This window comes from Eumetopias jubatus, unplaced genomic scaffold, assembly GCF_037043125.1.
Source record: "Eumetopias jubatus isolate StellerSeaLion01/CBP00866 unplaced genomic scaffold, mEumJub1_p1.0 scaffold_2, whole genome shotgun sequence".
Classification (NCBI taxonomy): Eukaryota; Metazoa; Chordata; class Mammalia; order Carnivora; family Otariidae; genus Eumetopias; species Eumetopias jubatus.
Window position 1 is genome coordinate 135,479,102 of NW_028274808.1, and position 136,808 is coordinate 135,615,909.

The 136,808-nt window shown below is 39.1% G+C and overlaps 3 protein-coding genes across 9 annotated transcripts; 2 read left to right on the top strand and 1 right to left on the bottom strand.

The window, feature by feature from the left end:
• Nucleotides 1–24,386: 24,386 nt before the first annotated feature.
• Nucleotides 24,387–44,964, top strand: ABRAXAS1 (abraxas 1, BRCA1 A complex subunit). Of its 2 annotated transcripts, XM_028124231.2 has the most exons (9): nucleotides 24,387–24,488; nucleotides 26,746–26,836; nucleotides 30,306–30,342; nucleotides 33,389–33,455; nucleotides 34,974–35,167; nucleotides 35,919–36,038; nucleotides 37,211–37,295; nucleotides 39,533–39,647; nucleotides 40,064–44,964. In XM_028124231.2, exons 1-9 carry the CDS (start codon nucleotides 24,402–24,404, stop codon nucleotides 40,495–40,497), a joined length of 1,230 nt encoding a protein of 409 aa, XP_027980032.1. In that variant the 5' UTR covers nucleotides 24,387–24,401; the 3' UTR covers nucleotides 40,498–44,964. The 2 variants fall into 2 exon arrangements, with proteins under 2 accessions (XP_027980032.1, XP_027980033.1); XM_028124232.2 differs by lacking the exon at nucleotides 26,746–26,836 and having other exon boundaries at nucleotides 24,405–24,488.
• Nucleotides 44,021–48,450, bottom strand: MRPS18C (mitochondrial ribosomal protein S18C). Of its 2 annotated transcripts, XM_028124227.2 has the most exons (6): nucleotides 48,302–48,423; nucleotides 47,230–47,282; nucleotides 45,832–45,915; nucleotides 44,800–44,857; nucleotides 44,227–44,286; nucleotides 44,021–44,143 (listed from the first exon to the last, which is right to left on the bottom strand). In XM_028124227.2, exons 1-6 carry the CDS (start codon nucleotides 48,399–48,401, stop codon nucleotides 44,067–44,069), a joined length of 432 nt encoding a protein of 143 aa, XP_027980028.2. In that variant the 5' UTR covers nucleotides 48,402–48,423; the 3' UTR covers nucleotides 44,021–44,066. The 2 variants fall into 2 exon arrangements, with proteins under 2 accessions (XP_027980028.2, XP_027980030.2); XM_028124229.2 differs by lacking the exon at nucleotides 44,800–44,857 and having other exon boundaries at nucleotides 44,021–44,286; nucleotides 48,302–48,450.
• Nucleotides 48,451–48,635: 185 nt separating this feature from the next.
• Nucleotides 48,636–98,898, top strand: HELQ (helicase, POLQ like). Of its 5 annotated transcripts, none has more exons than XR_003612481.1 (18): nucleotides 48,636–49,000; nucleotides 50,041–50,749; nucleotides 54,653–54,831; nucleotides 55,502–55,702; nucleotides 56,131–56,203; nucleotides 58,426–58,523; nucleotides 60,573–60,671; nucleotides 61,938–62,083; nucleotides 70,333–70,572; nucleotides 73,197–73,338; nucleotides 73,700–73,804; nucleotides 81,890–82,112; nucleotides 83,859–84,016; nucleotides 85,148–85,246; nucleotides 88,889–89,062; nucleotides 91,250–91,363; nucleotides 91,862–91,942; nucleotides 92,266–92,348. XR_003612481.1 is itself a non-coding variant. In XM_028124215.1 (18 exons), the coding sequence occupies exons 1-18, from the start codon at nucleotides 48,818–48,820 to the stop codon at nucleotides 98,815–98,817; spliced, it is 3,186 nt and encodes a 1,061-aa protein (XP_027980016.1). In that variant the 5' UTR covers nucleotides 48,636–48,817; the 3' UTR covers nucleotides 98,818–98,898. The 5 variants fall into 5 exon arrangements, 4 of the variants coding, with proteins under 4 accessions (XP_027980016.1, XP_027980018.1, XP_027980017.1 ...); XM_028124215.1 differs by lacking the exon at nucleotides 91,862–91,942 and adding an exon at nucleotides 98,710–98,898 and having other exon boundaries at nucleotides 92,266–92,400; XM_028124217.1 differs by lacking the exons at nucleotides 88,889–89,062; nucleotides 91,862–91,942 and adding an exon at nucleotides 98,710–98,898 and having other exon boundaries at nucleotides 92,266–92,400.
• The last annotated feature ends 37,910 nt before the right edge of the window (nucleotides 98,899–136,808 follow it).

The window sequence follows — 136,808 nt, forward strand, 5'->3', positions numbered from 1 at the left end:
TAGATTCTTTGACAAAAATCAGTGTCAAGTCAAGGTGTGACCCCTTGTCAACACCTGAGGCCAAATGAAGATGTATTAGGGAATGAAGGAAAGGGAATAGCATCTAATTCACATCTTCTCAAGCTTCGATGTGGGTGAAACCCCTGGGGCTCTTGTTAAAATGCAGGTTCTTAGCAGGGTTGGGATGGGGCCTGAGATTCTGCATTTCAGCGAGATCCCAGGTGATGCTAATGTTGTTGGTCTAGGACACACTTGAGTAGCAAGCCCTTAGAGTATGGACAAACAGAGGAGTTTCACATTTAACTGATAACAAAAGAATGCGATGGTCCAGCTAAGTCTCTGGGAGCCAACACAAAAAGAAGTGATTCCCAAGAGCTGGCAGCCCTTATCTGAGGACTCATTTTGCAATTTTGCATCCTCTTCGTACCCTTGCTTTGACAGCAGTCATGGGTAATGTGAACAGAGGGGTTTAGTTTAACAAACTTTGAGCAAATGTCAATACTCTCATGAATAGATGCCTATGGCAAATAAGATGCCATAGTTGAAGCCAAATGATGAATATTGATTTAACATAAGAAGTAGGGTAGAACTGAGAAATCTGGGGTGAAGCAGATTGCTGAAGCATCTGACTAAACAGACAAGTTTTGCAATTCTTGTCTCTAGTTTTGGTATGAGACCTCCCTTTTCTCTGATTTCGCACCTTTCTTGGGTCTTCATCATCTCCTGCCTTGATTCCTGTGTTTGCTTTACCATTCCACTGTAAACTGCTTACTATCAGGAATCTTTTCATTCATCTGTAACTCCCTGCCCATTATCCACTCCTCCACCAGCACAGAATTTTACTTCCTGCCACCCTGTTTTTCAAAGCCGGCAGTGTGACCCTAATGGTCACTAAATGAAGTCCAAATGTCTTGGGCTAGTTCTTGAAGCACTCCAATTTTAACTCCCATCACCTTCCAGCAAAACCTTTCTCACCTCCTTCTGGTTTCTGTAGGGTTTCTTTTTCTCTGGGTCTTTGATCACATCACAGTTCCCCCTCCCCATGCCCCCCAACATCCCCTCCAACACCCACACCATGGACCTGCGCTAAAACTCCATCATTCACCTGACCTCCATAAGCTTCTATTTTCACTGATAAACCAGAGTGACATTTTGGGTCTCTAGGAGTTAGTGTCAGTTCAGAAACAGCCACCAGTATTCCCGGAAAGTCTGATTATTTCCCTTTCTTCAATGCACAGTCACCCTGATAAATGGCCTTAGGTCTTTTGGTGGAAGACCAGGAGATAGATTAACAGTATAACACTTTGGGCAGTTTTCAAGGGGACCCAGCCTCCCCTTCTTTCAAATGGCTCTGGGTCTGTAAACCGGCTCAAGTTTGGGAATCAATTGAGGAACCAAGACTATCTGTTTTGTGATTCAAAGTAAACTTCTGTTGACTAAACCTAGAAGTCTTCCACTTATACAAAATACAAGTGAGAATTTAATACACAGCCTATTTCTTTTGATCAACTGGTCAACACCAGAGGTTTCTTGGAGTCAACCTATTCTGGTTACTACTCTGATTCTGCTGTGCATTAGTCATCATACTCACCTTGTCTGTGGCAGTTAATTGCAGCCACTTGGCCCCTGTCTTCCTAGAGTCCCATTATCCCCATTACATTTAAGGGCCCCATTTCGATGGCAGTAGTTCCCACCATAAACTCTGACCTCCAGAAAAAAGCAACCAAAGAGCTCTTCAAGGATGCTGGGCTCCCTTTCACAAATTTATTTCTCACCATTGAAGGAAGAGATATGTCTTTGGATCTTCCTAAGATGAGTGGACAGGGGGCGCCTGGGTGACTCAGTCATTAAGCGTCTGCCTTCGGCTCAGGTCATGATCCCAGGGTTCTGGGATCGAGCCCCGCATCGGGATCCCTGCTCAGCGGGAAGCCTGCTTCTCCCTCTCCCACTCCCCCTGCTTGTGTTCCTTTTCTCACTGTCTCTCGGTCAAAAAAAAAAAAAAATTTTTTTTAAAAAGATGAGTGGTCAGGCCTTACATGAAAAATCCACTCTAACATTCCAATCTCCCTAAGCCTTTGGATACTTTCCTCTACAGTATTACCAAGGTAGTTCTGCCTTTTCAATTTCTTTCATGTACACCACCTTTGGATACATGTTTCAGACCACAAATCATACCATTTGAGTCCTTTTTGACTCCTGGAGCTGAAATACCAAATCTGGAATTTCTTCTTTAGTGGGCCCATCTCAATAGATTTCACCTGATTCAACTTTATATTCCTTCCACCATGTTCTCACACCCTTAATATCCATTTCCACATGTATCCTGCAGATTTGTGCCTGTACAAATTTTTAAAATCATGCTGTTCTTCTGGAGCATCGCAAACCTCCCCATGGGTTATACTTTGTATTTCACCTTTCAGGGCTTGCTAGGACTTGAGTTTAGTTACAGGTCTAGAAGCCAAGAGTGGTAGAGGAAGTCCTGAAGAGAGTCATCTTTGTCTTTCAAGGCAAGTGCCTCAGGGGAGGCCATTACAGGTTCTTCAGGCAAAGGAGGGCTAAGTTCTTCAGGCAGAGGTAGGAAGAGGCTTCCACAGGCAAAGATGACTCAGCAGAATGTAAGGGTTCTATGTCCCCTAGCTCTGTCAAGATTTGCCCTGATATCCTCTTGTCAGTTTCTTCCCAATCTATGCCATCATTTTGTGTTATAATTCAGTCACTCACAGGATGAGACTCTAGGCATGCTTTTCAGAAATATTGGCCCATGGCTATAGAAGATTAGGGTTTCTTTCAGGGCACATACAGAAGATTTCAGGTCATTTATTTGGAGTGTGACCCAAGAATTTGAAATCCTGAGCTTATCCTTTTCCTCCCCTACTATTAGAGTGCAGTTAGGAACAAAGAGTCAATCTCATTATATTCCTTAGTTTAACTATAATGATCTAAAATAACAAATATATGGTTACCCAGAATCTTGCCTTCTGTTAATATTGATTAGGAATATCCAAATGGCCATATTTTACATGTCCCTTACTGTATCATGCTGTGGACTATCAGTGCTCTCCTTATATCACTGAAAATAGAACCATTGGTGCATTTAAATCTAATCAGATTAAAAAGACAACTCCAGAAAACTCATCCTTTAGATTCTGAATGAGTATGTATGAGAATAAAAGGCACAGTGTAGGAATATATTCAGATATTGCAATAGCCTTGTATGGTGACAGATGATAGTTATACTTGTGGTGAATATTGCATAATGTATAAACTTGTCAAATCACTATGGAACTGAAATCACATCTGAAACTAATATAACATTGTGTGTCAACTCTACTCAAATTTAAAAAATTTAAATACCATCAATCACACATGTGTGAGAATGAGGGGGAAAAAGGAAAAATAACATCTAACTATAAAAATAGTAAAAATAAAGTATTACTGTAAGAATAGTTGTGACTTCATGCACCCCTGAGAGGGTCTCAGGGACCTCCAGGAGTCCCTGGCTATATTTTGAATACCACTGACCTAAATAAAAGTATTTCTCCAACAAAAAAATAATAGTGCATGGAGACACATTATTTATGATGAAGTTGTCTAATACCTCATGCATCATATCTCATTTTAACTTATAGGAATTAAATTATATGACTAAAAAATGAAAAGAGCAAAAATGAAATAGTGGCCATTCCACTCAGGTAGCATTTTGAGATGGGGAACATAAATCTTCTTTTCCTTCTCATGGTGTCAGTTCCTGGGGGGAGGGGGAGTCTCTCAAAGTGTGAACATTTCCCTTGCCAAGTATGATTCTAGTATTAAAAACTAGAGTGCATATTTTTAAACGGCTTAGCCCTAAAAGCCAAGCATTTGCTTCATCTGTGCTCAGTCCAAAAACGAATCTATTCCAATATTGGAAGGAAAAATGACATGGTAAGAGGTAGTCTATCGGTTTCCATGATGGAGCATTCCTAGGGAACTCTTCAAGGATGATTTTGACCACTCAACTACTTATTTATGGATAGACTAAGAAACTAATTCTTGGATCTAGAATGTGACCCCACAGGGGTGCCTGCGTGGTACAGTTGGTTGAGAGTCAGACTCTTGGTTTCTGTTCAGGTCATTATCTTGGGGGTCATGAGATTGAGGGAGGCTCCACACTCAGCCTGGAGTCTGCTTGGGCTTCTCTCCCCCTCTTCCCTCCTGCTTGTATGCTCTCTCTCTCTCTCAAAATAAATAAATAAATCTTTAAAAATAATAATAATGATGTGACCCCACAGATTCTAATCTACAGTCTGATTGGGAACCACTATCATAGGACCTAATAGCTGAACCTACTCTATCTAGTCTTCAAACGTAGGAATGAGAACTAGTAGTTAAAATTTTTCATACTGTATGATATAGCGATATACTCAACGCACATTTGCTGAATTGAACAGAATGTCCCAAAAGAGCAAGAATGCAGCTTCAAGGAGTATATACACAGGGAGAAGGGAAGCCTCTGACCAGAAAGTCCAAGCTCCCCTTTCCCCAGTCCATTTATTCACTGATTTTATGTAAATAAATCATAGGGCCCATCCAGTGTTTTTTAAGAAATTGGAATTGATTGCCCACATATTAAAATCTTCACACTAAAATTAGAATTTCCAGACTCTCTTATAATCAGGCAACACTGAGCTTGCTTCCTATAGGACAGAACCTCTCCATCTTCATCCCTCTCATGGTCTTTTGTCATCATTACAACACTGATGTATTTCTTATAGTAGAATAGAAATAAGAGGAAAATGACTTGTACTTTGTACCTGGGTACTTATCAACGTTTTTCTTAACCCCAGCTGACTTCTTCATTTCATTACTTGCCCAGCCTCTTCCAGTAGGTATTTGAATTTCAATGTAGATAGATCTCAGCTAACCCAGTTAGCCAGAATTTCTTCCATAGAGAATTTTATTATCCATTACTACCAAAGCTTTAGAGTTTCAGTATTCCCAAGAGCTGGATATTATGAAGAAATGAGTTTCTTTTTTTCTTTCTTCCTCTCCTCCTTCTTTTTATTTATTTTTTATCTTTTTATTTTTAAATACTTTATGTATTTATTTGAGAGAGAGAGAGTGAGAGAGAGAGCCCAAGAGGGGGTAGGGTCAGAGGGAGAAGCAGACTCCTTGCTGAACAGGAAGCCCAATGCAGGCTCAATCCCAGGACGAGGGAGTTGCTTAACCAATTGAGCCACCCAGGTGCCCTCCTCCTTCTTTTTAATTTTTTTTGTTCGAAGACTAGAGATCTCCGTTCAAGATTAGAGAAGGAGTTTGATGGCCAAGTGCCCTGTGTCCCTAGGACAATACTAAAACAGAAGACCCCACTATAGAGTTTGGTATCTCTGGGGAAGGGGAGGGAGATGATGACAAAGGAGAATAAAATTGGGGAAACAATAAAAATGTTGACAAAAGTTTCCATTAAGAAACTGCTCACTTAGGGAAGGTCGTCTTCCTCAGGCAGCTGTAATCACTTTATCCCCAGTAATATCCACTTTTATATAATTTACCAATATTCCCAAAATCTTTCTCCAATTTTGGAAGAATCATTACATTATTATAATAACTAGTAAAACCTTTAACAGATTTTAAAAGTTGACTTCATATTCAAAATTTCTGGATAATAGCAACATTTTGCTCAGACGCTAATATTCTATCTAGCCTTCTGAACTTACCCGAGAGTGGATAAAATCCTCGTCCCTCTGATGCAAGTGTTGTACCATATCTGCACACACACATGCACACACATAGTTGCTTGTATATAGGTCTTGGTGGTTTGATGATTCCAGGCATGATTTCATGATTTATCATTCTCTGATGATATAATCAATCATGAACTAAAATTCATTCATGATTGGAAAACTTGTCATAGAGATTGATTTTCTGTCTTTTGTCCTTAAAATAATCACATTTCAGGGAAAATAAAAAACTTTTAAAGATAAAAATTTTAAAAGACCAAATGCAACTCTGCATTATATATTTGGACAACTGGTAATAAATGGAAACTGGTATTTTAAATGTTTAGATGCATACCTTCCTTTTACTCAGTCAGAATAAAAATAAGTAGATTAATAGTTAAGGAGAACAGTCAAATTTATCCCAGGATTAGTCTTGGAGCCTTTCATTCTGCAAGTTCATGAGTTAAAAACGTTTTCAAATCATGAGAGTTGCCTTTAATTAATGGATTGCTGTCACCACCCTATAATACATAGTGCTAAAGTTCACTTCTGCATTTTGAGCAGAGAGCAACTGGCTGACAACAACAATTAAGAAAAAACTTGCTGACTAATTAGTAGCTTCAATGTACTCTGGCCTCTGTTAAAAATAAAATCTCTTCAACTATCACGATGACAGTTATAATGCACCACTGTTATTTATAATGCTTCACCCATTACTCTTTATTTGTCTCCCCGCTGAAGTTGGAGGAAAAACACTCCCCTCATCAAGCCAGAGTTTAAAATAGGTAGTGATACCAAGCACACTGCAGCGTGACTTCTATGCTTCAGTTGTTTCCACCATTCTTCTTGTTATTCTAACAAACGAAAACTTTATTATTTTACTTACTTTAAATCCATAAGGTATTATTTTCACTAGAAAATGACTAACAATGTTTTGGGCGGAACCTCAACATAAATGCAAGGAAAACTGGTTAACCCAACCTTGTCCATGAGTAAACAGGTGAAGGCAATTACCTCCTCAATGCTTCTCAAGATGGAGTTCCTGAAACCACAAGAAACACAGACATAATCGTGGGAGGTCCATAAGTCTTCTGTGAGTAAGTAGTGGCCATCTACTCTTTTTTTTAACTCAGTATTCCTTAAATTAGAGCGTACAAACATCTTAGAGATGTGAGAATTCTCTGGTTTGAGCCTCCCAGGAAGATGGTGATATGGTTCTGAATCTGGTGAACTTAAATCTGAAGGAAATGTTCTTTGGAACCAGGAAAATCCCAGCCTGTGAGTCTGTCATTAAAGACCTTAAAAATTAGATGGTTCAGGGCACCTTGGGGGCTCAGTAGGTTAAGCGTCTGCCTTCGGCTCAGGTCATGATCCAAGGGTCCTGGGATTGAGTCCCACATTGGGCTCCTTGCTCAGCGGGGACCCTGCTTCTCCCTCTCCCTCTCTTGCTCTCTCTTTGTCTCTCATGAATAAATAAATAAAATCTTAAAAAAAAAAAAAGATGGTTCACTACACTGTATGTGTTAAATGAATTAAGGAAACATCACCTTGCTCACTGTTGACTAAAGTCTCAGCCTCAAACTTTCCTATTGACCTGCCCTTACAAAAAATTATATCAGGGGCATATTCTTTGCAACTCCTGTCTGGAAAATACCATGACCCAGTCTCCCTAGCACTCCTAAAGCCAAATGCAAATGACTCCATAGCAGAGATTCTGCAAGATTGCCTGGAATGAGCTACCCTGATGAGGCAAGTTCTTATAAAATTCCTATTTTATAGGAATTTTAATAGGTAAATAGGGTTAGAGAGAGTGAGAGAGAACATCAAAAATGCAGACCCACCACTACCTCAGTGTGATCATCTCCATTTGAGATAGCTAAAATGGCCCTTGGTTTTAAAATCCAAAACTTGGTTGAGTCAAGCTTTTGTGGCCAGTTCATAACATCAAATTCACAAGAGACTGAGCTATGAATTAGAAAGTCTAGTGCGTATATATAGTGCTCTGTATATGTTTCTGGTGGCCAGAACATCTTCAAAATATAGTACCTCTTCCTTCACTGTATCAAAGGGTTGAAAGGCCAAATTTACAATCAAAAGAAATGAGAGTTACACCAAAACAAATTATGTAATATATGGTGACTAACATAACAATAAAAAATTTAAAAAAAAAAAAAGAAATGAGAGCAAGACAGCTATATAGTGTTAAGAGTTCTTTCATCCATGGCCAAGAGAAACCTGGAGCAGGATTGCTGCTGGGTGGCTAAAAGAGGAGTTGCCCCCTTCCAGTGCCTCTCCTGGCCATGTTATGTGATAATCACTCAAATCAGCCTCTCTGGTTGCTCTCCTTTTCCTGATTCTACTTGGACTCTCATCTTCCTTCCTTAAATAGGTTTCTCGATAGTTGGTGAAGTCATGGTTCCTTTCGTGTTCGTCATATTCTGGTCACTGTTCTGGGAAATTCACTCTGGTCACCTTCATGGATGTTCCTCACATCTCTTCTGCTACACATTTACCAGGTTTTCCTGATTTTTTTTTTTTTTTGCCACAAATAACTCATTATGCATAGTTTCATTCATCCTCTTAAATCATTTTTTGAAAAAAGTGAGAAGAGGGGCATCTGGATGGCTCAGCCGGTTAAGCATCCAACTCTTGAATTCGGCTCAGGTCATTATCTCAGGGTTGTGAGATCAAACCCCGTGTTGGGCTCTGTTTTGGGCTCTGCACTGAGTGTGAAGCCAGATTAAGATTCTCTCTCTCCCTCGCCCTCTGCCCCTTCTTTCTCTCTCTCCATCTCTCTCTATCTCCCTCCCTCTCAAGAAAAGAGAGAGAGAAAATTTAGAATAAGTAATTACTTCAGAAATAAAAAGTGATGAGCAATAAATGTATGTTATGTACATTTATATAAATGTATACATTATTTTCATTCTCAAAGGATGTTCTTATTTCCAAATTCTGGTGATCCAGGGATATCTTGTTCCATTCTCTCTATATTGACTTTTTTAGTAACTCCTAATGAAAAAGTCCATTCATTCAATAAGCAAATATGGAGGTCATACTATTTATAAGCCAGATATTATGATAAATCTTGGAGGTTTAAAGAAGAATAAAATGGTCAAGTGCATGTGAAGAAATTGACTAAGAAGGTCCATAAATACAGTATAACCTAGAATGGATCCACTTTTGCCCCTTCTAATCCATTTTTCACTATGCTATTGGAGCAGTCATTTTGAAAGAAAACATCAGCATATTTTAGCTTATTTGGTCTTATAGCCATGTGTAAGATATCAGCAATCCAGCATAGACAGGGTTGCACCAAACCCAGTCCTATATACCTCATTATTGTCTCTTCTAGTAGAAGATTAAGACTCAGGGTCCTTGGCACTGATGCCAAAGCTCTAGATCTCCTGCAAGCAATTCTTGAATAAACTCACATCTGCCTCCGCAAGGGTAAGACTCCTTTGCTGTACCATGAGCTGTAAGTATAAATAAAGTCAAGAAACATTTCCTACCACAGAAGCAACTGAGTCCCAGTGTAGTAAATCAAGGGAAAATTAATAAAGGAAACCTCACTAAAATGGAGTCAGGAGGCCAGAAGGGGGAGCTCTCACCCTGTGACACTCAACATCGATTACAGCAAGAATTGTCAATTAATTATAGACCCCGACAGAAGAACGGTCAACAGGAAAAAAATCAATAGTCATAGGTCCCAACAGGAAAAGATGTACACTGCATCGCCTACATAAGAAATTAACTACCACAGCCACTCAGCCAGATGAGAAACCATCATCCTGAACTCTTGCTTTTCTCCAATGGACTTTCATTCAAAACAACTCCTCCCAACATCCTCCTTCTCCATGAAATAACATTCCTCTCATTTGTTTGCTGGATTTGCCTATGGTTTTTGCTGTAGCTTGTTTGTCCCAAATTGCAATCCTCTACTATTCTCAAATAAACCCACTTTTTGCTGGTAAAATAACTGTTTTATTTTTAAGTCAACAAGCTACATATGACTATTTATAGTCCAAACATTTTAAGACTCATGTCTAAAACAGCTACATTCCTGTTTTTCTTTCAGGTTTCACTAGAAACAAAGAGTTAAGTCTTTCCTTTACATTTGTGTAATTAGAGTCTGTTTACAGTTGACTCAAAATGAGATTCCAAAATATATTTTAGTTCTCTCTCTCTCAGCTCAGGTAACCCTCCCCCAAGTTTTAGTCAGAACTTCTACACCTGATGTTCCTTTTGGCTTGGCACTGGCTCTCTCGCCACCTCTTTTCCTCCCTATTTAGGTCCTTAAGAAGACGTTCCCTGACCTAATGCTGGGTGGGTGAGTGGGTGGGTGTGTTGGGGGGGTCGGTACCTTAATCATTCTTGCTTCTAGCTTTCTATCTCTTTCCTACAAAGTGTTTATCAGAATTGTGTAATTATATTATCATATAAGCGATTATGTCTTTAATGGTTTTGTCTCAAATTAGATTATAAATTCCATTAGGGCAGACACTAACCTGACTTAAAATAATATTCAATAGTTGTGAATTCATGAATATGAGGAGAATATAAAGCAGGATTCGTACTCTCCAAGAATTTAGAATCTTATTAAGGAAAGAAAAAAATCCAAGAAATATTTACTATGCCCGGCCATCAAAAATTAAGAATCAGGGGTGCCTGGGTGGCTCAGTCAGTTAAGCATCCGCCTTCGGCGCAGGTCATGATCTCAGGGTCCTGGGATCAAGTCCTGCATCAGGGTCCCTGCTCAACGGGGAGTCTGCTTCTCCCTCTCCCTCTGCTTTGTCCTCCCTGCTCAAGTTCTGTCTGTCTTTCTCAAATAAATAAAATCTTTTTTAAAAAATTAAGAACCAAAATTTATTCATTCCACAAATATTTATTGAGTGCCAACTTTGATTTCGACACTATTCTAGGGATTAAAAATAAAGTAGGGGTGGGAACAGATAAATAATCTCTACTTGTATGAAGCTCACATTCTAGCAAAATAATTGATTTTGATTAGGAAAATTCTATGGGAATAAAAATACCTTTCTACAATGGAGAAGGATTGAAAAAGAAACTGGAACTCAAACAGGTGGGATGAGGATTTGTACAGAAGAGAGAAAGGGATTGTTATGGTCTCAATGTTTGTGTCTCCCCACTCACCCCCCAGAATTCATATTTTTAAACCCTAACCCCCAGGTAATGGTTTAAAGAGGTGAGGCCTTTGGACACTGATTAAGTCATGAGAGCAAAGCTCTCGAGATTGGACTTTGCATCCTTACAAAAAAGACCCCAGAAAGCCAACTGTCGTACGGTTACCATGAGAAGAAGCCTTCATCAAACACTCAATCTGCCAGCACCAAGGTCTTGGACTTCCTAGCCTCCAGAACTGGGAGAAATAAATGTTTATTGTGAATAAGCCATCTAGTTTATGGCATTTTTGTTAGAACAACCCAAAGAGACTAAGACAGGAATATAAGAATGTAAAGTTCGGGGGAGATGAACCATGAGAGCCTATGGACTCTGAGAAACAAACTGAGGGTTCTAGAGGGGAGGGGGGTGGGGGGATGGGTTAGCCTGGTGATGGGTATTAAGGAGGGCACATACTGCGTGGAGCACTGGGTGTTATACACAAACAATGAATCGTGGAACACTACATCAAAAACTAACGATGTAATGTATGGTGACTAACATAATAAAATAAAATTTTTAAAAAAAAGAATGCAAAGTTCGGTAGAGAAAGCATGATCTTGGTGGGGAGTGGAGAAAAGACAGTGGAAGATCAGGTGGATTAGACGGAGATTTAGCAGCAAAGCAATCAGCTATTTTAGGAAATACGTTCATTTGCTCGGGCTGCCTTAACAGAGTACCCCAAACTGGGGGGGTTAAACAACAGAAATTCATTGTCTCACAGTTCTGGAGGCTAAAGTCCAAACTCAGCAGAGTAGGAAGACTTCCTTCTGAGAGCTGGGAGGGAGAATCTGTTCCTCTCCTCTCTCCTAGCTTCTGGTGGTTTTCCTGCAATCTGGCATTCCTTGGCTTGTAGACACATCACAACATCTCTGCCTTCATGTTCACGTGGCACTGTCCCTGTGTGCATATCTGCATATCTGTCTCTTTACATGGCATTCTTCTTACAAGAACACCAGTCATACTGGAATAGGGGCCCACCCTATGAGGTAAGCTGGATAATAAAAGGTGGATAATAAAAGTACTTGTAATCTCCTGTAAAGCAGTGGTTTACAACTCTAATGGCTATCAGAACTACATTTTTTAGAAATGACAATACCTGGGCCCTTCCTAGCATTTCAGAGGATTTCCCAAAGCCTAAGGGCCTTATGTATGAGGCTACTTCTCTTTCAATCACCTCTTTATTCCTTTTAGTCTAGTAAACACTGGGAGACAGGACCGCAGAGTTCTGGTTCTGACTTTGCTTCAAATTAGTATTTACAGTTTATCACAGCATGATTCACGATAGTCAAGTTATGGAAATAATCGAACTGTCCATCAAAGGGTGGCTGCATAAAGAAAATGTGAAATGTATAAGAATATTATTCACCTTTTTAGAAAGGAGGAAATCCTGTCATTTCTGACAACATGGATGAAACTGGTGGACATGATGGCAAGTGAAATAAACTAGGCATAGAAAGACAAATACTGGATTATCTAAATACTTGTAATCATAGAAGCACAGAGTAGAATGGTGATTGACAGGGCCTGGGGAGTGGAGAAAATGGGGAGATGTTGGTCAAAGCTTATAGTTATGCAAGGTAAGTACCACAGATCTAATATATAGCATGGTGACTATAGTTAACAATACCGTATTGTATACTTCAAAATTGGCCAAGAAGGTAAATCTTAAGTATTCTCACCACACACACAGAAGGTAACTATGTAAGGTGATAGACATGTTAACCAGCTTGATTGTGGTGATCATTTCACAATGCACACGTGTATCAAAACCTCAAGTTTTACTTCAATAAATACATTTATTTGTCAATTGCCCTGGTAAAGCTAAAGAAGAAGAAAAAAAAAAGGATGAAGCTAAATAAATATTAACTGTATTAAATACTTTGTAGAAAATAACTATTTATAAATTTGGATGGCTTAATTGCTCTGAGCTTTTAGTTTTTGCATCAGTAAGATGAGAAGGGCCTAAATAATCTCTAAAGTTCCCTTCAATTCTTGTATTATTTGATGCCTGCAACCAAGGAGAATGTTTAGTAAATCTGCTCTTGGCATAAAAAAATTAAGGTGAACTGCTTTAGAACATGCCACCCGAAAATATACTGCTTTGGCATATTGATTACGTTGAGCTGAAGACATTTGAAAAACAACAAAGGCAGAAAAGAGCACTCCGGCCTACTCTTTCTTTCTTTCTTTTTTTTTTTTTTAAAGATTTTATTTATTTATTTGTCAGAGAGAGAGAGAGAGAGCGCACGCGCAAGCAGGCAAAGGGAGAAGCAGGATCCCTGCTGAGCAAGGAGCCCCATGCAGAACTTGATCCGAGGACCCTGATATCATGACCTGAGCCGAAGGCAGACGCTTAACCAACTGAGCCACCCAGGCGCCCCTGACCTACTCTTTCTACCAAAAAGCAGGTCATAAAATTTCTCATGAGAAAGATGGCCTGCCTGACCAGGAAGAGAACCAAGTTTTAGTTTCACTGATTTTTCTCCATTGTTTTTCTATTTTCTATTTCATTTGTCTCTCCTTTAGTCTTTATTATTTCATTCTTTCTACTAGTTTTGGGTTTGGTGTGTTCTTCTTTCTCTAGTTCCTTAAGTTGTAAGTTAGGTTGTTGATTTCAGATCTTTCTCATTTTTTAATGTAAGTATTTATAGCTATGAATTTCCCCCTTAGCACTATTTTATAGTTATGTTATCATTTTCATTCCTCTCTAAGTATTTTCTAATTTCTCTTGTGATTTCTTCTTTGACTCACTGATTGTTTAAAAGTGTGTAGTTTAATTTCCACAATGTTGTGAATTTTCTAGTTTTCCTTCTGTTATTGATTTCCCTAACTGCATCCCATTGTGGTAGGAGAAGATACTGTATATGATAAAGTACCTCTTTTTAAATCTGCTGAGACTTCAGTGTGGCCTAACACATGGTCTTTCCTGGAAAATGTCCCGTGTGCACTTGAGAAGAATGTGCACACTATTATTGCTGGGCGAAGTATTCTGTACCTGTCTGTTAGAACTACTTGGTTTATTGTGTTAAGTCCTCTCTTCCCTCAGTTATCTTTTGTCCGGTTGTTTCATCCATAATTGTGAGAGGGGTATTGAAGTCTCCAACTCTCATTGTAGAGCTGTCTATTTCTCCCTTCAACTCTTGCCAGTTTTTGCTTCATGTGTTTTGCTGGTCTGTCATTAGGTATGTAAATGTTTCTAATTGTTATATCTTCTTGCTGTGGTGAATTTCGATTAATATACAGGATCCTTCCTTGACTCTTGGAAACTTTTTTGATTTAAAGTCTATTTTGTCTGGACATGGGTTGGAAAATGGCGTCTCCCACAGACGGGACAGATCTGGAAGCATCTTTGCTAAGTTTTGAGAAACTTGACTGTGCCTCACCAGACCTTTGGCCAGAACAATTACCAGGTGTCGCTGAATTTGCAGCCTATTACTAGTTCTCCACCCAAATGTATGGCTGAAATAGAACATGATGACATTGACATGTTGAAAGAACTGGGGAGCCTCCACAGCTAATTTGATGGAGAAGGTATAAGGCCTACAGAACTTAGCCTATCAGCTGGGACTGGATGAGTATTATTCATCTACTCTAGGGGTTGACATTTACTTGACACCCTAATCTGGTTTCGATGTCTCAATCCTCTTTCCTGCATCAATTGAGAGATGACATGGATGAAAAATAAGCAATAGGAACCGATGAATCCCCAAGGACCAGTGATCCTGTTTTCATGCAAATATCTGCACTGATAAAGATGATGGAAAGAAAAGAAATGCCAAAAATATTTGTCCTCAAAACTTGATTGTCTGTCACTTCCCTAGAGCATTGTTCTATGTTAGTACAGAAATAATCCTTCTAGAGCTGATAGTAACTAGACTGTGTCTTTTGGAAGATGAACCATGCCCTTTGATTTGGTACGTGATTATGTCTCAGATAACCCTTTTGGGTTTTTGGAGTGCAGTAATTTTTTGTATAGGCGTTTAAAGCTTGTCATGATTGGGGACCCTTGGTTTGATTTAAGCAGTTAATCAATATGAAATTCTCATGAAATACATGGAAATATGAAAAATTGTAAACTGCCTTACCATATAAAGAATTTCATTTTTATAACTTCAATAAATAAATAAATAAGTCTATTTTGTCTGATATTTGTATAGCCATCCTGTCTCTTTTGGTAACCATTTGCATGGGTATCTTTTTCCAACCTAGCTCCTGCAAGCTGTGTGCAAGCTGCTCTAGAACATGTGTATCTGGCTGCTACGGGGCTGGAAACGGGGCCGGGAGCGGGGCCGGGAGCGGGGCCGGGAGCGGGGCCGGGAGCGGGGCCGGGAGCGGGCCGGGAGCGGGGCCGGGTAGCTGCTACTGTGCTAGGAGCTGAAATTGACCAATTACTCCAGGTAGATGGTATCCGAACTGAATTGAATTGTAGGAAACCGACTGGTATCAGAGAATTGACTGATGTACGGAAAAACCCACACATCTGGTGACAATTGTGTAGCAAAAAAAAAAAACAAACAAAAAACAAAACACAGAGAGGATGAGTGTGTTTTGTCCATACATGTGAGTGTTATGGATTGAATGATGTCCCCCAAATTCATCTGTTGAAGTCCTAACCTCCAGCACCTCAGAATGTGACTATTTTGAAGTAAGGAATTTAAAGAGGTAATTAAGGTTAAATGGGGTCATTAGGATAGACCCCAATCCAATATGATAAGGAAATTTGAATGTAGACACAGAGGAAGGACCATGTGAAGACACAGGGAGGAAATGGCCATCTACAAGCCAAGGAGAGAGGCCTCAGATGAAACCATCTTACTAACACCTCACTCTTAGACTTCTAGCCTCCAGAATTGTGAGGAAATATATTTCTGTTGTTTAAGCCACCCAGTCTGTAGTATTTTGTTCTGCCAGCCCTAACAAACTAGTACTGTAAGCACAAACCATTTTGAAAATTTGGGAAATAGTCATAGAGAAATAGCATAAATTATGGCAGAATTCTTTGAGTCTATCAATAAAACCCAACAATGTTTTGTAAGCTAATAACATTCTACACTTATAGATGAAATAAAAACGTTTTCTGATTTTATCTTTTAGAATCTTTATAACTATTTCCATATTGTACTATATTTTATGTAGTGACCTTCAGACTGACTTTGTTTAAAGAAAATGTAGTGTATATACACAATGGAATATTATTCAGCCATAAAAACGAAAGAAACTGCCATTTGCAACAATATGGATTAACCTTGAGGGCATTATGCTAGGTGAAATAAGTCAGACAGAAAAAGACAAATACCATATGATCTCACTTATATGTAAGATCTAGAAAAGTTGAACTCATAGAAACAGAGAGTAGAAAGGTGGTTGCTGGGGCTGGATAGTGGGGGAAATGGGGAGAGGTTGGTCAAATGGTACAAACCTTCACAATTATAAGATGAGTAAGTTCTGGGAATCTGATGTACAACATGGTGACTATAGTAAACAATACTGTATTGTGTACCTGAAATTTGTGAAGAGAGACCTTAAATGTCCTCAACTCGCACGCGCGCGCGCGCACACACACACACACACACACACACAGAGTCAAATATATGAGGTTATGGATGTGTTAACTTGATTGTAGTAATCATTTTACAATATACATGTACATGAAATTACCACATTATATGCCTTAAATTGTACAATTTTCTTTTCTTTTTTTAAAAAGATTCTATTCATTTGAGAGAGAGACAGAGAGGATGAACGGGGTGGGGGGACAGAGGGAGAGGGAGAAGCAGACTCCCTGCTGAGCAGGGAGCCCAACTAGGGGCTCAATCCCAGGACCCTAAGATCATGACCTGAGTTGAAGTCAGACACTTAACTGACTGAGCCACCCAGGCGCTGCCACAATTTTATTTTCAACTATACTTCAATAAAGCTGGGGGAAAAAAGAATGACTTTGTTTTGACCTGCATGATGGTCAACATGAATATTTATGTTGGATCACTGATTGGAGATTTAAAATAAAAAACATCGGTACAAATTTGAAAATGGAATCTTTGTGGCTCAGAGAGAATTTCATGGGTGATATGAAAAAGCAAGCAGTCTGTCCATTTGGATCCTGAGAAGCAGACACAAAGACAGGATCAGATGTGAGAGAGCCATATTGGGGGAAATACTTATGAAAGATAAGGGGGATACAGGTGAGTGAGCAGGGAGAGGCTTCACAGTGTCATGCATGTATGACACCCGGGAAAGGAGTGAGGGAAGGAAGGAGGGTTGTGGAGGAGGAGTCTCAGATGCAGAGCAAGCTAAGAAAATCTCTGCCAGGCTGATGGGGAGTCCTTGAGCCAAAGTCCCCTGCTAAAAGAATCTGGTTTCTTATAAGGATGGGCCTTCATTAATTTGTCCATCATGCACACCGGTTGGCTGGGAGCTGTCGGGATAGGGGAATGTGGCAACAGCATTCACAGGAGCTGTAGGTGGAGGTTTTCAGTCAACTCTGTCCCCTCATAGGTTCCCTTGAAGACCTGAGTGGAGCACATCCGTGGCCACATACACTGAATTCCCTTTGAAGAAACTGTATAATTAATGATAGGCTGTTAAGACAACTTATAGCTTCCTTTGTGATACTCATTTATTTTTATGCCTATTTGTCCATGTCATAAGTGCAATCATTGCTTTCTATATTCCTATAATGATCCTTATTATGGGGAAAAAAGTTATCTAAAAATGCAAACTGAAAGGTAAAAAAAAAACATGTTTTTTCCTTGAAATGATTTGATTTTGTGTTAACCCACCCATTTAAAATGCCACAACTACTTATAATAGAGATGGATATTACTGGGTCTCAATTTTTTTAAAAAGATGTATTTATTTATTTGAGAGGGAGAGACAGATTGGGGTTGAGGGGCTGAGGGTGAGGGAATCCCAAGCAGACTCCATATGGAGCACGGAACCCGACGCCAGGCTCAACCTCACAACCCTGAGATCATAACCTGAGCCGAAACTAAGGGTCAGAGGCTTAACCCAGGTGCCCCTATCGGATCCCAATTTAAGTGAGCAAGCATATCCCTCTGAAGCATCGAATCTCTAGCATGATTCTAATAGAGCAGATAAGTGCTTTCCTTATTTTGATTGCTATCTTCTTTATTCTGATATTTAACTATTAGGTCAATATGCAATATTATTCACAAAATTGTTATAATGCAGGGAGCATAAATCCTTTTCTCTTATTCAGGTAAGAGACCTACTGGTTTTCACAGGAATTCCGAACATAGAATGAAACTAGACCTCATTACTTGTTCATTTCCCTGAAGAAAAACTATAATGTTACTGTTGATTACTATGTAGACCAAGGTGTAGATATGAGTTTTCCCCATTTCAAAAACATACATCAATATTATTAATGTATTATATTAATCCATTACTTTTGTCCTTTTCTGTACTCTAATATTTATTTATTTGTTTACTCATTTTTCCTGACATCATTATACAAAGTCTACAATAAAAGAAAAGTTTCAGTGTTTGCATTGCTTTTCTGGCCTTTATTTTATTATTCATTTTATTTCATGATCATCACTGAAAATAACTGTATTGTGTGGAGGAAAAAATGTCCAAAAAACAACATGCTTGTTCCAGGCGTCAAATATGCTAGACTCCCCACTGGAAGGCTGCATGCTGGTCCAGGTTATGTCCTCAGTCTGGCAATCCCAGCCTCAAATATTAGCTCTCCCAGGCTCAAGATAGTAATTTCAGAAAAATTAATTTAGAAACTGGCTTTGCTTGGGTCATGTCACAGAACAATTCAGAGACCTTTTATGTGAGTAGCATGTTCAGAACAATTCAGAGAACTTTTATGTGAGTAGCATGTTAGGAGTTTACTTTTGTTTACAATCAAAGGTAAAAATAAAATATTAAGGGAGGTGACAAGGCGGGAAGAAAAAAGTCTAGGAATAGTGGGCACTGTTTTCTTTCACTTGAGTCATTTGATTGCCTGGAAGTTACCCCCTAGCGCCCATCCCAGAGTTTGCCCTGGAGCATGCTACTGGGTCCTGAGAGAAAACAATTTCAGTTACTTGCATATGCTCTTTAGCAGTGATTCTCCAGTGTTAGCAGGCACTAGAAGAGGGTGTTAAAACACTGAGTGCTGTGCTGAATTGTTCATTCCGTAGGTTTAGGGCGAGGCTAGAGAATTTGCATATCTAACAGCTTCTCAGATGCTCTTCCTCCAGGAACCACACTTTGAGACCATTGCTCTGGAAAGCCATGAGAATCTTAGTGATAGTGTGTCACGTCTGCCTTTGTTTTTCTGTTGACACCTCTATCTTAGTTAAACCAGGATAGCATCATTTTCCTTAGAAACCCTCGGTTTCCCCCTTTTGGTTAATGTCAGCTCCCAAAGGAGCTGAGTTGTCCATTAAGGCTGTTTTTGACACAGCATTTTTAGTTGGACTTAGCCTTGAGTGAATGGCTGCAGAGCAGCATTTAAACACCTGTATATCAGACAATGGGGAAAGACAAAAAGGTCGATGATGATCACAAATACCGTAAGAAATATTTTGAACCGATTTTTATATTCAATTATTTAGTCAGCCTAGGACTATCCAATTTGGGTCAGAGTCAGGGTTCAATTTCATATCACAGGTTTTTGTTCAAGAGCTTGCTGTCAGGTCAAACAAAAAGCCTTGTATAAACCAGTGACATGCAGGGTCTCAGACTGATCCTGGTAATTTATCTTCCTAATAAAATACAAGCACCTGGTGGGCTTGTTTTGAATATTTGGAAAGTCCAACTGACCACTGGTGCACGTTGGGTTCTCTGAAAGTCAATACTGGGATGGAATTTTGCCTCTAGGGCATTTATTAGGGACGAACCCTTGGGAGGTGGGCGGGAGGAGGATTCGGCAGAAGGTGAAAACAAACTGTCATACAGACCTGGCAAAGCCTCAGCCAAACCCACAGGGAGCTCTGGGGCATGCAGGACCCCTCAGTCTTGTCCCTCTTTGGGCCAAAATGGCCAGGGCTTTATACCCCTGCATGATCAGTTAGATGTTGGACACTAGGTGGCTTTCTGGGGCTAAGGCAAACCTTGACAGATGAGACAGGAAATCCTGTTCACCAGAATCATGTCCAAATTACACGCAGCACTTTGATGAGGTAAGCACGGGAAGAAATGTCCCAGCAATTCTCATTGAGGAGACATAAATGTGCAGTTTAAGGTAACTTGAAGATATCAGTTGCTGTCTTCATTTAGTTGGTTTGATTGTGGAGGACATATGCCCTGAATGGAGTTAAACAAATCAGGTAATGGTTTCTATATGACTTTCTGAGAAAATAATTAGATAACAGCTTCCATTATTGGTCTGTCTCTTTTCTTTTTTCTTTTCTTTCTTTCTTTTTTTTTTTTTTTTTGTTAGTTGGCTCCACACCCAACCACAGAGCCCAATGCAGGGCTTGAACTCACAACCCTGAGATCAAGACCTGAGCTGAGATCAAGATTCAGGTGCTTAACCAACTGAGCTACCCAGGCATCCCACTGCCATGTCTCTTTTCTATTCTTGCTGTCTCTTGGGTTTCTTTAAGGCTCTGAAAAATAACAGTAATAGCAAGTAATTTTTAGAGGCCTAGGGTCTAATTAAATCATGTAGATGTTCAGGCGCTGATAATATTCTAGAGTGTTCCAGGGTCAATTAATCCAATAGTTGGAAAGTCAAATGGTTGGAAAGTCCAGTGCTTGGAAAGAATTGCAGTCACTTTAATTGTTTCAGAATGATATTAAGGGATTTTAAAGTTCATTGTCAGATCATGGATCTTGATCCAAAGATCATGAGAGAAAGATGTTGATACCAAGAACCATAAAAACTCTTGGCATTGGAGCTCCCGGGTAGCTCTGTCGGTTGGGTGGCCAATTCTTGGTTTCATCTCAGGTCATGAACTCAGGGTTGTGAAATTGAGCCCCATGTCAGCTCCACTCAGTGCAGAGTCCGCTTGTCCCTCTCCCTCCACTCTGCCCCTCCTCCCCTCTCCCGCTCACACGCACGTGCCCTCTCTCTCTCAAATAAATAAATAAAATCTTAAAATAAACAAACAATAAACTCTTGGTACAAATGGCTCCAATCCAAACCCATGCACTAAGAGGCTTGACCAAACTCTAGCATGGTTCCTAGCAGACTAAGGCCATGTCCCTGGGATGACTACTGCTCCCCCCTCACCACACCCCCTGGAAAAGCTCAAGACTGCCAAAAGAACTTGCTGTTTGTTTCAGCCAATACCTAATAATAGGCCCTTGGTCTTCCTTTCTTAGAACATTTACTAAAAAGGACTTACAATTATAAATCCTTCCTCTATCCCTTTGAGATGTATTTGTATTTCCTATAACCAGGAGTGTCTTTCTCAAGGACCCAAAAACCATACCTTTGAAATGTAATCATCAGGAAGGATAGGGTATTTGCCTCCCAGTCTTTTGGGGGAGGGAGGGAGCCTAATTTTGATAAATGGTACTTAGCAGAAACAGATGGTCTAATCACATTTAGGTTGACCAACACTTTTACATTTTTTAATGTAATTTTTCACTTCCCTAACTCTGCTCAAGCCTGTACTTGCTCCCCCTCCCTATTCCCTCATTCTCCCTTAAAAAAAAAAAAAAGATTTATTTATTTATTTGAGAGAGTGAGAGAGAGAGAGAGAGAAACTGAGGAGCAGAGGAGAGCAGAGGGAGAGCAACTCCAAGCAGAATCCCTGCTGAGTGCGGAGTCCAGTGCAGGGCTCAATCTCATGACCCATGCAACCATGACCAGAGCTGAAACCAAGAGTCAGATGCCCAACCAACTGAGCCACCCAGGTGCCCCCCCCATTCTCCCTTTAAAATGCCCTATCACCTCTGCACAAATTAGAATGGAGCTCACTTCTTTCCCCTATGGCACTAGCTCCTTTTACCACTTTAACCAACGTCCAGCTTTGTTTATCTTCGGCAATACCCAATGGTATCTTATTGATATATAAATTGTTTGGAGATAGATTTCTACTTTTGGAAGTCTTCTGCTTATGGAAACCACTTAATGAATCTCAGGATTAGATCTCCAGTGGAGCTAGATATCTGGGATCCCAAACACATCAGGCTGATGGCATGGACTGAATTTCATCCACCCAAAATGCTTTTGTTGAAGTCCTAACCAACAGTGCCTTAGACTGTGACTATATTTGCAGGTAGGGTCTTTAAAGAGGTAATTAAGTTAAAATGAGGTCATTAGGGTAGGCCCTAATCTAAGTGACTGATGTCCTCATAAGAAGAGGACATTTGGATATACAAGAAGATACCAAGGATGCTTGTGGACAGAGGAAAGACCATGTGATGACACAGTGAGAAGGAAGCCATCTGCAAGTTCAAGGAGAAAGGCCTCGGAAAAAACAATCCTGCCAGCACCTTGATCTTGGACTTCTAGCCTCCAGAACTGTGAGAAATAAATTTCTATTATTTAAGCCACCAGGTCTGTGGTATTTTGATACGGTAGCCCTAGAAAACTGGTACAGCTGGGAATCACATTCCCACAAGAGTATGCATTGGAGCTTAGGAAACCTATATAAGGTCCAAAATGTTCCTCTGTAGTATGTTCTAAGGCTGACTTCTACTGGTGTCTCTTCTTATATCTTATGGTAGTACATGAAGAAGGAGTATGCCTAGTAATGCTCATTTTGGAAATGTGTCTCATACATGTTGGACATATACTATGAAAATGGTATTTTGAAAATACTTGACAATATTAGAAATGTACCGGGGCAGAATCTGTCATAGTAGGAGTCAAGCCAATCTTCATGAGAACGTCTATAAAAATTTCATGTGGTGAAAGTTTATGGGGATTTTGAGGTAGAAATTGTATTATTATTATTACTATGGAGTACAACTTTAAATAAAGGAAGATGATTGGCCCCCTGTGTATCTTATTCAGAGAAATGTCCATTCAAGTTCTTTGCTCCTTTTTTAATTGTGTTGTTTTGCTGTCATTGAGTTGTAGGTCTTTATATATATTCAGGAAATTAATTTCTTATCAGATACATGGTTTACAAATATTTCTCCCATTCTGTAGGTTGCCTTTTCACTCTCTTGATAATGTCCTTTGACAGACAAAGGTTTTAATCTGATGAAGTACAATTTGCATATTTTTTCCTTTGGTGTCATCCAAGACATCATTGCTAAATCCAATGTCATGAAGCTTTCCCCCTGTGTTTTCTTCTAAGAATTTCATAGTTTCAGGTCTAATGTTGACATCTTTGATCCATTTTGAGCTAATTGTTGTCTGTGGTATAGGGTAAGAGTCTAACTTTATTCTTTTGCATTTGTTGAAAAGACTGTCCTTTCCCTAATGAATGGTCTTGGCAAACATGTTGAAAATTATTTGACTTTATATTGAGGGTTTAATTCTGGTCTCTTGGAATAGTGTTACATTTTATTTTTTTAATCCTTCAGACCATTACTATTATTAAACAGAAATTATGTGAAAACTCTTTTCATATCAATAGTGATTTTGCTCAAATGAAGGCAAGAAACTTAATCTTAGGTAATAAACACATAATTCTACACATCTGTCTTCAAGGTGTTACTCAGCCAAACATGGCTACCATACAACAAAACCCAGAAATGTGCAATACTAACTCAGTTCAGGAGTCTGATATTTTGCTGACTTTTAATCATTTAAGAAACATAGCTTTATCACAGACCTGTACCCCTGAAACAAATAATACATTATATGTGAATTAAAAAATTAATAAAAAAAGAAAGATAGCTTTCCATATTTGTGTGTGGAATATTGTCAAGCCCTGGTCTTCGCACTCCCCTTACTATTTATATCAAATGACCCAACACAGCATTGCTTACAGATCATTAAATTGTCAGAACAATGTTCACAATCAGTGTGTCCATTAAATTACCCTGAGTCCTTAATTTTCCTAAAAGTTAGCAAACCTTCAAAGAAACCCAAGCCATCCCACCCCCACGGGACGGACCATCACTGGAATGTTCTAGAAAAGAGTCTCTGAAAGGGGTACTAGTACTCTAGAAGTTTCAATGAGTTAAAGGCTTTGAAACCATAAACACGGCATTTCCATTGTGCTATTACAATGACATAAGCAGTGCTTCTATTCTGTCAGCACTGTTCATTTTTTATAGTTTGCATATATGCCACGGATCGCTCAGCAGCAGCTGGCCACCCAAACACGCTTTATGGTGCTCTGCAACGGTGTCCCAACACCCACCAGCCTTGAGCGTGAAGTCTGAAGCCGAGGTCACGGTGCGACCCCGACGGCACCGCCAGGGAAGAACCCAAGGGCCCTGGCCCCGCCCGCCACAGCCACACTGCCGCACCCTCCCAGCCGGAAGACGCCCGCGCCTCCCGGGGCCCCCTCCCTCCGGGAGCGCGCGGCGTTTGGTGCGCCGGCGCAGGCCCCGCCTACTCGCTCGGCCCCGCCTTGCCGCCGTGACGCATAAGGACCCGGGCCCGGGGCGCCCCGCCTCCGCACCCTGTCGCGGCGCTTCGCTTACGGAAGCATGGAGGGCGAGAGCACGTCCGCGGTGCTCTCTGGCTTTGTGCTCGGCGCACTCGCTTTCCAGCACCTCAACACGGACTCGGACACGGTGAGCCGAGGGGCGAGGAGGGGGCTCCGCCGTCGCCTCGGAAGAGGCCCCGCGCGCCGGCGCCCCCCGCTGCCGTTTCCCCGGTCCCTGCCCACGAGCTCCCCGACGGCGCCCCACCGGCTCTCTGCCCTGGCGCTTTGCCTTCTCCCGCTCCTGGGCCGTCCTAGGTGTACCTACCGCCCGCCAAGTCTTTTCCAAGACTAGCCTTCCCTCTTCTAACCAGTATTTATTTCTTCGCCCGGACCGGAGTGTCCCATACGCCCCCGTTTCTCTTTTCCAGCAGTCTCCCTTTTTTTGTGGGTAAACTTGGTTAGGAAAGGATGGAAAGTTCACATAGCGTTCTCCCACTACGCTGGGAAGGTGGCGGGTTAACTTTCCGCTTCTCCTCACTACCGCCGGTAGTTTTCAAAGACAGCAGAATTTTTTCGTGCACAGCACCCACCGCGCGTGTTTGTTGAAATGGTAGGCTAGTGAGGGAATTGTAGAGGATGCATCCAGTGGCTGTTTTCGGGGAAGGCTTAGTGGATGATAAAGGCTAATTTGGTATATCAGGTATCTGACTTTTGTTTGCCTTGGTATTAAGTTTATGAAATTGTTTGGCCTCAGTTCCTTTTCTGATGCAGTCAATTATAATGGAAACATTTGTTTATCCTCAAATATTAATTATTATTTTATACTTCTGCCAGGTTCAAAATCTCTGGATGAAGTTTTTTAAATACGGTACACGTTTTAAAAAACTTCTATGAAATCAGAAAACTTTGAGCCTGATAAGCAGTGTCTTAGATTTAAGTGCTTAGTATGCTAGTACAGTTTAGAGAATACCATACTGAACAAAATCTACTAATTTCTGCTAAATATTGTGCCCTTCATTTTATAATGTCTGTTGTCTCTAAAATTGTTTTTTGGCACAATCCTAATAAGGTTGGAATTGATATCTTTCATGTATCCAATTTTAAATAACCTTGTGGATTAACACCCAGCTAAGAGCAAATATATGGCGATTTAAAATGTGTGCGATGGTGGAAATCATTTTGGAATGCCTTAGTGTGAATATAAACAGAATGGGTCCTTACTGTGTAGCTTAAAATATTAGCCCTTGGGAAGTACCATAGTTGTTAGGCCCTTATTTCTTACATCTTTTTCCTAACATCTTTAAAAGGTGGCTTTCTGGATAGCTGTACTTGCATTGACCCTGCTTCCTTTCCCAGTGTTTGTGTAGAACACTGGACTATAGAGTTCTGGATTGTTACCCCTGACACTCCAGTAAAGACATCCAGTTATTGAAACATTCTATTTGTGGTCTTTTTTTTTAATGAGGTGGGGAGGCATTCTTAACTAATTATGAAGAAGATAAAATCTTTATTGTCTATTAAGCATATTGGGTCTTTAAATGTGCCATGTGAAATAATTGAAAAATCCGAAATTCAAAGACATTATTACCGTTGTGGCAAATGCTTGCATTTTATTTTATTTCATTTTTTTAAAAGATTTTATTTATTTATTTGAGAGAGAATGGAGAGAGAGCACATGAGAGGGGGGAGGGTCAGAGGGAGAAGCAGACTCCCTGCCGAGCAGGGAGCCCGATGTGGGACTCGATCCCGGGACTCCAGGATCATGACCTGAGCCGAAGGCAGTCGCCTAACCAACTGAGCCACCCAGGCGCTCAAATGCTTGCATTTTAAAAACAAACAGGGCTCGTAGCTCCCCTTTTAGAAATCAGACCGAATTCCCAGATCTTTAATATTTTGTACAATTTTTAATCTAAAAACACTGATCATTGTGTCATTTCATAGCTCAGAAGCATCCACTGGCTTCCAGAAGCACAAAAAAAAGTGCCATTAATCCAGAGTCCTTGACTAATTATTTGGGATGTTCCATTATTGGCGCTATTCCTATCTATGATTTCATTACTCAGAAATGGGAGCCTTCTCTGTTCCAAGGCAAACTGCTCTGCTCCTCCTCCTTCAAACATTGTGTGCTCATTTCTGGCTTTAAGCCTTTTATGTTCCAGGTGTGGTAAAATCACAGTGGTATTTACAATCTCTTCTACGCATTTTATTATTTTATTTACAGTCGCTCTTCTCTTCATGTTTCCCAACTACACTGGAAGTGCACCTGGTCTTTCTTTTGGGTACCTGGGGCTGTAGCACACACTCTGTATACATTGTGAAACACTTAGGAAATACTGGTTAGTTAAATGACTGAGTAGTTAATTCAGTCACGGTATTCCATATACTGCTTATTTTTATCCTTATAGGAAGGTTTTCTTCTTGGGGAAGTGAAAGGTGAAGCCAAGAATAGTATTACTGATTCCCAAATGGATGATGTTGAAGTTATTTATACAATTGGTGAGTCACTTATTTCTGTGTCTCTTATATTTGGTGCTTTATGCTTAACCGACTGAGCCACCCAGGCGCCCCTATTTGGTGGTTTATGCTGAACAGGATCAGCATAAATTAGTTTTTAAATTGTTTTAAGAAACAGATAAAACATTTTAAAGCCGATTTTATTGCATTCATTTCTCAATTAAAATTATGGCCATGGCCTGCTAAAGCAAGATAGAGTGTGGGACATAGAACGCAGATAAGACTACTGTGGGGAAAAGGGTGGAATAGCGCCTGCTTATGTTTAAGTGGCACAGAGATGGCCCAGCAAAAGGAGAAGGAACCAGCAAGTGAAGGCCAAAAAAAGATAAAACAGTTCGGACAAAAACATGAAATGCTGCAGAAAAGTTGGAAGAGGAGAACTGAAAACACTGATTCGGTCACTGAAAACCGTAAGTAACGTGTGGAGTATAAGGCCAGCCTGCAGAGAGGTTGAGGAGTGGGTGGTGAAGCACCTGCAGGAGATGGCAGCTGTTCTTTCAGGAAGAAGGGAAAAGGGAGCTTTAAAATATATAGGGGGTTTTCTAATTACCTAATACATGATTTTTTCTAAGCATATTTTGAAAAACAAAATTGGTGGTGTGCTGTATAAAAAATGTGGCATGATGACATCAGATTGTGTCATGACCACTTGCCCGTATTAAACAAGCCTCTAAGTATCACTGTTTTAACTGCATTGTATTCTCTGTGTGATTTCAGCAGTCTTTTAAGTTTTTCATTTTCATAAATTATACCACAGTAAACATCCTTACACATTTTTCTACATTTATTATGCATAGATTTCTGGGGGTGGTGTTATGGTGTCAGAGGGTTTGAGCATTTTTAAGATTCTTGATCTGTATTAGCAAATTGCTTTGCAGAAAGATTGTACTGGTTTATAGTCCTGTGTGTCACTTTTCGTTTGCCACTTTAAAAGGTTAAAAGTGGAAGTATATGTGTAAATTTACATCTGTATATAAATGTAGTATATATGTGTAGAGTAAATATATAAAGTCAATTCAGTCTCATTAGAGTCTCTTCTGTGGCAACCCCTGTTTTATGAGTATTTTTTTTACTCATTAACAATACACACAATATAAATGTGTATATATTTTTATTTACACAAATGGGATTATACTATATGTAGATAAATATTTCCAAGATAATTATCTCCACTGATACTGTTCTATTAGTGCAGCATAGTATCAATGTGTATAGTTTGCCCTTCTTTCTAATGGATCTGTTATTGCTGTATCTGTATACTACAAATGAACGACTTCCTTTTTTTTTTGTTAATACAAAACAGTATAATGATAAACACTTTATAGTGCATATATCTCTGTGCCTTGAGTCTATTGGAAAGTCAAATTCCTTGTAGATCATTGCCTTTGGAAAAGTCATGCTATTTTAAGACTCCTCCACAATATGTAAAAGTGCCTGGGTCCCCATACTGTTGCCACTACTAGGTATTATCCAATTTTTTAATCTTTGCCAATTTGATAAATGAAAATAATTTTAATTTGTATTTCTTAATTACAAATGAAGTTGTTTATTTCTTTGGGGGCAGCTTTTTTTTTTTGAAAAGGACAGGCCTGTTGCATGCTTCGACTATATTTCTGCTGAACTATTTTGCTTTTTCTTACTGATTTGTCATACCATGTTACAATTTAAGGTAACTGGTCTTTTGTCCTGTGTTACACATGTTTATACAGTCTGTAATTTTACTTTGTTAATGATGTTTTTTTCTGCTCAAACACAAGCTTTATTTTTTTTTAAGATTTATTTATTTGAGGGGGGAGGGGCAGAGGGAGAGAAAATCTTAAGCAGACTCCATGCTGACACTCAGCATGGAACCCACCCAGGGCTTAAATTTCAGGACCCTGAGATCATGACCTGAGCCAAAACCAAGACTCAGATGCTTACCAACCGAGCCATCCAGGCACCCCCAGATACAAGCTTTTAAAAGCAAACCCTTGGGGGCATTTTCCCCCCTAATTGTAATTGGCATGCTGCTCAAAGTAATCAAACATATTTTAAGGACTTCAATTAAGCAATCATTTGTTGAGCAACTCCATTGTGCTGGGAACAATGCTAAGCATCAGGGTATTAGGCAAATGCTGTAGGATTCCACTTAAGTATTTGCTCAGATTATTTTAAAATGTTGGATCACTAGATGACTAACAAGTAAAATCCAGAATCACCAAATTACTACACTGCTTTGGTTAATGAGATTTTCATCATACACAGGCAAAGCTGCAGGCAAAGGGAGAGGGAGAAGCAGGCTTCCCGCTGAGCAGAGCCCGATGTGGGGCTCGATCCCAGGACCCTGGGATCACGACCTGAGCTGAAGGCAGACGCTTAACGACTGAGCCACCCAGGCGCCCCTCAGCAGCAGTTTGATAATGGGTTTCCTCATCTAGCCGAAGAGTCACAAATTCTCTGTAATCAAACTGATGTCTTTGATTTAAGTGACTAAAAAAATTTCTAGTAATCTGGGTAGGATCTGCGCAAAGAAGAGACACACAAATAGGACAAGTCACAGGACTATCTGAAATAGATGATTGCTGTTACAGTGATCCAGTAAATGCTGTCTGGTAAAATTTGATTTTTGACACAGGGGACACTTAAAAGTGGGAAGCCCAGAAGAACTTGTTCTCTCTTTGTTGTTCTTAAAATAATCTCTGCACCCAATGTGGGGCTCAGATTCACAACCTTGAGGTCAAGAGTCGCATGCTCTGCCTACTGAGCCAGCCAGGCACCCCAGAACTTGTATTCTCTGGACAAGTTTCTGTGTTAACAGGTGTGGATGTTTCACTCCTGCTGTTCCTTCAATAACTTTGAAAGATCTGAAAATTTGGAATGATAGAGGGAACACCATATTCATCTTGATGTTTCTTACAAGATTTATAATGGTGTCTTATGCAATAGAATTTCATCTCTTTCGCACAGAATTTAGATGTATTTTTGTTGACAAGAATAAAAGTCACTTCCTAAAAGACACTGGGTTTTTTTTTTCCTTAGTCTGTAGTTAACATTGAAAAATCCTTTATGAAGCAACTACTTGGAATAACAAAAGATAATCCATTTAGCAGCTGTTGTTGTCAACTGGGTAAAATTAGAGCATAACCTTTTTAGAACTCAATGAAAATATAGCAACTTTAAATTTATCTCTTGTGTTGCCATTCATTATTAAATCTGTTTAGAGGGAATGTAGTGTTCTAGTTAAGACTGAGGCACTGGGTTTGAATTTTGGCCCCACCATTCTCTCTGTTACCTCACCTTTAAATGGAAGGAATGATAAAACATCTGTGTCATAGGTTTGTTGTGAGAATTAAATGAGACAATGTTAAAGTACTTCTTTGCTCAATATATGCTATTTATGCTATGAAGTCCTCAATATATGCTATTCAAATGATAATTAATGTAATCATAGCAAAAAATTCCTTTTTTCCAGACATCCAGAAATATATTCCATGCTATCAGCTTTTCAGGTAAGTAGTAAGAGCAAGTAAGTGATCCATTATGAAAATTACTCTCTGCAAATGAAGTAATTTTTTAAAACAAAACATCTATCAGTTTATACATGGTGGTACTGATGAAAATGAAAAGACTTCTGAAAAAATACCTGAAAATTCACTTGTTCATTTCAACCCTAATAGTTCTTTCTCTGTATTTATATGCTTGCTTTAGCTGGTCTCCACTGACTCTCCCAGGTACCACTTTACCTAGAGGATTGCTTTTCTCACACTCAGAGTCACCTCATTGCATATTATAAGCTCAGTGACACGTTCTCATACATCAACAGCAGCCCTTTTTTCTACTCTTTTATTCAGCTTATTTCATCATTTGTTTTCTCACTTACTACATATTTAATGTAATCTTTTGTCTGTTAACTGGTTAGGTTCTTTATCCAGCCTGCTTCCTATTGCCTTCCTATGGTGAAAATTTGTGTTATTAGTCCTACAGATAGTAATAGTACTGCAGCCCTAATAGGCTACGATATTTTTAAAAAACTTTTCATTGAGGTATATAATATATATAAAAAAGTACACACATAAATTAATTTTCATAAACACCTGTAACCACAATATGGTGTAGTTTTAACTTTATGATTTATATAAACTGTACTTGAAAAATCAGCATTACTATCTTAGGTCTACTGTATGTACACTAAGGTTGTGTAAGAATCGCAGTGGAGCAAACAGTAAAGGTGAAAAAGATCTGTGGTTGGGGATGACAGAAATCAAGGCTTCGTGTGGTCTTAAACTGCTGTACCAAAAAGAGAGAGATCTTGAACAGTGTTTTACATACAATGGACATACAAAAATACTTGTGGAATGAGGGATTCATGGTGGAGAGTCTTAAAAAGTACTTCCTTAAGGGACTCTGGACCAGTAAAAGATTAGGAAGGAAGAGTGAAAAGAAAAAGTGATTCAAAATCTACTGGCAACTGTCTTAAATAATTATACCAACTTAATAGTCTTAGAATGGAGGAAGCCCATCTGATCCAATGATGATCAGCCTTTTAGCCTCAGCCTTTTAGCTTTACAAGATAAAGGGGAGGGAAGCATAAGGAGAACCACCTGAAAAGGCTGTCATTCAGTAAAGTTTTCTACACACTTCATTTTCCCTTAGTAAAACAATAGGCCTAAAAAGTTCATGTTATAACCAATGCTGCAGAACTGGTTAATGGTAGGGCACAAACTAGAAGAATGAGGATTTCGTCAGTTCTAATCCAACAGCGTACCATGGTGTATCTTCCTTGTTTTAAATAATACAGGTAAACATGTTAAAGCCTTTTGGTACCATATTTCTTGGAGTCCCAGTTGGATAAGCTTTAATGCTCAGTTTTACGTGCTAATACAGAGGGTGCCAAAGTATGGCCCATTTTTATAGGGCCATCTGTGAATAGGTTAATATATTTTTTAAGGGTTGTTAAAAAAAAAAAAAAAGGGAAGCCTGGGTGGCTCAGATGGTTAAGCATCTGCCTTTGGCTCGGGTCATGATCCCAACATCCTGGGATCGAGCCCTGCATCAGGCTCCCTGCTCAGTAGGGAGCCTGCTTCTCCCTCTGCCTCCCTTTCCCCCTGCTTGTGCTCTCTCACTCTCTGTCAAATAAATAAATGAAATCTTTAAATAAATAAATAAAAAATTAAAAAACAAAACAACAGAGGAACATGCAGCAGAGACTGTCCAGCAAAGCCTAAAATACTCTCTGGCCCTTTACAGAAAAGTTTGCCAACCCTTTTCTAATAACATTGTTTCTCAAAGTTTTCCATTGAATAACACCAAAATCACTTACCAAGAATCTGGAGGAAACATCTGGAAAACAATCCACTGAAGCCTAAAACTCACTTAAAAAATTACGGAGTTTAACATGAATTCTGCACAATATCTTTCTATATAAAAATGGCCCCACTTCCCAGAACTTCACATAAAATCAGTGTTTGCTCGGAGTGTACACTGTTATCCTGTTGTTTCTTATATACCCAGTGTATTGCCTGATGCCCCAGTTTGAGAAGTGGGAAGTGGACCATGCTAGAGAAATACAGGAATAAACTCTTGTATTTAGAGTATTCATGTTAGAATAATAAACAGGTAAAGTGTAGGGATCTGTTTGATCATTTGAAACCCCCTTTTGATAAGTGGAACACTCCATTTTGTCTATTTTCCCATTAAAATTTTTTGATGGAAAATTTTTCATGTAAGTTTGTAAGTTAAAAAAAAATTGCTTATTAGGATATATTTTTTTCAGTTTGACATAACTAAATTTTTTCAGTACAGAATAGAACTACCAGTAAAAGCCTATTACAGTGAGTATTATTTATAAAGGATTTTGCGTAACAGGTATTTCACTATCACAGGAAAGAATATTGTTGATCTCAGTGAATGTTAAAAGGAGGAAAATATCTGCAATCCCTGTTATTGAAGAAGGAAGAAAGCTGGAAGTAAACACTTTAGAATCTTTTAGAATTATCTTTCAATTCTCCCTACATCTTTGACATTCCAACAGAACAAAGACCACTAAACTAAACTAACATCTAAACCCCTTGTTCCCCCACAAAAAAAAAAAAAAAACCCAAAACCAACCAGCTCCTAAAGTGCTTCTCAACTTGATAGAAGTATATAGCTTTTGGAATTAGCAATGAATAAACTGTCTTTTTGTGTTGTGTTTCATTAGTCATACATTCTTTTGTATGTATCAGTATTTTTAAAAATGTTTTAATAAGTGAATTGTGAACTGGCTATGTAGACTTTAAAACTTCTTATATTTAATGGATAGTTTGTTTTGTTTTAGGCTTAAAAAAATGTGATGCCCAAACTTATTTCTTGAAATTTCTCCACTCCTCCTTTCTCGTTGCTTATGGGCCTCATATTTCAACCACTTTAAGTCTGTTAATTTGAGAAATTTCTCTGTCATTATTTTTAGAATTTCATCTGACCAGCAAGTGGGTATATGGATTTTGGTTGATTAAAAGTACTAGTAAAATCCTATTTTTAGCCTATTTGTAATGCCTTTAATTTTGGCTTTTACAGCTTTTATAATTCTTCTGGTGAACTAAATGAGCAAGCACTGAAGAAAATATTATCAAGTGTCAAAAAGGTATTCCCTGACTTGCCTTTTGTTTTTTGTTTGTGTGGTATTACATGTATTATTTTCAGCTCTGAAAAAAATGTGTAATACTTTAACAGAACTTTCAAGCAGCACTTATTTGTCTTCATAATATCCTATAAGCAGGTGAGGAAAGGCTTGTTCTTTCTGGAAATTCAAAGTTTTGCTCTGAGAACAAAACTAGTTATTAAAAGTATTAATCTTGGTCTCATCCTCAAATATTTTAATTAGCATTGATCTCTTCCTCTTCTACATTCCTACCATACCCCTTTCCAGTGCCATTTATTCTAGGACCTAATTCATTACTGTTCTTTTACATAGCTGCAGTTACTAGCACTTCGCTATATAGAACCTCATTGGAACCCTCCACACATCGTGGTGTTTAGTTAAGACTTGTTGAGTGATCAAAATAGGGTTTTCTTCCCCAAATACAAAATGGGGCGGGGGTGGATACTTTCTTCTTAAAACATTTTGATCTTTGAGTTGAGAATAAAAGTAGATTCAGTAAAAGGAGTTTCTTTTAAAAACCATCCTTTGATGAAAATGCTTTGGGCTTCCCCCCCAATTATATTTGGATATTTAAAATGTACCTGTAAAAACGTATTAGTTTTAAAGAGAAGAGAACTCATTTTAATTTCTTCTAGTGCAGATATAATACTTAGTTGCTAAAGTTGTCACACAGAGATCTCTAAGCAAAGTGGTTGTTTTTCTCTTATAATTATTAAGTTCTGTGTGCATGAGATCTATTTTTCCAGTTTAAAAAAATTTAGTAATAACTAACAAATTTGTTCAGCAGATGTTACAGTTTATAAAACCATTTCATATGATCTTACTCAATTTTGAAACCCAACTCTATGGGGTAGGCGATATCATTCCCATATAAATTTCAGTTAAAAGTTGTTGGGTTCAGTTTACTTATTTAGCAAACCAAGTACCCAAACAGAAGTTAACTTGTTTTCCTTGACATTTTCTTCATTTAAATTTTGACTAAAGACTAAGAATCTAAAATAGCAAAAACCATAAAAAAACTAGAGGAAGTTAGGAATTTTTTTCTCTATATTGACTAAAATAGTAGCCATAACTGGATGGAAAGTAATTTGACTGTAAGTCAGTTTGCATACTTTAAAAGTAAAGTGTAGGGGCACCTGGCTGGCTCAGTGGGTTGGGTGAGCCTTTGGCTGGGGTCATGATCCTAGGGTCCTGGGATTGAGCTCCACCCCATCGGGCTCCCTGATTGGTGGGGAGTCTGCCTCTCCCTCTGCCCCTCCCTCCCCCAGCTCGTGCTTGCTCGCTTTCTCGCTCTCTCTCAAATAAAATCTTTAAAAAAATAAATAGAAAAAAAGTAAAGTGTATACTTAAGTTTGTGCTTTGTTTATAAATTTAAGAAAGCCATTTTTAAGGCTGTCAACTTTATTGCTTAATTATAATAGTAAGACACATAGTAATTCTAACGATTAAGGTATATACCTGATTTTTTTTTTTTTTTTTTTTTTTTGTATTTTCTCTCAGGCTGTGGTTGGTTGGTACAAATTCCGACGTCATTCAGACCAGATCATGACATTTAGAGAGAGACTGCTTCACAAAAACTTACAAAATCATCTTTCAAGCCGGGAACTTGTTTTTCTACTGTTAACACCAAGTATAATAACAGAAAGCTGCTCTACTCATCGGCTGGAGCATGCCTTATATAAACCTCAGAAGGGGTAAATGTTGGCCAGTCACTGGCAATTTAAGTTAATAGAAAAATATACCCAATGTTTTCATTGTACTTTTTGCCTCTTACCAAATATTTTCAAATATTGTTGCATTAGATTGTCACAGTAACACTCTGAAGTTGGTCTACCATGTTTCTTTATAGATGGGAAAATGAAGGTTAGATAAGGAAATTAGAAGCCTAGTATGGAACGATGACGAGTGTTTTTGACACCAAGGATTGTTATTATTTACCATAAGGTGGAAAACTGGTTGCTAAAGGACATAATATGGAACTAAGCCTCAGTACTTGAGCAGCTTTTCTCTAACCTCTGCAAGGAAGAAAGGTCATTCTTGATGGCCCACCAAAATGAGTTAACGCCCCCCCAAGTTATAGAACATTCTCATGGAATATGAGGATTAAGTAAAAGAGTACCAACTAAGACTAATTTTATCATTCATGGAAGATGGCTAAAATCTCAACAATACTGCCTATTTTTACATGTTAAGATAGCTATTAAAGTATTATTTTCACACAACTATCTTACACTGTGCACATTTAACCACTTAAAAGCCATTTGCCTCAAGTCAGTAAATTCTGTCTCAGGTAAGTAGTATGGAATGGTTTTTTTGTTTGTTTGTTTTTTAATCTTGTAGGGGAAAGGTACTCTGTACATAAAATATATAAGTATATATAGGTATATAATAGGTGGATGCTAATATTTCACTTTAAGTTTATACTTTAAAATTTCATTTCTTCAGACTTTTTCACAGGATACCATTAGTGGTGGCCAATCTGGGCATGTCCGAACAACTGGGTTATAAAACCATGTCAGGTTCCTGTGAGTCCACTGGTTTTAGCCGAGCAGTAAAAACACACAGGTGAGATTCTTCAACTGCTTTCCACTGAACTTACTCCTATTCATTTTTTAAAATTAATTTTTTATTACATAGAATAAAAATGAAAGGAAACTAATGACCACCTTACTCAAGTAAAACAGACTTTTTAGTTTCTCCATATTTCCTTCTAGCACTTGTTCATTTATAACATACAAAAAAGGGGGGGTATTTTATATTCTGTATGTGTCCTCATATGTATTCTAAGAATAAGTAGCTAGTCTCAAAATAATTTTCTAAGGCAGCAATTTAGATTATAAAGGCATGAGGGCGCCTGGGTGGCTCAGTTGTTAAGCCTCTGCCTTCGGCTCAGGTCATGATCCCAGGGTCCTGGGATCGAGCTCCACATTGGGCTCCCTGCTCCACGGGAAGCCTGCTTCTCCCACTCCCCCAATTGTGTTCCCTCTCTCACTGTGTTTCTGTCTGTCAAATAAATGAATAAAATCTTAAAAAAAATAGATTATAAAGGCATGAAATTAGACTGGATATTAAGTAATGACAAAAATAGGAGGCTTTAGCCAAGACTCACTCATCCTGTAGGGTGCTGAGCTGTAACTTTTTTGTGTTCATTAAGGGAATAGTTAATGTCAGAAATAACACTGGTACTATAGAGTGCTTACTCGAGTGGAAACTGAGAATAAGGGACTAGATTTTTATTTATTTTTGTGTCCCCACAAGCGTTAACCATTTTATAGAAACTGAATACCATATTTCACTGATTCTGAGACACAGTTTTACATCTCAAATTGGGGTATTTTACAAACTATGCCTTAGCCTTTTTTTTTTCCTTTTTGGTATGTAAAATAATGTTGCCTCTTTCAGTGATGACTTAAAGTCAATAAAATATTTTTAAAATTGACTGGTCCCCATTGCCAAGAAAGAAACCTTTTTCTCCCCCTCTCTCCTTCAGTCTTTATTTTTACTTAACCTCTTTTGAGTCCTGGCAATAGTCCTTAAGAGGCTTCAAAGTCTGCTAATGTGAAGATATATAAACTAAGTTTTCTGATTGGTTTTGCTGTGAAACAGGTTGAGAAAATATGGTCCCTACAAAACCAGTAAAAAGAATCTTCTGTTGTTCCTCAACTATAAATAAGTATTTCATTATAGCATTAAAATGACTTCTATACATTTGCCTGACAAAATGGTAATTTTTCCAGCTCTGAATTTTTTACAGAAGATGGATCTTTAAAGGAGGTACATAAAATAAATGAAATGTATGCTTCTTTACAAGAGGAATTAAAGGTAAGTTAACATATCAAACACTTAAAAGGAGTTCATATCAAATTGATAACTGAAATCTTTTAGGGATAACTTGACATTTGATTAGGTTTATATTTTTGTAGTAGTTTAGGTTCGGTAAGACCTCAATCTCAGTGGCCTACAAAAGCAAAAGTTCAGTTTCATTCACATTATATCTTGGCTGCAGCTCTGCTCTTGTTCTAAGTGCCATCTTCATTCTAGGACCCAGACTGAAGGAGTAGCCCTTATGTGGGACATGCTCTTCTCATGACAAGGGAAAAGAGCAAGAAAGCTGGTAGACATTCACAACAGCTCTTAAAATCTTCTCAGAGCCGGCATGTCACTTCCACTCACATTTCATTGGTAGATTATATGTCCCTATTTCATGGCGGTAGACAGGGATATATAATCCTTTTACAGGATAAAAAGGGAAGCAGTATTTGAGAACAGAATAATCTACCACGGTACTGAATTCGGTCTCATTGAATCAGTTGAGTAGTAGACGTCAAGATGGGAGGGACTAGCCATGTAAGAGATTGATTAGGCCTGAGAAGGATAAAAGAGGGGAGGAGCAAGAGCGGGCAGAGAGACTTGTAATGCTGAGTCTGACACCTGAGAAAGGGGACAGGAGGGACGACAGCTGGGTAGAGACAACTTTAGACTGTAGGGCCGGAGTGGTTTCAGCCAGGCTGATGGGAGTCTCAGCGCAAGTTTTCCTACTGGAATGGATCTGTACTAATACCTCACTGTGCTCAGTCAGTTAAGAGCAGCCTCTGGCTTCAGTAGACCCAAAAGGATGGTAGCTGGGGCTGTTAGTCAACTATGCTTCCTCCAAATGGAGATCTGGGTAGTATATTCCATGGCCACCATTCTCATCAACATGGCAAATTAAGAGAAGTAGGGTTAATACATTTTACACTACTAATATTGCTATATTTTAATGTGAATGATAATACGGGAATTTTAGAAACTAGAGAAACGTCCAGAATCCCATCATTGTAACATAACCATTTACACTTTGCCATATTTTATAATTTTTTGTATATATGTATAAAGTATATACATACTTTTACATAGTTGACAGTGATGGGGACTTATAAATTTGTGTCATTTTTATTTGCTGTCATAATCATTTTTCATTTCAAAAGCATTAAGCATTTTTGCTACATATTCTTTAGTTCTTTTTAATGGCAGTGTATTTCATATAGCAATGTCAGAGTACTAACTCAGGCTAAAATAGGGGATGTAGAGGTATATTACAGGAACTGTAGGCAGAAAGCTGAACTCCAGGAAGGAATTAGAACCAGGAGCCAGAATGTCATCAAACTTACTTTTTCCCTTTGTGTCTGCACACTGCCTTCCTTCATAGTACCTACAGATCTGTTTGTTCATTCACTGGCTAACCAGAGAACAGCATTTAGATCTGTTCAGAAGACTGGGATTTGCCATCTGGCTATGTGGTATCTCTGCTTGGGTCAGTTAGGATGGAAGTTGGTAAAGGGGTTACTGGTGAACTTTTATGGCACGTTGGACAAGATCATGAGAAACAGGCTGGGCAAATATCCTAAAATGTATCCATTTTAAAACTAAGCATGAAGAAGTAAAAAACTAACATTCTAAAACAAGATGTAACATCTGTTACCCTATAATTGGAAATAAGTTACTTTTGATTTGATACTATACTAAGAAACATCATCTTATACAAATTTTTATTATTTACTTAAAATATATTCCCAAAATGAAATCACGGAGTCAAAGGGTATTTTAACTAGTACTTAAAACTGATGACAAGTAAGGCCAGCCTGCTTTTCAAAAGTTGTTTCTTTTACACTAATTAAAAATCTGTAATAGTTTTTTCATAACAATAGAAGTTACTTTTCCTTATTGTCAGTTTCTTAATGTTAAATGTTTGCAGTAAGTAAGCATTTCTCAAAATACTACAGTATTTTTTGTTCCAAAGTGACTGAAATACCTTTTTTATTTCTGTGTATTATCAAGCAGGTATCACTGGTGTGATAAAGCTGTGTATAAATGGAAAGTTAATACATCTGGAAAGCATTTTATAACCTATAAAGCACCATATAAGTGCTTGTTGAGTTCCTTCAGAAAATAGCAAAATAAAGTATTTATAAAGGCTAATAATACTTGATACTGTGTACCACAAAGGACTGTCTATCATTTGTGAACCTAGCTGTAGTATACAACTTGGATTTTGTCTGTGCCCTTATTTTATTTTGCAGAGTATATGCAAGAAAGTAGAACACAGTGAGCGAGCGGTAGAGAAACTACTAAAGGACGTAACCAGATTGAAATGGGAAATTAAAAAAAGAAAACAGGCACAAATTCAAGCAGCACGTAAGTAAAAAGTTCACACATCACTACCTTCTGTGCTTTTAAAAAAAAAACTATGTGAATTCTGCTTTAAAAAAAATTCTCACTGATGTGAATTATGGATGAGCTGGCTCTACTAACTGATCATCTGCCTTAGGGTTAAAAATAATTGTTTTATTAATACTCTTAAATCCTACTATGTAAAGAACTTGGTATTACTGTAGCTATACTATATTGTTGATATTAAAAAATACAACTTAAACTTTTAGAATACAGTGGCATACAAATTAGTATTTGGGATTATGCACACCATTTTTCTCAATTTAGAGGATCTGATAGAACTGTTCAGTTAAAAGTCTTTTTGACTTTACTAACAAATAGATTACAAAAGCTTTGTAGGACAAATATGGTATGTTGAACTATTGTTTTATTTTGTTTAGGAGAGAACATCGAAAAAGACCCTCAGGAGAACATTTTTCTTTGTCAAGCTTTACGGACCTTTTTTCCAGATCATGAATTTCTTCATTCATGTGTTATCTCCTTGAAAAATAGGCATATTTCTAAAAGTAGCTGTACTGCCAACCACCAGCTCAATGTGATAGACAACCTGACCTTAATGGTAGAATACACTGACATTCCTGAAGCTAGTCCAGCTAGTGGTGCGCCTCAAATGATTAAACGTAAAGCTTTAGATACCGATGATGGATGGCAATTCAAGAAGTCACGGCCGTTAGAGATACAAAACAAACCATCTAAAACAGATACTGATAGTAGTAATCAAGAAAAAGCATCCACAATGAGCAGCCCTGAAACAGATGAAGACATTGAAAAAATGAAGGGTTGTGGTGAATATCCACAGTCTCCTACATTTTGATCATTTTAGGCCAAAAGGACATTTTTAATTGGCTGAAGGGTAAAGCCATTTGTATTGTTTTTACTATGTTCAGGTATTTTGCAGTAATACATAAGTTCTAGTGCATTTATTTTTTAAAGCACTTTATTTTAAAACCATACTTTTGTCCCCCTCCTTTGTTAAAGATTTTAAGTAATTCCTATACCCAACATGGAGCCTGAACCCACAACCGCAAGATCAAGAGTCGTATGTTCCACCAACTGAACTAGCCAGGCACCCCCCCTTTTTTTGTTGAGGGAAAAGCTTAAATGATACTCTTTTAAACTTCTGTAGCATTCTTTAGAATTGGAAAAGAAAGACTAACCTTATTTTCACAATAGAAAAAAAAGATGTCTAAAGTTAATAGGAAATGTATTTCGTTTTTATCTAAGGCACAGTAATTCCTGCTCCTTAAGTTACAATAAATGGCTAGGGTTGCCAGATAAAATCCTGGACAACATGCAGTATTAGACATTGAAAACTTATTGTTTAAATGAATAATTTGAATTGGAGTTCAAATTTAATCACATGTCCTGTATTTCTATTTGCTAAATCTGGCAGTTCTAATTATGGCAAAACTATAATGTGGCACAAATATCTCTCCCTAGTCTAGAGTCTTCTACACAGAATTGAGTGAATCCAGAATTTGAGAACAGAACAAGCCTGATAATGCAGCGTGTCTGAGATCAGCAGCTGGTCAAGTAGCTGAAAAGGCCAATTAAAGTGGGACTCAAAAATGGTACATATGTGTATAGGTATACGTATGTCTATCACCGAGATTTCATTTTAACATAAAGCAGAATTGTACATTCATTTGTCAACCTTCTGTTGTAGGATTAGGAACTTAGATTCTGAGTATGCTGGTGTTCCAGTATTAATCACATCCATTATTTAACCTTTACAATTCCCAGTTTTAGTTTCTTTAAAGTGAAGAATTTAAAGAAACTTGAAAAGCAACCTGAGTACAGAATGCTTTTTTTTTTCCATTTCACAGCACCCTCCTACTTCCAACCTTCTTCAGCTGTCCTAACCACACCTAACTTGACAACTATTTTCTTAAAGCTATTTTTTTATCTTTCAAAAGCATTTACTTCATTTTCATTGCAACAATAACTTTAATGCTCATACTTCATCAATACAAAGACAAAACTAACACAGGTCTGGGAACAAAATAACTGCCTCTTGGCAATGCAAAACTCAGCAGGTTTGAAGAGTATGGGCTTCAGTATGATTTTGAGGATGTAAAGCTCCATTTTAATCCAGTGAATTGGTTAAGTGGAAGTTGGCTAAGAGAGCTTTCACTGTGTTTTCTGTATTTGTCTTTTCCATAATTTTGAGAATTTTCCACAAAGCCTATACATCATATGAAGCCTTCGTGTTTTACTCCCTGGATGAAATGCTGAACACACACTTTGACCATTGCTTTTCCATTTGCTACTTCCTAAGTGACAGAACAAATTCATAGCTACTATCAAAACTATCTTTTATCTATTTTAACATGCATTAGTTACCATGGGGTGCTAATGAAGCCCGTATAACAGCAGGGATGTTTTGTACAAATAATGAGTTTCTGTTGGGATCGTTTAACTGGTTACCTAAGAAGCACTGCTGTGTAACACCACCAGGCAGAGGGAGGGGTAATAGGTTGGCAGTCTGAAGCCTAACTTAAAAATAACCACAAACGGGCGCCTGGGTGGCTCAGTCAGTTAAGTGTCTGCCTTTGGCCCAGATCATGATCCCAGGGTCCTGGGATGAAGCCCTGTGTCCGGCTCCGTGCTCTGCAGGGAGTCTGCTTCTCCCGCCCTCCACCCCTACCCCGCGCCACCTTGTGCTCTCTCGCATGCTCTCCCTCAAATAAAATCTTAAAATAACCACAAACATCACTAAAGCATATAGAACATCACATAGAACATAGATAAGGACTAAATGCAACCAACAAATGAACTGCTGGAGGAGGTTATTGAGAACACAAGACTGCTGGTTGACCTGCCAGCTGGACTGAAACAAAGGTTCCTGACCTACTTCCATCCTTGGAGTGTACATTTTGCCTAACTTCCCACAGTGGGAGCTGTTCCAAAGACATAGCCTTGAGAAAGTAAGGTGTTGACACCATATGGATTGTATGTGTGACTGAACCCAGTTAAGGCCTCAGTAAAAACTTTTAAGACTAGCAGGCAGGTGCAGAGATGTACTTGCCTTGTGGCCACCCAAGACAAACTTCCTAAGTAAGTTCCCTTATTACTAAGCCTGCCACCTACAAATAGGGAGTTGCCTGCCTCTTCAGTCTCTCCCTGCCCTCCACGTACCAGTTTATGAACCAACAGATAAAACATGCTAGACAAGGAACTGCAGAAGCAATAAGTAACCAACATACACGAATGTCTTCTGAAGACAATAGCTTAAGATTTTCCAAAGACTGCTTACAAGAAACAGGCTTTCATCCAAAATTAAATTTGCTAAAACACTATAGAGAGGTAATATATTTCACTTATACTTGTGCACAATGATCCATCTTCTTTGAAGAAAGAAACGCTAAATTTTCCATCAGAGAAGCTTGCTGAGGTCTGTACTGGCTTAACTTCCATAAATAAGTTTGATGGCCCAAGTTTCAGGGTATTAAGTAAAGGAAAAGGGTCCTCATAGATCATTTTTCCCCAATTATTCTCATCTTTTGGCAATTAGTTTGTATCACTGGAGTAAGATAGTTCTAGACCATTTGCCTATGGATCATTTTAAAATATGCTACCAGTTTTAAGATAGACTAGCCCAGGAGTAAATCTGAGGTCCTACAACTGCACCACTATCCATCCCCATGTAACATCTCTACAAAGGGAAGACCCACTGTCCTAGCCAGGCATGCTTCTATTTACTAGTTAGAAAATCTGAGCAATTTTAAATCCACACCCTGCCACATGGAATTTGTACATAATACAAGCATTCCACCTTCATGCACCCATATCCCTAAAATCCCATTTACAAGACAGAATCTGGGCCTAAAGTAAAATTCCAATAGAAATCATCCTTTCCATATTTTTTTTTAAAGATTTTATTTATTTGACACAGAGATCACAAGCGGGGAGTGGGGGGTCTGGGTTACAGAGGGAGAGGGAAAAGCAGGCTCCTGGACAAGCAGGGAGCCTGATGTGGGGCTCCATCCCAGGGCCCTGGGATCATGACCTGAGCCGAAGGCAGATGCTTAACTGACTAAGCCACCCAGGCGCCCCCATTCTTTCTATATTTTAAATCCCCATGAGTTTTATGAGCTAACTGGGGACCATCCTACAGTACCAGTTTTTTAAAATTTGTATGTATATAAAATAACAAGTATTAACATTTTAAATAACTCATGTTCTTTAAAAGTGAAGAGGAAGCTTTACTCACTTTTTCCTTGTAAGATTTCAATTATTAAGAATTTAAAAAACTTTAGTTTGAAAAGATTTAGCCGGTTTTCTACCCAAAGTTATTAAATCTTGTAATTTGAGTCAGTATTAGAGTCATACAACCATTTATTGTAAAATATGTTTATTTATGGATGTTAAGACTCCTATGATTTATTCCCGATACTTGATGTTACAAACTTTAGGGTCTTTGAGATATGCAGGATCCTTGTATGTAACTGGCATAAACCCTGTAAAAGACAATGAAATTGCTTCACAAAAGATAATGAGCAAACTTTTGACTGGCCCAATTCAGTTTTTCAGGTGCTCTTACCCATTATTTGCGCTCTCTTAATTGCTTTTGTGATTTCTTTCTGTTTCTTCCCACAAAGACCTATAAAAAAATGCTTTCATATTCATAAAAAATGTCAACACTCAAAATGCATAGCAACTATCTTAAGGAAAGGTTGGAAAACCTATAAATAGCCAGGCAGTAAATATCTTAGGCTTTGCGGGCCATACAGTCACTGCTGTAGCTCACAAAGCAGCCACAGGCATTATGTAAATAAGCTACTTAAAAAACAGGTGGCAGATCTAACTTGGTCTATAGGCAATAGGCCCCGGTTTAAATAAGTAGTCTAGGAACGATTACAGTATACTCTAAAACATTAACACAATTTTCTAAAGCCCTAATTTTTTACAGATTGTCTGCCTACAGTTAACTCTGAGCATAAGAAGACATGTAAAATAATAATCCTTTTGGGCTACAAAGACACTTTCTCAAAAGTACCTCTAGTATCTGGTCTACTAGCGATTTACAGCACAACTTGAAAATTTGACATTTCTCTTAAATAACAAATAGATTTGTATAATTTTTTATAAGTTGCGATAATAGAAAACAAAATACCTGTTATGTGCCTTCCATAAATGCATCCAGTAAATGGAGAAATAAACTGGGACAAAAGCTGTTTTGAGTTATATTTGGAGAAGAAAAAAAATTTGTATCAATACATTTGTTCAACCTTGATTATGTAAATTTAAAAAATTATATATCACTGTCCAGTTATGTAAAGGTTTATAAATAAATTTCAAACTTCATAAAATATAAATACTGAACTATGCTCATTCTATTAATAGGTCATTCTGTTAAGTGAAAAAAGTGATTACTAAGTTAACATCTCTTATCCAGTATATTGAAACAGATTAATGTACACATTTTTTTCAGTGCTAAAGCTGTTTTCTTGAACTTTTCCACAGATGCTTCCTAAAATGCTTGTAATAAGGCACTAAGCATTTCATCTGTCACGATAGGCTATCACACTGTATCAGACTACAGTGTGGTCTTCCAAGAGGTACAGGTCCATCAGGCCACTTGCCATAATTTACATTCTATTAAATTCTTTAGTACTTTTCAGGTACCAGGCATTGTTCCTGGCACTACACATAATCCTTCTAAGATGCATCTTTAAACTTCTTGGTTTTCACCTAAGGCAGCTACTATCACTTTTTGCTGCTGTCAATATCCTTCACTACAGCACCATTCTCTCCCCCAGATTTTCCACTTTTAATCTGCTGAGCCCTACAACAGATAAAATTACATTTAAAGCAGAGATATCGGTAGTGTTATTAGTACAGAGACCAAATTCACCAGAGGCGATTTTTCCAAACTATTCAACTCTACCAACTAAGAATCACTGCATAGTGAGCTACTGGTGACCTCCAGGGCAGACAAGAAAACACAGACCTGAAATAATAGCAGATGAGGGAGAGCTAAAGGGCTCTCATTAGAATAAAGCAGAGATGACTTATACATAGAAAACCAGATTTGAAATTACGAAGTCCCTAAAAGAGGTGCCTCTACACAAAGCCTGTTAGCTATGACTAACAAAGGAGCAAATCCTAAAATCAAATATCACAGTGAAGTAAAACTGTATCTCACCTGTACATTCTTATAATCCACACGTTTTCCACACAAGATACATTTTTTAAGAGGCTCCTTATAAGGATTTTCCATTGGAACGGGCTAAAATAAAAAAAGATGAAACAGTTTGATGTGTTAAATTAAAAAAAATTAAATCTTAAGGTTACCACATTTAAATCTATCTAAAGGATTAGTTGTGCCTTTCTTACTATGAAAAAGAAAAAATACAACAGCTTGGCTTATAAAGAAAAATCAGTGATTCTGAAAAGGAGTCACCATTTTAAAGATTTCAGTGTGTTCATACATATTTTGTACAAATACTCTGGTTTGGCTAAGGAGGAATTAAATCATGGAGAAGGATTCTGGGATAAAATACAATCCTTGGAGAAAACAAAGGTCTATGGGAGGATAACTTTTATGGTCCCAGATTGCTTTATACATTTATGTCAGCCTTTTTGTTTTCTCTGTCTTCATTACTGCCTCTAATGCTTCTGCCACATGCCTCCCTTCTATTATCAGTATACTCACGTCTCCAATCAAGAGAGTCTTAATCTAGAAATGGCTTTGAAGTCCATAATGCACTGTAGTTGTATGCAAAATTTCAAATGAAAGAGACTGTGAGCTTTTTTCTGAGAGCCCGTATTTCATTAGAGCCTCAGGGGAATTTTATGACCTAGAAAAGAGCTCTAGTAATTTCCTTTACTCCCTTGAACTATGGTGTGCATTAGATGACAAGAAGGATGCTCAAGGGACTAGAAGACTTCTGTGTTTTCCAACTCCTCAAACTTTAATCCAATTTACATGCAGTTCACTTATAATGACTATGTTCCTTCTTTACACTGCGCTAAGTGCTTTGTATGGTTTGATTAGTGTCAAATCATCTTTGCAGGTAGCAAGAAAACTTACACTGGCTAAGCCCAATGCTAGTACTTGAAACCCATAAAAATACACCTACAGGCTAAAACAAACTATTTAATGTCCTGCTTATAGCAGGACTTCAATTTTGATCCTTCATTTACTAAAACACCCACTCCCCACCCCCAGTAATGAATAGGACAAAGAATTGAATCTGAAATGGGGAAGAGAACCAAGGTACAGGTAGACTTTGTAATCCCTCTGTTGGATATTCTGTAATTACTGCACCCACCAAAACTATCTTTTTTAGTTTCCAAAGCACATATCCTTAAATTTAAGATCTAAGAAGAAAAGTACAGTGTTACGCGAGCGATGCTTCTTGTTAGGACTCTAGGAATTCTCTTACTTCAAAGCTCACTTAAGTGACAATTCACCAATGAATTATAATTTTCAAACTCAAACTGATTATTATCTTATTCGTTCTGTCGTATTCAAATAGCTAAAATATAATAATTTGGTCATATTTGCAAATGCCTTAAAAAGAAGAAAAAAAAGTCTTACCAGGTCCTCATTGCCGGCTACATGCTTATATTGTGAACAACTCCTCCACAGCACTGCAATTAAATAAACAGCTACAAACCAATTCTTTTTGTCAGCTCAGCAACTAAAGATTTCTGTTTTTATGGAAGCAAGATGAATCAAGGGATAGAACATAAAGGTTTTTATATTCACATACAACGACTGGATAAAAACCTTTAAATGTGAGGCAGAGTAAGATTTAAGACGAATGTGCTTTCCAAGGCTTTGGGGAAAGGACATGTATTTCTCCACCCCTTACAAACCTCTCACCTGCTGTCTTCATGAAATTTATTTTCCCCTCACTCCTTGGTTAGAGACAGATTTTAAGGCAAACACTTAAGGGGAAAGCAATAGAAAGGCACTGTTATACCAAAGGGAAAATGTAAAAGACCCCCTAACGAGTAGTTATGGACAGAGAAGATAAAATGCAGAAATGATAGACTCGAGAGCCCATGTCACAATTTTGCCCTGATCTGGGACCTTAGACAACTCCTGTAATGTACTACCGGGTGACTCTGGAAATGTCCCTTCCTTACCAACTCTACCTGGAGTTCTCAGGCAAGTTAAGTCCCTGCCTCTTTTTGAGAATCACGCGATCACTCTCTCTGTGTGTTTAAAAGGAAAATAAAAAGTGTACTACATGACATTCACGCCCCCTTCTCCTTAATTCCGCCCCCCCCCCCCGGCTTTAAAATACTAGTCATGAGGGCGCCTGGGTGGCTCAGTCGGTTAATCGTCTGCTTTCGACTCAGTTCATGATCTCAGGGTCCTGGGATCGAGCTCCGCATCGGGCTCCCTGCTCAGTGGGGAGTCTGCTTCTCCCTCTCCCTCTGCCCCCCCCCCAGCTCGTACTCTATCGCAAATAAATAAATAAAATCTTTTAAAAAATGAAATACTAGTCATTGGTCATTACAGATTCCCATCTCTCTTGGAGAAGCTCTTAATCGCCTAAAAACCGGCGTCGTTGAGCTAATAATGACAACTCCACCAATCTAGTTAGCGCTACGGCAATGGCTGCAATGCCACAAAAGAGTATAGGATATGGAAATTGTACCCGCGTGAGTCCCAGGATCTGTGAGGCAGAGAGCAGCCTTTACGAAATGCGTTAACTTTTTCCTCCCTAGAACACCACAAACAGCAACCAAAGCCGCCATGGATCCTCGCTCCTCCTCTTCCTTTCCTCTTTCCAAATCGTCCTGACAAGTCCCCGCCGATGCTCTTCCCCTGTTGGCCCGAGTACTCGGTTCAAAGGTTCCGCGGGCTAACAAGAGAAGAGCCGGTAAGGTTTTCAACGCGCCTGCGCAGCTTCTTTGCGTTCTAACCCTCACAGTCGCAAGCCGGGGACACCTATGATTGGACAAGGAAAAGGCGGGTCCCTACGCTTCTGCCTCCGCTTCCGGTCTGAGAGCCCGGGGGCAATTGATTTGTGGTCTTATCCTAAGGTGGATGGAGAAGCGAGCGCAGTCTCCCCCAGTTGCTACCCGCGCCCTGCCCTCCTCTCCCTCCTCCACAGGGGTTTGGCGGCTCGGTCACACGGGACGAAGTTCGGGCAGGGTCCTCGGCCCCTGCCATGGATGAAGGTGTTTCCCGCATCCGCCGGCGGGTGTCTGTCCGCAAAAGGGACCGTCCTAGCCTAGGGAGCGGTTTTGCCGCCCCCACCGCGGCCGAGCTCAAGCCGGGCGATGAGGAGGGGGAAGAGGAGATGGTGGCTGGAAGCCGGCGGAGGAAAACCGTGGAGGTGCAACCGGTCGAGGTATCAAATTCCGAGTTCCTTGTCTCATTGCCCACTTTGGGGGAGATGATACAAACCCAGGTCTCCTACCGCGCATGCCCACTGAAAGAACACAAAGACCAGCTCTAGAAGCCAGGGAACTAGACGCTCCAAAATTTTGGTTGTTCCCTTCCTACATGCAAACAGTGGACCAATTGTCTACTAGCCTTCATTTGCTTATCTCCACTTTGTTATCGCTGTTAATTCTCACTTGTGAGGTATTGCTTTGCTATCCTCATTTTTATATAGATCTCAAAGATAGACCGCCGAGACATAGAAGTCGTACATGCAGCAAATAAGAGGCATGATTGCCACGCAAATCTAGATTTCCAAGTTACTGCTGCTCCTGCGGTACTAATAAAACCTATCATTTATCGCACACCCATTATGTGCTGGGTACTTTGTTAAGCTATTTACATTATCTAGATTTGACAACAGAAATCAGGCCCTGAGAGGTCAAGAAACTGCACTTCTGACTCCAAATCCTGTTTTCTTAATCACTTCACTATATTGCTACCTCTAAATTTACATCTCTTCTGTTGAGTAGACCATCCCAAGTCAGTGTGCAGACCCTACCTTCCAATTCCTAATTCCTAAGAACAGAATCTCTTTAAGAGTGTCCAGTTGTACAAGCATGGTTTTGTTACAAGCCAGTTTCTGTAGATTGGAGTCTGAGAGGGGGAATGGTGCTGCAGTTATCCGAAACTTCTAGTGAGATGACATTCCAGTAGATGTCTATTGGTCTTGCTACCTTTTTAAGGATTTAAAAGCTTAAGAATTAGGATCCCAGTATCACCATACCCTAGGAGTACAGCTTGTGAAAATTACTTAAACACTCTGGCTTTCCTTTTCTTCATCTGTAAAATGGAGATGATAATATCCATTTCATAGGGTGATTTACATTTAAGTCTGTGATCCATGTAATTATATACCTGGTATATATTTAGAGGTAGCAATATAGCAGAAACTTTTGTTCTTAGTGAAGCTAGAATTGACCATAAAGCTTTTCGTTTTCTTTCCAGAATGACAGTGAAGAGGACATGTTTGGTGACTATGACAGCTTTGCTGAAAATTCTTTTTTAGCTCAAGTTGATGACCTGGAACAACAATATATGCAAGTTCCTGAACATAGGAAACATGCCTCAGACCTTAGCACTGAAGATCTTTGTTCAGAAAGCATCAAACACAACAAACTCAGCATTACTACTGTAGGCAACTTTACTGAATTAAAAACAGATGAGCACATAAAGAACCAGAGTAGGCATGAAAATGTCTCCATTGAACCTGATATTTTGTATGATGTACCTTCTTCACAGGTTTTATACTTTGAAAATTTGCAGAACTCTTCAGATGATTTGGGCAATCAGTCTACTAAAGAGAGGGATTGGAACGCATCCTCTCACAAGACTGTGAATGAGGAATTACCCCAGAATAGAATAGAACAACACCAGCAAATTGATGATTCCTCTTCCAAAGTCAGAACTAGTTCAGAGGAAAATAGGAGAAAAAGTCTTAAAGAACATCTAAAAAGTGCCATGACTGGAAATGCCAAGGCCCAAACACCGATATTTTCTAGAACTAAACAGCTCAAAGAGACTCTCCTATCTGAAGAAATTAATGTTGCTAAGAAAACAATTGAGTCATCATCGGACGACCTTGGTCCTTTTTATTCATTACCCAGCAAAGTGAGAGACCTTTATGTTCAGTTCAAGGGAATTGAAAAATTATATGGTAAATGCTTTTTGCTGAAATGAAAAAAATTTACCATTATTATCATATTACTAGTGCAAGTCAATAGAAAGCAGATGCTTCTGTGGTCCTGTATCTCATCTTAAGACAAATAAAAATATCAGCCCTCCCCACCTTCCATCCCTAACCTGCTGCTACTGAACCTCTTTCCTTCCCTTCATGGTCACGCTTGTCAAATCTATTATCCTTCCTGTCTCCCTTTCCTCACCTCAAGTAATTCCCAGCCCACTCTGGGTTCTATGCTCTCATGTAAGGTCTAATGACGAGGGTGTCTAAATCCAATGATACTTTTAGTTCTCACTTGCCTGACTTCTCAGTAGCTTACATGACACAATTGACCAGACCCTTGAAACACTCACTTCTTGACTACTTGACATTCCACGCTGGTTTTTTCATGACTGTCTAGCTGCTTCTCAGTTTTACTAGCTGGTGTGTTTTTGGCTGGCTCTGTCTTCTGTACAAAAACTTGAAGTTCCTTTGACTATTCATGGCCTGAGTGAAAGTGTCAATATTCGTAACACCATTGATTAAGACTAAACATCTTTAGGGGCGCCTGGGTGGCTCAGTCGTTAAGTGTCTGCCTTCGGCTCAGGTCATGATCTCAGGGTCCTGAGATCGAGCCCTGCATCGGGCTCTCTGCTCAGCAGAGAGCCTGCTTCTCCCTCTCCCACTCCCCCTGCCTGTGTTCCCTCTCGCTGTGTCTCTCTCTGTCAAATAAATAAAATCTTAAAAAAAAAAAAGACCAAACATCTTTAAAGATAGCTGAAGTTAAGAGTTAAGCGCAAAGAGATAGTATTAATAACAATATATATTGTAATGTTTTTCAAAAATCCTGGGTCCTTGCCTATATTTCAGATATGTGTCATTTTAGACAAAGAAGGGACAGTTGCTGGCATCCTGAAAGATGAGCCTATCAACCAGTCACTTCATAAGTATTTCTGAGACTCCTATGTTAGTGCCGTATGAACCATGTGAAACCATGGTTCTCATCTCAGGGAGAAGACACTCAGGTGAAGAAGTAGAACTACGGGAAACAAAGTAACGTAAGACTACAAGAGTCTAATAAATTTTAAATTGTGAGGTTTGCAGTTAAAGAGCTAAAGGTGTGTATTGCCCTTGAAGTTGGTGTTAACTTTCTTCCCTCTGCTTTTCTCCTAGTACCTTGTTCTTTATTTAATCTGCATCTCCTGCCAGACAGTACCTTGAGGACAGGGCTCTATCTAACTCATCTTTTTCTGATGTAACTAGCACTGTGCCTAGTACATTCTGGTAGGTTCTCAGTTGCTGGGGGTTATCGGCCTAGTTAGGAATTCCGGCCCTGTCACTGAAACACAAGTTTTGCACTCTGAGCCTTAGTTCCTGATCTCTTAAAAAGGAATACTAATAACAATAATGGTTGTTTTGTAAGTTATGTTCTGCGCCAAGGACATGCCAAGTTAGACTGTGGTAATGACTGTCCATAACTATATTAGTAGCTTCTAAGTAAGAACGTCAGTAAATAACAGGTTTTTAAATCTCTTTTTACTTATAGATCTGGCTTGATAACATGACCAATTTAAATCATAAATGTGTATGCCACTTTTCATTGCACTAAAGGAGTGGTTCTCAAAGTGTAGTTCCTGGACCCCAAAGTCAGCATCACCTGGAAACTTGTTGAAATAGGCATTCTCAGGCTCCACTCTAGGCCTACTGAATCCACCTCTGAGGTTGTGACCTGGCAATTGGTTTTAACAAGCCCTCCGGGGGATTCTGATGTGCCAAAAGTCTGAGAACCACTGAGCTGGAGAACCTCAACCTTATACTGTTATTTTTGCCTTTTTATTGTATAATTGCTTGCTTGATGTGTTTTATATAAATGGTTAGAACCAAGTTAATTTCATCTTTTTTTAATGTGTGAAAATAAGTGATATTACTAAATATTTGCTATTTCGGTCATTTTATACTTTAAAAATTTGAGTCGGATAAAATGCAGAAATGGTCAAGTTATATTTTCATACAAACATCTGCAGCTTCATACATAATGGGTGATACCAGTCTGAAATATTTTTAATATGTATTAAATATTAAGCTTACATATTTAAGTGTTTTTGAAATATTTTTAAAGTTGAAAAAAGTCATTTGCAAATATTTGGGAATCACCAAAATACAAGAAATTAAAGTCCCTTGGCTGTCATTCAGACGTAATTATTTTTAATACCTTTGTTACATATTCTCTTAGTCATTTTTTAATTTAATTTTTTTGGAAAACATAATACATTCAAGTCGAACTTTTATATATTTTCTAATATGTACATAATTGGGTTTATGCAATCCAATACACATTCATGATCTTTTACTTAACTGTATATTGAGCATATATAAATCAATCTACCACCTGTTTTCAAGCTGCAAAGAATGGTATCATATAATTGTACAATAATTCATTCAACTTTTACCCCTTGATGGCTCTTTGTTATATATAAACACTGCTATGATGAACATCTTGCACATAATCTTTATATGTCCTTTTATTTCTATAGGTGTAGAGACCTAGAAGTAATACTGCTAGATGAAAGACAGTGTGCAGTTTTGTTTTCAATACTGTTAGTTTGCTTTCCAAAAGGATTATAGTATTTTATGCTCTCATCAACCACCACAAGAATATCTGTTTGTCCCCAGTCAAGTCAGCTCTGGATTTTCCATGTGTGAGGCTTTTTTTTTTTTGGTAGTAGTAGTTACTTGTATTTTATTTGTGTATTTATTTTGTCAACCCATTAAGTAACAGTTGAGCATCTTTTCATGTATTTCTCCCTGCTGTGAAATGTCTTATCAAATCTTTTGCCTGTTTTTCTAGTGATAAAATACTAGTGCACGTTTTGAAGACTTTTGATGATCCACATTGTCAGATTAGCCTACAGAGTAGTTACACTAATTTTCACACTATGTTTTGGATCTGATGTGATCCTTTTCATGAATTCCACCTTTCTAAATTGTGGAACTTCTAGATGTGCCAGTTAATGATCTTAGTCTTTTATATTTTAAAGACTTTATTTTTGAGGTGCCTGGGTAGCTCAGGTGGTTCAGCGTCTGCCTTGGGCTCAGGTAATGATCTCAGGGTCCTGGGATCAAGCCCCACATTGGGCTTCCCACTCAGCAGGGAGTCTGCTTCTCCCTGCCCCTCACCCCTGGTTGTGCTCTCTCTCTCTCTCTCTCTCTCTCTCAAATAAATAAATAAAATCTTTTTTAAAAAATTAAGATTTTATTTTTAAGTCATCTCTACACCCAACGTGTAGAGATCTTACAACGCTGAGATCAATAGTCACATGCTCTATCGACTGAGCCAGCCAGGCACCCTAATCCTAGCCTTTTGTGGTTTAAATATTCTTACAGTTCAAAATGGTATTCAGACCAGAGTTCAGCTCCCCATGAGAGCCTGTTGAATAGTCTTCCTTAGTGTGTATAAAACCTCATAGATTTTTTTTTTCCCCTCCCATTTCTGTCTAGGATGTTGCTTGTGTGGATGAGGAAGGGAAGCTTACGCAATCTCCTTGCAGAACAAAAGGAAAAGCTAAGAATTCACACAGATCCTTGTACTGTGCTTTACTTCCTCTGATGTCTCAGATAATGTCCCAGGCACTGTTGGAATCTTAGACCTAAGTGTGCAGCTAGCAAATAGGTGGCCCAGTTGCCCACTCTGCTGCCCAGGCCTGAAGAATTAAGACTCTCATTGGCTGTGTCCACTGTGCCTAGGGGATGTTTGACACTTAACACTGATGTATAATTACACTTGTCCATGTATGAGAAGATGGATATACAGAGTGGGATTTGATTTTTCCTTCTTAGGAAACTTTCTTGAGACTGAATTGCAGAAGGGGAAAAATAATGCGTTTTTTTTTAATTCCGCAGAATGGCAACATACTTGCTTAACGTTGAATTCTGTGCAAGAAAGAAAAAACTTAATATATTCCTTGCCAACAAGTGGTGGAAAAACCCTCGTGGCTGAGATTTTAATGCTGCAAGAACTGCTTTGCCGGCGAAGAGATGTTCTAATGATCCTACCATATGTGGCAATTGTCCAAGAAAAGGTGTGATTCTTTTTTTAACAAACAGTATTTGCTAACATTTTCACATTAAAATATAAAAACTAGCATAAATATAACAACTTTTCATTGAGAAGAGGTAGAGAATATTTTTAGGATGTGCAAAAACAAGTGTAGGACCTACCAAAAATCTCTTCTAATACTAATTACCTGTTGCAACAAGAATTTTATTTTTTTTTCTAAACTGGTGGATTAAATTCCATTTTAATATTGATATTTAATATGTTGATATTCAGCCTGCCTTTTCAAGCAGAAAGTAACCAATTATTTTATCAAAGTAAATGAATTATTCTGGGTTGTTTTTGTTTTTGTTTTGCACCAGAGGAGACAGTTGAAATTTATTTCCACATCAATTATGTAGTTTAAAAGTTACATTCATTTGCAAAGAGCCGCACACAATAATTATGACATTTCTTAGATATATATCTTACCTTATTTCCACATCGATTATGTAGTTTACAAGATACATCCATTTTGCAAAGAGCCACACATTAATTATGACATTTCTTAGATATATATGTCTTATCTGTGACCTTGTTCTCATTCATTGGTATTATATACTACTTTAGATTTTTTAAAAATTAACATGAACACTTGGTAATTGAGTTCTTATTTATCTGATTTTTTTGTTTGTTTATTTTAACTAATATTCTAGATTTCAGGTTTGTCAAGTTTTGGTATAGAGCTGGGTTTCTTTGTTGAAGAATATGCTGGAAGCAAAGGAAAATTTCCTCCAATTAAAAGAAGGGAAAAAAAATCTCTGTATATTGCCACTATTGAAAAAGGACACAGTCTGGTGAACTCCTTGATTGAAACTGGAAGGATTGGCAGTCTGGGTCTGGTTGTTGTAGATGAGGTTGGTAACTACTTTTATAAGTTATCAACATTTTTATTATACTAACATTATTATGTGTATCTGTTTAGTACCTCTATGAAAATAAGTATTTTATTTTAATATATAGGGAATACAGATGAATACATTTCATACTTGGTAATCTTAAATTCAATTTTGTGTCAAATGTTTTTTGAAGAGTGAATATATGTGTGTATATATTCAATTTTATAATGGTATTTGTGAATTCTAGATATGTCAGGATGTTGCCCCAATCCTCATTAACCAAAATACCAGTGGTATAATGCATATGAACTCTAGTTGCTATATCCAGAACGCTTAAGAGTTATAAAGCAAAGATTACTTCATTTCATATAAATACATGCATGTTCTATATAGGCATTATATGCAAATTTACTTTTCTCCCTCCCTTCTTTTTTTAAATCTCAAAGTTGCACATGATTGGTGAAGGGAGCCGTGGGGCTATACTGGAAATGACCCTAGCAAAAATCCTCTACACTAGCAGTAAGTACTTTTTCAAATGTGGTCACTAACTGATTTATCCTCAGGAGGCCTATGAAAGACTTAATTCTCTCACTAGCTAGACTCTGCAGCCTCGAGCAGGATACTTAAGCTTCCTGCCTTGGTTTTTTATTTCCAAAGTAAACATAAATTTTGGTTGGAAAAATGGTTACGTGAGCAGAGTTGTGAATATGAAGGAAATTAACATTTGGACATCCCATATTATTATCCTCCACTTACTAGCTGTGAGTGCATAGGCATGTGACTCAACCTCTCTATTTCTTCAACTGTAAAATGGGGATAATAATGGTACCACCCTGAGGGGAATGCTTGGGAGGATTATATGAGTTAATGTAAAGCAGTCAGCAGTTGCCCAGCAAGTAACACTCAGTAAGCCTTTGTTGCTGCTGCCACCATCAATATCATCCTCATCATACCAGTAAAGCAGTAAATGTAAGTAGTCACCTTAAGGAGCTATTTGCAACATCAGATAGTCTTTCAGCATATGTGAAATATTTGTTCTAAATGTCTTCTTTCCTATTTATAGATACACTATTGCAATACTTATTAAGTTATATATTGCAGGGCGCCTGGGTGGCTCAGTTGGTTAAGCGACTGCCTTCGGCTCAGGTCATGATCCTGGAGTCCCGGGATCGAGTCCCACATTGGGCTCCCTCCTCAGCGGGGAGTCTGCTTCTCCCACTGACCCTCTTCCCTCTCGTGCTCTCTATCTCTCATTCTGTCTCTCTCTCAAATAAATAAATAAAATCTTTAAAAAAATTATATATTGCAATAGCTTATATATGGAAAATTATTATAAAGGTCAAATATTAAGAATTATTTTTAAAATTTTGATAGCAATGGTATTAGGCAGATTGTAGCACTTTATAATCATACATTTAAAAAGGTCTTGAGTACCTACTTTGTGCCAGGCACTATTTTAAGTGCTAAGGATATAGCAGTGAATAACACACAAAAAAATAACTGCCTTCATCAAACCTGTATTTTAGTGAAAGTGAGTAGACATAAGCAGATAAACAAGAAAACATACAGTGTGTCAGATGGTGACAAATTCAGTGGAAAAATATAAAGCAGAGGAAAAGAGAATCGTCACCTACTTGTCAAATCCAGTGCACGCTGACTGTCCTTGTCTTATTTTTCTTCAGCATTTGGTTGTTTATCATTTTTTTTCCCTTTGAGTGCTAAAACACTCTCTCGGCTTCCATACTGTCTCTCTGTGGGGGATCGTGTGTTACCACTGAGAGATAGCACAGCGTAATGGTTGAGGGCAAACTCTGGAGCTTGATTAAAATCCTGACTCACTTTTAACTACATATGTGACCTTGAGCAAATTATATTAACTGCACCTCTGTTTCCTCATGCATCAAAAATAGATGATAGTGAAATGGGCAAAATTGGTGAGGGGGATTAAGAGGTACAAACTTAGAGTTATAAAATAAATAAGTCACAAGGCTGAAAAGTACAGCATAGGGAATATAGTCAATAACATTGTAATAATGTATGATGACAGATGGTAGCTATACTTACTGTGGTGAATAGTGTATAACGTATAGAATTGTCAAATCACTGTGTTACACACTGAAACTAATATAACACTTCATGTCAGCCCTCCTTCAATAATAAAACATTTTTTAAAAAATGGATGATAGTAATAGATCCTGCCTGACTGAACTGCTTTCCTGTGGAAGGCAGCTATTTCATACTGCCTAGGAAGACATCAGCTTCATGAGTTTCACTCCACCTTTGTTTAAAAAGAAAAAAAAGTTGACAGCCTGATAGCAAGATCCCATAAAGGGCTTTATTTGGCAAGAGTTCAGGGCCTATTCAGCCCTGCATCCTACACCATACATCTGCCTATAGGCATACCTGTGGGATGTCATAACTCTTCGTAACAGTGGTCCAGAGAGTCAGCAACAAGCGTATTTATACTCATTATTGTTGCTTAGAAGTCTTGATTAAGACTTTTTGCCCAGTGAGAAATTCTGTAAAATTCCAAATAGTAACTTTCAGGACACCTGAAAATTTTCAGTCTTTGATTCGCAGAATAATACTCTACTACTATCTTTGTATTTTTCTTACCTCCTCTCCACTCTCTCCTTTCCCAGATCACTCAGGAAGAATCCAGAACACAAAAAGGTTGCTAAATTACTATTATGTTACACTAAATAACATATTTTCCTCAATCCTTTGGATTTGTTTTTTAGAAACAACTCAAATTATTGGCATGAGTGCAACACTGAACAATGTTGAAGACCTACAAGAGTTCCTTCAAGCAGAATATTACACCAGTCAATTTAGACCAGTATGTACCTAAGGTTTACACTGTATGGATTTATATCTATCATCTTACTTAGAAAGAAAAGTAGCAAACATACTGTTCTAAAAAAGTCTATAGAGTAGTGAAGGGGCATAATTCCCCTGACCATGGCTATATGCTAATACGAGTTTGTGTATAGAGAATATAAACTTTGGGGTTAGGGATCTTGGCTTGGGTCACGACTGTATCTGTAGTACCTGGAACAGTGCTTGGCCCATGGGCCTTCAATGAATATTTATTGAATGAAATTTTCCAGACTCATTCTATTTTTCCACTTCTTATTCTGTAAGATAATTTTTTTTTTTACTTGGTCAAAATTTAGTCATATTTTGCGTTATTAGCACATAAAAACATTTATCTTTTTTTTTCTTTAAGAAGCTTTTATTGGCACAGCCCAGGAAAAGGTATGGTAGCCATTTCTGAGCAAAAACCTGTATCCCAGCAAGGTCCTCAGTGTTAGGTTTAACACCGCACTGAACCAGAAAGTTTAAGTTTCTGAAACTTAAGTTCCAGACTCCTCAGGTCACTAAGAGGTTAAGAGGTTCCCCCACCAAAAAAAATTTTAAGTAAACTCTATGCCCAAACTGGGGCTCAAACTCATGACCCTGAGATCAAGAGTCACATGCTCTACCAACTGAGCCAGCCAGGCGCCCCAAGAGACTCCAAAACTTATAGGTCAAGCACTGCTGCTTCTGTTAAGATCAGAAAGGCAAGAGACAGTCTTGAATATGCATCCTCGTAATGGGATGACTAAAAGGGCTGGAAACAGTATTAAGTTTTTTCAGATTGACTCCAGGTCACTCCCCATTACAAGGACGATATTTTCAGCAGTCACACTGAAGTCCCTCTCCATTCTGTATTTGGCTAAGCAAAACATTTATCTTGAAAGTTAAAAGGTTTTCAAATATTTATGCTTTGGTAGTTATAGTGCTTTTTTAATAAGTTAAGACTTTACGTGGATTTAAATTTAAACTCCCTAATAATGGTATTCCATTATTAAAGACTTAAAGTAAATAAAGATAATTCATATTTATTTGAAAGTAGCTTATAATGAACATATACTCTGTCTGCAGTACTAGTACGCATGGTCAGTGTCCAAATAGCTTTTCAGAAAATAATTATTGAGAACCACCAAATTTTAATTTGAAATTTGATGTTTTTACATTTTCACCAAAGAGAATTTTCGAGAGATACTTGCTGACTTTAATAGTCGAATTAGACACTATTCTTTTAAAAATGCAATGAACTGGGTGGCTCAGATGGTTGAGCGACTGCCTTTGGCTCAGGTCATGATCCTGGAGTCCCGGGATCCAGGCCCGCATCGGGCTCCCTGCTCAGCGGGGAGTCTGCTTCTCCCTCTGACCCTCCCCCCTCTCATGCTCTCTCTCTCTCATTCTCTCTCTCTCAAATAAATAAATAAAATCTTAAAAAAAAATAAAAAATAAAAAAATAAAAATGCAATGAACTCTATTTATAAACATTTTTTTGTCAGGCACCTGGGTGATTCAGTTGAGCATCTGCCTTTAGCTCCGCCACTTTGGGCTCCCTGCTCAGTGGGGAGTCTGCTTCTCCCTCTCCAGCTCTGCCCCTGCCCCCCTGCTCATGCACTCTCTTTATCTCAAATGATAAAATCTTAAAAAAAAATTTTTTGTCTATAAATACTTAAATTAAAAATAATGTGGTATTTATAATTAAAAATGACAAAATTTTAGATCTTGAGGAATAACAGAAATAAGACAGAATGTGAACATTGACTTATACTTCTTGTGACAAATACAGAAGTGTCTGGTTTCCTTTTAGATAGTGGCTGTTCAAAAGTATTTCTTCAAGGATATTAATCTCTACTTTGAAAGGGAAAAAGAGACTTAAAGAAATGGTAAAGAAAAAACTTTTACATTGAAGCATGTTTTATATACCTTAGAAAAACTACAGTTTTTGTATAGCTGTCTGTTTTTACACCATTTTACAAAATTTAAAACTTTGGAAAGAGGAATTTGTATATGGTATTAATTGCTAATGTCTTTCTAATTCAAGGTTGAATTAAAAGAATATTTGAAAATAAACAATGCAATATATGAGGTTGACTGCAAAGCTGAGAACGGCATAACTTTTTCACGTCTCCTTAATTGTCAGGTAACATTGATAACCCTTGAGTATGAAGTTCCCAGACTTGGTGCCCTGGGGCACCACAAAAGATTCACAGGGTACCATGGGATAGTTTAGATAATTTAAGAGAAACAGCTAGTGCTTGACATCTGTTGCATACCATACAAACTACTGGTTCAATGTAGTTTCCAGTTTGGACATCAGATCACACTGTATTCCTTTCTATGACATCGTATCTTAGTGAAGTTTTTGTTTGTTTTTTGCAGTTGCTGTAAACAAATACCATGTGAAAATCAATGTGGGATGGAAAAAAAAGAGTAGCCATGTCCAATTTGATTCTAAGATTTGAGACTATTGCAGTGCCCAGTTGTGCGCACATCCTGTTAGTGGGCTGTTATGTTTAAGAATGAGATAGTATTTTCTTCATTCAACTGATGTGTATTATTTATTCAGATGGCTACTAAATTGTGAGGAAAAACATTTAAGTTGTCTGTACGTAAATACCTGATACACAAAGCTGTTAGGTATTTCTTTTGGCCCTGGAGCTCCATGAACCAAGAAAATGTGCAGACCTCTCCCTTAAAAGTTTTTTCATTCAGCAGTAAGCACAAAACAAGAAGAAACTTTTGTGGGCTATGTAGTTCGGATACTGGGTATGAAGATGTTAATGTCTGCTGTGTTAATGTCTATAGCTTATATAAAGGATATTAAAAGGGGGAGAAAGGGATTTTACAATATTTTTAGAATTCCATAAAGGTGTATTACTCTAAATCTGTATCTTAGTTTTCAGTAAAGTTGAAGGAAGGGAGATTTTTAAATAATTTTATATTTTTTTTATGTTCGGTTCCTTGTGTCTGCTTGATGAATACATTTTTTATTTCTGAAAATTTATCCTGTAGTATGATTGAATCTGTTTTTGAAAACTATTAGTAATAGTAAAAGTATATCTAGTTTATGTAGTCCTTTATTATTAGGACCAATCTGTGTTTGTCTCTGTGGACTTCTTTGCTTTGCTCTGGTAGAGATGCACATGCAGTGGGGTTATTAATAACATTTACTGTTTTCACTTCTTTAATTTAAAACCAAATATACCTAACAAAACCCTTATAACCTAAAAGTGGGACTAAACATTTTGATGTTTCATCTGGGTTTCATCTTTTCTTTTAAATGATCAGATTTATTAAATGAGAAGTTCAGAATTATGGATGGTTTACTTAACCTTTCAAAGCACTGTGGTAAAATGACAGGTTTTCATGTTTACTAACTACCTTGTTCCTACATCTTGTTGTACAGTATTCTGATACTCTGAAAAAGATGGATCCTGATCACTTGGTGGCATTGGTGACAGAAGTTATTCCCAATTATTCCTGCTTAGTTTTTTGTCCCACTAAGAAGAACTGTGAAAACGTAGCAGAAATGATATGCAAATTTTTAAGCAAGTATGTTAATCTTTAAAAAATATTCTGTTTTATTTTATCATGGTTTACATGCTGTGTATTCTGTTTATTTAACAAGCTCTTATTATTTCTTGTAGAACATTATATTAAGTTGCTATACTAGATTATAAGGGCCCTAACCTTGAAGAAGGTTTAACTGTGAAATTCATATATGTGAAATAGCCAAAGAAAAATTCTAAGACTACATGTAAGTAACAGAATGCTGACTAATATAATGGCTTAGATCAATGATTCTCAACCTTGACTGCAAATCCTCTCAAGGCCTTTTAAAAAATCCCAGTGCCCAGGTTACATTGCAGACAAATCAGAATCTCTGGGGGTGGACCCAGGCATCGTTATTTTGTAGAACTTTCCAGGCAGGTTCAACATGCAGCCGAGGTCAGCCACTGGCTAGGAGTCAGAGGACCAGTCACTAATCACTGTGGATATGAATCATATCTTTATTTTTTGTTTAAGATTTTATTTATTTGAGAGGGACAGAGGCAGAGAGAGAGAGAGAGAGAGAGAGAGAGCGCACTCGAGCGGGGGTGGGGGGCCAAAGGAGAAGGAAAAGCAGACTCCCTACTGAGCAGGGAGTCTGACTCAGGACTCGATCCCAGTACCTTGAGGCCATGATCTGAGGCAGACACTTAACCGACTGAGCCACCCAGGTGCCACATGAATCATATTTTTAGTTTAACCTTCTCTTTAATTAAATACTGTTGCCTTTGTTTTCTTAATAAACTTCACACTTAAGTTGTGTGGACATTTGAGTTAAATTTCTTAACTAATTAAGAAATTTATGAGTTTGTAATTTAATAGTATTTTAATATTGGCTCTGTTATACTCATAGAGATAAGTATAAAGTGATCTTGAATATGAACAGTTCAGTTTTTTTCTGTACCTTTGTCCTGTATGTAGTTTTATCGGATTTTTCAGACTTCTTTTTGGCTCCTTAACCAGTGCTGTATCACCATAAACCATTATTACCCTGGATTCTAATCTAGTCAGCTCCCACCTCCCCTTCCAATCCTAGTGTCATGGATTGGTTTAATAGAATTAAATTTATTGACCAGCACAAAGATCTAGATGTTTAGGATAGAGTCAAGGAGTTTTCCATTTCGGTAACTAATAGTCTGCCTTTACACTGATGATGTTGATTATAAAAATCCAAGGAAATTAAATTATCACTGAGGTAGTCTCAGTAAATCATTTGTTTTCATAGAATAATTTAAGGGAATTTTAGCACTGGCTAAGTAATGTGGAAATTTAGGAACTAACATTTGACTGGAAGACATGCAATTTATTAGTTATACCCTTGACTTATTTTGCTTGTTGATGATAATAGTTTATTTGGATCATAAATGTTGATGTTTAACATTGAGGCACTTAAAAATTTGGTTTCCAGAACTCTTAGTTAATGAATTGTAATGGATATTTACTCTTTTTTTTTAAGATTTATTTATTTATCAGAGAGTGCCCCCAAGCGGGGGGAGGGGCAGAGGCAAAGAATCTCAAGTCAACACCCCACTGACTGCAGAGCCCTACACAGGGCTCAGTCTCATGACCCTGAGATCATGACCTGAGCCTAAGTCAGGAGTCAGATGCACAACAGACTGAGCCACCCAGGCACCCCAATACTTGATACTTTCTCAAAGAAATAGGACTTAACACTTTCTGAAGGAAAATTTCCTCTAAAATATACTTTGCATATTACTTGCTGCTTTCATAAGCTGAATATTTCAAGTATAGTTTAGCATCCTTTTTTTGCACCTATTGATTAAGAAATGGTGAACATTCTCCAGAATAGATCACATCCTAGGTCACAAATCAGGTCTCAACTGGTACCAAAAGGTTGGGATCATTCCCTGCATATTTTCAGACCACAAGGCTTTGAAACTAGAACAATCACAAGAGGAAAGTCAGAAAGAACTCAAATACATGGAGGCTAAAGAGCATCCTACTAAAGAATGAATGGGTCAACCAGGAAATCAAAGAAGAATTAAAAGAATTCATGGAAACCAATGAAAATGAAAGCACAACTGTTCAAAATCTTTGAGATGCAGTAAAGGCGGTCCTAAGAGGAAAGTATATAGCAATACAAGCCTTTCTCAAGAAACAAGCAATACAAGCCTTTCTCAAGGTCTCAAATACACAACCTAACCCTACACCTAAAGGAGCTGGAGAAAGAACAGCAAATAAAGCCTAAACCCAGCAGGAGAAGAGAAATAATAAAGATCAGAGCAGAAATCAATGAAATAGAAACCAAAAGAACAGTAGAACAGATCAACGAAATTAGGAGCTGATTCTTTGAAAGAATTAATAAGATTGATAAACCCCTGGCCAGACTTATAAAAAGAAAAGAGAAGCGACCCAAATAAATAAAATCATGAATGAAAGAGGAGAGATCACAGTCAACACCAAAGAAATACAAACAATTATAAGAACATATTATGAGCAACTATATGCCAGCAAATTAGGTAATCTGGAAGAAATGGGTGCATACCTAGAGATGTATCAACTACCAAAACTGAACCAGGAAGAAATAGAAAACCTGAACAGACCCATAACCACTAAGGAAATTGAAGCAGTCATCAAAAAACTCCCAACAAACAATAGCCCAGGGCCAGATGGCTTCCCAGGGGAATTCTACCAAATTTAAAGAAGAATTAATACCTATTCTTCTGAAACTGTTCCAAAAAATAGAAATGGAAGGAAAACTTCCAAACTCGTTTTATGAGGCCACCATTGCCTTGATCCCCAAACCAGACAAAGACCCCATCAAAAAGGAGAATTACCAATATCCTTGATGAACATGGATGCAAAAATTCTCACCAAAATACTAGCCAATAGGATCCAACAGTATATTAAAAGGATTATTCACCACAACCAAGTGGGATTTATCCCTGGGCTGCAAGGTTGGTTCAAAATCGGCAAATCAATCAATGTGATACAATACATTAACAAAAGAACAAGAACCATATGATCCTCTCAATAGATGCAGAAAAAGTATTTGACAAAGTACAGCATCCTTTCTTGATTAAAACTCTTCAGAGTGTAGGGATAGAGGGTACATACCTCAATATCATAAAAGCCATCTCTGAAAAACCCACAGTGAATATCATTCTCAATCGAGAAATACTGAGAGCTTTCCCCCTAAGGTCAGGAACACGGCAGGGATGTCCACTATCACCACTGCTATTCAACACAGTAGTAGAAGTCCTAGCCACAGCAATCAGACAACAAAAAGAAATAAAAGGCATCCGAATCAGCAAAGAAGAAGTCAAACTCTCACTCTTTGCAGGTGATATACTTTATGTGGAAAACCCAGAAGACTCCCAAAAGAAAACCCAAAACTGCTAGAACTCATACAGAAATTCAGTGAAGTGGCAGGATATAAAATCAATGCACAGAAATCAGTGGCATTCCTATACACCAACAACAAGACAGAAGAAAGAGAAATAAGGAGTCGATCCCATTTACAATTGCACCCAAAACCATAAGATACCTAGGAATAAATCTAACCAAAGAGGCAAAGAATCTGTACTCAGAAAACTATGAAATACTCATGAAAGAAATTGAGGAAGACACAAAGAAATGGGAAAACATTCCATGCTCATGGATTGGAAGAACAAATATTGTGAAGATGTCAATGCTACCCAGAGCAATCTACACATTTAATGCAATCCCTATCAAAATACCATCAACTCTTTTCAAAGAAATGGAACAAATAATCCTAAAATTTGTATGGAACCAGAAAAGACCCCGAATAGCCAGAGGAATGTTGAAAAAGAAAAGCAAAGCTGATGGCATCACAATTCCAGACTTCCAGCTCTATTACAGAGCTGTAATCATCAAGACAGTATGGTACTGGCACAAAAACAGACACATAGATTAATGGAACAGAATAGAGAGCCCAGAAATGGACCCTCAACTCCATGGTCAACTAATCTTTGACGAAGCAGGAAAGAATGTCCAATGGAAAAAAGACAGTCTCTTCAACAAATGGTGTTGGGAAAATTGGACAGCCGCATGCAGAAGAATGAAACTGGACCATTTCCTTACACCACACACAAAAATAGACTCAAAATGGTTGAAAGACCTAAATGAGACAGGAGTCCATCAAAATCCTAGAGGAGAACACAGGCAGCAACCTCTTCGACCTCAGCTGCAGCAACTTCTTCTTGGAAACATCACCAAAAGCAAGGGAAGCAAGGGCAAAAATGAACTGTTGGGACTTAATCAAGTTATGCTTTTGGACAGCAAAGGAAACAGTCAACAAAACCAAAAGACAACCGAGAGAATGGGAGAAAATATTTGCAAATGACATATCAGATAAAGGGCTAGTATCCAAAATCTATAAAGAACTTACCAAACTCAACACCCAGAGAACAAATAATCCAATCAAGAAATGGGCAGAAGACATGAACAGACATTTTTCCAAAGAAGACATCCAAATGGCCAACAGACACATGAAAAAGTGCTCAGCATCACTTGGCATCAGAGAAATCCAAATCAAAACCTCAATGAGATACCACCTCAGACCAGTCAGAATGGTTAAAATTAAGTCAGGAAACGACAGATGTTGACGAGAATGCGGAGAAAGGGGAACCCTCCTACACTGTTGGTGGGAATGCAAGCTGGTGCAACCACTCTGGAAAACAGTATGGAGGTTCCTTAAAAAGTTGAAAATGGAGCTACCTTACGGCCCAGCAATTGCACTACTGGGTATTTACCCCAAAAATACAAATGTAGTGATCCGAAGGGGTATGTGCACCCCGATGTTTATAGCAGCAATGTCCACAATAGCCAAACTTTGGACAGAGCCAAGATGTCCATCAACAGATGAATGGATAAAGAAGCTGTGGTATATATACACAATGGAATAATATGCAGCCATCAAAAACATGAAATCTTGCCATTTGCAATGACATGGATTGAACTAGAGGGTATTATGCTAAGCAAAATAAGTCAATCAGAGAAAGACATGTATCATATGATCTCTCTGGTATGAGGAATTCTTAATCTCAGGAAACAAACTGAGGGTTGCTTGAGTGGTGGTGGGTGGGAGGGATAGGGTGGCTGGATGATAGACACTGGGGAGGGTATGTGCCATGGTGAGCACTGTGAATTAATTGTGTAAGACTGTTGAATCACAGATCTGTACCTCTGAAACAAATAATACATTATATGTTAAAAAAAGAAGAAGAAGATAGTAGGAAGAGAAAAATGAAGGGGAGGAAATCGGAGGGGGAGACGAACCATGAGAGACTATGGACTCTGAGAAACAAACTGAGGATTCTAGAGGGGAGGGGGGGTGAGGGGATGGGTTAGCCTTATGATGGGTATTAAAGAGGACACGTATTGAATGGAGCACTGGGTGTTATACCCAAAACAATGAATCATGGAACACTACATCAAAAACTAATGATGTAGGGGCGCCTGGGTGGCTCAGTCGTTAAGTGTCTGCCTTCAGCTCAGGTCATGGTCCCAGGGTCCTGGGATCGAGCCCCACATCGGGCTCCCTGCTCAATGGGAAGCCTGCTTCTCCTTCTCCCACTCCCCCTGCTTATGTTCCCTCTCTTGCTGTGTCTCTCTCTGTCAAATAAATAAATAAAATCTTTAAAAAAAAAAAAGCTAATGATGTAATGTGTGGTGATTAACATAATAAAATAAAATTTAAAAAAATGGTGAATCATGTTTTATGCATACTATTTGATAATATTCTATAATTAAATGTAGCTGAAGTCAGATCTAGAGCTAAATGGCTTCTGATCCAAGCAATATCTTTAAAACATGATTTCTTGAGAGTCCTGGGATATCCACTGTATCACTATTATTTGCCTCCTTATCATAAATGTCATGGGAAGCTGGTGCAGTAAAACCACCTTGGCAGTAGAATACATCTCTATGTCTATTCAAGTGCAAAGACTGAAACAGGTTTTTCCCAAGTGATTGTTTCAATCTCAAGGAAAGTTATCTTTTTAAAAAGCTGTCACTACCTTTGACTTCTAAGTCAAGAACGACTTTTTAAACACCATTTGCCAACAACTGCCTAAGCTCTAGTCATATCACTTTCCCTGACAGTCTCCCCAAAAATGATACCACAGTGCTTTCTTTTTTTAAAAAAAAAAATTTATTTATTTATTTATTTGAGAGAGAGAGAATGAGAGAGAGAGAGCACATGAGAGGGGGGAGGGTCAGAGGGAGAAGCAGACTCCCTGCCGAGCAGGGAGACTGATGTGGGACTCGATCCAGGGACTCCAGGATCATGACCTGAGCCAAAGGCAGTCGCTTAACCAACTGAGCCACCCAGGCGCCCGATACCACAGTGCTTTCTTGGTCTAGAATTCAGGCTGGGATCCAACTTACTTCTCCATCCTTCTTTCTTTTTTTTTTTTTTTTTTTTAAGTCTTGGTAGTTTTATTTATTTATTTTTAAAGATTCTATTTATTTATTCATGAGAGACAGAGAGAGAGAGAGAGGCAGAGGGAGAAGCAGGCTCCCAAGGAACAGGGAGCCCGATGCGGGACTCGATCCCAGAACCCTGGGATCATGACCTGAGCCGAAGGCAGACGCTTAACCATCTGAGCCACCCAGGCGCCCTCCATCCTTATTTATTCTTCATTCACCTTGCAGCTCATCCAAACTACTTCTCTTTGTTTATGCTTTGAATTTCTCATTTCCGTGCCTTTGATCATGCTTCACCCTCTGCCTGGAAAGAGCTCTTCCCTGCCCCCATTGTCACTTCTCTGACACTCGTTCTTCAAGAGCCAACTCAGATCTCAGTTTCTGCCATGAAACCCTTCCCCGTGTAACCATGTCTTACCCGGTGGTCAGTTATAAGTAGTGTCTCCTTTCTCTAAAATTATATGGTGATTATCCATATTTTCAAATGACATAGGATGTTATTTCTTTCTTTTTTTTTTTTTTAAAGATTTTTATTTATTTGAGAGCGAGAGAATGAGAGAGAGCACATGAGAGGGGGGAGGGTCAGAGGGAGAAGCAGACTCCCTGCCGAGCAGGGAGCCTGATGTGGGACTCGATCCAGGGACTCCAGGATCATGACCTGAGCCGAAGGCAGTCGCCTAACCAACTGAGCCACCCAGGCGCCCAGGATGTTATTTCTTGAGAAGAGTTCATCCTGGACACCACTTTCATGGCCCCACACGCTGACTGGAAAGTGATAACAGAGTCTGCTGCTCCTTCCTCAGCTGTCATTTCTAATTTTTGTGCCCATGACTCCTGACCACTCTTCCTTGTTCTTCTTTTATCTCCTTGCACCGTTTCCAGCTTTTTATTTTTATTTTTATTTTTATTTATTTATTTGACAGAGACACAGTGAGAGAGGGAACACAAGCAGGGGGAGTGGGAGAGGGAGAAGCAGGCTTCCTGCTGAGCAGGGAGCCTGACGCTGGGCTCGATCCCAGGACCCTGGGACCATGACCTGAGCCGAAGTAAGATGCCCAATGACTGAGCCACCCAGGCGCCCCTGTTTCCAGCTTCTTATGCAGTTACTGGCCTTCTACCGTAAACATCAGAGTAATAGAGCCAGAACTCTTCTTTCCATGAAACTCACTGAAACAACACAGGCTGTGGCTATGACATGTACATCGTAGACTATATTTCTTTGCTACTGGTATTCAGAAGTCAGTTATTAGTTGCACTTAGTCTTTCAGTCCTTTCTCTCTTTTCTAAAAGGAATTTAAAATAATAGGTACTTTTAAATGCAGAGACATTGCGGGATATCACTGAAGCTTCTAAAATGCTAGTGTTTGGATAGTGTTTCATAAGTACAGATGATTTGATAAGTATATTTCCATCTTCAGAAGAAAATTTATGACTTAAAATTTTTTTAAAAATCATCAATAAAAATGTATGTTTTAATGAAAAAAATAATTGTAACATCTACAGCAGGTGTCTAAACCTAGCATCCATGGATTCACAGGCAGTATAGGAATGTACTTCAGGAAGTACATGAACTTATAAGCAAAGTGTTATGTTTATGTTATTTTTTTTTTCTCAGCTTTAATCAGATTTCGCAGGGCTCTGTGATCCACAAAAAGGTTGAGAGAGTGCCTAATAGTTAGTGAAATCAGAATCAAAATTCTAAGAACATTTTATATGCTTATTCATGAAAGTGATATATTTTTTAATAAAGAATGTTTACATGCATCTACCAAAATTAAAACAGTAGGCACTTTGTCACTGTAAGGTCGAAGGTTCATATTTCTAACAGATCTTTTTCCTAGGGAATATCTGAAACAGAGGGAGAAAGAAAAACATGAAGTGATTAAGAACTTGAAGAATATCAGCAGTGGCAACTTGTGTCCTGTTTTAAAGCGCACCATCCCTTTTGGTGTTGCTTATCACCATAGTGGTTTAACGAGTGATGAAAGGAAGCTCTTGGAGGAAGCCTATTCCACAGGGGTTCTGTGCCTTTTTACCTGCACATCCACCCTAGCAGCAGGTGTTAATCTACCAGCTCGAAGGTAAGACAGAAGTAGCTTTTGGCCAGGCTCAAAACTTTTTAATTTTTAGCTTGCCAGGAGTTTTATTGTTTTATTCTTTCTCAGTAGTGGATGAGAATTTATCAGATGTTTTTTCATCGTTTGCTGAATTGATTGGTTTGTTTCCTTCATTCTATTTATTTATTTTTTTAAGATTTATTTATTTATTTGATAGTGAGGGGGAGAGCAGAGGGAGAGGGAGGGCGAGTCTCAAGCATACTCCTCACACAACACTGAGCTCAATGCGGGACTCCGTCTCATGACCCTGAGATCACGACCTGAGCCAAAACCAAGAGTCGGCTGCCTAACCAGCTGTGCCACCCAGGTGTCCCTCATTTGTTTCCTTTAATATTTTAATGAAAAATAACGTTAGGGTGCCTGGGTGGCTCAGTCGTTAAGCGTCTGCCTTGGGTTCAGTTCATGATCTCAGGGTCCTGGGATCAAGGCCCGCATCAGGCTCCCTGCTCAGCGGGAAGCCTGCTTCTCTCCCTCTCCCACTCCCCCTTCTGTTCCCTCTCTCGCTGTCTCTCTTTCTGTCAAATAAATAAATAAAATCTTAAAAAAGAAAAGAAAAGAAAAGAAAAACAACTTGAGTAGATTTCCTGGTATTAAAATTCTTTCTTTGGTACTATTTCTCTCTCTGGTTTTGATGTTAGGGTTTATTTTTCTAGTTGTAAACAGTTGGCAAGCTTTCTACCAATTTTTATGATCTGAAAGAGTTTATTTAACATAGGTATTTCCTTGAAAACTTGGAGAACTCATCCATAAAGACTTCTGAGTCTAGTATCTTTTTTCAGAGTAGATCTTTATTTTTTCAGTTATTACCAAAGCTATGGACCTATATAATTTATATCTGCTCTTTATAATTTTTATTTAAAAATTTGACTTTAAAATTTATGACTTTTTTTTTAAATATATGGGTGATTTTTAAAAAGCGTCCTCCACATTAAAAAACATATGTATTTTCTGTTGGGTATGTATTTTTCTACATCTCCATGAGATCACAGTTAATCGTGTTATCGGCTCCCTTGATTTTCTTAATTGTGATTCTTCGATTTGTCAATTTCAGAGAGTTGTGTTAGTCTCCCACTGTTATTATGAATTGTCTTTCTCCTTTTGCATTTCTAGAAGTTCTTGCTTTGTATTTCAAAACTCTTTAGGTATACAAAGGTTCATTTCAAATATCTTACTACTGAATCATACCTTTTATCAGTATAATAGGTCCTTGTTTTTCTCACTGAGTGATTTCACTTTGAACACTAGGATTACATTTTCTTTGCCAAGTGTACCTTTTTCCATTCTTTTATTTTCAACCTCTGTCATGGATTAAATTTTCCATTTTTCAGACAAAGTTATGTATCATATTTCCCTTATCCCAGTTGTTACTCTTAATTGTAACAGTTATAATCAAACATGCTTTTCTGCCATTTTAGAATTAATCAATGACTGTTTCCCCTCATGAACATATCAAGAGTCTTAGCACTTGTGTATTCTCCTATACTGCCTCATGTATGTTGCAGCTACCTACAATTTTAATGCCAAATTTTTAATTTTCTTTCATCTTATATTCCATAATTATTTAAACCTTCCTGTAAATTATACTTGTTTTCTTTGTTTACCACTGCCTCTTGTATCCCACGTCTTCCTTCTATGATTTACTTTTTTATTTTGCTACTCTTGAGTAATTATTTTTATTTTTTTTTAAGATTTTATTTATTTGTTTGATAGAGTGAGCATGAACGAGGGCAGGGGCAGAGGGAGAGGAACAAGCAGACTCCGCACTGAGTGCAGAGCCCAACGCGGGGCTCAATCCCAGGACCCTGAGATCATGACCTGAACCAAAGTCAGACACTTAACTGATTGAGCCACCCAGGTGCCCCCCAATTAGAATTTTTGAAAGTTCTTACTGTTCCCTGTTTCTGTCAGACATTTATTCTGTATAGTCTTGCTTTTCTTTTATGCCCTTAGTTTTCTTCAAGTGTAATTTTGGCTGTCTATTGAGGTAAAGAGTAGGTTGATTGGCAGATAAATGACATAGGTTTCCTCTCACTTTTGAACAGGAAAGCTGGCTACAGCTTTCTATCTACATGAGCAGGATTGAAATTACCATAATTTGAAATTACCAAAAACAGTTGAAACCTGCAATGTTATATAGTTGACAGTAATATAAATTAATAAATAAATATGCATATGTTGGCGATGCGTGGTCAGATTTTTCATTTATGGGGTGTAGAATCAGTCTTGGATACTGTTGCTCTAGTAACAATCAAGCTCTGTAGGTAGGCCAACACGTTCAAAGCATGGTCCTGGTAATTACTAGTTTTGTGTGTTGAGGTGAGCCACTTAGTTTATGCTTCAGTTAGCCCTTTTGTAAAAAATAGGTAAAATAATAAAGAACATTATCACCAAGAATTTTGTAAGAATTACTGATAATGTAAGCAAAGAATCTAGGACATCACCGGTTCTTATTAAATAGCAGTTACTTATTATTTTGAGTTAACATGTCATTAAATTTAGTATCACATATATAATGGAATTAAGAATTTAAAAAATAGATATTATTATAGATGTAGTATTACTTTTAATTAATATTATCAATTCCATAGAGTTATTTTAAGAGCTCCCTATGTTGCTAAGGAATTTTTAAAGAGGAATCAGTATAAACAGATGATTGGCAGAGCTGGCCGTGCTGGAATAGATTCTGTTGGGGAGAGTATCCTTATACTGCAAGAAAAAGACAAGCAACAGGTAATCATCTGGTTGTTGGTTTGTTGTTTTATCTTTTTTTGGTCTTTCGTTTAGCCCTTTTATGATATCATCTTTTAAAAATTAATTGTTAATATTTCTTTCAATAATGTTTTTTTCTCCTCTACGATTAGGAATTAGAAAGGATAGTTTGAATATTTCTGTAGTTCAGACAAGCAATGAAAAGTATTTTCCTTATTTATCTTTCTTCCATTTTCATGAGAACACCTGCTAAATTCTTATTTGTCTTTATGTCCTTAACACCCCCTGCTTCCACAAGGTCTATACAGAATGTAAACTTTTATATGGAACACTTAATTTTTTTATAACAACACAAAACATAATATTGCTTTAACTTTTGTAGGTATTGGAGTTAATAAGCAGACCACTGGAAAATTGTTATAGCCATCTTGTTCAAGAATTCACCAAGGGAATCCAAACTTTGTTTCTCTCTTTGATTGGTTTGAAGGTATTTTTCATTATTTTTAAGTCTTGTTACCATTACCTGAGATAATAGAGATTTAAAAGTTATGAGAACTGTAAGTATAAAAAAAATGCTAACTTCTAATCTAATGTGGAAAAGAATAATCTGACACGATAAATCTGAATATAGATTTCTATGTCCATTTTAATGCTTTGAGTTGTATGAAGTATGAAAAATCAACAAATCATAACTGGGCATTATTACAAGTGAGAGACTTTTTGGATACTCTGGAGGATATAAGAAGCTATAAGGGCATAGGTCCTGATGTGGGATAATCCATCTTCTCTGCCCTTGTTAAGAATAAGGTTCACCTGTAGTACTGTGATCATTCTAGGATATTATAAACATTTGTGAGATCAGTATAGCCTTTATCAGGCAGAAAATTAAAAAAGAAAAAAGCACAGCAGGAAAACACTCTTTTTCTTAGAAATTAGCTCTTTCTTTTAGGATTACTCTTGAGTTAAACTTCTTTTTATGGTTATTCTTTTTTTTTTTAAGATTTATTTATTTTAAAGAGAGAGGGAGAGTGCAAGCTGGGGGAGGGGCAGAGGGAGAGAGACTCTCAAGCAGACTCCCCACTGAGCCCAGAGCCCAAGGTAGGGCTCGGCTCAGGGCTTGGCTCGGGGCTCGATCCCATGACCTTGAGATCATGATCTGAGCTAAAATCAAGAGTCAGACAATTACCAACTGAGCCACCCAGGCACCTCTATGGTTATTCTTAAGTAAATTTTAATTTTGTGTCCAAGGTCACTAGGCCATAATGTGGCAAAGCCAGGGTTTGAATTTGTTGTTCCACTACAAAACCAGTGCTCTTAACCTATCATGCACTACCTTCATTAACCCAACCAGTTTACGTGAAAATACAAAAGGTAATTAATAAATAAAAAATACCATAAAATAAGTTGTAGATAAGCAGAGGGAAAGAATAAGTCATTTCAGGTACTTAACATAGAATTAATGATGAGAAAGCTGAAGAAAGTCAACAGACTAGATTCTATAGCTCTAGAGGAGGGCTGCAGATCATGAAGATTTGAAAGTTGGGTGGGAAAAGTTAGGCCAGACTGTGTGCTGTAAATTGGGGGAAATGGGAGAGCATGCCTAAGTAGTAGACTACAGAGTTGCGACACTGTCACTTATCAGTGGAGAATTAGTGACGTGTGGTGGTTGAGAGTAAAGGCTCTGATATCACGCATACCTATTGTCAGTCCTAACTCTGTCTCTTAACACTCTGCATAAGTTATTAGCTCTCTTAAATCTCACTCAGTTGCCTTATCTGTAAAATGGAGATAATAGTAAGCAGAAGTATTGCAAGACTTTTTAGAAGCAATTGTAGTAATCCATGTATAATGTAATAAAGACCTGCAATAGGAGGGTTGCCAAGGAATTAGTAAAGGAGGGAGAGCTCATGAAGATCATCGAGTCCTCTATTACATTTATATATTAGATAAGGTAACAGACTCAGAGAATTGGTGAGTAGTCTAAGATCATTCAGTGAGTTATGGTTTAGATGGGACTATAATTTAGGTTCCTGCCTTGCTGGCCCATACTCTTTCCAGTGTACCATTGTATGTGTGGACTATTCCTCAACTGCACATGAAATATTTCACCAACATAGACCATAGACAACATAGACCATATTCTGAGACCATAGACAAGTCTCAATACATTTAAAAGGATTGAACTCAAATATGGTATGGTGTCTAATGGAAACGATTACAGTATACCAGCAGTAATAGAAGGATATCAGGGAATTACCCAAATATTTGGAAATTAAATAGCATACTTTGACCAAAGGACAAAGTAGAAATCACAAGGGATATTAGAAATATTTTGAATGGAATGAAAATGAAAACAGAGATATCAGAATTACTGGCATGAAGCCAAAGAAGTGCTTAAAAGGACATTTATAGCTTTAAATACTTATTAGAATACAAGAAAGATCCAGATCCACTAGTTTAACTTTTACTTTAGGAACCAGGATGAGGGGTACTCAAAGTAGAAAGAAGGAAATAATACAAATAAAAACAGAAATGTAAAAAACATAGACGAGAAAAATATAATGAAACTGCAAGCTAGTTCTTTGAAAAGATCAGTAAGATTATTGACTGATTTGATCAGAGGGAAAAGAGAAAATACATCAATTACCATACCCTCAGGAATGAAAGGAGGGTCATCACTAAAGATCCTAGAGATATTAAAGGGATAGTAAGGAATAATCCTTGAAAAACTGTATCCTTGAATGCTGAAAAATTCAACTCTTAGATGAAATGGGGAAAATTCTTGAAAGACATAATTTCCAAAATTGACTGAAGAAGAAGTAGAAAGTCTAGTCCTAGATCTATTAAAGAAATTGAATTTATGGGGCACCTGGGTGGCTCAGTCGGTTGAGCGTCTGCCTTTGGCTCGGGTCATGATCCCAGGGTCCTGGGATGGAGCTGCATTGGGCTCTCTGCTCAGTGCTCTCTTTCTCTCTCTCAAATAAATAACTAAATAAATCTTTTAAAAAAAGAAAGAAAGAAGAGGAAGGAAGGAAGGAAGGAAGGAAGGAAGGAAGGAAGGAAGGAAGGAAGGAAAGAAAGAAAAGAAAGAAAGAAAGAAAGAAAGAAAGAAAGAAAGAAAGAAAGAAAGGAAGGAAAGAAAGAGAAAGAGAGAGAGAAAGAAAGAAAGAAAGAAAGAAAGAAAGAAAGAAAGAAAGAAAGAAAAGAAAGAAAGAAGAAAGAAAGAAAGAAAGAAAGAAAAAGAAAGAAAGAAAGAGAAAAGAAAGAAAGAAAGAAAGAAAGAAAGAAGGAAGGAAGGAAGGAAGGAAGGAAGGAAGGAAGGAAGGAAGGAAGGAAGGAAGGAAGGAAGGAAGGAAGGAAGGAAGGAAGGAAGGAAGGAAGGAAGGAAGGAAGGAAGGAAGGAAGGAAGGAAGGAAGGAAGGAAGGAAGGAAGGAAGGAAGGAAGGAAGGAAGGAAGGAAGGAAGGAAGGAAGGAAGGAAGGAAGGAAGGAAGGAAGGAAGGAAGGAAGGAAGGAAGGAAGGAAGAAATTGAATTTATAACTTAAAACTTCCCACAAAGAAAACTCCAGGCCCACTGACTTCACTGGTGAACTCTGTCAAACATTTAAGGAAGAAATAATACCAATCATACACATATTCTTCCAGAAAGTAGAGGAAGAGGGAATACTGCTCATCTCATGAGACCAGCATTATTCTGATACCAAAATCAGACAAAGGTATTACAAGAAGAGAAAACTACAGGCCAGTATCTGTGGTAAAAATAGATATAAAAGTCCTTATCAAAGTATTAGTCAACATAATCAGAGTTTATGCCAGTAATGCAAAGTTAATTTAACATTCAAAATTCAGTGTTACTATTTATTTGACAGAATTCAACAGCCATTCATGATAAAAACTCAGCAAACTAGGAGTAGAAGAGAATGTCTTCAACCTGATAAAGGGTGTTTATTTAAAAAAAAAAAACACACTACAGGTAGCATCACACTTAATGGTGAAAGACTACATGTTTTTCCATCTAAGATCAGGAAAAGAAAGGAGGTCTGCTCTCACCCTACTTTTCAGCATATATCGGAAATCATAGCCAGTACAAGACAGGAAGAAAAATGAGGGCATATAGATTAGAAAGGAAGAAGTAAACCATCTTATTTGCTATTAGGTTCAAGAAAAATCCAAAGGAATGTAGAAAAAAACTAGAGTGTAATCATCAATGTCATAGGATACAGGGTCAATGTACAAAACTCAGTTGTATCTGTATACTCATTACAAATAATATACTGACTACAAATAGGTGGAAAAACAACTCTGCAATAGCATCAAAAAATATGCAATACTTAGGGATAAATTTAACTAATATGTGTCAGATCTATACACTGAAAACTGTAAAACTGTTGAGAAAAATTAAAGGAGACCTAAATAGATGGAGAGAGGTACCATGTTCAAGAATTAGAACACTCAGTTTTGGCCAGATGTTACTTACCAAATTGGTCTATGAATTTAATGCAATCTCAGTCAAAAACTCAACAGACTTGTTTGTGGAAATTGAAGGCTGATAGAATTTATTTGGAAATGCAAAGGAGTAGAATAGCCAAAATTAATTTTGTGAAAATATAACAAAGAGTGTTCATCCTACTTCAAGACTTACTGTAAAGCTTCAGTAATCAAGACAGTGTAGGGATATTGGCTCAAGGATCATATAGACCAATAGATCAGTAAGTCCAGAATTAGGCCCACACATATATGATCAATTAAAAAAATAATAATCTCTACACTCAACATGGGGCTCGAACTCAGGACCCCGAAATCATGCTCCACCAACTGAGCCAGCCAGGTATCCCTGTATATGATCAATTTTTAACAGAAGGTGTCAAGATATTTAAATGGACAAAAGATAGTTTTTTTCAATAAATGGTGCTGGAACAACTAGAGAGCTATATAGAACAACAACAAAAAATTAACCTGTGCTCTTACCTCACTCGATTTTGTCCAAAATAATTAATTCAAAATGGACCATAGACCTAAACCTAAAAGCTAAAATATAACTTCTAGAAGAACATATGGGGAAAATTTTTTGTTACCTTGGATAAGATTTCTTATGTGGCAAACAAAAAACATAAACCATGAAGAGAAAAATCAATCATAATTTTAAAAATTATCTTCAAAAGACACTGCTAAAAAAGTGAGAAGGCATGAAGGAAATATTCCTAATACATATATCTGACAAATATGTAGATGAGTTAGGACTCAACAAAAGGTAATGGAATTGGGAGGGAGTTGGGACTTCATTTAAGACGGGAGCACTCAGGTAACAGGGAGACTGGGAGAACTGACTTGGCCACAGGGGTGTGGTTTTATGGGCCTCGCAGTGCAAGATCTACGGAGCACAACAGTTGTGTTTAGATTCTGTTTTAACCGTTGAAGTACAGCAACAAGAAGTCCAGGCAGCAGCTGGTGCAGGAGATTAGCAGGTAGGCAGCTGTTGTTCCAAGCTGCCCATAGGAGGCAGAACTCAGGAAACTGGACCCAGCCATGAGAAGGCCAGGCCATCAGGGTTCCTCTCTCACCTTGGGGTAGGGGCTTACAACGGGGCTCTAGCTGTGGAAGAAGGCTGGAACTCTAGACACAGTGGAGAGCAGGAAGACCTTTAGAGTTGGAATTGAAGCAGCAGTCAAGTCCTCTGGACAGGAACAAGCAGGTGGAAGAGAGGGGAGAAGCAAGAAGGGCAGAGTCTGTGACTTGGGCAGTGAGGTCCGGGGCAGGAGGATAGAGATGAGCACCCCTGGAGAGACTAAGTCCCTGCTTTGGTGGAAGAGAAGGAAACTCCAGGAATTAATGAGAGGACATAGCAGTGCTTGGGCCATAAGATTCAGGGAGCCTCCAGTTATCATGTATTTATCACAACCATATTTCCGACACCCTGTTAGACACTTTATGTGTTTTATCTCTGATCCTTGCATACCTTCGAATTAAGGAATGTAACTCCCCTTTTACAGAAAAAGAATCTGAGGCAAAGAGAGGCAGGTGTTCTGTAGGCTGCTTGCAATCTTATCCCCATACCTGCACACTGGGGTCCATGCTCCTGCATTCTCCTGTCCGGGTCAGTGTGATTGTCCCCTAACTGGTCTGATGCCTTGCAGCCAATCTGCTGTGCCTTCCCACATCCCCTCCAAATACTTGTTCACACAGATTGATCTTGTCAAAATGTAAACTCAGAATGTGCTACCTGCTTAAAATTTGTCAGTGGTGTTTCCCATTGCTTTTAGGATTTAGGAAGCCCAAATTCCTTGTCATGGTCTATCATGGTAGATTTGGCCTCTGCCTGTCTCCATCCTCCTCTCTCACCAGCCTCCTTGCACTCTGCACTCCAGGAGAGCCGAGAGCCTTCTCGGTTCTCAAATATGTGATGCTCCCTCCCATCCCAGTGCTCACTAAGCCTGGGACTCACCCATCTTCCCCACCCCATCTCTCTACTCACCCTCACCCACTCGACCTTGAGGCTTCACTTAAACATCGTTCCTCAGGGAAGCCTCCCTTTGCCTCTGAGTCAAGTCAGTTTATTGTATGCTTTATAGAACCACATTGCTTTAGTAGAACCTATCAGTTTGTAATTATATTCTGGTTAGTGCAGTGATTCCCCACAGGAATGTAAGCCCTGTGCAAGCAAAGTCCACATTTATTTTTATTTGTCCCTGAATCCCAGTGCCTAACACAATGCCTGGCATGTGGTTGGTGCTCTGTAAATACTTGAATGAACGAATGAATTGATTTTGGAGTCGGGCATGGGTGAACCTGCAGGTTGGGGCAACTGGGGAGAATCCAGCTTTGAGAAGTTGTGGAGGCCAGAGGCAGAGCCCGGACCAGTGGGTCTAAATCACTATGTCTTTAAGTTTTTCACAGAGGGATAGAAAGATAACATGATGGTAGCTAGAAGGATCAAGTAAAGGATTTTTTTTTATAACTCCAATGTTAACTGTAATCAACCAAGTAGAAAACAATACAGCAACTAAGTTCATTGATAATCTACAAACTGAGTATCAGTCTTGAATATCTTAAAACTACAATTTTGGCCTAACTGAGTATTACATTAAGAATGAGTTTTGGGGCCTCTGGGTGCCTCCGTCAGTTAAGCATCCAACTCTGGATCTCGGCTCAGGTCATGATCTCAGTCGTGAGATCAAGCCCAGCATTGGACTCCACACTGAGTGTGGAGCCTGCTTAAGAATCTCTCCCTCTCCCTCTGCTCCACCCCCCACTCTTGTGCGCTCTCTCAAAAATAATAATAATAAATAAATAAATATTAGAACATTTCCAAAAAAGTGAGTTTTATTAAAAGGAGGAATAACAATAGGAAATGTCTATGCCTCATTATATTTTTTTGTTAACCCTTATATCGGTTTAGTATCAAATAACCACTTAAGTTTTCCAGTTGAAAATATCAGAGGGGCGCCTGGGTGGCTCAGTCGTTAAGCGTCTGCGTTCGGCTCAGCTCATGATCCCAGGGTCCTGGGATCAAGCCCCGCATTGGGCTCCCTGCTCGGCAAGAAGCCTGCTTCTCCCTCTCCCACTCCTCCTGCTTGTGTTCCCTCTCTCTCTCTGTGTCTCTCTCTGTCAAATAAATAAATAAAATCTTTTTAAAAAAAAGAAAAGAAAATATCAGAATTGTAAGAGAGAGAAATATGCTTATTGATTGACTATATTTTAGTATAACATGCTGATTTCATTGAAATTGACTAATACAAATTTAATTCTAATTTAGCATCAACTCTACATCTGAACACCAAATGGAGGGTTAAGTATTACTTATGATTGCCATTATAGGTTTTTTTTTTAAGATTTTATTTATTTGACAGAGAGATAGTGAGAGCAGGGGGAGTGGGAGAGGGAGAAGCAGGCTTCCCGCTGAGCAGGGAGCCCCACAGGGGGGCTCAATGCCCAGGCTCGAATCCAGGACCCTGGGATCATGACCTGAGCCGGATCTTTAACAACTGAACCACCCAGGTGCCCCGCCATGATAGGTTTTAAATAGTGACTAAGAGGGGGGAGAGAGAAGGCAGCAAAAGAACAGGAATGAGAGAGACAAAAAGAGAAGAAGACTGCTATTTATTTTTAGGTGATATGCGGGAAATATTGCCTGATCCTATTTCAGTGGAGACTTTTAGTTGTGTTTTGCGTGTGTGTGTGTTTTATTACCATTTTTATTGCTAAGGAATGCTTTCACAGGTGGATGGAAAGGGGTGGAGGGAGGATTTCTGAAGGAGGCTGAGTGGGAATTATTGATAATTGGAGAGTAAACAGAGAGCACAGCTTTGGAGATACTGTGAAAATTATTCAAAAATCTGAGGAGTTTTTGAGTGAAAAATATGTAGATGTTTTCATAAAAAGTATGAATATGATAATTTCTTTAAATGGTTTCTTGTTAATTTTTAAATGTCCCTATAAAATTATCTTTATATATATGAGTTTGTCAATTTTATACTAATTTATTTCAATAGCTTTGAGGTATAGAGATAAACGTGCATTCAAAATGATGCCTTAATTAAGGAAAATGCTCCAATGATGTCCTGAATTGTTTCAGATTGCAACAAATCTTGATGACATATATCACTTTATGTGTGGTACATTTTTTGGTGTTCAGCAAAAGATTTTGCTGAAAGAAAAAAGTCTGTGGGAAATAACTGTGGAATCACTTAGATACCTGACAGAAAAAGGACTTCTACAAAAAGACGCTATTAATAAGTCTGAAGAAGAGATCCAGTATAGTTTTCATATTACAAAACTGGGACGAGCTTCTTTTAAGGGTAAGAGTTTACCTAAGTTACTGAGGAAATGTGCTGGGAAAAAAATGGAAATTAAATCATTCTCTTTCTTTAAACTGGAACTGTAGTTTCATATTAATAACATTAATCTTAAAAGCTATTAGACTACTTTAGCTTTTAAAAGTTGAAAAATGGGGATGCCTGGCTGGCTCAGGCAATAGAGCATGAGACTCTTCATCTTGGGGTCATGGGTTCAAGTCCCATTTTGCGTGTAGAGTCTACTTGAAAAAAAATTCTTTTTTAGTAAATAAAAAGTTGAAAAAATGTTGGGTTTTTGGTTTGGTTTTTTGTTTTTGTTTTTTTAGAGAGGGAGAGGGAGGGGCAGAAAGAGAGGGAATCTTAAGCAGGCTCTACCCCCACCATAAGTCCAACTCGTGGCTTGATCTCACAACCCTGAGATCATGACCTGAGCTGAAATCAAGAGCTGAACACTTAACCAACCGAGCCAGCCAGGCACCCTGAAAAATATTTTGAATTACAAGTAATTTAGGATATTGCAGAAGTATTTGGGAAAAAAGATGGTCATCCCGCTTCACACACCCCTCCCCTAGCAATCATACAAATCTTAATATCCTACCAAGAATAACAATTTGGTGTATGTGTTTTCAAACATTTTATGTACATTTCATTTCAATGCATAATACATACTTGTATACAAGTTTAAGATTTTTTAAGCTTTTGTTTTTAAATAAACAATCATTTGTATTGTTCCAGAACTTGCTTTGTTTGCTTAATATCTTAAAAATTGTTCCATGACAGTGAAGTTTTTTCTTAATGGCTAATCATAATTTACTTAATGAAAAATAATACATGTGTGTTGTTTAAAAAACAAAAACCTTAGATCTCAGAATGACGTAAAGGAAAATCCCATTCTCCTGTCCCATTTCCACTCTCCCAGGGCAACCACTGTTAACAATTTGATGTGTATCCTTCCATATATATTATTATGTATTTAGATAAATATGTATATGTATATTATATATGTATATGTGTATATGCATATTTGTATGTATGTGTATAGGTTTATACACATACATTCATACACATTTATATATGTTATTTTATAGTTTATTTTTTAAGATGAAATCACAGTTGTAAGTATTTTTTGGCAGCTTGCTTTTCTCACTTAAAATATTAGGAGCATCTTAACTTGTCAGTCCCTTTAATTCTACCTCATTTTTCTTTTACTACTATAATCACCCATAGTCTGGATACTGTAATTTAATTAACCATTCCCCTATTGATGGACATTTGCACCGTTTTTTTTTTAATTTTTCTCAATTATAAACAAAGCTTGTGTTTTGTTTGTGTTGTTTCCACACAAATAAACATGTGTGGAAATGTTTCTCTTAGATTTCCAAAAACAGAGTATTTGGGTCAGAAGGTGCATACTTATTAAATGTTGATGTATACCATCAAAATGACCTCCAAAATAGTTGTGCTAAAATACATAAGAAGAGATTTTGGTGGGAGCATGGGTGAAATAGGTAAAGGGGATTAAGAGTACACTCATCATAATGAACACTCAGTAATGTATAGAATCATTGAATCACTCTATTGTACACCTGAAACTAATATAACAATGTATGTTAACTATAATGGAGTTAAAAAAAATTTAAGAGATTTTGAAGACTTTTTGCTATGTTTAGGTATAAACAAGACCTTTTTAAGATACCTTTTTCCCCCTTTGGTAATTATGAAAGATGAAATATTTGATCTTTCTTTTAGGAACTATAGATTTGGCTTATTGTGACATTCTCTACAGAGACTTGAAGAAAGGTCTCGAAGGACTTGTGCTCGAAAGCCTTCTTCACCTAATTTACCTAACAACTCCCTATGATATGGCTTCTCAGTGTGTCCCTGACTGGATGATATACTTCAGGCAGGTGAGAATATAAGGTTCTTCAATATAGGCTATTTTATTTATTAATGATGATGTAATTTTTGTCAAATGATTATTCACTTTTTTTCTCTACTAAAATATATTTGAAATTGGGCCTTTCATGTTTCGGTTTTTAAAATAGTTATATGGCAATGGCATTTTCAGTTTGTTTAACTTAAATATTACCTTCCTATTAAATATAAACATGTTCATTATCAAAAAAATAAAGAAAGGTGCAGAAAAGAAAAGAGGATCATCCCTGGTCCCATTCGCCAAAGATAGTTACTGTTACAGTTTGGTGACCACTCCATTTTGTGTTGCCTAGAATGTGAAGAAAACCATGGAAGCTAGTTTTTTTTTTTGAGATTTTTAATTACATGAAAGCTCTATCAGAGCCAAGCATGATGACTAAACCCAGTGATGTTAATACCTGAGAAGGAATGTCAGTTTTATCACCAACAGGAAGGTGCAGCTGGTCCTACTTGTTACAAAACCAGGTGGTAGAGTATAGTCTATTATGATTTTACTATGAGCAGGGCAGATACATGAACACATGTTAGGCAGAAGCAGTATGCAGCTCTTAATTGCAGGAAATTAACTTTCTTTTTAATGTCATATTTTAAAATTGTAACTTAAGTTTTTAAGTGGTACTGTATAATGCAGCTACTGTCAAAAGCTTTCCTTCTTCTTCCTACCCACCAGACGTATCAATATTAAACATGACCACAAAGTCCATGGAAACCATAGTCCATAGTCACAGTGCTTGTGACCATGCCTTTAAGTATTCTACTAAAATATGTTATATTTTAATAATACATTTTTAAGCCATGAAAATGTGATATCACAGGAAATACTGGATTTGGTTCAAATGGCAAATTTTTAAAAGTTACAATTTGAGGGGCACCTGGATGGCTCAGTCAGTTAAGCGTCCTACTCTTGATTTCAGCTTAGGTCATGATCTCAGGGTCGTGAGATTGAGCCCTGTGTTGGGCTCCACACTCAGCAGGGAGTCTACTTGAGATTTTCTCTCCCTCTCCCTCTGCTCCCCCACAAACTCACTCTCTCTCAAATAAATAATTATTTTTTTAAAAATTACAATTTGATTTTTCTCCATGTTTACTCTTTTTAAATGTAGTTTAGCCAGCTCAGTCCAGCAGAACAAAACGTAGCTGCTCTTCTTGGAGTCTCTGAAAACTTTATTGGGAAGAAAGCATCAGGTCAAGCTATAAAAAAGGTACCATAGTCTTTTTCTCTTCCTAAATAAATTGATTTAGCAAAATTCATGCTGTAGTATCATCTCTTTTGTTGATTTGATCTTTTTGTTTCATATTTTTTCTTTAAGTTAATATAATTCCCATTTTACCATATAAAACATGTGAGGACCAGAAATTTGGGCTTTTTTTTTAAAACAGTATTTTTGGATGGTGTGATGGCCTTTTTTTGTCTGTGTACTTTTGCATTTCTGAAACACTCTGTCATGCACATATAAGCTTCTTATCATAGGAGAAGGTAAGCCTTATTAATCAATTTTTCTTAGGCTACTTATGGCTTACATTATAAAAATTGTAAAATTTTGGATGCCTGGATGGCTCAGATGGTTAAGCGTCTGCCTTCAGCTCAGGTCATGATCCCAGGGTCCTGGGATCGAGTCCTGCATCAGGCTCCCTACTCCTTGGGAGCCTGCTTCTCCCTCTGCCTCTCTCTCTCTCTCTCTGTCTCTCATGAATAAATAAATAAAATCTTTAAAAATAAATAAATAAAATAAAATAAAAATTGTAAAATTTTATAAAATGTTTTTATGATAGTATATAATCCTGAAATAAGTTTAGTTCAAGGGAGAAAAATGTATTTTCTAGAACCTTTTTTTTTGAAGATTTTTATTTATTTATTTGACAGAGAAAGAATGAGAGACAGAGAGCATGAGAGGTAGGAGGGTCAGAGAGAGAAGCAGACTCCCTGTTGAGCAGGGAACCCGATGCGGGACTCGATCCTGGGACTCCAGGATCATGACCTGAGCCGAAGGCAGTCGCTTAACCAACTGAGCCACTCAGGCGCCTGAGAACTTTTTTTTTTTTTTTAAGTAATCTCTACACCTCATGTGGGGCTCGAACTCATGACCCCAAGGTCAAGAGTCACATGCTCCTCTGACTGAGCCAGCCAGGTGTGCCACCCCCCACACCTAGAAACTTTTTATTAGGCATTCTACTTGGTGTTAGAGATTCTAAGATAGGGTGGGTTTGAGGTTTTCATTGCTGTTTGGTGTTCTTAAAGAACCCCCAGTCTAGTTAGGACTTGAACTACATAAAACTGTAGAAGGTTGAGGTTGATAAATTAATACTCTTTTGTGTAATATTCTTATATATGGTGTTTTGAAGTTTAGTCAACAAATATGAAGCAAGTGTCTAATACACTAACTTTAAGAGGAATGGAAATAGGGGAGCCTGAGTGGCTCAGTTGGTTAAGTGCCTGCCTTCGGCTCAGGTCATGATCCCCGGGTCCTGAGACTGAGCTCCATGTCAGCGGGGAGCCTGCTTCTCCCTCACCTTCTGCCCCCCCCCACTTGTGCTCTCTCTCTCTCTCAAATAAATAAATAAAACCTTTAAGAAAAAGAAAAATGGAAATAATTTTTGGCAAATTTGCCTTCAAATTCCTTAAGTTAATATTTTCTACCTTATAATACACTTTTTTTCATTTTTCATTTTGTTGGTAATCCAATCTTTACTGAAACCTAATTGTCTTACTTGCCATTTCCCCAATATCTTTAAATTTACATAAATATTACTAATTTCATTTTTGAAAAGTGAAAGATGGTGTTTACTCACATTTGAATTGAATGATGCCCTGTCCCATGTACTGCTATATCATAAAATTATAAATGTCTATTTAGTAGTGCAGTGTTCATGTTATCACAATATTTTGATTGGGTCTTTTACCTCAGAAATGCCTATGTTGTTTAGACATTCAAAATGTTAAATAAAAATATTTCTTAAAACAAACCTTTTATATACAACTTTAAAATAGAAAATAAAAACAAGGGTGTCTGGGTGGCTCAGATGGTTAAGCATCTGCCTTTGGCTCAGGTCATGATCTCAGGGTCCTGGGATCGAGTCCCGTATCGGGCTCCTTGCTTAGCAGGGAGCCTGCTTCTCCCTCTGCCTGCCACTCCCCCTGCTTGTACTCTCTCTCTCTGGCAAATAAATAAATAAATAAAATCTTGAAAAAAAGAAAAAAAACAAAATCATCTTAATTTGGAACTCATTACCAAATAATAAAACATTTACAAAATCTTTTTAGAATAATGCATCTTTTTAAACTTGAATTAGAATTTATTTTTGTTAATGAAATATAGTCAATAAATGTTCAGTTGATTTAGAGAACATGATATTTACTTAAAATCAAATTTATTTCTCTACATTGAAAAAGACACTCCCATTTTTCTTTAAATATTTCTTATAAAAGATCTTGAAATTGGCATAAAGCATCTTATCCTGCCATGTAATATAATTATATCATTTTTCATGGCTTAGAAAATACATTCTAAGCAAAATCTACATTGACTCAAATTATAGTTAATAATGAAGGTGCACTAAAATTGGGAAATTAAAAAGCAATCTCTCCCTACTGGCAATTCAACTATCATGATTTTTCAGCTTAATGCTTTTTAAAAGTATCAACATGTAGAATCCATAATTCATACAGTCTTCGATATGCCACTGTAAGTTCTCATCCCATTCTTTTACTGTCATAGGGGATATAATTTTATATTTTATACCCCCTTTTTCTCCTTCCAGTTCATCTTTTCTTTCCTCTGATTTTAAGCATGAGTTACTCAGTTTCTAAGTTAGCTTGATATTGGCTATGAAATACTTTACACAAGAACTGATCACTAGATACCGCAGGCAAAAACAGGTACACAGAAATTGTCAACTACAGGTAGCATTTTTCTCTTCCAGTGTTTTAACTTTGGAAACATTAATTATTTATCATGACCATGTAGAAATCATAGAATCTAATATTTACTCTTAGTTTACAATATGGACAAGCTTATTAACATACCTATCTACATAAATGCATTTGTCTAATTACATTCACAAATAAATCCAATCTATAAATACCACAGTAAATGTAGTCTTCCCAACTCCTTCCCTTCCTATATTCTTTTCCTAGGGCGACCACAACAAATTAGCTCACAAACTGAGTGTCTTAAAACAACAAAAATTTATTCTCTTGCAGTTCAGGAGGCCAAAAGTCTGAAATCAAGATGGCTCCTTCTGGAGGCTCTGAAGAAGAAAACATCTTGCCTCTCTCTTAGCTTTTGGTGCTTGCTGGCAGTCTTTGGTGTTCCTTGGCTTATAAATGCATCCCTACAGTGTCTCCATTGGACATTGCCATCTCCACATTGCTTCTTATGTGTGTCACTCTGTGTCCTCTCCTCTTACAAAGACACCAGTCACTGAATAAAGAGGCCTAAAGGGTCTACTCTACACGCAAGATGATTTCATCTCAAGATCTTTAACTAATTACATCTGCAAAGATCCTATTTCCAAATAATGTCACATTCACAGGTACCACCGGTTAGGAGTGAAACATCTTTTTCTGGAGGCAGACATGATTCAACCCACTACAGCTTCCCCTGTAGAAGGAAGTTTAAATTGGAAATAATTTGGCATATTTTCTTTTTTTTTATACTTGGAAAAATGATAATCTGAATTAATCTAAAGTACATACGGTAGAACTTAGTTTTATTTCTGTGGAATCATTCTATTCTTGCTTTCCTATAGTATAACTTCATTCATATTACCTTTTGTCCAATTTCAATATAATGTACATTTTTAGCAGGTCCAGTACATAAATTCATTTGCTTGTGTCTTTCTAGAAGGTGGACAAGGACATTGTCAACAGACTATACCTGTCTTTTGTTCTTTATACCCTGCTCAAAGAGACCAACATTTGGAGTGTGTCTGAAAAATTTAATATGCCTCGAGGCTATATACAAAGCCTTCTCACTGGAGCTGCCTCATTCTCCTCTTGTGTGCTACATTTCTGTGAGGTAATTCCATTAACTACACATGCCTTGTGCATCTTTTTGTTTTAACTGCTACTAAACTTGTAAACCAGTTAGTCATTATTTCCTCATTGTTGACTTGTTCTATTAATGCAAAGCACTCAAACCTTATTTAAAATATATTTGTTTTTATCTGCTTATAAAAGTCCTATGTACTAACTTATGGTAAAGATACAAAAATGACAGACTCACCTAAAATATATAGCAAGGAGGTAGAAAGCACCTACTTATCCCTACTCTTAGAACCACCATTAATAGTTACAAGTATTTGGAATCGACTCTTAAAACAACAATTCTCCATCGATGTAGATTGTGTGAGAGTATCTTTCTCATGGTGATAACCATAGAAAGTGTTTGATTAGTGCATCACCAATACCCAGCAGCTACCTTGTCACTCACTACTTGGGACCATGCTCTCATGATCACCACAGTGTTTTGCCATTTTTGAATCCAGTGTCTGGCAACTGCTTTAGGTTTCTATGTCAGATGTTTAGCTTATAAAATAACTCAAGAAGAAAACTTAATTTTGGCCATATGCATTTGGAATGGATTTGTGTAAGACTTTACTAATGTCTTTACTAAAAGAAGCTTTCAGAGTTTCCTTAAATAACATAATAAAGCTTACCAGACTTTTCTACTCAGACAGTTTTGGGGATGAATTTATAATATAAGCCTTTTTTGGCTGCATTTAAACTTCTTCTAATTGAGTAGTGGAATAATCCTTTCCATATTTGTTTCTATACTCAATTTTTTAAAAAACGTTTTTCTCGCATGAATTGTTTTTAAATTTGAATCTTCATTCTCCCTATCTTAAATTTCCATATTCTATATATGTATATGGCACTTAATTCTATCATATGTACTAATGAGTAAATAATCCAAAATACTTGACTTTGGGTTGAATGATAATTATTTTAGCAAATTCATATTTCTTCATATCTCCTACTTATGCTAAGTTTTAAATATTAGCTTACATTCCCTAATCATGTGCTGCTAGCTAAGCAGAAGACAAAATTTATAGGTAATAAGAAGCTAGCCTTTAAAATGTATTTTCTTAAGTTTTCTGTGTTTGTTTTTCTTCATATTTAAAGATACTTCCCCTAAAATTCTATCCCTTTGTTTTACTTAGGACTATAAGGATTTCAGCCTTTTAGACTTGTTCAAGTAAAAGAAACTATATTGAATTTGAAAAACAACTATAATTTGATGGTTGTTCCTAGAAACAAGCTACCTGACAACTTGTGCTCTCATGAGTGTATTTTCAGTATTTTAAAGTGTTTTTTTCTTCTTAAAAAGCTACATAAGTCATATGAAATAGTACATCGTGTTAGCTAAGATGGCTTTAACTACAAGTAATAGAAAAACCCCACAGAAGTTTAAACAATAAGGAACAAAGATGATCATGTGGAACAGGAAAGCTAGAGCTAAGGCTGTTCAGGGTTGATGGATTCATCGTTCTGGTCAAGGTTTTCTTCCCTTTACTCTTTACTCTTTTCTTCTCTTTACTCTTCATCTTTAGTGCATTGGCTGCTTTCCTAGTGGTTACAAAATAGCTGGCTAACGCTCTTCCATATATCACGTATGCTCACAGTGACACCCAAAGGTTAGAAAGCGACTTAAAAAAAAAAAAAAAGACTACTACAGAAAATTTCAAACATAAAATAAGACAAAATAATATAATAAATGCCCATTTACGCACCCACCTTTAACAGTTATTGACCCATGGCTTCCAAAATTGTTATTGTCTTAAATATTGCTTCTAATATTTTTGTTGTTTTAAATATTGCATTTTGTATTGGAATCCTTCCACATGTAATATTTTGTCTTCAGGATAAATTCCCAGAGGTGGGAACTGTTTTCAATTATTTGGGAAAGAAAAACTATGCATTCACTTGCTGGTGTTTTGATAAAAAAAATGAATAGAACTCTTCTCACTGGCTTATTTTTCAATTTTCAGTCTTCTTCCTCATCCCAAAACCAGTTTGTCAAATTCCTCAGTCTCTGCCCTTGTTTCCTTGTAATAATTTTGTGTGGAATTATTGTTCATCTCTGGCTTAACCAAGTTTCAGAACTTACATCGGGGAACACCCTCTCTGAGCCCCCTACCAAGCCAACCAAACTTTGAAATAACTTACCAGATTTAACTTCTGTACATTTCTTTGTGTTCTGCAGGAACTTGAGGAGTTTTGGGTTTATAGAGCCCTTTTGGGAGAACTCACCAAGAAGTTGACTTACTGTGTAAAGGCAGAGCTAATTCCTCTCATGGAAGTGACTGGAGTTTTAGAGGTTAGTAGCTTCCCAGTTTCCCAACTGAGGTGATTTCAACTAACAGAAAAATCAGGTTTTACTATTTTCTGATGTCTTATCACAAGGTCAGTAACAACAGCCTTATTCCTCATTGGTCATGAGACAGTGTTTTTTTGTTGTTGTTTTCCTCTTTAAATAAATTGTTATCATGGCCTCCCAGAAGTCCCCTCTAAATCTGGATAAGTCTTGATGAAAAAAAAAATCACGCTTGTGAAAAAACATAACAGTAGGGATAAAAGTGAGACTCCCCAAGTATATGTGTTCTACCATTCATCCTTAGCGTCTCTTCCTTCCTCCACTCCAATGAAGAATTACCTTCTGAAAGGTTAAACTCAGTGGTTGTTTCAGGAAGTGGTGATTTGGGGGCAACAAGGCTTATTTCCACTTCCTAAGAGAGTGAGAAGAAAGTATCCTCACCTGGTTTCTCAGCTTTCTTTTTTTAGCCAACTGTTGATTTCAGCTTTTTCTGTTATTCAGTCCCTCAATCAGAAGCATTCTTCTGCCTGAGAACACACACACACCCCAGCAGTTCCCTGAGTAGATGGTGAAAACATTAAGGTAATTGGACTGGAACATCTTGATTGGGCATCTAAAATAATACCCGTCACCTGAGTGCCTTAATGGATTTCTCACTCCTGATTGCAACACACATCGGTTAACTTGAGCTGCACAGAAAGCCGTCTTGCAGTCAGATTGGAACCACCCAAATTCGTCTTTTAAAATTTCTCAGGATTCGGATGTGTTATCTCTTCGTGTTTATTATTACCTTAGTCTGTTTCTGTCTCTTGCAAGTGAAAGTTTTCCCTTTAGTGAGACACTTGATTAATTATTTTTTCCTAATCCCAAATTCTGACCCTGCTGATTTGTGTACTACCTTTCAGGGTCGAGCAAAACAGTTATATAACGCAGGCTACAAAAGTCTGATGCACTTAGCTAATGCAAATCCTGAAGTGTTAGTAAGGACCCTTGATCATTTATCCAGACGCCAGGCCAAGCAAATTGTTTCATCAGCAAAGGTAAGCCAACAAACCATTTTTTACCCTTCATGATATTTTGTAGTGTTGTCTCCTTATACTTTGGACATAAAAGCAAAAACATCTAACTATAGACACAAAAGTGTATACTCACAATGCGTGGATAAAATAGGGCATCTGTTACAGTACAAGGCTGGCTAGAAAGAGAAAAGCACCTCCTAAAAATTAGGCCGTCTTAAGAGTCCCCTGAAGTGCAGGGAACTCTGGAACTCAAGGAATCCCGCCTCCTCACGGTCTTCACAGAGGGCCTTTCCTCAGCACCCCCGACCTCTGGGCTGCCCACCTTTGTGTGCCTTCACTCACGTGGAGCTCACAGCCTCGAACATTAGGTAGTTCAAGTTTTGGACACCCTCAGTGTTCCAAAAAGCACCCCAGTAAACTGTTGCCTTCTTACAGCGTCCACCGTTAGATTGTAAGTACTACCGTCTAGAGCTAGCCTGTTTTCCTTGTTCCTATGGTAGTTTTTCACATACTTGGAAACGGCTCGCTGTGTCTCCGAGCGCTTCTCTTTTCTGTTTCTTTGACCCGTAGTAAATAATCTCGTTTTAGGCGATTCACTGTCCTAGTTGCCCTTTTCTAGATGTGGGCCCATTTGTCTTCTTGACCCATGCCCGTCATTATTGGATTGTCTTCCTTTTGGGGTATATCTGTCAGGTTCTAACTCTTAGGAACAGAAAGCACACAACAATGTGAAGAGGAAAGTTTAATATAAAGAATTAGTAACTAGGAACAAAGGTTATTAGTCGGCTTCTAAGGGGTAAACAGAACTTCAGCAACCGCAGGAAGGAATAATGCGAAGAGCGTCCGCCCTCCCCCCACACCACCCCCTGTGGGTGGGCTTCGTACTTCACCCGAGAGCGGGCGGCTGTGGCTCAACAGACAGCGGATAAGTTCCTTGTGTCGCAGCCGAGGCTTGAAGCAGGAAGCTGCCCACCAGGATGCTGACAGAACTTCCAGGAAGCTCCCTGGAGTGTGCTATGGAACTTGCTTGGAAGCCACTAGCTTGAGCACCCATGGAACTTGCTGGAAAGCTGTCTGCAGGGATGTTGTTGAAACTCACTGTAATGCGGGCCACCGCATCAGCATACCAGACTAGCGCTGCAGGAGCCCTAAGAAAAAGACACACCAAAACCGGGAGAAGCCCCTTCTCCTGCGGTGCCTCCAGGGCCCTCTACTGACCAAGCTGGGTATTGTACCCGCGGGCGAAGGAGAAGTGTTTCCAGGATCCAGCTCTGGTATCTGTCTCCAGCAGGACGACGAGGGATGGATGGATTTGGAGCTGAGAAACAATAAAATTAATAACTAGTTCTCTCTTTGTTTGAATAACTAGCACTCTTGCACAAAATATTCCGTGTTCAGCTTGCCTTAGTCATGGAATCAGCCGTTTTTCCAAAGAGCCCTAATTCTTTCTGGTGAGGAAACCCAAGTTTGAGGGGTTAAGTATGCTCACAACGAGAGAGATATCATTGTTTCTAGGTTCTCTAAGCAGAGAGAGCCTGTATAAGCCTGTATATTTTTCTGTACTTACATATAAATTATTAAAGGCCATGAACTCATACTGATAACTCCAATTCTAATTTTTCCAGGTACATACTGCTGCATAACAAAGTTTTACATCAAAATTTAGTGGTTTAAAACAGCTCTTTTATTTTGCTTATGTTTTGGTGGATTAGGAATTCTGGAAAGGTTTAGCTGTGTGATTCTTACTTGGAGTCTCATGCAATTACAGTCAGATTTTGACTGGGGCTATAGTCATCTCAAGGCTTGACTGAATTGGATATCCAAGATGGTTCACTCACATGAAAATTGGCTGCTACTTAGGGCTTTCAACTAGAGCAACTACATATGGCCTTTCCATGGGGCTTGGGTTTCTTATGGCATGGCAGCTCAGTTTCAAGAGGAAATGTCCAGCGAGTGGACATTTTGAGAGATCGAGGCAGAAAAGGCAGGAAATATTCTGAACTAACCTCAGAAGTTAAGTAGTGTCACTAGAAGGCCATTAAGATCAGCCCAGATCTAAAGGAAGAGGAATTAGACCCCACCTCTACATGAGGGGAGTGCCAAATAATTTGCAGTCATCTGTAATGTCTGCCCTCTGGTCACAGATTATTTACATTCCTCCCACATGCAAAATTACTCATCTCTAAAAGATTTATCCCTTTATGGCTTCACACTCAGGCTCAAGGTCCAGTATTTCTTCTAAGTCAAGCCTAGGTGCAGGTGATGCTCCTTGAGTACAATTTCACAGATATATTCCTCTCACTCTGAAGATCTGTGAACTAAAGAGATACAGATAACAATGGTGAACAGAGACAGGATAACCACAGTAAACTCCCATTCAAGAAGAGGGAATATGTGTGGTACACAGAAGCAATTCTGATATCCAGCCAGGCATATGTGGCCAGTTCCTTGATTAGGACTTAATTCTCCCTGGGAATGATTCTTCCTGGCTTTGAATTCCCTCATCTGAATCCTTCTTTCTTTCCCATAAGTAATGGCCCTTGTTTGCAGCTGGGTAGCTTTCTCAGTCTTTTCCCTGTCCAGAGAAGTTCAAGCATTCAAAGGTTCTTTTTATTTTGTATCATCTCTGTCCCCTTTTATTCAATCTGGTATAATTTCTTTTAAAATATTATGTGTTTCTTATTTATCTATAGCTTAGGTTTCTTTCTTTCTTTTTTTTTTTTAAGTAAGCTCTGTGCTCAGTGTATGGCTCGAACTCATGACCCCAAGATCAAGAGTTGCAGGCCCTACCAGCTGAGCCAGCCAGCCAGCCATCCCTAGCTTGGGTTTCTTTTTTTTTTTTTTTTTTTTTTTTAAATTTTATTTATTTATTTGAGAGAGAGAGAGAATGAGAGATAGAGAGCACGAGAAGGAAGAGGGTCAGAGGGAGAAGCAGACTCCCTGCTGAGCAGGGAGCCCGATGCGGGACTCGATCCCGGGACTCCGGGATCATGACCTGAGCCGAAGGCAGTCGCTTAACCAACTGAGCCACCCAGGCGCCCCCTATCTTGGGTTTCTTACAGCATGGTGCTGGGATATGCAAGGGAGCATTCAAGAGATCTTGGAATGGTCTCATTCCAAGAAACCAACGCAGAAACTGTAGTTTCTTTTGACAGACCCCTGAAAATCAGGCACTATCATTTCCACTACATTCTGTTAGTTACAAGTGAATCACAGTTTCAAGAGAAGACTTAGATCCCATCCATCAATGTAAACATCAAAGAATTTTCAGTCACCTTTAATGCACACTGATCCCACACTATAGGGCTCACTGTAGTCTTTACCTCTTCTCATATTTTTAAGTCCTTTCTCCAATAGTGAGAAACCCAGCTCATGTCTTCATCAACATAGTCATCTATTTTGCTCAATCCTAGAATGCACTGAAAATAATTTCTGAATTGTTAAAGCATACTATTGCAAAAAAAAACTAAGGAGTTCAGTATTATTTACAGCTCTTTTTGTCTTTAGTCTGAGAATATATAATTGAAATAATGTGTTCAAATGTTACTTTTCTAAAAAATCTGCTTCACTGTGGTTATGTAATTCATTTGAAGAGCAGTTAGAGTCTGTTTGTGTTCCATTTTAGTTCCCCCCATCCTTATGAATTTTTTTTTTAGTATGTAAAACATGAACATATTTTCTTTATTTTAAATTGAAATAGTTTACTAGGATATCTTTATTTTCTTTTATTTCTGGAAGTTTCCTTGGATTATAGTTTTATTTTTTTTAATTTGTGTATTTGAGAGAGAGAGAAAGCACACACATATGCACATGTGAGTTGGGAGATGCAGAGGGAGAGAATCTCAAGCAGACTCCCCACTGAGCATGGAACCCAACCCCAGGCTCGATCCCATGACCCATGAGATCACGATCTGAGCTGAAGCCAAGAGTCAGATGCTCAACTGACCAAGCCACCCAGGCACCCTAGATTGTAGGTTTACATATTCAATATGATCCGCTGTTTGATTTTTTTTTCTTTCTTAGCAACTCAATTATATGTATGTTGAATCTTCTTTGCCCATCTTCCATTTCAATCTCTCTGGCCCTTTTTACTTCTCTCTTTTTTATTTATTTATTTATTTATTTATTTATTTATTTATTTATTTGAGAGCGTACAGGTAGGGGGGCAGAGGGAGAGGGAGCGAAACTCTAAGCAGACTCTGCACTCAGCGCAGAGCCCAATGCAGGGCTTGATCTCGGGTTCCTGAGATCACAACCTGAGCCAGATGCTTAACCAACTCTGCCATCCAGCCGCCCTTTTACTTCTTTATTTATTTCATTTTCTTTATCTTGTTTTCTTGCCCCACCCCTGTTCCTGCTCCCATTACCCTAATTAAGTTTTATTGTAATCTATTCTTCTTTGATCACTTTGTTGGTTTTTATTTCTAATATGATTTTGCCTGTTTCTTCTAATTCTTGCCTGAGCTTACTCAACTTTTATTTCATTTCTTCCTGTTCTGGGTCCATTTCTGTTCTTAGTTTGGGACTTATTGAGGATGTGTTTTTCCCCCATATCTCCAGATGTTTATTTGAGAATATTTAATTCGGTTTGGAATGTTGCGTCACAATTTTTCTGCTTCATAGTTTGCTTTCAGAAGAATAAATTTTTATGAGCTGGAGAGCTTTGATTCTCATTTTCTGTTTCCTTTTATACAGTAATGTAGTATAATAAGAACTGCTTATGCCCCTGCATTTCTCAGACAGAGATGGCCATCTGGAGTGGCTGATGAGAATTCTAGTTCAAGAGTCTCTCTTACGTCAGTGTAGCAAAGGATAGTTTGGGGTGGGAGAGGAGTGCAAAGAAAAGTGTGTTCTTTGATTTTTTTTTAATTTCCTTTTGTCCTAAAGGATCTGAAATTTTACCCTTTTATTTCTTTTTCCACTCCCTGCTCAGCCTGAGGGGCTCCTCTCCCTTTTTACTTGTCTTCTCCCCCAGAGGCATTACCTTTCCAAGACTGCCTTCTAGAGTTTCATGCACTTTAAATCCCTTCTTATAGACAGTGCTTCCATCTACCAAGAGTCTTTTCTCAGTATTTTTATACTTGGGGTAGCCTTTCTCTCTCTGGAGGTGATTGTATTTAATCTAAGACCTGTTTCCCTCTTCTCTTCCCATGTATTTTTTTCTCAATCTCACATTGATCTCTGCAACCCCTTGGAGTGGGAGCTTGAGAAATGGTTCTGCTGGAAATTGGCAGGTATTTGTACTATGATATGAAGGTGATGGTGTTCTCTGTATTCTAGTAATGCTGGCCCCGTAGGTTTTGTGCAGTGTACTTGCTGTTCTCATTGATCTGTATAGTTTTTGGAGGATGCATTGGGAGATTAGTTTTACTTGGTCACCATTACCTCAGCTACTGGAAAGCTTGCCTCATTGCATTTTAATCTCTTCTATTTATAATGCTATGTAATGCTATGTTTTATGTCAAATGGATAGAGTGAGTTTTTCACTTTCATTTTGTATCCTATGATTTTTTTTCTCTATGTGATTTTGCTGAACTTTTTGTTATAAAACTTATGTAACAGAAGTAATGTACCATACTGCACCCCAATATACACAACACCCATTTGCAGCAAACACCAAAACTGTGCTTCTGGTTTTTTGTTTTTTGATTTTAAAGTTTATTTTTTTAGTGATCCCTACACCCACTGTGGAGATTGAACTCACAACGCTGAGCCCAAGAGACTCTACCAGTTCAGCCAGCCAGGCACCCCTATTTCCAGTTTTTACAAGCAAGAGGGAAAATCATTACTCGGCAAATATTCCTTGGCATCTACTATGAGCCATATTCAGAAATACTTTCTTGACTCATTATGTTTCTTTGGAAATTAGCCATGTTAATTTTAGGAGCTTGAATAAAACTTTTCTTTGAAACACTGATAGGTTTTTAAAAGATAGCATACTAAACTTTGAGGAATAATAAAAAGCGCATATAAAGGATAACATTTTCAAGAGCTAATTAAATTTTTGCAAAATTGCCTTAAATTTTATAGATCAAAAGTTAATTTTTAAGTGGCTGAGTCTTCAATAAAACACATCTTTGAGAGTGATAAAGCTCCTTTATTTTTGGGATTCCAAATGCAGTGATCAGCTAAAATGGCTTTAGCTAAATGCTGCAGTTTCATTGACTATAATCACTTGTACTTAAGTGGCTATTTTTCAGTCTCATTATTAGTTTTAATGCTTACATCGCTGGTGTGTAAGGGTTCAAGGATCTAGTAGGCGGTGGTAAAAATGGTAGCAGTTCCTGGCAATGCATATTTTGGCCTCATGTCTTAATGTCTTTATTGTAGATGCTGTTGCATGAAAAAGCAGAGGCTTTACAAGAGGAAGTGGAAGAGTTGCTGAGGTTGCCTCCTGATTTCCCCAGTATTGAGGTCTCTGCCACTGAAAAGGCATGAAGCTGTCTGACAAGCATTTTCAAACAGGAATGATTTATTGCACCTATTTTTCAATTAAATATTCCCTATAATTTATAAATAAAAAAATACATTTTAATTATACATGAAGAACTGTGGATGATGTCTTAAATATACCTCTCACCCTTCCCACTAATAACCCATCGTCTTCAGTACTTGCACATTATTTCTCTGCTCAAAAATCTAGTGTCCACCACAAAATGTGATCCAACTCCCTCAACATATCTCCAGCCTACCTTTGCAGCCAGACCTTTTATTATTCTCTTATACATTTTTTTCATCAAACTAGACTATTTGAAATCCCAGAATTTTCCCTGGGATTTCCAAACCCTTCATTTCCTAATTGTTTTATGCTATCCCCAGTGCAGGAAAAATTATCTTTAAAATGTACTATATGGGTGCACTCGGGTGGCCTAGTTGCTTGATCGTCCAACTCTTGATTTTGGCTCAGGTCATAATCTTAGGGTCGTGAGATCAAGCCCTGCGTCGGGCTCCATGTTCAGCATAGAGTCGGCTTGAGATAATCTCTCTCCTCTCTCCCTCTGTCCTTTTCCCCACTCACTCATGCATGCACACACACACACACACTCTCTCTCTCTCTCTCTCTCTCTCTCTCTCTCAAGTAAATAAATAAAAAATCTTTTTAAAAAATGTACTATATGCTTCAAATTCTCAAATACTGTCTCCCCTATGACATTGTCCACGTACATCCTCATCCCCACCCCACACATGGGTTCTTCCCCTCCTGTAACTATTCGGAGCCCTTTTCATTATGCCCATGTCTTTTCTCATACCGGTAATTTGAAATCTCCTGGAGGGCCGAGACCTTTTTTATCATCTTCGTATGCCACATGGCCCTTAGCCCAGTCCATCACACAAAGTAGGGACCTGTGCAAAGAATGAATATGACCCAAATTAACAATTCAAAGATTCTCTTTAAACACAACTTAAATATTGCCTCTCCCCCATCCTTTTTAGATTTATAGCTCAAATATACACGGCTAGTTATCCATAGGTAAAAAGGTAATAACTAGCAATGTTTTTGAATGCTGGACTGACTGAAAGTTTTACTCACCTGTCTGAGATATCCACTGGAAACATTGCAAAAAGATCCACAGTCTAAGTTCTTCGTGCCTTAACATTTTAGACTACACTATTATAACTGTCATTTACCTGGTAATTTCTATGTGCCAAGTACTGTTGTAAGTCTTTCATGTGACTAATTTAATCCTTACGACAACACTGTAGGGCCCATACTATTATTATTTCCATTTTACAGATGAGTAAACTGAGACACAGAGAAATTAAAATAACTTTCCTGAAGTCATGTACAAGTTAGTTGCAGAGCAGGAATTCAGACCCAGGCTCTCCCATCTAAAGTGTGTGCACTTAACATTCATACAGTATTGTCTTAGTAGAATCCGCCCATTTTTTCCCCCTCCTAAGTGTCCCTTTCCCCTGGCCTTGATCTTATCCCTAGCATCACATCTCATTCATTGACACTCTGCCCTTCATGTGAGCCAAAGTATGGCATCCAATGTCTTAGTAAAACCTTGGGTTTCACTGCACGTATTGCACTTGTTGCAGCTAAAAAGGTTGTGAAAGAGCAGCTGTCTAGCCAGCTGGCCGCTCCGGCCCAGCCACTGAGGTGTGCTCACAGTGGTTCATAGTCCAGCCTTTGTGTTTTTTTAAATCTAGAAACCCCAGTTTCATTAGTCTGTCCAAGCAAGCAAGCCTGAAGGTAAGCCCTGATTCTTGCTAACTAATTTGTAAGAAACTGAGTAGTAACCTCAATTTAATTTATTCTTATTTATTTTTAATTGAAGTATAGTTGACCAATTTAAGATTAGAGATGGCAAGATTGGAGAGGGGGCTACCTTTACAGAAACCAAAATAGCTATATCAGCAGTCCAGGACAATTTCCCCCTGCCCTCAATCAAGGTTTCTCTAGGTCAATTCAACTAAAAGGCAATATGAAGTGTAATGATGGGGGGTTAGCCCTAAAAGATTTGAAAATATAAAGAAATGGAAACACTCCAGCTCTAGAGAAGAAGGGAAAAGTAGATCAGTGGGGACCGGGTGAAAATAAAAATAGACTCAAATACATTTAAGAATTTAATATATAAGAAACGTTTTTCCAGTTCAGGTGACAGAAATCCCTCTATATCTAGTTTACACAAAAAGGAGTATTTAGTGACTGCATTCTCAAGCCACAACGGGGATAGAACTGGCCTGAGGACGACCAGAACCAGAGACTCAGTACCACGGGGACTTGCCACCTCTTCTTCTTCAGGTGACTCTCGACTTCCTTATAGCTTCAAGATCCAAGCAAAAAGAGCTCTCTGCTGCCAACTCCGGGTGGAAAAGTCCCTGGGAGGGATTCTAATTGGTCCTTTGCCCACCCCTGTGGCCAGGGTGTAGTGTTTTGGTTTTGTTTCCATTTTCTCAGAAGTCTCAGGGAGAAGGGATGGGAGGCAGAGAAATCAAGAGCTAGTATAGGCTACCCTCAGGTCCCAGTGGGTAAGAGCAGTAACTTGGTGAATCGAACTGGAACAAATGGCCACCTTATGATTGATTTAGAAAAACAGTAAGCTGAATTTCTACCCATGTCCTTAAACTAGATTAAATTTTAAGTAAATGAAAAGATTTGAATGTGGAGTCTTTGATGGTGTCATCTGACTAGGCTGAAGGTGCAAGACTGTACCTGCAGGGCCTTTACATCAGGCTGGAAAATGTTAAAATTTCAGCAATTCCAATGTGTTGTCCAGTTTTCCTTTTAATTTTTATGTTTTGGGGTCGGCGGCCAGGGGAAGCTATGAACCAGCTCAACCATTTCTAGGATGCTTAACTTCCCCAAGGTCTTTCGAATGTCCTTTTGATGTGTGCTGTCAGCTTCAACCATCACCACCACCAAAAAAAAAGACTTTTCTATTAGGTAGGTCAAAGTTTTGGTCAAGTTTAAATCTTTTCAAACCCAGCTGCCCTCTCAACAAATATCTAAACTGATATTTTTTTCAGGAAGGACTAATACAAGGCTCTCTTTGGCTTTATGCTTCCATGTGTAAGAACCTTCCCACAAAAGAATCGCTGAAGCTTTTGAACTACATCCCGTTATGACAAAGGAAACACCAAGAATATGTAAGCATTGTTATACTTGGTTTTCTTTGACAATTTCCAGTCATTTATAATTACGTTGATAAATGTATATTTTCTTTTGTAACTCTTAATGGAAATAAGGATGACAAGAACCTATCATTTATTGAGGGTTTTGTCACGTGCTGGCACTACTAAACATTGTCCATGTGTTATCTAGATAATTCCTTTCCACCATCTGAGGTATACGTTATTTTTTACTCTAAATGTTACAAACAAAGAAATTGTGGCTTGCCCTGGATCACCCCATTAAGTAACAGAGCTTCACACCTGGATCATGCTGATAATTCTTTTTTTTATTATTGTTGTTGTGTTTATTTACATTATGAGCTACCCTACAAGTGTTTGGGAAGAAGTTGATCAAGATTGCACACTGAGCATGTAATATATTTATATGCCTAAAATCCTGTCAAATGATAAAAAATAAAAATTTGATGTGATAAATTAGACACTTCATTTCCTTCATTTTGCATTTTAAAAATAGTCTTTTGAGTAAATCATTACTCAAGTGATATGTGGCCATGTGGAGTACTTGAAGATGTGGTCATTGTCTTTCAGGAGAATGAAAGTATGTAATGTGTAAAAACTTTGCTATGTAGAATTATAATTGTCACTCTAGAAGGAATGAGTGGCTTTGCTGTAGCTGAACCAAGCATGTTAGATGAGATACATGCACAAAGACTGCAGGAGAAGCTTCTAAGGGCCACACTAAAACAAATGAAATTGTCAGCCCAAGTTAGTACACTGGTATATCTGGTGTTTAAAATTTGGTACATTCCACCTTCAAGTGTATGCTTTGTTTCTTCTGAGTATTTTTTTCTAAGTTTTTTTTAAGGATTTTATTGATTTGAGAGAGAGAGAGTGTGCACCAGGAGGAGGGAGGGGCAGAGGGAGAGGGAGAAGCAGGGAGCCCCGGTGGGGCTCGATCCCAGGACCCTGGGATCATGACCTGAGTGGAAGGCAGATGCTTAACCAACTAAGCCACCCAGGCACCCCGTTTCTCCTGAGTATTTTAAATAATTAACCTGTTTTTGTTGTTTTAAGAATTTTGACTCGGGGTGCCTGGGGGGCTCAGTCGGTTAAGCGGCTGCCTTCGGCTCAGGTCATGATCCCAGGGTCCTGGGATCCAGCCCCGCATCGGGCTCCCTGCTCGGCGGGAAGTCTGCTTCTCCCTCTTCCTCTGCCTCTCCCCCTGCTTGTGAACTCTTTCTCTCTTTCTCTGTCAAATAAATAAATAAAATCTTTAAAAAAAAAAAAGAATTTTGACTCAAATACTGTATGTTTTCACATACATGTGGAATCTAAATAAGCCAAACTCATAGAAACAGAGTAGATTGGTGTTTTGCCAGAGGCTGGAATGGGAGAATAGGGGGGGTGGGGAGATTTTGGTCAAAGGGCACAAACTTCCAGTTATAAGACTAATAAGTTCTGGGGATCTGTGTACAGTACGGTGCCTATAGTTAACAGTATGGTATTATATACTCGAAAGTTGATAACAGAGTGCATCTTAAATGCTGTCACTACACACAAAAATAATTATGTGAGAGGTTGGAGATACTAACTTTATTGTGGTAATCATTTTGCAATATATATATATATATATATAATTTCAAGTCTTCAGGTTGTACACCTTACATTTACATATGTTATATATCAATAATACCTCATTACAGCTGGGAAAAAATTTTTAAGTCAAATGTGTATGATATTTTGTATGGTGGACAGAATTAACACCCCACTACCCTACCCCAAAGATCCCTACCTCCTAATCTTTGGAAAGTATAAATATGTCATGCTACATGGCAAGGGGGAATTAGCATTGTAGATGGAGTCAAGGTTGCCAGTCAGCCGACCTGGGGAAGGAGAGATTATCCTGAATTATCTAGGTGGCTCCATTGTAATCACAAAGGTCCATATAAAGGAAAGAGGGAGTCAGGAGAATCAGAGTCAGTTAGACGATATGATGTAAGAGACTCAACCAGCCATTGCTGGCTTTGAGGGTGGAAGGGGGCCTCAAGCCAAGGAATGCAGGCAGCCTCTGGAAGCTGGAAAAAGCAAAGGAACAGATTTTTCTCCTACAGCCTCAGGAAAGAACTCAGCTCTGCTGACACCTGTTTGCCTACTGAGACCCTCTTGAGACTTCTGACCTTCAGAACTGTAAAATAATAGAATTGTGTTGTTTTAAGCCTGTGGTTTGTTGGTGATTTGTTCAGCAATAGGAAACTGATAAATCTGAAAATAGCATGGAACACAATTGGAAAACCGCCATCCTAGAGGACTCCTTGTGGATCACAGCATATGAACACTCTAAGTTAAATGTGTTATGCCCGTTGAAAGGATGATTTTATATTCCTGAAAACTGTAGAAATTAACTGCGACAAATGCCTACCATTTCTTTAAAGATTTATTTATTTATTTGAGAGAGAGAGAGTGGTGGGGAGGGCCAGAGGGAGAGGGAGAGAGATTCCCAAGCAAACTCCATGCTGAGGGCAGACTGTGGCAAGGGGCTCTATCCCACAACCACGAGACCATGACCAGAACTGAAACCAAGAGTTGGATGCTCAACCAACTAAACCACCCATGCGCCCTGCCTACCATTTTTATTAATTGCACTTTTCTCCAGTGAAAAGATTTTTTTTTTTACTTATTCTGTTAACAACAGCTTAAGTAAAATGTAAAAGTCCTACCCCTGGTTGTTTAAAAATAAAACAACAAAAACCATACAATTACCATGGACACTGGAAGCTTCAATCCCTCACTCTGAGGAGTTTTACAAGCCATCTAGTCTATGAAATTTCCCCATACCTTTTTTTTTCCTCTCTTAAATGAGCATAAAGTGTGTTATAATAATAAAGATATCTGTGTAAAACTATGAAAATGTGGGCCAACAGCAAGGGAAGTATAAAGAACTCGTTGTTATAATGCTGTACACTAAACGATTTGTTCCTTGTGGTAAAATATAATATTGTCTGATCACACACAAAATTGGAGGAAATCCACAGGCAGTAGCCTGACTCCTCACTCTGTATAAAGTGCAGTAACACCACTTGGATTCTGAATAAATTTGTAAGCCCTCTGAGCATTAGGATAACAGCCTATTGCCCATCCTAGAAATGATGAAGGAATTCAACATCATTTTGTTGAAATTTGCCAAAGCTGTTTGAAAGCTCCATGAAAATATCTAAATGCATTTTACTGAAGGTTTTGGATATACTTAGCCTGATGCTTGATACTGATGGAAAACAAGAGGTGGGATATTTGGTTCTTGTTTCCTGCATGGTTACATGAACGATGAGCCACTGATGTAACAGATGAAAGAGGGTATGAAAGACCAGTGCTCATAGACACTACAGGGAGAGAAGTGGGAGGTGGAGTTTTTGAGAAAGACCTGGTGGAAGAGGTCAGCCGTGAACTAAATGCTAACAGGGCAGGGTAACTGGGAATGTCTGAGGTAGAAAGGGAGGAGGACATCTGGGGGAGGGCAGACATGAAGGTAGTCTTCTAGCTAAGGTAAACAAATTGAAGGCTATACCCCACACCATCTGGATATTTGAGCTCTTAAAACAGTAATGAGAAGCCAAAACAATAAAAACAAACAAACAAACAAAGCTGCAGCAAATGGTTAGTACTCTCTACTTTCTAATCTGGTGTCCCTCGTGATTTCATAAATTCCTTCTGGGGGTGGGTCTGTTCCCAGGAGAGAGACCAAGAGTAAACCTACCATATTTTCCCTCTCTAGGGAAATATCATGGTGGAAAGACCACCTACATCTGTATAAACAGACATCACCACACATTTTCTTATCTCCTATTTGTTCTCCTAAAAACCATTTGTCTTTCTTAGAGAAACCTATTTGTTCTTCCAGTAGAAGCCTTTTCTCCAGCCTCTCTTTCCCTTACTAACTTAGGCATATAAACTCCCAAATTCTAACCTTCCCTTTGAGTTACTCATCACAGCATTCTGGTGTGTGAACTGATGGAACACACAAATTAACTCTGCCTTTTCTCTGGTTAATCTGCCTTTTGTCCGTTAAATTCTCAGGCCCCCAGTTATTAAACCTGAGAAGGTAGAGGAAAAGTTTTTCTTCTCCAGTTTCTCCCAAGAGAGGCACTGGTAGGAGATTGGGCAGCATCTCTTGCCACGGCTTCCCTGAGGTTCCAGCTTCTGTGAGGCAGCCCCTCTTTGGTCTCAGCTCCTCTGGGACCTTCCAGTGTGGGTTGTTCAGTCAGAGAGCAAGAACTTCTATCCCGTTCATGGTCCTTCTAGCCAAACTAAGAATCAAATTGACATGAAACAGATTAACAGGAGAAAAATCAAATTTAATAGCGTATTTCTGGAGAATCCACATAGGCATGGAAATTCCAAAGACAGTCAGGCAACAGGAAGTATATATGTCATTCTGAACTAAGCAGAAGGGGGTAGGAGTCTGGGTCTTCAAAGGGAAGGAATGCAATCTTCAGGAAGAATGAAAAAAAGTCAATGTTTGGTAAACAATTGTTTGCTGGGCCACTCAGAAACAACCGGACCTAGGACTTCCATCAAACAGGCCTTGCTAGGTTCCTCCCTGTCTACTATGTGTAGTTCAGAGTATATGTAGTTGTCTATGGGAATAGCTCTCTACCTGGACCAGGGCCTCTATCTAAATTCTCTTTAGGCAGTTGTGGGGGGAGGTAAAGAGCTTTTCTTGAATCAGCTGGGTCTTGATTGCTTTTAACTAAAAATAATCTTTATGCTAAAGTGGCCCACCTTGGGGTGGCCTGCCCTAAGCCCCTACAGTTCCCACGGGTGCTGGTAGCTCTGGCTCTTGGCCTCCTGATACCACCTTCTCCCTCATAGCAGCTTTCTGCTCTTCCTAATATATGGCTTGCTTCTCCCTTCTTCCTCCCCGCATCCTTTCCTTGACTTTTCAACTCTTTCAACACTTTGTAAGCAGTTGCCTACATCATATTCCCTCAACTGAATTATCTAGGATGGGCTCTGTTTTCAAACTGCACCCTCTCTAATAAACAGATAGTCATGGTTTGGTCCTCCTCAGCTCCATCAGGGCCCCTCGATTGCCCGCCATCCTTAAACTCTCTACAGGAACAGGGAATCTGTTGGTGTTTTGAAGACAGCAGGAACTCAGGAAACACTGGCTGGCAAAGAAAGGGACAATCGAGCTGTTTAGCCATGGCATGTGTCCCTAGCTATGAGCAAGGAATAATACAGAGAAAGGAAAGATGGAGTCCAAATAGTTAAGGGGAAACAAACGGTCCCAGCTCCCAGAATCTTAACACTGCTAAAAATCTCCCTCTAATCTTACTGCGGCAACCAGGACATCAATTTAAGACGCAAGTAGATCACTGAGTTTGGTACCTGTTCAAGTTGCTTCATGTAACCCATATTTTTGAGGATCTGGTGTGTGCTGCAAAGGATATAAAGATGAATCTGGGGGCGCCTGGGTGGCTCAGTTGGTTAAGCGACTGCCTTTGGCTCAGATCATGATCCCAGAGTCCTGAGACCGAGTCCCACCTCGGGCTCCCCCTGCTTGTGCTCTTTCTCTGTCAAATAAACAAATAAAATCTTAAAAAAAAAAAAAGAGGATGTTAATAATCAGGGTAAAAATCAGGGTGCTTTATGAAAATTAATAAATTCATACTGATACAATACTATTAATGAAACTAAAAACTTTATTAAATGTCACCAAATGTTCCAATAATGTATTTCTAATAATTTTTTTTTTTGTTCCAGGAAATAAATGAGAGTCCATATTACATTTAGTCATCATGCCTGCTTAGTTAACTTTGGTTTCTAACAGTTTATTGGTCTTACCTTGTTTTCATGACCTTGACCTAAAGAAGACTGGTCAGTTATTTTGTAAAATGCCCCCACATGTTAGTTTGTCTCATATTTTCTCATGATTACACTGGAGTAGTCCATTTTTGGAAGAAATATCGCATGGTAGAATAGCTTCTCGTTGCATCATATCAGGGAGTACAACACCACCATCATTGGTTATTGTTGGAGATGTTTCCTTTGACCACCTTAGTTCACGTGGTGTCTGCAGATCTTGACGTTGTGGTTAGTACTTTTCCATGTCCATCCTCTACTTGCTAGAAGTGAATCACCAAGTCTACTTAGTACATAATTAAGGGGAGACAAATTTAGCTCCACTTGCTTAAAAGCAAAGTATCAAAGTATTTGTGGAAATATGTTGAAACCACGACAGAAATTAATAAGTATTTTGAGGCAAAATTTTTGCAACTAAAAAAAAAAGAGAGCTAGAGGATCAAGATCTCGACTTTCATCCTTCTCCCCCTCCCCGTCCGTTTGGGAAGAAAGGAGAGCGCTGAGAGTCTGCGAGTGAGTGCTGAGCGCCAATTGCCCCCCAAGGTCTCCCCTTGGATGACTCAGTAACAAACGATTCTGAAGCAGTGGTTTCAGACTCAGCGAGAGCCAGGGCTCAAGGTTTGTCCCCAGGATACTGTCTCCTGTTATCCTAATTCTGCTTCCCCCTGAATTGCTTCCATTCTCAGTCAGGGTCCCCCATGATGGTGGCCAGATGGCTGCCTACAGGATCATCTCCTCACAGCCAGGCAAAACCATCCAAAAAAGAATTCCTCTTTCCTCTTTTTCAGGATAGCCAAAAGGAGAGATTGTAGTGATTGCCAAGGCCCTGGACACAAGACAAACCCTGGAGCTACACTGATTCGGGTCATAACCCCCCTTCCTGCATCACAAGGACTGAGAAAGATGACTAAAGATACTGTTGGGGTGGAGCGTGGGGAGGGGAAGGAGACTGGCTGCTGGCAGTACAAACAGGGATGTCCTCCACTAAGAGGACTGGCGGTCAGTTCCTCTGGAATAGCAGTGCTCAGGCCGTGCACCACCAAACACTATGCAGAGTGCCTCAGACAGGTGTGGCTCAGGTAATGAGAGCAGAAGACCTGTGGGAAGCCCAGCCCAGGCTAGACTCAACTACCTGTTGGGGCTGTGGGGCCGGGGGGGGGGGGGGGGCGCCGAGAGAAAGGGAGAGAGAGAACTTTAAGCAGACTCCTCGCTGAGTGCTGAGCCCACACAGAGCTCGATCTCACAACCCTGAGATCATGACCTGAGCTGAAACCAAGAGCGGGACTCAACGGCCTGAGCCACCCAGGCGTCCCAGGGGCTGTGTGTTTAGATCATTTGTCGAAGCCAGTGCTTTTCAACTGAAGGCAATTCTGACCCTCACTCCGCTGGGGACATCTGATTATGACTGAAGACATTTTTAGTTGCCATAATGTTACAGGGTTACTGCATTCTTGTCTTATGGAATCAAAGAATGTTAAACAGTCAAAGAATGACTCTCACAGACACAAAAGGCTGAAGTGAAGGTTTACTAAGTGATGGTGAGAACAGAAAGGAAAGAAAAAAGCTCTCTGGAGGGAGACGGGTCCCGAATGGATTGCCACTGAGGGCTGTTAGTGGCAGTCTTTTATTGAGAACTGACCAGGGGACTTAAATCTTCTTGACACCTCTACCACTGATAGCACCATGTTTAGTTTTTCTTTGACGTTTGATAACTTTCAGTGGTCCAGCTTAAGTGTCATAGAGATACTCATCCCTGACGTTCAAGACAAATGAGGTAGTCTTCTTAGTCTCATTATGTTCCCTTATCTCTGGTTTTGTGCGCCTCAGCATTTCTCCACATCTGGGATTTCTGTGAGCCTGGTCACGTAGCCCCTGCAGGAGCCTCACCTAGCCTCCAGTCTCTCCCTGCCTATACCTTAACCCTTTCCTCACTCACCAGGTTGGGAGAGGGAGTTATCCTACTGGCATCTAGTGGGTAGAGAGGCCAGGAATGCTGCTAAACATCCTACAATGCACAGGACTGTCCCAACCACACAGAATCATCTGGCCCCAAGATGTTAATAGTGCCATGGCTAAAAAATCATTGGTCTAGGCAATCAGAAAAAAAGAGAAAAACAGTGATGTTTCCTTAAAATACATGCGCGAATTTATGCCTACCCCTACCTAAGATGACAAAACTCCCCTTTCTGAAGATTTATCCTAACTCTAAAGAAAAGAAACCCACTCACCCCTCCTCCCAGAGTTACGGCTTTGGAAATTATTCCTTGTGATCTCCTTATTTGCTGTGAATAAAATTTCCTTTTTTGCCAAAAAGGAAAAACTGCATACTTGACATTCGCTGAATTGCTTTTCCCCCTGGTTCTCTGACACACACACAGTAAGTGAATTGAGAAGTCACCCCACAGTGTAAGGGCAGATAAGGGGCTTCATTCTGCCTTTTGGAAACAAGGGAAGAGACCTTCCTTTCCCTTTTCTTTCAGAATTTCTTTCTCTGTTTTTTCAAACAAAAGATGTAAATCTTTTTAATGGCTAAATAAGCCTGTTGCCAGTCTCACAACTCAGAAATGTTTCCCTGGGGGCCCTAGGACCAGGAGCCATCTCTCTGAAATGTGATCATCAGGGAAGATCGTGCCCTACCTCCCAGTTGGCTAGGAGAGGGCGGGCCTAACTTCAACTATCATCTGACTTCAAATTGCAAAACCCACCGAATGTCACAGGGGCATCCACTCAGCTGCAAGAGAGCAAGATTTCCTTCTGTCTTTGCCAGATGGCCCGAGATGCATATCACATTCTGGCTTAATGCTTATTCAATAAAAAGATGATTTTCCTTCTCTTCTTTGTTGAGAGGTTTTCTGAGTTATGAACACATTTCATTTTTAATTTATAGTTCCCCAACAAATGCCAGTTTATTAGAATAGTTAAAAAGCAAAATCTGTCAGAGATGTGGACACGCATTTCTTGCCTTTTCCTAATAAGGCCATTTGACACCAATTAATTCTTATTTTCTTTTTATTTCGATTCAGTTCAAGATTAAGTTCTCAAATAAGTGGTATGTGATCTTAAAATCACCTTTGTTTCAAAGCACGTTTCACTATTTCATATTCCTTTCCAAGAAATCATTCTATCCATTTCTTTTTTAAATTTTTCCTTTCCTTTGTTAATAGGAGCTTTGCTTGACAAAAATAGCTCCCAGAGGGCCCCTGGGTGGCTCAGTCGGTTAAGCGTCTGCCTTCGGCTCAGGTCATGATCCTAGGCTCCTGGGATCAAGCCCCACATCGGGCTCCTTGCTCAGCGGGGTGCCTGCTTCTCCCTCTCCCTGTGCTGCTCCCCCTGCTTGTGCTCTCTCTTTCTCTCTCTCTGTCAAATAAGTAAATAAAATCTTAAAAAAAAAAAAAATAGCTCCCAGAGCTGGGCTCTAGTAAGAAGTAGTGACCAGCCTGGGTATTTTTGGCAAATAAAATAAAAGGAGCTCTGGTTTCGGGTTTGGGAGGCAAATGTTGAATCTCTGGATGATGGACTCTGAAAAACAAACTGAGAGTTCTAGCGGGGAGGGGGGTGGGGGGATGGGTTCGCCTGGTGATGGGTATTAAAGAGGGCACGTTCTGCGTGGAGCACTGGGTGTTATGCACAAACAATGAACCCTGGAACACTACATTAAAAACTAATGATGTAAAGTATGGTATTAACATAACAATAAAAATTTTTTTAAAAAGTTGAATCTGAGTTAAAATAAACAAAATTCAATTGAGTAAATTTTAAAGGTCCTGTTGCCTTTATTCAACGATTCATGGATCAGAATCCCATCTAGCAGAGAGAAAGGAGCTCCAAAGGGCTGTACAAAATGAAAGAACTTCATAGGCAGAAGGCGGCAGGACAAGGAAGTTACTAGCAAAGAGTGGAGTTTTTGTGGCAAGGTCACCTCCCTTTTGGGGGACAGCAAGGGTCTGTCAGGCAGATTACCTCTCTAGTGCTAATCAGCTGATTCCAGACTGACTGATTCCAGACTCCATTCCAGGGAGAGGTTGAGACATTATGTAAGCAGAAAGAGTGAGGGGTCCCTAGATGATGGGTAACGTCATCAAAAAGACATGACCTCCAACAGACGCATGAGCTGGACTGGGGCACTTGGAGACTCCTTACCCCCACCCCGTCCTTGGAATGTGGGTCCCACTTGCTTTTCCTGCTCCTAGAGCCTGCTCCAAGGACATAACCTTGAGATGGTGATGTGATGTTGAAAACACCTGCACAGTATGCTTGACTGAGCCCAGTTAGGGCCTCTGTATAAGTGCTAAGATTTGGAGGATGGGTGCGGGGACCCATTCATCTTGCTGCCTCTGAGGACAAGCTTCCTATTGTAAGTTCCTTTTGCTATTATTAAAATTGCCACCTGCCAACCTGGAGTGGCCAGCCTCTTCCTTTGGTCTCTTCCTGCCCGGTGAGTACTGGGGCCGGTTTCAAATTTCAGTGGGAAAGCTCCCAAGAGCGTTGTGAGCCAGGAAAAAAAAGAGAAGTCAGAGCTTTTGTGAAACAAGGGAAGTCATTTTAGGCCCCAAGCTATTTTGTGCCTTGCTCGCCAAGCACTCTGTTTGCAGAACTTCCCAGGAGGTGTGGAATTACAAAGAAATGCAAAAACCTCAGTCGTTAAGGGTGTCAAGGGAATGCAAAAACTAACACTCCACCAGGCCTGGAAATTGCCACACCAGATTAGAGACAAATACATCAGTGCTGTTTCCCAAAAGTAAGCAGGACCCTGCATGCCTTACCCAAGATGAGGAGCCCAAGACCCCATCCAGTTCATTCCTGCTCTTGGAGCTTACCCGTAGCCCCTCCCCCTTGTCCGAGCGTTTCCTCTGCCTCCTTATATTGTTAAAAGCTCCGCCCAAGGAGGAGCACAAACCTCCCTAACATCACGTATCACAATGTACGTACAGTGACATTTCCTTAAGATGCATGCACAAACTTATGCTGACCCCTACCTAAGATGACAAAATTCCCCTTTCTGAAGATATAGCCTAACTCTAAAGAAACCCACTCAACTCTGTTCCCGGGGTTACAGCTTTGGAAGTTATTCCTTGTGATCTCCTTATTTGCTGCAAATAAAATTTCCTTTCTGTGACAGCCCCACCTGGTGTAGCCTCCACCTGTAACTCGCCCAGGAACGAACTCACATGAGTTCAGTTACAATCATGGTTACATTAAGTTAGGTATTAAATTTTGGTTTGGTGATGTGGGCTTGCACAAGTGACTCCATTCGGGGCCTGTTGTCTCTTTTTTTAACACTTGAATCGACTGGAAGTCTGGGAAAATCCCAGAAGAAATGACTCTCTACCTTCTATGTAACCAGTGAGCAAGGAATGCTGAATATGCAGTCAAAGTTTAAAAAGCCATGTCAAATCTGGATTGAAGGTAAAAACAACAACAACAACAACAATAAAAAACCCAGCAAACAAGAGTGATCTAGGAGATATTGCCTATCTTGTATTTCTAATTACTTACTTTTGTTTTTTAAATAATATTTATTGAGGAGGAAAGAGCTTTTTTGTTACAAAACTAATATTGGCTGCTGAAAATTTAGAAAATAAAGACACCCCCCCGCCAAAAAAAGGACATTTTAAAATGTCTTCATCCAGAAATAACTCATGCTGACACTTTGGTATGTATTCTTTCCTTCTTCCCTTGCAAACGTACACATTTTAACAATGTAATTAAACGTACTGCCTGTTCCTTCTGTGTAAGGAAGAGAAGGGTCACTGTGGACATCTGTGGTTCAGACATGGTTCAGCAGTTGCTAGAAGCTGGTGAGAGCAATAATGATCACACCGTCTTTTGGCAGAATCGTCCGTCCTTGTTAAGATAATGTTCCAGAATGTATGTATTTGTACATGGTGGAGCCACACAGCCACAAATGAAAAAGATGTATCTTTTCCAAAGCCTTTGTAGGACAGGAAAGACGTTTTCCCCTATTCTCTTAGGTTTAGTGCCCAGGGCCTGTGAATTAAACTGACAAAAGACAGATTAAAAGGAGAAGGTTCCTCACTATGCACACAGGAGTCAGTAAAAGAAGTAGCTGGTTTAAATGGTTAAAGTTAAAGGTTTGGATATCTAACAGCTTCTATTAATAGGAAGAAGAAATAGATTCCTTTAGCAAAAACAGATGGATTTTTAGGAGAACAAATGGGAGAAAGGAAAAAATTATGAGAATATTTGTTTATACAGGTGCCGGTGGTCTTTCTATCTTCTTCATGGCTTTGAAACACCCCTGGAGAGGGGATATATGGTAGGTTTATTCTTGGTCCCTCTCCTGGGAGTAGAAACCACCCCAAAGAGAATTTAGGGCAGCCTCATTTCTTAGGAGTTTCTGCTTTTAGATAAGGAAAGCTCTAAGAAGGCTTTTCTCTACATCAGTTGAATCTCAAATATCTTCAGCTTAAAATAATCTTCATACCAACTCTGGGAGTTCCAAGTGAGTCCCCACACCTTCAAAGATGGAAAAGCAACAAAAGGGTTGGAAGCTAACACTTTCTGAACCATGGCACTGGGCTGGGTCCTTTATTTACACAGTTCCACAGTTAGTTTTGACTAATTCTATTTTACAAATAGCACACTAGAGGCTCAAAGGAGCTAAGTAATGGACCCAATAATCTGAGCCAAATTGTATTTGAGAGTCTAGAACCATTCTACTTTCATTCAACAAGCATTCGGCGAGTGAATCCTGTGTGGCAGGTTTGATAGCAGGCACTGAGGATGCCAAATAACAAATTGCTCCTGCCCTCAAGGCATTGCAGTCTAAGGGGAAATCAAAGCAGAGTGGTGATTACTGTAGAACGTAACAGGTGCTGTGATAGAGACGGGTCCTCTGCACACAGGTCGAAGCAGGAGCTATAGAAACACAGAGGAGGAACACCAGAATCAGCCAGCTGACAGCCCTCTGGCTGAATCAGGCCCTCCCAGGAGTCCTAGTTGACCTATATAGTCATTATGGGTTGAATTGTGCCCTCCAGAAAGATATGTCGAAGTCCTAACCCCAGGACCTCAGAAGGTAATCTTATTTGGAAATAGGTCAGTGTAGAAAGAGTAAGACAAGGTCATCGTGGAGTGGGTGGGCCCGAAGTCCAAAATGACCAATGTCCTTATGAGAAGATGATGTGAAGACACAGGAAAGAATGCCCTGACAGAGGCAGAGATAGGAGCAATGTGTCTACACGCCTTCTCTCAGTTTCCTCTTAGGAATGATCCTGCCCTAACAGAGCCTCTATTCTGTCCAGAGCTTCCATGTTATGAATGTTATTGGGGCAGGCCTCCCTTTGAAGGTGGGTCTTTGGGTGGTTTCCCCACAAGCAGAACCTGAGATGCGAATTCACGTTCAAGTGCTCTATGGGGAAAGCGTGGCAGGAGGAGCAGAATGGGGGAAGCAGGACAGAAGAGGGGAATAAAGTGAGGCAAGCATGTGGTCTCCACGGAAGCCTAACTCAGTCTTATAACCTGGAGATGCTCTGGAGCACAAACTGCAATACCGAGTCAGTCGCCTTGGAGCCTGCTTGTACCCCTTCTTCATCAGTCAGTCATTGGACAACTCAGGGATGGACGAGTGGCAAGCTGAGTCCCCTGGGCAGGCCAAGGCAGCACCTATGTGGCTGAGGGCAGTTCTCTAGCTAGGGCAGCAACAGGCCCCCCTCAGAGCAACAGTAGGGGAGTGGGTGCACCTGCTGGCAAAGGGGATCTGGGCCCCCTCACACCAACTACCTCCAGCACGGGGGAGCCTGCCGTGGCCCTGTGCTCTTCTGCCTGGGTGGGCAAGTGTGTCTAATCTGGAGAAAATTAAGAACCAGACCAGAAGGAGAAGCTCTTTCCTCCTGCAGTGTCCTTCTAGCACCTTCTATTGACAAAGTCTAACAAAATGCTCGCTGTGAACAAGAAGTGCTTAAAGGGTCTAGCCCATTACAGCAGAGCAGATAATAAAAGATAGGTTCTGAGCCAAGTAGCAATAAATTGATAACTGGTACAGCCACTGAGATCACATCTCCCTTTGCTTTTCTTCTTTCTCTCCATTCTTTTTGTGTGTTTATAACATTCACTCCAAAAAATGAACAAAAGAGCCTGTGCAGCCTCACTCTTTCGCTCAAGCCTGCAGTGCTGGCAGGCTAGGCCAGTGTTCAGTCTCTGCACTGCCAGGAAGCTCTGAGCCGCTGATAGGACCAGCATGGCATGATAAACGGTAAGAGAAAACCCATTTGGGCACAGCCCTGAAGGCCAGCTCCTTTGCGGGGTGCTGGAGAAAGTAGGGGTCAAAGACAAACGTATTCTGCCACACATTGTCCAAGCAGTATGGCTGCTCAAACTTTATGGAGAAACATGATAAAGTTCTGGTGGTTGAATTTCGTCTCAAAGGTCACACTGTTGGGGACATGACTGGAGTCTGCCTTCAGGTCATCAAAGTAGCCAGAGCCCCTCTTTTGTCTTTATGAGTTTTCATAATGCAAACAGGGTAGTAATACATTTTCATAAAAACATTTAAAAATTATATTTTCTATTAAAATATATTTGAAAATAAATTTCTAAGAAATTAACAAAAGAAAATAGAGTAACAGTCTATTTTCCAAATAATATCCTTTTCATTGTCATAAGTAACACTTTGTCATTATTATCCCCAGAAGTTAGGGAGGACAGTGCGAAGCACCAGGTAAGGTCTTTTCCCATTCTGTTCTCTGTGGTGACTGACCTCCAAAGTCAGTTTCAAATCATGTGCTCAGCCTTAATTTAGGATGTTAGAGCTCAGTGAACCTGTCAGGCACAGAACTCATTTATACTCAACCTTGCAAAAACAAAAACAAAACTGCTCACCGGTATTACATACTTCCTTATTTCCTTTTCTTTTTTAAAGATATCATCATTATTATTATTATTTTAAAGATTTTATTTAGGGGCACCTGGGTGGCTCAGTCGTTGAGCATCTGCCTTCGGCTCAGGTCATGGTCCCAGGGTCCTGGGATCGAGCCCCGCATTGGGCTCCCTGCTCGGCGGGAAGCTTGCTTCTCCCTCTCTCACTCCCCCTGCTTTTGTTCCCTCTCTGGCTGTGTCTCTCTCTGTCAAATAAATAAAATATTAAAAAAAAAAAGATTGTATTTATTTATTTGAGAGAGAGAGAGAGCATGCAAGAGCACGAGCTGGGTGAAGCGCAGAGGGAGAAGCAGACTCTCCACTGAGCAGGAAGCCCTTTTCAGAGCTTGATCTCAGGACCCCGGGATCTCGACCTGAGCCGAAGGCAGACACCCAACCGGCTAAGCCACCCAGGCGCCCCTAAAGATATTATTTTTAAGTAATCTCTGTGCCCAATGTGGGACTCGAACCCACAACCTGAGGATTAAGAGTCACACACTCTACCAACTGAGTAAGCCAGGCGCCCCACGCACTTCCTACATTAGGAAATAGCTTTACATTACTTGTGTTGCTGGATTTTTTTTTTTTTAGCTTTTAATTGTGCACTTACATGTATCAGAAAAGCTATTCATTTTTTTCCTAGTGATCAATAAAAAATGTACTAAAAATAAGAAAAGGCCTTCATCTTTATGAGGTGATTTTAGAAATTATTATTATGCTCTTACATTTTCGGGAACATTGCCATTTAGAGGATTAGTGGTAATTAGTGAAAGCCATAATACAGTATATTTAATGAAAATGTCATTGATGTTCTATTTAGTTACATCTACTTTTGTGAGTGAAACAAATGCTTTAAAATATTTGTCAATTTAGGTACGCCTGGGTGGCTCAGTCGTTAAGCATCTGCCTTTGGCTCAGGTCATGATCTCAGGGTCCTGGGATCGAGTCCCTCATAGGCTCTTTGCTCAGCGGGGAACCTGCTTTTCCCTCTCCCTCTGCCGTTCCCCCTGCTTGTGCTCTCTCTCTCTCTTTGTCAGGTAAGTAAATAAATCTTTAGAAAAAAATAAAATATTTGTCAATTTGATGATACAGGTAGGCCTGATGAACAGATTGGAGCAGAACACTGTGGAGCTCTGGGTACTAAGGACTTTTCTGTAGCCGCATCCAATGGCTTGTTCTCAGATTTCGTTCTGTTTTACCTCTTTGAAATGCCTGATTCTGTCACCCATGCCCTGCTCTTATTATTCTCAGGTGCCGTTAAAACACTGATTGGGATTATGCTAAGTGAAATAAGTCAAGCAGAGAAAGACAGTTATCATATGGTTTCACTCATATGTGGAACATAGGAATAGCACAGAGGACCACAGGGGAAGGGAGGGAAAACTGGAGGGGAAGAAATCAGAAAGGGAGACAAACCTGAGAGACTCCGGACTCCGGGAAACAAACTGAGGGTTACAGAAGGGAGGTAGGTGGGGGGATGGGGTAACGGGGTGAAGGGTATTAAGGAGGGCACGTGTTCTGATGAGCACTGGCTGTTATATGCAACTAATGAATCGTTGAACACTACATCAACAACTAATGATGTACTATATGCTAACTGAACATAATAATAAAAAATTAAAAAAACAAAACAAACCACTGATTCTCTTCTCTGTGCACCAGGACATTCTCCCATTTGTACCTCTTTCTCTTCTGAGATGGTGTACACCAGACTGTGCTCACTCTCTTCTTCACTATCATCACAGGATTAAAATGCATCTTGCTGGTCATAAGCTCCAAATGCCCTCCCCTAAATTACCTTTCGCCAGAGGGCTGCATGAAACTCTCCTATCCATCTACAAGCTCACCACCAGGGCTCTGGAAAAGTTGGACCACAAATCAGAAAACCTAGAGTGAACCCCGGATTTATTCCCTGTGTGAGCTCGAGGGTGTCACCTGGCCTCTCTGAACCTCAGTGTCCAAACCTGTAAAATGGGGATCTCTGTCTTGCTTTGTGTGAACCTCATACAAGATCATGCATGTGAAAACACTGAGTAAAAGAGCAACTCTTCTTTCTCAAGATCTTACAAAAATGCTGGTATTATTGCAGATATTTTACACTTATTATTTCATTTGGTTCTAACAACCCTGTAAGACATATATTCCTTTTTTTCTTTATTAAAGATTTTACTCGGGGCGCCTGCATGGCTCAGTCGTTAAGCGTCTGCCTTCGGCTCAGGTCGTGATCCCAGGGTCCTTGGGTTCGAGCCCCACATCGGGCTCCCTGCTCAGCGGGAAGCCTGCTTCTCCCTCTGCCACTCCCCCTGCTTGTGTTCCCTCTCTCGCTGTCTCTCTCTCTCTGTCAAATAAATAAATAAAATCTTAAAAAAAAAGATTTTATTTATTTGAGAGAGAGCATGAACAGCAGGGAGAAGGATAAGCAGGGTCCCCACTGAGCAGGGAGCCTGACGTGGGGCTCGATCCCAGGACCCTGAGATCATGACCTGAGCGGAAGGCAGACGCCTGACTGAGCCACCCAGGCGCCCTAAGCCATATATTCTTATTCTTATTTCACAAAATGAGAAAAATTAGGGCTTAGAACGCTTAAGCATTTTGTCCAAGGCCACAGAGCTAGTACCGGGGACAAGAGTAAAACCTGCGCTTAGTTCCAAAGCCCGTCCCTCCCCCCAAGCAACAGTCAGAATTCTTGGTTGCAGGTGACAGGAAGTGGATTCTAATAGAAGGACAGTGCAGGTTTACAATATTCGCCTGGGGCCTGAGGACCACACTGGGAAACCTCGCTGGAAGGAAGGATGCTCCAGGGAACAAAAAAGGAAGGATGTAAAGTCCTCCTTTAGCCACGACAGTTGGGAGGGACTCTGTGACACCAGACACTGCTGCCATCTCCATAGGACATCACTGCAGTTGCCACACACAACTGTTTGTCCCAGATTCAGAGTCCCAGGTGAGCATCTGATCAAGGGAGCCTGGCACGTAGCCCCCAGCCCAAAAAGAGGGAAGGCACTGTGACACTTCAGGTGGGGACTTGGTTTCTGCACACACCTCAGACAGAGGAGACCAGGGCAAGGAGGGAAGTAGGTTTGCAAGTGAACCCCTAAGCTGCCTCCTCACAGGCAGAGGGATGCCCCAACCGAAACATGAAAGAACACTTTCCCATTCTTTCTGGTACTGGTCTGAACCCATATGTAGGTCGTGGGTGCAAAGCAACAGAGTTACATACAAAGACATTTACAACATTATAAAAAAGACATCATCACATATCAAATGAAAAAAGGAAGGCATATTCAAAAGCTGTTGTTGGAGGGGCATCTGCGTGGCTCAGTCAGTTAAGCGCCCGACTATTGATTTGGGCTCAGGTCATGATCTCAGGGTTCTGGGACCCAGCCGGGCATCGGGCTCTGTGCTCAGCGGGGAGTCTGCTTGTCCCTCTCCCTCTGCTCACACTCTCACTCTCTCTCTCAAACGGATAAAAAAATAAATATCTTTTTTCAAGGTGATGTTGGAATAATTAGTTAAAAATTTAGAGACATAAAAACTATTTAGGTTCTCATTTGAATAATACCAAAATAAGCTTGAGAGACTTTAGTTATATAAATAAATAGAACAAAAAATTCAGGGGCATCTGTATGGCTCAGTCGGTTAAGGCATCAGACTCTTGATTTGGGTTCAGATTGTGATCTCAGGTCATGATCTCAGGGTCGTGGGAGGCAGCCCCTCATGGAGCTCTGCACTGGGCTCTGGGATCAGCAAGGAGTCCGTTTGTCCCCCTCCCTCTGCTCCTGCCTACTCCCTGTTCATGTTCCCTCTCAAATAAATAAGTCAATAAATAAATAATATTTTTTAAAAAAATAACAAAAAATTTAAAAACTACGATTGAAGAATTGAAGGAAAGATGCCATTGTTCGACTACATAAAACATTTTAATTCCTGTATCTAAAAATAAAGTTAGATTTGGAAAAATGTATTTGGTATGAAAAATGCTGAGAGTACAATAGTTTAAGATTTTTTTTTTTTTTATTAATGAGACACGGAGAGAGAGAGAGAGGCAGAGGGAGAAGCAGGCTCCCAAGGAGCAGGGAGCCCTATGTGGGACTCGATCCCAGGATTCCGGGATCACGACCTGAGCCGAAGGCAGACACTTAACCATCTGAGCCACCCAGGTGCCCGAGAGTACAATAGTTTAATTGGCAAAGGATTGTTATGGGCTGAACTGTGTCCCCCTAAATTCACAGTTGAAGCCCTAACCCCCAGTAGCTCAGAATATGAGTATATCAGGAGATAGGGAATTTCAAGAGGTAATTAAGTTAAAATGGGGTCATTAGGGTGGGCCCTAATCCAATATGGCTGGTTCTAGAAGAGGAGATCAGGACAGAGAATCACAGAGGGAAGGCCACCTGAAGACACAACTGTCTACAAGCCACAAAGAGAGGCCTCAATAGAAACCAACACTGTCAACACCTTGATTGATCTCAGACTTCTAGCCTCCAGAATAGTCAGAAAACAGATTTCTGTTTTTAACGCAGTCTATAGTAGTTGTTACATGCATCCTAGCAAACTCATGCAGGCATGTACAGATCTTTCATAGAAGAGAGAAGAATTAATACACAAAAGTACTCAATGCCAGAGGGAAATCCTCACAAAAGAGATGACTTTTAAGTTTGGTTCTGAGAAATGAAGGGGAATTGTTGACAGCCAATGAGCTTGTGATATTTTTTAGAGTCGGTTTGCTTGTTTTTAAAGAAAAACACCTTGTATTTTGCCAAAAATGAGTGAATTTGAAACACTAAATTTTAGTTAGTAATTCTGTAAGAATGAAATAAACACAGGCAACAAACTAAATGAAGCTTTGTTCAAACAGGAGCTGTGTCAGATACCATCTAGAAGCTGTCCGGATCACTTTGATAGGGTTTTGTGGTGAGCTAATCTTTGGGGACCAGATGACAGATTCAGTGCGTTGAATCTATTTGTGCTGAATCACTGTTGCTGTGGCATTTTTGTGGCTGTAAGCCAGGGGTCTGGCTGCGCTGTTGGGGTGGATGTGGTAGACAGCCCTGTTGCTGCCTTCCTGGCTCCCTTCTAGTGTGCCGGCAAAAGTTGCAGGGGTCGGAGAAGCAGAAGTCATGCTTTACTTCCCAGACTTCCTTGCAGCTAGGGTCTGAACCGGAAATCAATTACACCAATGAGATGCATGCACATCTCTACTGCAGCTCACTACCTCTGTGACCTGAATAGGCCTACTCTCTCCTTTCCTCGGGCTCCTTGTCTGGAAAGTGGGGTAATAACAGCCTTTACCTCATAGCTGTCATGAGGACTAAGCGAGTTTACTCATATGAATTGCTTAGACTGGTACCTAATACTAAGTGTTAGCTTTACTAACATTGAATAATCATCGTTGTTATTTGAAGGCAGAAGTGAGGTAGAGGCCATCTCCCTGATGTGTAGCTATCTTCCTTCGGCAAGTACTGTCCTGGGGTTTTCTGTAGCAGGGTTCTGATGGCCATCACTAGCTTCGTGGGTGTCCAGAGGCAGCTGGTCCTGGACCCAGGCTATGGAGGTGTGTCTTTGAAATCAACAAGTGCCGCTTCAGCCTCTGATTCCCTCGTAAGCCAATTCTACAATATGTTCTTGAGAATCATCCCAGACGCCCAGCCTAGAGCCCTCTCTTACAGCCCCAGCAGCAATTCTGTAGGCGCTTCTTACCTTTTTAAAAAATCCCCTTCCATAAAATATACATGGAGTGGCATCTGTTTCTGACAACTGAATCCTGAGTGATCTACCTACGTGAGCCCTTCTCAGTTTCCCTTTGCCCCAGTTACAGCTGTGAAAATAAACAAGGAAACTGGCTTAGGAAAAGGCTTCACAGATCTGTGTTAGTACTGGCAAAGCCCAGCTTTTTAAGCAGGTTTTTAATTCAGTGCTTAAAAAAAAAAGATATTTTTTTATTTGTCAGAGAGAGAGAGCACAAGCAGGGGGAGCGGCAAGCAGAGGGAGAAGCAGACTCCCCGCAGAGCAAGGAGCCCCATGCGGGACTCAATCCCAGGACCCTGGGATCATGATCTGAGCCGAAGGCAGACGCTTAACCAACTGAGCCACCCAGGCGCCCCAATTCAGTGCTTTTCTGCTAGCTCAGACTCCAAGGAAGGTGGCTCATTCAGACCAGCTAGCTGACTCTGGTGGCCACACCCGATCTTCCCATAGAACCCCAACAGCAGAGAAAGGGGAGGAAGGGAATTTACATGTATTGACATTCCCTCTTTATGCGTTTGGCACTCCTCTAGAGGCACGAACCAATCTTATTCATCTTGTATTCCCAATATTGGCATAATCTATTATATGCCTTTTAAATGTTTGCTAAAAGAGCTGAACTGAGCTGTTGAATGGGGTCTATTACAGAATTCACAAATCTCCACTAGAAAGGAAAAGTTACTGAGGAAATCAAAGGAAAATTGTGCTTATTTTTATGCAATGTTCCCTCTGGTATTTTAGGTTGAACTTTTTGTGCAGTTTATTTACCCTAAGATAGGAAGTAAAATCCTAACAACAGTAGAACCTAATAAAACAGTTTGGATCATGATCTTTACTTAATATTAAATTACTCTTAAACAGACTCTTAACCACAGAGAACGAACGGATGGTGGCCAGGTGGGGGTGGGGGATGGGTGAAGTAGGTGCTGGGGATTAAGGAGGGCCCTTGTCACGATGAGCACTGGGTATGTATAGAATTGTTGAACCACTACATTGTACACCTGAAACTAATATAACTCTGTATTTTAACTATACTGGAATTAAAATAAAAAACAAAACAAAAATGAGAAAAAGATTGCAATACTCTTCTCCTAAATAAGTTAATTTTTTAAAAAAAGATTCAGATTCTGTACCTACTATTTAGTAAGTGGCCTTTATTTCGTAGTCAAAGTTCTTCGGGTTACAAGTAAGAGAAACCCAAGCAAAGTAACCTACAATGAACGGGAGGATTTATTATAAAATGCAGGGTCACTTCACAGATTCCAAGGAGAGGCTGTGCCCTCAGGTTCGCAAGGGATTGGAACCAGGAACCACAAAGCCATCAGAAATTAGCTGCTCCATCTCTCTCCCTTGCTACCTTGGCCTTATCTACCTTTACTTTGCTCTGCACATCTGGTTCTCTCTCTGTAGATGGGCTCCTTGGACTCTACAGATGGGGGGCAGCCCGGCTACCCCAGAGCAGCAGATTCTGAACCCTGTTCACGGGACCTTCCACATGCATATCAGCAGACACTCTCCTGGATTTCTAGCTAAATTTCCCAAGAAGGAATGACCAACTTGAGACTGCATTTCTGTCCTTGGTCAATCAACGATGGCAGGAAACAGTGGCCATCACGTAGTACAAATTTTCTGCCCAGAATCAACTCTGTGGACAAGTGGGAGGAACAGTTCTCAGAGGTGTGAAGAGTAGTGTGTGCATGACAATATCCCAGGGAACAAATATTTTAATGTGAAATTAATATAACTTAAACTGGGGCGCCTGGGTGGCTCAGTTGTTTGGGCGACTGCCTTCGGCTCAGGTCATGATCCTGAAGTCCCGGGTTCGAGTCCTACATTGGGCTCCCTGCTCAGCAGGGAGTCTGCTTCTCCCTCTGACCTTCCCCCCTCTCATGTACTCTCTCTCTCAAATAAATAACAAAAAATATATATATATATATAACTTAAACTGCCTGTATATCAGAATATCATCACCTTCACATTTAAAAAATGATACTTTTTGCTTATGAATCTGTACATATTATATGTATACATTTTACCTCAGATAGCAACTTAAAATAACCCACATTAGCTCAGTGGCTTTAGTATTCCCCTTATCCAAGCAAGATGATATGGCTACTCTGAGAATAGTTCTCAGAGTTAACTAGAAAGTTAACTAATGAGATAAATAAAAATAGAATTCTCGATGTTGCCGGGTGGCTAAATCATACTCGGGATGCAAATTAGGCAATTTAAAAGGGGGCATCTATTTATTCAGGCCACCAGGGCAGCATTTAAGGAATTATTATTCTGTTAAATGAGGGTAAATAGGACCCTAGTGACTGAAAAATTTGAGGCTGCTTCCAAAAGCTCTCATTTGCACCTAGGGAGTAAAAAGAAGAATCTGGGTGGAATAAATAGCCAGATAAATAATGCAAAAGCAGAGAGTCTGGGCCAAGGAGGAAGCCATATTCCAGAGACCAGGTACTGATGGGAAGATTTAAAGAGTATTTTGTAGGAAGGTGATTGTAGCAAATTGATCAAGGGCTTTGACATTGGGGTGTCAGCATCTAGGACGTATGCCACATGACTTCATAGACACATGTTTGAGCTTGGGACCAAGGTCCAAACATGGCAAATATGAGGCTTGGGTAAGAGGAGCAGGCTCCTCTTCTCACTTGGCTCCCAGGATCCCTGCTTTATACACTCTGTCCTCGTCACTTATCCAAAGCAAGTTTCCTTCATTGTCGCAATATACAATGACCACACCAATTTTTTAATGTCCTCATGGATGGTTTTTTTGTGCACAGAGAGAGTTCTTTTCATTTTAAAAATTAATATTCAAATAATTCAAAATCTATTTCTTAAGCTTTTAAGAAGTCACGGTTTTAAAAAATTTATAACTCTCATGATAAATCTAGACAACTTTAGCACTCACCTTAAAGAAGGATTTTTAAAGTGAGTAGATTCCCTTACATATTTCCAACTATATTTATACATTGAACGTATTTGATTTTCTTTCAAGTGCTGCTTACACAAACAAACCTTTCTATGTTCTTAGGTAAGTTAGAATCTAACAGATTAAACTTATAACACCTGAACTTAAAACCATGGGCTGAATCAGTTGCTCAATTGTACATTTAGTTGGGACTCTCAAAGCTGAAATATTATTCTAACAGGCCCAAATCTCTTAAACCCTTAAATATCAAATATGTACAGTTTCTTTCCCCCCAAAATATTCATTCATAGGTGTGATTTTCCTAAACATTCCTATAGCGCTAGGTATAGATGCTTCTCCACCAGGGAAAAGATTACATTGTCCCACACATTGGGGAATTACCTTCTCAGATGCATGGAAGGTTGCAGAACAACCAGAAAATTCAGCCTGGACATTGAACCTGGATTACAGACCTCAAGGCCTGCTTTTCTCACAACCCAGACCTAGGGTGAGTTCCCTTTTATAATCATTATAGTTTTATATGCCATAATTTAAGGAGGAGGTGGTCAGTAACAGGAATGACCTTCATTTTTGAGAGTGGCACACTGTCTAGGACCTATGATACTTTTAGGTGCCCACAAATTTACTTCAATTTTAATTTCTTTTATTTATTTATTCTTTTTATTATTTTTTTTAATTTCGAGTAGGTTCCACGCCCAACGTGGGGTTGGAACTCACAACCCCAACATCAAGAGCTGTATGCTCTACTGACTGAGCCCACCAGGTGTCCCTGAATTTCTTTTAAAATAACAAGAAAAATATTAATGTAACAAAAGTGAATATATAATGCCAAATCAAGGTTGAATTATATTCATCTTTATACCAATGCAGTAGTAGAATACAATTTCTAATATTTTTTGTCACAAAGGCAAAAGGGCCCCAGGGCCTCTGAAAGTCATAATGTGACCCCAGTCACGGTACACATCCTTGGGTGTGAGTTTTATCAGCCCCTAATTCTTAAATGAATTTACAGAACTCTGACACCCCACCTAGCCTGGCCCATCATGCCAATGTATTTTGCATTTCTTTGGCTCTTTATTTAATTTAAATATTTAAATATCTGAATTCACAGCACTATGTATTCTTTTTTTTTTTTTTTTTTGCTATCTGGAAAGGCATACAACTCTTACATATGTTAAAAAGCTGTACAATTAACTAAATTTTGGACAGTCATTTCATAGAGGAAGCTATTCAAGTGGCAAATAAGCACATAAAAAACATCATTAGTCATCAGAGAAATGAAAATTAAAACCACAATGAGACAGGATTATATGCCTTGTCCTATCTGGGTATATAAAGCTACACTTTTTAAAACTGACAATGTTTATTGTTGGTGGGGATGTAGAATGACCAGAACTCTCATACATTGTCCATGGGAGTATGAAATGGTACAATCACTTGGGAAGAACTTTTGGCAATTTCATAACGACCCTATGACCCAAATTTCACTCCTAACCATTTACCCTTGAGAAATGAAAATATATGTCCACAAAAAAACTGAGATAAGGCTGTTCTTAGCAGCTTTATTCATATTAGCCCCAAATTGGCAACAACCCCAAATGCCCATCCATACGAAAATGGATAAACAAGCTGTGCTATATTCATACAATGGAAACTGCTTAGGACAAGAAGAAATGAACCTTGAGACGTGCGATAGCCTGACTAATTTCAAAAACAGTATTCTGAGTGAAAGGAGCTTTACACAAGTCTATGTAATATGTGATTCTAGATCAGTTTAAACTAATACACAATGAATAAAATCAGAAGAGTGATCACCTCTGGGGATGGGAGCAGGGGTTTGCCAGGAAAGACCTTGAAGAAACTTTCTGAAGTGATAGAGGTTCGGGTTCATACATTTGTCAAAACTCATCCAATGTTACACTTAAGTTTTGTGCATATTTTAGAAAACAAAATTCAACTGAGTCTATTTTAAAGATCTTATTGGCTTTATTCAATGATTCATGAATCAGGCGACATCCAATCTAACAAATTGAAAGGAGCCCTGAGGAGCTACACAAAATGAAAGACTCTTATAGACAGAAGGGAGCAGGAACAAGGAAGTTACACTAGGTACAAAGAGAAAAAGTGGGTTAGTTACTGCAAGGTCTTTCTGTAGGGGCATGGAAGGGGTCTCTCGGGCAGATTACCTAACTAGTGCTGATCATGTGATTCCTAACTAACTGGTTTAAGATTCCAACTCTGGGAGAGCTGAAACTGTAATTAAGTCTAGGTTTGGTGACGGGGGACTTAGCATAAGCGACTCCATTTGGGGCCTACTTTCTTGTTTTTAACACACCATGTGTAAATTTTACCTAAAAACAAAGAGAACCAGAAACAAATATTGAACTCTCAGTAATAATGATGCATGTTGGGGCGCCTGGGTGGCTCAGTTGGTTAAACATCTGCCTTTGGCTCAGGTCATGATCCCAGGGTCCTGGGAATGAACCCTACATCAGGCTCCCTGCGGAGGAGGCTGCTTCTCCCTCTGCCTGCCACTCTCCCAGCTTGTGCTCTCTCTCTTTCTCTCTCTCTCTGTGTCAAATAAATAAATAAATATTTAAAAAAATAATGATGCATGTTGAAGTCTTTAAGAGTAAAGCGTACAGTCTGCAATTTACATTGCACTATCAAAAAAAAAAAAAATTATGGGCAGGGGCCCCTCAGTGGCAAGGTGGGTTAAGTGGCTGACTCTTGGTTTGAGCTCAGGTTGTGATCTCAGGGTCCTGAGATCAAGCCCCGAGTCAGGCTTTGCACTCAGCACTCTGTTCCTCTCCCTCTGTCCCCTCCCCCTGTATTCTCTCTTTCTTTCTCTCTCAAATAAATAAATATATCTTTTTTAAAAGAAGATTATGGGTGAAGAATTTAAATAGACATTCTCCAAAGAAAATATACAAATGGCCAAAAAAGAACAGGAAGAGATGATTAGCATCATTTGTCATTAGGGAAATGCAAATCAAAACCACAAGAAAATATCACTTCACATCTACAAGACTATAATCAAAAAGACAGAAAATAACAAGTGTTCAAAAGGATGTGGAAACATTGGAACCCTCAGATATTGTTGGTGGGAATGTAATATATTATAGTCACTGTGGAAAACAGTTTGGCAATTCTTCAAAATATTAAACACAGAGTTGTTATATGACTCATCAATTCCACTCCTACTCTCGAGAATTGAAAAACAAAGGGATAATACATGTGGTATATTCCATACAATGGAATATTATGCGGCCATGAAAAGGAGTAAAGTGAGTAAGGAGTTAAAGGAGTAAAACTACAACATGGAAGAACCTTGAAAATAGTGTGTTAAGTGAAAGAAGCCAGACACATATTGTACGATTCCTTTTGTATGAAATGTCCAAAATGACCAAATCCATGGAGACAGAAAGTAGATGGTGATTTAGAGTGACTGGTGAATGGGGTAATGAAAATGTTCTGGAATTAGTGGTGATGGTTGAAAAATCTTGTGAATATACCAAAAACTACTGAATTGTGCATTTTAAAAGGGGAACTTATGAGAATTATATCTCAATTAAAAAATAAGATGGATTGGGGCGCCTGGGTGGCTCAGTCGTTCAGCATCTGCCTTCAGCTCAGGTCATGATCTCATGGTCCTGGGATCGAGCCATGCATCGGGCTCCCTGCTCTGCGGGAAGCCTGCTTCTCCCTCTCCCACTCCCCCTGCTTGTGTTCCCTCTCTCACTGTGTCTCTCTCTGTCAAATAAATAAATAAAATCTTTAAAAAAAAAAAGATGGATTGATGGAGGGATGGTTAGATGGATAGACATATGTAGAACAAACATAGCAAAATGTTCATTGCAACATTTAGATGGTGGTTATATGGGTATTCACTGTATAATTCTTTCAACTTTTCTATGTATCTGCAAATTTTATAATAAAATGATAGGAAAATTATGAATAGTTAACAACTTTTAAGATTATTCTACCAATATGTAACAAAGACCTTTTTTTAAAAAAATAAAAAGCAAAATACAAACAGATGACAAGTGAGAGATAGATGATCGATGCCATAAACCTTTGAACCAGAAAGTCTGCTTCAGCAACTTAATCTAAGGAAATAATCATACCTTAGCTGAAAAAACAAAGTGTATGGGAAGAAGTTTCCTAAAGTGTTGTTTATCATAACAAAACATCTGTAAACAAACTAAATAGACACTGTGACAGAAATGAATCTCAAAGGACAAATTAAGGTGTGTACTACATGTAAAACTTTACATTTTCTACAACAATTTTTATTTTGAGCCCATTCCATAGGAGGGGTAGATGCAATCTCAGTCAATTAAGACTTTTCCCTCGTCTATATGGTTAGATCTGAGTTCTGGGGTGCATGTAGGGAGCAGGCAGGGGATGGGCAGAACTGGTCCTCCAGGCATCTGCCCACCCTGATGTCAGCTGGAATATCTATTGGTCCATTTGCCCCTTGGCTATCTGCAAGCTCTTTCTGCCAATCGCAGCTTCATCATTATTTTGAAATACTTATTGTGAAAAAGTTTATTATATCTAAAAATCCTTTCACTTTATCAGGAAATTCCAGCATTATCTTTGCCACCAAAGAAAAAGAATTGCTGTGAGATTCTTTGAGTACAATTACAACTGTTTAAAAAAAGAGAAAATTGCTGGAGCACCTGGGAGGCTCAGTCAGTTAGGCAGGCGACTCTTGATTCCAGCTTAGGTCATGATCTCAGGGTCCTGGAATCAAGCTCCTCCCTCGATGGGCTCCACGCTCAATGGAGAATCTGCTTGAAGATTCTCTCCCCCTCTGCCCCTCCCCCACCAAAATAAATAAATAAGTCTTTTAAAAAATTGAAAATTGCTTATGATCTACTTGTGTGAGCAAAATTTGATCAAGAATTTGGGGATAGAGGGACGGGCAAAATGGGTGAAGGGGAGTGGGAGGTACAGGCTTCCAGGTAGAGAATGAATAAGTCACACGGATAAAAAGTTCAGCAGAGGGAATATAGTCAATGGTACTGTAATAGAGTTGTGTGGTGACACATGGCAGCTACACTTGCGGTGAGCCCAGAATAACATATAAAGTTGTCAAATCACCATGTTGTACATTTGAAACTAATGGAACACTGAGTGTCAACTATATTTCAATTAAAAAAAAAAGAGTTTGAAGAGATTATCATCTAAAATTCTTGATCAAGATGGTGATCAGCCATTTAAAACACAACCGTGGATATTAAAAAGTTTAGTTCATGAAATCAGAGTCCAGTCTTTTGTTAAAAAAATGGAAAAGACAGTATTTGGAAGTTATTTAGCAAACATATGCTCTGTATTTATTTTTCTTATCATAATTATATAACATATAAGATGGAAAGCATTTTTCACCAAGTCTGTATATAGATTTCTTCCAAAGCACTAGCTTCCCCCAGAGTGCCCTGCAACTGCTGTAATCAAGATGCGCACACGGGGGCCACCTGGGTGGCTCAGTCGTTGGGCGTCCGCCTTCGGCTCAGGTCATGGTCCCGGGGTCCTGGGGTCGAGCCCCGCATCGGACTCCCGGCTCTGCGGGGAAGCCTGCTTCTCCCTCTCCCAACCCCCCTGCTTGTGTTCTCTCTCTCGCTGTGTCTCTCACTGTCAAATAAATAAAATCTTTAAAAAAAAAAAAAAGATGCGCACACGGTTGGGAAACTGCACTAGGATGAAATGTTACCTCTCATGCACCTCATACAATCTCCTTCATGGATTTAGCTTTAGGCTTTTGGAAATGAAAGCTTTTGTTTCTTTCCCCTAACTTTTCACCCCCACCCCCAATCCAGGCAATGAGCCTGGCTGACTACTTGTTCAAAAGGGAAGACTAACTAGAAAGAAAAAAAGAACATAGAGAGGTTGGTAAAAGGATGCAACTTTTCAGCTATAAGATGTGAAACATGGTGACTATAGTCAATAACACTGTGTTGTATAATTGAAATTTGCTTAGAAAGTAGACTTTAAATGCTCACACACACGCACACGAAGATAAATATGTGAGGTGATGGATGTGTTCACTAACTAGATGGGGAAATTTTTTCACAATGTATACATATATCAAAAAATCACATTGTACACCTTAAACATCTTACAATTTTATTTATCACTGTACCTCAATCATGCTGAAATTAAAAACAAATTTTTAAGGATATAGAGCAATATCTATAAAACAATGGTTCTTAAAATGTGGTCCACAGTCCATGAAAAGTCCAGACATCCTTGCAAGGTCAAAATTCTGTCCATAATAATACATAATAATTTCCATTTTCATTCTCTCAAAGGAGTACAGAGCAGTTTTCTAGAAACTACCTATGTAACATCATAACGAATTGATTACACAAGTTGATATGAGAATCCAGCTGTCTTCTATTAGATTAGATATAAAAGAGATTTACAGAAATGTAATACAATGCCACACTTCATACTAGTTTTCTTGTTTTAGAAAATATAGCTAGGGAGCCTGGGTGGCTCAGTCAGTTGGGCGTCCAATTCTTGGTTTCTGCTCAGGTCATGATCTCAGGTTCATGAGATCGAGCCCCATATCAGGCTCTGCCCTGGGTGTGGAGCCTGCTTGGGATTCTCCCTCTCTCTCTCTCTTCCGTGCTCACTCTCTCTTTCTTAAAAAAAAAAAAAAAAAAAAAGGAAAGAAAATGTAACTATTTTTCATAAAAATTGTACTTAATATGAAATGAGTTCATTATAGTTATTTTTAAATGAATTAATAATTTATCAGGTTTTTTTTAATGATTTTATTTATTTGAGAGAGAGAGCACATGAGCAGGGGGGCGAGCAGAGGGAGCAGCAGGCTGAGCAGAGAGCCTGATGTGGGGCTCCCTCTCACGACCCTGAGATCATGACTTGAGCCAAAGACAGACACTTAACCTACTGAACCACCCAGGTACCCTATTTATCAGTTTTAATATCTAGTACATTAAATATCACAGATATAATGCACAAAAAATTCTTTGGTAATCTCGGTAATTTTTAATTGCATAAAGGGGGGCGCCTGGGTGGCTCAGTCTATTAGGTGTCTGTCTTTGGCTGGGGTCGTGGTCCCGGGGTCCTGGGACCTGCTCGGCAGGAGGCCTGCTTCTCCCTCTCCCCCTCCCCCTGCTTGTGTTCCCTCTCTCGCTGTCTCTGTCAAAAAATAAATAAAATCTTTAAAAAAAAAAATTGCATAAAGGGATCCTGAGACCAAAAACTTTGAGAACGACCGCCCAAGTTTTATTCTGCCATACATCTAATACGGTGAAAAACTCTGCAGCCATTGAAATGGTGCATGAAAACATATTTACTAAATGGGTATGATCCTGTATTTAATTAAAATTGTGTGTGTGTGTGTGTGTGTGTGTGTGTGTGTGTGTGTGTGTGTGTGTGTACCCATAAGAAAAATGTATGGAAGGATGCCTATCAGTTAATGCTAATCGTTTCTAGGTGGTAAGATTGTGGAGATATTTATTTTCTTCTCTGTTCCTTTTCTATATGTACTAGCTAAAATTTTTTTAGTGTGGTAAAAAATATCACATAAAATTCACCATTTCAACTGTCTTCAAGTGTACAGTCCAGTAGTGCTAAGTATATTCACATTGTTGTGAACCAGATTTCCAGAACCTTTCCATCTTTTTTTTTTTAAAGATTTTATTTATTTATTTGACAGAGAGAGACACAGCGAGAGAAGGAACACAAGCAGGGGGAGTGGGAGAGGGAGAAACAGGCTTCCCACAGAGCAGGGACCCCGATGTGGGACTCGATCCCAGGGCCCTGAGATCACTACAGGAAGTGAAGGTAGACACTTAACCAACTGAGCCACCCAGGCACCCCATAAACTTTTTTTCTCAAGATTCATTTATTTTAGAGAGAGAGAGAGAGTGAGTGGGTGGAGTGGCAGAAAGAGAGGAAGAGAAGCAGACTATGGCAATGAGCCTGGAGCCCGATGTGGGGCTTGATCCCACGACCCTGAGATCATAACCTGAGCTGAAACCGAGAGTCAGGTGCTTAACCGACGGAGCCACGCAAGCACCCCTAGACATAAACTTAATAGAATAGAATGTAAGCTTACTGCTGCTTAGCGGAATGCTTGGCCCATGGTAGGCACCCAATAAATATTTGAATGACTAGACGAATAGGCAAATATGTGAAAGCACCTTGAAGAACAGCATGTACAATACAGGTTAACATCCTTCTTTCCAGACTCTAGCACATATTTGCTTTTAGTTTTTCCTTGTTTTAGAGTATAGCTTGAGAACCAAAAAATTTAAACTAAAATTTAAATTTAGTAAGTCTAACCCAATATCTCAAAACAATATAGTTTATGTGAATTATTTACACAGCCTAAAGGGAACAAAAAATGCTTAAGAAATTACCCCCACTAAGGGATTTCTAAGTTAAGAAAATCTTAATTTTCTATACAGTTGAGTAAAAAGATTATTATTTTCTGAAGACGCCCTGAAATCAGCCTGTTGTCTTACAAGTGTTTCTAGTTGTTGACCAGTTGTTGACCTTCTGTGAGTCCCTAAAAGCCCAGTGCCATTAGAGAAGATCAACCCAAAGGCCACATGGAAATGATACCACTTTATAATTATTAAATGATCCACATGAACTGTCCTAATTTGAAGATTTTTATTTATTTTTTTAAAGATTTTATTTATTTATTTATTCATCTATTTATTTATTTGATAGGGGAGGGGCAGAGGGAGAGGGAAAGAATCTTTTTTAAAAAAAGATTTATTTATTTATTTTAGAGAGAGAGCACGAGCAGGAAGGGCAAAGGGAGAGGGAGAGAGAGAATCTCAGACTCTGTGCTGAGTGTGGAGCCAGACATGGGCTCAGTCTCACAACTGTGAGATCACTACTGTGAGATCATGATCTGAGCCGAAACCAAGAGTCAGATGCTAAACCAACTGCACCGCCCGGGCACTCCTGAAGATTTTTATTTCTAATTCATTATCATCACATAGTTTGTGAGTCACCAAATCTGTGCGACTTAGTGGGAAAACTCTGGACTTGGAATCAGAAAGCCAGGTCTAAATCTGCTTGACAAGGTTATTGTGAAGATTAAATGAAATACTACTACTAATAAAAACATCTATTGAACACCTACTTCATATTGTATATGGAGCTAGATGTGTTACATATATTAGGCAAGTTCTCAAAAAAAGCATTGTGAAATATGCAGCATTATTCCCACATTACAGACAAGGAAATGGGGGCTCTGGGAGGTGGAAAAAGTGGCCAAGTTTCCACAACCTTTCAACATGCAGGGCTAGGATGCATGTAAAGGGCTCTCACTAGGATGTATGTAAGCTGGAACTTGCCATAAGAATGTAAGGTGTCTAATTACAAAGTGTCTCTGAAAGAAAGGATCATTTCTATTAATATCGCTTCTCTGGCAGAATGGATCAAACCAACTTAGATCCAGGAGCCAGAAACTCATCTAATCTCAACCACAGACCATCACATGTGCAAGTTGCTTTTCTTTGCTTCCTCATTTATGTTTTCCCAGTTTCCATATTAGTAACTTATATGTGGACTACACTGCCCACATCTCAGGATGTCACGAGGACTCACAGTTTAGAAAACTTGCAAAGATCCACTTTTCAAATCACCCAAATATTCCAAAGAAATTGTTGTGAGTTTTGCTCTTTGAGGTTGCATTTGGGTCAATGTCATGGCAAAGGCAGAGAAAGAGCCTAGGCGTCTGCTTTTCCACCTCCGTGTCTACCACCGTATGATCTCCTGGTGACTTGGTGTTTATGGATGATTTTTTTTCTTATGTATTGTTTCCGGATATAAACTTGATTCAAAATAGTAACTGATACACACACACAAACTCCAAACTGTCACCTTCCTCAGCTAGCTATATAGTTAACTTTTAAGTTGCCTGAGAATAGACAGATATATGCAAATTAGATATACATTTCAAAACAATCCATTCTTTTTTTTCCTTTTTTTTTTTTTGACAGAAAGAGACAGCGAGAGAGGGAACACAAGCAGGGGGAGTGGGAGAGGGAGAAGCAGGCTTCCCTCTGAGCAGGGAGCCCAATGTGGGGCTTGATCCCAGGACCCTGGGATCATGACCTGAGCCGAAGGCAGATGCTTAACAAATGAGCCACCCAGGCGCCCCAACAATCCATTCTTATTTACCTATTTTTTTAATTATGTTATGTTAATCACCATACATTACATCATTAGTTTTTGATGTAGTGTCCCATGATTCATTGTTTGCATATAACACCCAGTGCTCCATTCAATACGTGCCCTCTTTAATACCCATCACCAGGCTAACCCATCCTCCCACCCCCCTCCCCTCTAGAACCCTGTTTGTTTCTCAGAGTCCATCGTCTCTCACGGTTCATCTTATTTCCCTATTTTTTAAAGTAAGCTTTACACCCAATGTGAGACTTGAACTCATGACCTTGAGATCGAGTCACATGCTCTACGGACTGAGCCAACCAGGTGCCCCCAGTCCATTTTTAAGTATTGTTTTATAGGTGGTGCAATCTCAGGAGAAAATCCTAAGGGTCTTGGTGTCATTTGTTTAGCCAACAAATATTTATTGGATTGCCACTAAGTGCCAAGCAGGATGCCATGAACTTTAATGAGTGCACTAGACGAGACAAAGCCCATCTCTGCATTCACAGAGTTTGTAATTTAGCAGGTGAGGCCAACATGGGAGCAATAATCACAATACTAGCAGATGTGCCAAGTTCTAGCCAGGTCAGGATGCAGGGAGAGTGTGTCATGGAGACTTTCAGCTGCCTGGCGTTCCAAGCACAGCTTCTTTGAGGATGTTATATTTCAGCTGAGACAGGCTACCATCTGCCCAGGGTTGTGTAACTGTCTTCACGTCCCAACTGTGACACTTGGACATGTTAATGTCTTAAAGCCTGAGTCCTCTTGTGTAAACTGAGCATAATACACACTTGGCAGAGAGGTGAAAATACAAGAGAATACAAGGAAAGCATCTCCTAGGGCATCAGGCATATAGAGTGAGCCCTAAGTGCATGGTGTTTTTCACGATTATCTATCAATGTAAGGCATCAAGGGAAAACTGAAGGAGTTTGCCCAACAGCTAAAGATAAATTTACAGAGGGGAAATTTGGCAAAGACTCCAAATTCGAGAGATAGTCATCACCCCAAACTCAGGCTTTGCATCCTGAATTTCAGGTGCTGGAGTACCTGATACTTTAAGGCTCTGCCAAGTGCTGTTTTCATGATAAGCTGGTAGGAATTTCTGAAGGTTGATCTCTTTCTAGCTGTGGGTGAGCCAACGCCCAGGTCCGACTTCTCAGGTAAAAGTAGGACGTCTGGGAAACATCTCTCTGGTCAGAGGACACACGGTTAATCAAGAGACAAGCAAGTGTTTATAAGCCAGATGAGGCGGGGAGCGATGAACGCC

What these genes read in the sequence shown, in the direction of transcription:
- ABRAXAS1 (XM_028124231.2), top strand. Translation starts at nt 24,402, where the DNA reads ATGGAGGGCGAGAGCACGTCCGCGGTGCTCTCTGGCTTTGTGCTCGGC. An exon ending in TCAACACGGACTCGGACACG is followed by an intron (nt 24,489 to 26,745) that starts GTGAGCCGAGGG and finishes TTATCCTTATAG; the next exon opens with GAAGGTTTTCTTCTTGGGGA. An exon ending in CGAGCAGTAAAAACACACAG is followed by an intron (nt 36,039 to 37,210) that starts GTGAGATTCTTC and finishes TAATTTTTCCAG; the next exon opens with CTCTGAATTTTTTACAGAAG.
- MRPS18C (XM_028124227.2), bottom strand. Translation starts at nt 48,401, where the DNA reads ATGGCGGCTTTGGTTGCTGTTTGTGGTGTTCTAGGGAGGAAAAAGTTA. An exon ending in TTATGGAAGGCACATAACAG is followed by an intron (nt 44,287 to 44,799) that starts GTATTTTGTTTT and finishes ATTTTTTTATAG; the next exon opens with GTCTTTGTGGGAAGAAACAG. An exon ending in TAAGAGAGCGCAAATAATGG is followed by an intron (nt 44,144 to 44,226) that starts GTAAGAGCACCT and finishes TGTCTTTTACAG; the next exon opens with GGTTTATGCCAGTTACATAC.
- HELQ (XM_028124215.1), top strand. Translation starts at nt 48,818, where the DNA reads ATGGATGAAGGTGTTTCCCGCATCCGCCGGCGGGTGTCTGTCCGCAAA. An exon ending in GGATGATATACTTCAGGCAG is followed by an intron (nt 84,017 to 85,147) that starts GTGAGAATATAA and finishes TTTTAAATGTAG; the next exon opens with TTTAGCCAGCTCAGTCCAGC. An exon ending in AAGTGACTGGAGTTTTAGAG is followed by an intron (nt 91,364 to 92,265) that starts GTTAGTAGCTTC and finishes ACTACCTTTCAG; the next exon opens with GGTCGAGCAAAACAGTTATA.